The sequence below is a fragment of the Crocodylus siamensis genome, chromosome 8, assembly GCF_052110815.1.
Source record: "Crocodylus siamensis isolate JL-2025a chromosome 8, ASM5211081v1, whole genome shotgun sequence".
NCBI lineage: Eukaryota > Metazoa > Chordata > Crocodylia > Crocodylidae > Crocodylus > Crocodylus siamensis.
The window spans coordinates 78,153,512-78,268,611 of NC_143402.1; the positions used below are offsets into that span (position 1 = coordinate 78,153,512).

The 115,100-nt window shown below is 61.6% G+C and overlaps 7 protein-coding genes across 12 annotated transcripts; 4 read left to right on the forward strand and 3 right to left on the reverse strand.

Annotated features, from left to right (window-relative positions):
- Window positions 1–234: 234 nt before the first annotated feature.
- On the reverse strand, window positions 235–3,059 carry TSPAN10 (tetraspanin 10). The gene is made up of 3 exons (XM_090060481.1): window positions 2,930–3,059; window positions 1,066–1,655; window positions 235–787 (listed from the first exon to the last, which is right to left on the reverse strand). Exons 1-3 carry the CDS (start codon window positions 3,056–3,058, stop codon window positions 427–429), a joined length of 1,080 nt encoding a protein of 359 aa, XP_089916607.1. The 5' UTR covers window position 3,059; the 3' UTR covers window positions 235–426.
- Window positions 3,060–7,303: 4,244 nt separating this feature from the next.
- On the forward strand, window positions 7,304–43,150 carry NPLOC4 (NPL4 homolog, ubiquitin recognition factor). Its single transcript, XM_090061664.1, has 17 exons — window positions 7,304–7,469; window positions 10,432–10,512; window positions 13,162–13,274; window positions 14,558–14,737; window positions 17,071–17,119; window positions 17,994–18,088; window positions 19,177–19,300; window positions 19,948–20,127; window positions 23,216–23,302; window positions 24,895–24,966; window positions 25,620–25,746; window positions 28,174–28,334; window positions 36,475–36,546; window positions 38,652–38,747; window positions 39,312–39,428; window positions 40,598–40,700; window positions 41,253–43,150. Exons 1-17 carry the CDS (start codon window positions 7,455–7,457, stop codon window positions 41,408–41,410), a joined length of 1,830 nt encoding a protein of 609 aa, XP_089917790.1. The 5' UTR covers window positions 7,304–7,454; the 3' UTR covers window positions 41,411–43,150.
- Window positions 43,151–44,116: 966 nt separating this feature from the next.
- On the forward strand, window positions 44,117–45,093 carry LOC149859121 (uncharacterized). Its single transcript, XM_090061668.1, has 4 exons — window positions 44,117–44,210; window positions 44,508–44,608; window positions 44,699–44,828; window positions 44,907–45,093. The coding sequence occupies exons 2-4, from the start codon at window positions 44,515–44,517 to the stop codon at window positions 45,091–45,093; spliced, it is 411 nt and encodes a 136-aa protein (XP_089917794.1). The 5' UTR covers window positions 44,117–44,210; window positions 44,508–44,514.
- Window positions 45,094–45,123: 30 nt separating this feature from the next.
- On the forward strand, window positions 45,124–55,138 carry FAAP100 (FA core complex associated protein 100). 3 transcript variants are annotated; one of them, XM_090061663.1, is made up of 11 exons: window positions 45,124–45,435; window positions 45,767–45,934; window positions 47,735–47,853; window positions 48,452–48,689; window positions 48,930–49,416; window positions 50,699–50,852; window positions 51,503–52,251; window positions 53,093–53,229; window positions 53,595–53,711; window positions 54,131–54,220; window positions 54,425–55,138. In XM_090061663.1, exons 1-11 carry the CDS (start codon window positions 45,124–45,126, stop codon window positions 54,548–54,550), a joined length of 2,697 nt encoding a protein of 898 aa, XP_089917789.1. In that variant the 3' UTR covers window positions 54,551–55,138. The 3 variants fall into 3 exon arrangements, with proteins under 3 accessions (XP_089917789.1, XP_089917787.1, XP_089917788.1); XM_090061661.1 differs by having other exon boundaries at window positions 48,452–49,416; XM_090061662.1 differs by having other exon boundaries at window positions 48,452–49,416; window positions 54,134–54,220.
- A 1,139-nt stretch (window positions 55,139–56,277) lies between these two features.
- FSCN2 (fascin actin-bundling protein 2, retinal) lies at window positions 56,278–64,176 on the reverse strand. 2 transcript variants are annotated; one of them, XM_090059034.1, is made up of 5 exons: window positions 59,433–64,174; window positions 57,445–57,601; window positions 57,160–57,281; window positions 56,914–57,081; window positions 56,278–56,844 (listed from the first exon to the last, which is right to left on the reverse strand). In XM_090059034.1, the coding sequence occupies exons 1-5, from the start codon at window positions 60,253–60,255 to the stop codon at window positions 56,633–56,635; spliced, it is 1,482 nt and encodes a 493-aa protein (XP_089915160.1). In that variant the 5' UTR covers window positions 60,256–64,174; the 3' UTR covers window positions 56,278–56,632. The 2 variants fall into 2 exon arrangements, with proteins under 2 accessions (XP_089915160.1, XP_089915159.1); XM_090059033.1 differs by having other exon boundaries at window positions 56,914–57,281; window positions 59,433–64,176.
- A 1,520-nt stretch (window positions 64,177–65,696) lies between these two features.
- ACTG1 (actin gamma 1) lies at window positions 65,697–69,160 on the forward strand. The gene is made up of 6 exons (XM_090059036.1): window positions 65,697–65,838; window positions 66,475–66,607; window positions 66,702–66,941; window positions 67,293–67,731; window positions 67,865–68,046; window positions 68,157–69,160. The coding sequence occupies exons 2-6, from the start codon at window positions 66,485–66,487 to the stop codon at window positions 68,298–68,300; spliced, it is 1,128 nt and encodes a 375-aa protein (XP_089915162.1). The 5' UTR covers window positions 65,697–65,838; window positions 66,475–66,484; the 3' UTR covers window positions 68,301–69,160.
- Window positions 69,161–74,016: 4,856 nt separating this feature from the next.
- Window positions 74,017–110,726, reverse strand: BAHCC1 (BAH domain and coiled-coil containing 1). 3 transcript variants are annotated; one of them, XM_090061754.1, is made up of 27 exons: window positions 110,567–110,726; window positions 103,247–103,547; window positions 90,231–90,410; window positions 88,128–88,250; window positions 86,077–87,798; window positions 85,896–86,001; window positions 85,496–85,704; window positions 84,906–85,064; window positions 84,622–84,815; window positions 83,749–84,097; window positions 82,954–83,589; window positions 82,154–82,338; window positions 81,811–81,947; window positions 81,446–81,574; window positions 80,129–80,243; window positions 79,753–80,023; window positions 79,227–79,412; window positions 78,657–78,976; window positions 78,464–78,571; window positions 78,046–78,329; window positions 77,899–77,974; window positions 77,699–77,807; window positions 77,493–77,612; window positions 77,235–77,408; window positions 75,884–77,016; window positions 75,550–75,786; window positions 74,017–75,470 (listed from the first exon to the last, which is right to left on the reverse strand). In XM_090061754.1, the coding sequence occupies exons 2-27, from the start codon at window positions 103,416–103,418 to the stop codon at window positions 75,264–75,266; spliced, it is 7,641 nt and encodes a 2,546-aa protein (XP_089917880.1). In that variant the 5' UTR covers window positions 103,419–103,547; window positions 110,567–110,726; the 3' UTR covers window positions 74,017–75,263. The 3 variants fall into 3 exon arrangements, with proteins under 3 accessions (XP_089917880.1, XP_089917879.1, XP_089917878.1); XM_090061753.1 differs by having other exon boundaries at window positions 85,896–87,798; XM_090061752.1 differs by having other exon boundaries at window positions 82,154–82,341; window positions 85,896–87,798.
- Window positions 110,727–115,100: the final 4,374 nt, after the last annotated feature.

A 115,100-nucleotide genomic window follows, 5' to 3' on the forward strand; every position in this document is an offset into this window, starting at 1 on the left:
CCATGCTCCCTCAGCCAGGGCCCTGGGGTACTGCCACCACACATACTGCCAAGGGCATAGAGGAACAGGGCATCTCCTTTTGCAAAGGAGCTCAGACTTTGCAAGAAAGGAGCTCATCCCAGCAGGCAGAGCCCAGCACAACTGCTCCTGCTGCAAGGACCCAGGCTAACCTAAGGTAAGTGGAGTCGGGGGGAAAATGAGAAAGCACCCCCACACACCACAAGACAGCCCAAGTCCTTGAGTCAGTCCATAGGTTTATTCAGAAAGCGGAGGGGCTGTGCAAGCACAGCAGAGCCCTCCTTCCACACAACAGGCTAAAAGGCCATTCTCTGCAACCATCCAGAGAGCAGGGCTCGTACCCCAGGGCATTCAGGGTAGGTAGGGCTGGAAGATCCTCAGGTTCAGCGTCAGCTTGTGTAGAGCCAGTCAAGTTCCCATCGGCCCTGTGTGTCCAGGGTCCAGGCTCGTGCCACGGGTCATCTGGATCGCCGCACGAGCGAGGGCCACATCCACCAGCAGCTTGGTGGCCAGCAACAAGCTTCCAACCTCCACGGCCAGCAGGCAGGCGAAGTAGGATCCGATCACCCCCACGTGGCTGTTGAGCCACCGTGTCACCTGGGGCAGGCAGCCCCCAAGGGAGATGGTGCCTGCAGCCACGGAGGCCGCCAGGCCCAGGGCCCCAAAGCCGCACTGCGAGTTGGCGATGGTCCCGTTTCCCAGAGGCTCCAGGCAGCAGGAAGCTGGAACGCCACAGGCTTGGACGCCGGGAGAGCTGCAGTTAAAATACCTAGGATGGGACAAGGTGGGTTGGAGAGGGTCCACTTAAACTGCAGCAATCCTAGCAGTAAAGCCTCCACTCCCCACAGCACTGGACTAGGAGCCCAGGGGCATGGTAAGCAGCTGCAAAGACTCCTGTACAATACATGCAACAGCAGCTTGCCCAGCTGCAGCGCGCTCCGTGCTAGCCAAACCCCATACTGGTGGCTTTCCCAAAGCCAAGTCATTTCAGGCTTCACAGCTGCCACTCAGCACCCCAGAAGAGCCCTCCCCAGGCCTGCTACTCACAGGTTGGTCTCCCAATCCAAGTAGGACTCCACCCCGCAGCACTGCAAACCCGTCTGGATTTCATCCATGAGGAACTGCAGGTCGAGGTCATCCTGATATCGCAGCACGGCCAGCAGCATGGTGTCCCGCAGCGAGTCCTTTATCCGGTGCCTCAGGGTGTACAGCAGCAGCCCGCCCAGGAGCTCCATGGCCACAAAGGTGAGGACACCCCCAGTGAAGAACTTGAGGAGGCAGACGTTGGCATAGAGGGCCCCCGCACAGCCCGCCAGGGACAGCGTGCTGACCGCCAGCCCCACTAGGGCCAGGAAGAGCATGGGGTCCGTGCCCAGGAGCCCGACGCGCTCGCCCAGCAGCGACTCCTTGTCCAGGAGCCCCCAGAGCCCGACCGCCAGGGTCAGCAAGCCCAGGATGGAGAACAGGAGGTTCCAGCTGAAGGCCACGTACCGGACGCAGGAGCTGCAGGTGCCCAGGGGTGGCTCGAGACGCTGCCACTTCCCCAGGCACGCGTGGTCGGCGTCTGGGTCTTCAGTGGAGAAGGACAGGACGTCACGGAGGTGGGACACCAGGAACAGCCTGCCCAGCCCGGGGCGCTGATGGGATGGAGAGAGCGCAAACGAGTCAGTTGGCTTCACCCAGAGCAGACCCCCACCTTGCAGAAGCCCTAGCCCAGGGGGCTTGGCATGCAGCTCTGGTCCCAGGAAGATGCCAAACCAAACCCGTCATGGGAGATGGGCAGGGTGCTGAAAGCAACCAGCCCTCAGGGAGACCTCAGGGCTTTGGGGCTCAGTTTAAAGTGGGGGACAGGGGTAAGGAGCCCCCAGACCATGTGGTTGGCCCCGACCCAGCATCCAGGTAGATGCAGGGGTGGAGGACCAGTGTCCTGCCCAGCACCACATGGGGGATGGGGAAGCTGGGAAATGAGCAATGGTTCCTACGGCTGGAAGTGCCCGGTCCTGGTTCTACAGCAGCCTGTTCCCACCGGTCCTACACCCCGCAGCCCGACACCCTCCGAAGCCGAGAGGCCCATGCTGTAGATCCAGCAGAACTGGAGGTGGGACAGCATGGAGGGCCCCGAGCAGAGATCAGAGGGGCCTAGGGCAAGAAATGCCCCACCTATGCCCTGCTGTAGAGCACCAGGCTGCCACACACAGATAGTTCAGGATCCCTGTAACAATCCAGTCAAGACGGGCTGCCCTCCCAAAGAAAGCTGCCTTCCTTTAGATGCCTCCGGCTCAGGCCATGCTCCCCAGAGGGAGTGGATCTTCAGCTGCTTGGCCATTAGTCCTGGTTTTACCACACTGCACAAGTCCATCAGGAATTACACCTGCCTCACCCAGAGCTGACAGCATGGCACTGGTCCCAGGGTACATGCCTTCCCATCGCTAGCCCTTCTCTCTAAAAAGCTGCACAGAAGCTCTTCCTGCCTAGCCAGAGCAGCGTGGGTATGCAGAGCCCAGCTCAGGAGCTGGGGACAGGAATTAAAGCTTCCTCCAGTCCCCAAAGCCTCTGGATGAGGTTAGTTGCTTGCTAGACAGTTAGCAGAGGGAGCCAGCACAGGCAGGAAAGTCATCCCCTTGATTGAGAACAGGGCTAATGGTTGCAGGGCTCATGAGAGTTTGACCCTTACAGCCAGGGCTGGAGGGTCTTATCTGGCTTCAGGGCAGTCGGGTCTGCTCAGCACCCTCAGGGCGAGGAGGAGAAGACAGATGCTAGGAATGCAACCGCTCCTCAGAGTATTTGCACCTCCTAGGTAGAGAGCAACCCCCAAACCTACCCAAGGGCATCCAGATGCACAAAGCAGCCCCTGGAGAAGCATTAAGCCAGCATCTCTGCAGCCAGCCTGTAGCACAGACCTAGCATTTACCTTGGGTAGCAAGCAGCTGCGCTCATCCTCTTCCACCGTCACCTCCTCAAGGGAAACCTCCTGCTCAGCAGTGCCAGGGCACTTGAAGAGCCTGCCTCGCATTGCTTCCAGCCTGTGCTTGAATTTCATCCTGCTGCTTTTTTCCCAGGCCTGGTCAGCAAGAAGCCCACACAAGCAACAGGGTGGGAGCAGAGGCAGGGGAGCCCCGGGGCTGAGCAGATATCTCGATCATGCTGGAATCATGTGAGAAGTCACATTTCATGGCTTAAATAGGCCCCAGCACCTCTGGACCAATTCTGGCTCCTCTGCAGCTGGGCGTAGTTCAGGGCTTTCTGCCCAAATGGCTGCAAAGAGAAAGGGAGCCCTGGTGAGGCGGTGGTTTCTAATCAGCCATCCCCAGGGGCTGCTCGCAGCTCAGCTGTACCCCCCTGCCCCCGAAATCTGCTCCCGCAGCTTAGCCCTGCTTTGCGTTTCCCTCATGGCTCTGGGTAAACATTTTTTAAAGGGCCTAGGTGATTTAGGAACCCATTTCCAAAAGCAGAGCTCCTGGGGCTATTTTCAAAGGTTCAAACAGCTGGCAGACCCGCTGCCAGGTGAAGGGGATACGTAAGAAATGCCATGCTGGGGCAAATACAGGATATAAATAACAATGATGGGGGTCAGCTCTCTAATTCCCTCAAGCTCCTTTGAAGATCCCCACTCTTGCTTACTCAGAGTAATATTTCTGCCGTGACAGAGCCCGATTCCCAGCTGCAAAGTGCCAGGGATCACGTACCATTGACTCCCAGTAAGATTTAAGCCAGGCATTTCTGGAAGCGGGACTTGGGCTCCTATATCATTTAGGAGCTTCTGGAAATGCTGCCCTGGGTCTCCCCAAGCACCAGTGTAGAGACAGCCCCAATTAAAGTGTCTCGTGGAGGCTTCAGTTTTCTCCTCCTTCAGTCAAAGCCTGTTGCAGAACGGGGTGCCCAAAGCCACGGTCTCCGTGCTGCCTTGTGTCCATCAGGGTCTTGGCTCTATTATCCTCAGTCCTCCTTTATTTGGCATAGGCGGCTTTTCTGGGCCCTTCCTCTTTGCGTGACACCTGCTTCATCTGCAGCAGCTCCTCAGCCGTGCAGCCTCCATCCGCCTTCCCCCCCATGTCCATATGTTCCCAGGGTTGTTATTTGGGAGACTGCTCATAGTTCCTCCTTCCATGCCCAATCCAGCTTCCTCCACCTCCCTTAGCATGCACATTGCACAGGCGTTTAATTTTTAGTCCGTTTGCATCTTTTTCTGTTAGCTAGTAGCTCCCAATACAGGGTGTTATGTGCAGGCCTTCTCGCTGCTGATCCTTCACCTTGCGTGGCACCCCTCGTCCGGCAGACCCTGGGCGTTCCCTACATGGATGCCGTGCCTTGCTTCTCCTGGGTCGTACTCCTTTGACATCTCTTTGTCAGGGAACAGGGGTGCTGATAACGAGAGGTTTCTGCCCACGTTCATTGATTCTCTCTCCACCTGTATTTCCACAGCCCCTGACTGCAGCAGGGGCTGCATGGCAGGTGATCGCTCTGCCTAGCATGCACTGATCTCGTAGTCTGGTGTCCTCTTCTGATGCTTTCTTCTTCCTCGGGCTGTCTTGGGACCCAGTCAGATGCTCTTTCTAGCTCTACAAAGACCACAGTGATAGAGCAATTTGACTACTGGGTCCTGTACGCTATGTTTTAACTCTGCCCTCAATTCCTTTGAACCCAGGTAGCACCTGTTGCCCCATGCAATTCCTCCTGCCTGCACAAATCCAGACATCCTCCTGCCTGCACATCGACCCAGGAGGATGGGTTGATGCTGAGGGAACTTGCTAGCTGGGGGAAACGTTATCGCTTCAGCTAGCCACTATTGCAGATCAGCAGGGAGAAGGGTGATGTCCTCTGTGCTCCTTGCCTGCTCCCCCTTTCATGGATGAACATAGGGGGCTTGCCAGGCTGCTGAGCACTAGGTTCACAACCGCGGCTCGGGAGCGGCGACACTGGTGTGGCCCAAGGGACTTAAGGACTGTGCCGTTGGCACCAGGGGAAGCTGAGAACTGGCAACAAACTTCTACCCGGCGTCCTGGGTGGGAGACCATCCCAGGCTTCACTAGCTTGTTGGCTGATGGAAGGAGTCAGCAGCTCATCAAGGGCATTTTGGTGCAACGATGACACTTTTGGCCCATGTGCAACTCACATGCTGCTAAAAGAGCATGTGGGTTGCAAAAAGTCAGGTCCTGTGGATCATCTGCCCTGTGACACTTGCTTGGCAGAAGTGGATGACAGAAGAATCTCTTCGGTTGGGTTTTGGCTCCAAACCAAGCCCCTTTCCCCTCTCCTGCGCACGTCCCGTTTGTTACTGTCAGAGGTATCATTGGCGGGGATCCTGGAGACTGTGATCCTGAACTGGGGCAGGCTGCAGAGTGCCGAACCGATCTGCTCTGTGTTTGATGCGAGCAGACAGTGAGCCAGGGCTAAGCAGGGCTTCAGGTAGGGTGGCCATCATAGAGGACGGTCCAGTTGTCATATTTTGAGAGCAAAACAGAGGACATAAAGGCACCAGGTTTCGTATCAATAGAAGACAGAGGAGCAGAAAACCAGACTGTCCTCTATGATGGCCACCCTAGCTGCAGGACAGATTCAAAGAGTCGGGTCATGCATATGCATTTTTGGGCACTGGTAACTGGGTTTCTCTGAACCTTTTGAGCAGTGAGGGAGGGTGCTGGCATGTTTTATGCGATAAGAGAAGCAGGCTTAGTGACCCAGCACTTGCACTGAATCTGGACGTGCCCAGGGGGTCGGGGTACAGACCGAGGCATTGGCATGAGTGTACAAAGCCTTTGCAAGCCCCAGAGAGTTCAGTCAATGCCTCCTTTACGTGCATTTGTCCACCACTGTTACAAAGCCTGAGCGTTGCCTGGGGCTGCCCTACAGACACTTGGCCTGACAGACGGACTTGGGTAGGGTTGCCAGCTCTATTCCGCGAGGTTTCTGCAATGCCAGTGTGCCCATGACACACAGTGCCAGCGTGCCCGTGTGCTTGCGTGCATCAGGTATGGATTATGGTGCGTGAACTTGACATCAGGAAGCCAAATGCAGATGACTATTACACTTAAAAAAACCCACTGGACTACTGAACAAATCAGATTTGTCATTCAACATTTAATATTTGTTTTAATGAATGCCCTATCGTTGACCACCAGGGTGATCCACTCTGCATGATGCGGCTTTCAGAAATTGCAGGGTTTTTCTTTAAATGGCCGTGTTTTAGTAAGGTTTCTCTCCTGTCTGGCTGTTGAGTTGCAAAATGGATTGACTTAACTCCAAGCCAGCTAAACATTTGTCTTCATCCTGTTGCCATATTCTTGCATTTTGCATTCACAGCTTTGCTGCCTTGTGCTCCTGGTACATTGTGCCGAGTCTCCTGGAGATTCATATCTCATTCCTGGAGCCTCCAGGGCCGTCCTGGAGGGCTGCCCTGAGCAGACGTGGCCTGGCATGTGGGGCTTTCTGAATTCACTGGGGCAAGGCAGGGGGGTCAAGCCCAGGGGGGAGCGGGTGGCTGGGGGGGGTGGTCTGTGATGTGCAGGGATTCTGGTTTTCTCTGATTTAAAAGAATCCCCAATTTTCGGATTAAAAAAAGAAACCCAAAATCCACATTTTCCCGTGATTAAAATGAAACACCGCTATACATATTTTGTATATACGAGTCTGGTTTCCAGATTGTAGCCATATTGGTTTAGAGGAAAAAAAGCAATCCAGATTGGTAGTAGAGGTGATCTCTTTTATTGGACCGCCGAGATTTTTGCAAAAAAAAAAAAGTCTTTAATTGCAAACTCTTGAATTGCAAGTGCAAGCGTTCAGGCACTTGCAATGAAAGCGTGCAATTCAAGAAAGCTTGCAATTAAAGACTACTTTTTTTTTTTTTTCCAAAAAGCTAATAAACCGCCTCTACCATGAGTCCGGCTTGTGTATATATTAGTGATGTTTCATTTTCAATCATGGGGGAAAGTGCGGATTTCGGGTTGCTTGTTTTTAATATGAAAGTCAGGTTTGTTTGTTTTTTAAATTGGAGAAAACCAGGCGTTTTAAATCGGAGAAAAACAGCTTGTGGGGAGGCAGAGGGCAGCAGGTATTGCCCAGCACGTTGTAGCCCACAAATTCGGGGGACGACCGGCCAGAGTGTACCCAGGGCCAGGCCCTCCCTGACCCCCGCCCGCCTCCATCCATCCCCCTCCCTGCCCCGGGGAGGGCGGCTTAGAAGGTAGGAACAGAAATGCGGCGGAACCGACGTGCGGGGAGGGAAGGGTTTACGTGATGCACCACAAGGGGGCGGGGGATGGCGGGTGGCAACGGACCCTTCCGGTTCGCGCCGGAAGCCGGAAGTGCGGTGCTGGGGAGCGGGGCCGGAACCGTTTGGACCCGGAACCTTGGTGCCGGCCTGGGGGGCCGGGGGCCGCGGGACGCTGCGGCGCAGGGAGCGGGGCCGGGCGGCGGCGGCGGCGGCGGCGGCGGACGCCATGGCCGAGACCATCGTGAGTGCGGGGTGGGGAGATGAGGCAGCAGATTTGTCGGAGGGGCCTGCTTCCGCCCCCACCTATTGGAGGGCCCTGCAGCAGGGCTGACCTTTGGGGGGGTCACCCCCAACCGTCGGGGTCAAGGGTCAGACTGAGGGCCAAGTCCAAGCCCTTCTTCCCCCCATTCAAAATGTGGGACACTCTGCCATCCCTGGGAGGTCCCCGAGGGTCCCTGGGGCGGGGGCAGCCTCCTGCCTTCCCACCCGGGCCTCCCTGGGGCTGGAGGGTCAAAACCGGTTTTACCTCAGCAGGGTTTACACGGATTCATCTGCTCCGGAGCTGTGCGGGTTGGGGGGTGGGGAGGGACTGAACCAGCTGGTTCTGTTCAGTTGACCCCGGAAACGCACAGATGGGTTGACCCTGATGGGTCGCGTCTCCCTCGAGCTGATAAGTGATGTTTGTGTATTGTGAAGCCGGAAGGGGCCGTCCGGTCCAGCGCCTGGCACCGGGCAGGAAGGATAACAGGGGCAAGTGACCCCGGCGAGGTGACAGTCCAGTCTCCTCTTGAAGATGTCCAGGGTCAGTGATTGTACCACCACTGTGGGTTGCTTATTGCAGTCTGGACACCCTGACCATGAAGGAATTTTCCCTAATGCTGAGCCTAATCAGGAGTTTGTATCCGTTGCTCCTGGTTTTCCCCGTGGATGCCCTGGGGACCAGTTGCTTGCTGAGCCCTTGATGTCCTCTCCTAGTACAGTGGTCAGCTGCCACCAGGTCCCCTCTCAGCCGTCTTGTCCTCTGGCTGCAGAGTCCCTGTCCCTCAGCCTGTCCTCATATGTCTTGCTATGTACAACTCTGATTGTATTTGTGGCTCTTCTCTGGACTCTCTCAACCTTGTGCACGTCTGTGTTGAACTGGACACAGTCCTTCATCTGCGATCTTGCCGGCGCTGAGCAGAAGAATTGCCTCCTCGGCTTTGCTGGAGATGTGTTGTTTAGGAATTTTACCTGCCTGGGGCTTATGGATCCCTGCAGCGAGGCAGCAGCTGCCTGGCTGAGAACATCTTGCTTCCAGCCCCTTACAATGGATGAATCTGGACCCTATGGATCATCTGCCCTTGGCAGAGCTGAAGAATGCCTTCAGCTGGGGTTTGGCTTCTAAACCCAAGCCCCTTTCCCCTCTCCTCCACACTTCCCATTCGTTAAGGTCAGAGGTGGAGATGGCGCTGGGAACGTGATCCTGAGCTGGGGGTGGCTGGAGCAGGCTCCAGAGAGCCAAGCCAGTCTGTGTTTGATGGGAGAAGACGATGAGTCAGGGATTTAGCAGTGTGGCTCCATGCTGCCTGCCTGTGCCCTGGGGTGAAATACCCAGCTGTCAGAGCTGGCCTCCTGCTAGCTGGATCTGGGCGGCTCTGGGAATTGGGCAGAGTCAGCATCCTCTTTGCCAGGGGTTGGGAGAAGGTTCCAGGGTGTTCGTTGCTCCCAGTAGCTTCCTCGATAGTCCCAAGGCTCCCCGGAAGCAGGACTGTTTCAGTACAGCTTTGTTTCAATATTCTTAGTCTCAGCTACAAATGCAGAGCAGGGGCTTTCCCCGCTGGGAGTGCTGGATGCACCTGGTGCCTGCTTGTGCTCAGAAATGTCAGAGCAAGGCAGGGTCATCCCTGCAGCCCGTGAGTTGCACCTGAATGTAATATTGATGAGGCTGGTTTCTACCTGCATTGTGCAATCTGCTCTAAGGGAAGGACCAAGGGAAAGGCCAAGGCTTCCTGTTTCTAGTGTGCTGCTTTCCCTCGCTTTGCACATCCAGGTCTCCATGGGGGGCGGGAATGGTGTCTTGCTGCCCTGACAGCCTCCATGTTGTGTCACCTGCTGCCCTGGACGTCTGGAGTGACTCCTGTCTGCTTGTGCTCCTGCTGCGTGGGATTGCAGCAACTCCAAGGTGCTGTCGGAGCCTTTGCCACTTTCTCACTTCCAGGGAGCGAGAGAGATGCCGACAAATATGCCGTGGGTCCCCAGCCAGGCTGCCTTTATGGAAAGAATCACCTTTGGCTTCTTCTCCTTAAGGCAGCTGCCTTCACTGCTCGTCTTTCCCATTTCAGCTAAAGGCTTGTCATGGAAAATCTATTAAGCATTTTGCTTTATGTCTGACCATAATGCCTTAGGTCTCAGTGACTTGATTCTCCTGATCTTTTTATTGGCAGTAGACGCCGACTATCAGTAAGGCAGTGATGTTGAAAGTGCCCATTAGTCCTGTGCCCAAATGAAGCTGGTCTCTCAGGACAAGAACTGGGCTTTGAATATATTGTTTCCTAGAAGCTTTGAAGCATCCTTGAAGATTCAAAGCACCCAGAGGAACGAACTTGCATCTTCAGCTTCGTCTGTGCAAAAAGAAATTTATTTTCTACCTATGAGGACTTTTTACCCGGTTGAATTTTCCCTGACCCTAAGGAAGGGCATGTGTGCCTGAAAGCTTGCAGAAAAAGATATTTTTTTGTCAATTTCTTAGTTGGTCTAATAAAAGGTATCATCCCTGAACCAAGAGTTCTGGAGTTTTGCATTTCTTTTTGTCTCAGACCAACACGGCTACCAAATACATCCTTGAATCATCCTCTGAATTTTTTGTTTCATTTCATAGTTTGGTTTGGCTGCTTTCTCAGAGATCTTCTCTGCCCCTTAGCTTTTATCAGCCTTGTTTTTGAAAAGCCGTACAAATTAGGGTGATTCAGTTCGCACGTTATGTGGGAGTCTTGGTTTGCACACTGTAGATACAGTGGATCAGCTCTTTCTTGTAATCCTGTAATCTCATCCACAGACTGACTTTAATGAGAGAGAAAGGGTATGGCTGCCCAAGAGGCTGTCCTGCTCCTGACTCTGCCTTTCAGGTCATTAAAAGCTGGGAACTTTTTGCTTAGAAGCAAAATCAAGGCAGCCTGTGGCATTACATGGTGTAATTCTAGGCTCTCCTTTCTTGGTCTCAACAGATAATCCGTGTCCAGTCGCCAGAAGGAGTGAAGCGCATCACAGCCACGAAGCGAGAAACAGTCGGCACATTTCTGAAAAAGGTACGTGGGCTTTCAGCCCTTTGTTACTTCCATGCAACTCCCTGCTCTCCACTGAGAATAGCCCAGCTCAGACATCACGCTGGGACCCTGGTGTTTTTCTGGGTATGGGTCGTTCTTCACAGAGTCCTCCTCTAATGGATAATGTATTTGGGGTAGGTGGCTGGGTGGATCAGCATGCTTCAGGTAAAACAATCTCGCCGCTGACTGAAACTGACACCAGCCCCCTGTTATAAATCCCAGTTTGACACCCCCCCCCTAATTTATGCTAATGAATTCAAATGCTCCGTCTGATCCTTCCCAGGTGTCATGTTTCTGCCCGAGGAGAACTTTGTTTCTAAAGTTCTGGTGAGGAAGTGACTGCAAAGGTGTTTGAGATATGAGAGCTTAAAAAAAAATCAGTTATTTTCCATTGCTTGGAAATGAGGTTGAGTAAGGATGAGCAACGTGGTTTTAAAAAACTATGGGCTGGACTTTTCCGTTGAAGAGAACATGATGGATCAGTCTTGGCCTAGAATCTCCACCATTTGCTTTATTCAGTTGTCCCCTGCGAAGACCAAGGCCTCTACTGTACTTGCTCTTGTATGGATGGGAGGGGGTAGGGTATCATACATACCTAAGGTAGCCTAAGGTTTTCTGCTTGCTCTGATACAAAAATGGCAAAGCTTTCCCAGGCTTTGTGGGTCTGCATTTCAGTGCTTCAGCGTTGGAAGGGTTTTACTGTGCGTTATGCAGCTTTCAGAAATTGCAGGGTTTTTCTTTAAACAACAGTGTTTTAGTAAGGTTTTTCTCTCGTCCAGCTATTGAGTTGCAAAATGGGTTGACTTAATTCCAAGCCAGCTAAAGATTTGTCTTCCTCCTGTTGCCATATTCTTGCATTTTGCATTCACAGCTTTGCTGCCTTGTGCTCCTGGTGCATTGTGCTGAGTGCGTTTGAGTGCCGCCCTGGCCATTAGGTCTGGCCTCTGGGTTGTAACTGGATGCTGGGGGAACCTCAGCAGCATTGCTGCAGCATGCCTGCCCAGAGCAGAACCAGGAGCAAGCCCTGCTGTGGGTGGGCAGGCTCAGAAGAATAACCCCTCCCCAAATCTCCATGGCATTGACATGTTCTTGCTTTTCTTTCCTCTTGTCACTCAAGAAGCACATGGGTAGGAGCATGCAACCGCTGCATGACCTGGATTCAGCCACATCACCAGCACTGAATTTGGTGTTGCTAAGTAAGCTGGAGACCCAAAGATGCAGCAAAAAGAAAAGAACTGCATTGTACATGGAGCTTCATATGAAGCCCATGTAAATGATGGGCTTGAGAGGGCAGACAGTGGCTGGCAAAATGGGAAATGTATACAGAATTCTCTGCCCCAAGTGACTACCTTCTCCAGTGAGCACTCATTGGGGGCTGGCTGTTTCCTTCTAGTTTGTTTCAGGGTCTGTGGACACTTCCAGTGTGGTTCTGGAGAGAAGGAGCAAGAGGTCAAGGAAGGATCGTAAAGCAATTTTGTGAGCCAGGTGTGGGGCAGACTGGTGGGGAGGCCTCCATAATGAAATGGCATGAGCATGTTGAGTTAATTCTATGCTGGGTATCTGTTGATCCTTGTGTGATACAGCTGGCTAGCATTTCACGTTCATCATGTGAGAACAAGCAGGAGTCTCGATTTGTGCATCGCCTATGACTTTTTGTGCTAGTCTTCACCTGCCAGGAATGTGGAAATGCCCTGGAATCTTCAAGTGCCATGTTTCTACGTTAGCAGGGCTGTGTTACTGCATATTAGATTGATCCCTTCCAGTTGTCCAGCTCTCATTTTACCTTGTGAGGGCAGCTGGAGTAAGCATTCTGCTCTTTGTATTCATCTGTGGGTCCCTTTGGTAGGGTTACCTATGTCACTTCCTTGCTGTCTTAAGCATGTTTTTTCACAAAAATGACAAGGGAGAGAATTAGTTAATAAAAATAATGGAGGGATACACAAATGGAGGGATACCCCTGGGAGCTGGGGTAGCACCCAGAGATATTTCTCGATGAATTTTCACATCAGCTAGATCTTAAAAAGATAAAATCCCCGCCCCGGAAACAAATGAGTGTATGGTTGCCCTGAAGTCAGCACTGTAAGGGTAAAAGATAAGTAGGTTTGAACTGAGCCATTTAAGGGATGAGAAGAAAATTGTCTGGTAAACTGAAGGCAGAGGCTATTGCAAGCATGAGGCCCAGCATGAAAAAAGGCACAGCCAGAAATGGTGATAAATTGAGCACAAGGATCCCAAGAGAGGAAGAGAATCAGCAAAATGGGGTTGAAGTAGGTTGGAGATGGGTGAAGGATGACTTGGTGGGGCAGTATTGGAGAGCCTCAAGGTAGTGAATAGCAACAAATGATATACCCCTTTGACATGGGACAGACGCCTGATCTTGTATTATGTGTCCATGTTTCACTTATTTCGGTCATCCTCTTTATGAGCAATGCTCCTCCTTTGGTAACTGCTTCCTTGAGAATCTCGAGTTGTGGCTTGCGTTCTTCAGCTGCCTCCTCATCTCATGGATGCCAAGGGAGGATGAGTTCATCCAGCCTTCTGTAGTAAAACTGTTCTAGGCCTTGGGTATTTTTTCCCCACAGGTGCATGCAGATGCGTGCTCTAACTCATCTCATTCTCTCTGTTTTCTAGGTTGCCAAAGAATTTGGCTTCAGGAATAATGGCTTCTCCATATACACCAACAGAAACCGGACCGGAGAGATTACAGCATCACAAAACAAGTCCCTGAACCTACTGAAAATCAAGTAAGTGTTTGCCAGAGATCACAAGGAATGAGGGGGAAGTGACATGCGGAGGGGTGTTTCTGGGACCCTCAAGGATTCAGCTGGCTCTCTCAGGCCCCTGGCCACTGATAAGACGGATGAGTTTGCAGAATTGTGGGCTAAGCAGAGTAGCCCACAGTAGCTTGTATCCCAAGGGTGCATGGTGCTGCCCATTGCTGTAGTTAAACTATAACAGACTTCTTTGCTCCCATGTTGCCAACAGGGAGTGACCTCATTATCTTTTCTGCCCACACTCTATTTGCTTCAGTGATGCTGAACTAACTTGTTGATTCAGGATGAGCTAAAGCCCCAGTCCCCTGAAGCCAGATATCACTAGAATGCTTCTTTCACCCTTGCCTAGTGAGTGGCATGTTGGAAAATGGTACCATAGGCAGCAGGTTCACAAGCATAACTTTGTACATGGCTGCGGGTGCCCTTTCTACAGCTGTCTGAGAGGGCGAGGTGGAAAGTGCTAAAAATACCAGAGCTGCTTTTGCTGGAGACAGTCCCCCTGCTGTCAGACCCACCTCTGGAAACTGTGACTGCAAGTATGAGCATCTTCCTTATTAGTTCTGTGCTGAACCTGTTGTTTCTCTCCCCTTTTTTTTTGATTGTGTTCTGCTCAGAGGTGCCTTCTTATTTACACTCATGTTAAGAGATGCCGTATAGCACCAGCGTGTGAGATTGTAAGCACTGCTGTTTCTTGGTGTAAATGAACAGCACAGCAGAAGCAACTAGCTAGCCAGGACCATGGTTTTGGAGAGGAGTCATTAGGGTTTTTTCCTTTAATTTGGCTCAGACCAAAGCAGGACCTGGATTCGTCTCGGGGTGAAGTACCACAGCCCAAAGGACTTGCTGTGGGTCTGTCTATCCCAGGTACTTCAGAGACAGCTGCACCAGATCGCTGCCAGCTGTTTGCTGTGGATTTGTGCCTCTTTTCCAGTCAGCTGCAAGGGGCCACCCTTCGAAATAAAAGCCACAGCAAAGTGCTGAGCAGCTCATCCATCACTCAGCAGCCTGCTGTGAATGGCCCAGACATGAGCAATCCAGATTTAGTTGTACCCCGCCCCTTTTGATCAGAAGCTCTTCCAGGCTTTGAGTGTTGGTGCCCAGGCATCTGTACAAAATACATGTGAATGTAGGCAGAGCAATATCAGAGAGCTAGGCAAGTAATACATTTTATCTGCTGCTCAAACTGTCTGTGCAGGAGATGGGGCACATCCCAAAACAATGCTTTTGTGTCACTTTTTCCCTTCCACATCTAGACATGGTGATATGTTGTTCCTGTATCCCGTGAGTCCCGCTGGCTCTTCCTCAGAGAACATGGACATCTCTATCTCCCAAGGGTTGCGCCCCATGGGTGCTCCCCAAGTGGTTGAAGATGAGATTGACCAGTACCTGATCAAACAGGATGGGAAAATCTATAGGAATCGGGACCAGCAGCTGTAAGTACCGTTGGACTTTCTGACTGGTTTCCAAGGTCAGCCCTGTGCCTGGTGCTTCACACTGTATGAAAATAACTATGCAGTGCAAAACATAGCCAGCAAACCTGAGAAACAAGCTGCCTTCTGAGCCAGCACCCTGCCCCTCTGCCTGCACGTGCGGTCCCTGCCCATGTCCCAATTGATTTAAGTCTGGCCCTGGCAAACCGAAGGACAAAGCTGTTTCCAAACCTGAAAGGCCTTTTGCCAAGGAGGACCTGCTAACATCCCCCCGCTCGAAACCAAGATGGCTTCAAGTGTGTTGTCCCTGCTTTCCACTTCGCCAGTACCTGTGACCGCATGCTCCTAAAGCAGTTGGGGCTTTGTAAGTGAAGGGGTATTCCAAATTTCCCTTTAGAGACCCATTAGCGACTGATGCACAGCATAGACTGCTGCCTATGGCAGCCTAGTGCTTACAAAGGAGCGGGCTTGCATTCTGCCCTACCGATGATTTCCACATGGTCTCAACCTGTAGCTCCATGCTGCACCAGTTGCATTATTCCTATCTCGGGGTGATAGGCAAGGGTTGCACACCATGGGAGGAGCACTGGGGAAAAAGGCTTTGTCAATGAGGGCTGTCCTTGGGCCTTCCATGAGCAATTGAAGCTCCTCACTTCACATCCTAAAACTCTTCCCTCCATTAGAGATATTAACTTAAACCTTACCAGCGCTTCTGGGGTCCCCCACAGACACTGCTCCAACTGTCTCTCCACAGTAGTTCCTTGACATAGTATCGTAAGGGGTCAGAGAGCAAGCATGTTACGTGAGAGCTCTTGTGTGAGCTCCGGGCCCAGCAAGCAGTAAAAAGCCCAGAGGGCAGAGGAAATGCTCTCTAGTGGCTAGTAGGATCTATACCTAGTTCACTTTTGGCTCTCTATTGTCTTGGGCCTCAGTTTCCCCTTCTATAAGGGGAAGCTACTTGCTTAGTTTGTGAGGCATGGCTTTCCCTGAGAGCCTTTGCTGGGAGGGGTGCTTGCTGAGCTGTTCTATTCCTGTAGGAGTAATAAATATTGCATTGAAATAGGTGCTAATTAAAGCCAAATGAGAAGAAGTCTTAGGTCTCAGTGGCTACTCCTGTCATTTATTACTCACTGGAGAAGGTACATGCAGCTGTGACTTCAACGCCTGCCCTCAGCCTCACAGCTCCATCCCCGCAAGAGAAATCGCTTCACAAAGATGTTGAGCGAAAGCCAGATAGGGAATTTTTTTAAGATGGAAGCCCAGCCCTGTCCTCTTGTCTCCACGAGCTTTATCTCTAGTGCCACAGCAGAAAGGGAGATGGGAAAGGCTTAGCTTTTGAATGGAGAATGCTCCCTAAGCTTCCCGAGCATCAATAAATGAGGGAAATGTCACGTCATTATTGACACAACAAAGGCAAACTCTGTCTGGTAAAAGCAGCATCTTTAGTTTGACCACACATTTCCCGAAGAACAAACATAGGTATTGTTCTTAGTGGGGAGGCAGTGCTAACTCTAGGTAGTTGTGACGAAAAGCTCCTGCCCAAGATTTTGCCCATATTTGAGGCTGCCTATCAATCCAAGCGTGATGGGCTGCTGGCATTCTGCTGAGTGCATTAGCGGCCTTTTATGTACATTATCTGCCACAATGCCTCGTTAAAAGCAGCCCTGAAACTGGCTCCCATCCATATCTTCCTTGTGAGAGCCAGTAGCCGCATTCATCTGCAGAGGCTTTCCCTGAATACCCATCACTGTCCAGTTGTTCTTATTGCTGCTGTACCATTCCTTGTTCTTTTAGAAGGTCACCTCGAAAGGGGAGTTTTCCCCCTTTTTGTTTTGTCTTCAGTCCAATAAGACTTTGCCAGTCAGATAAGCGCGTTTCTCTCTGTGTTCCTCGACTCCGTGAGCAGCTGATTTAAAAAACAAAAACGTGTGTGTGTGGGTTTTGTTCTTTAAATGATGCCTCCCCTCTGCCATAAAGGATTGTCTGTGCTCAAGCCCGGAGCCAAATCCAAGTTGTGAAAAATTAGAAGTTCTAATTTGAAACTGGTGTGTGTGACTGCTTAACAGAGCTGCCTGCCAGTGGAGCAGATAGATTAAGAAATGTTTGATCTTGACTTCAGACACGGGTTAAATGCAAGATCTTGCTTTCAGCGTGTGTGAGAGGATTATTCGATGACCCCCAGTATAGCATTCGGTAATGGACTAGGAATTGTTTGTGGCTTAGGACTTAGATAGCTCTTCCAAATCCCTCCGTTGAAGGAGGCTGTAAAAGCTGGCCATGAATAGCTTTTCCATTTGGAAACATGGCTGGTGATAATTTTGCTTCTCTTCCCACAGATGTCGACATGGCCCCTTGGGTAAATGCGTGCATTGCGTACCACTCGAGGTAAGGATTTGAGATCACTGTGGAAAACAGCAGGGAGGTGGGATTCTGACTCAACTTGTTTTTCCTGCTTAAAAATCTCTTTTTACACCTCTCTCTGCATGATAGCGGTTCAAGGAGGCAGAGCCCTGATGCATTTTACCTGCAGCCTTCTGGCCATATGAGTCCTACTGAAGAACCAGCCCTTTGGCCATAGCACAGGCCTTGGATTTATGATGCTGTGGAGGCATCTGTTTTTCTGTGTTAATGGGTTTTACAGAAAGTGCTTTCAGAAGCTCAGGCTATTTAGTGCAAGACTTCCCCCCCTTCCCTTCCCTCTCAATTTTCCTCTGGATATTTCTGCCTCTCTTTGCCATCGCTTCCCTCTCTCAGATCTCAGCATTTCTCAGCAAAGTCCACCGCACCCTGTTTAGAGTACAACCAGCCATAATAACACCTACTGCTACTCTGATCTGTTGACTTCACAGTGTATAACAACAGTCCTCCCCGCCCCGCAGAAGGCTCCACAAGTTGCTGTGGTCTCTTTCTCTCAAATAGCCTCAGAGTCCTTTGACTTTGTTGGATCAGCTGGTCTTATTTGTCGTTATATTAAAAAAAACCCGCTTGCCTCAAAAGCACAAGGCTGCTAATTTGTGGAGAAGAATGTGCATTTTGAACAAATCTGAAGCAATAATAAAACTTGCTGTTGCAAAGCCCTGCTGTTCCTGATACAGTGGTAGGCTGCCATGGGTGGGGGGGAAAAAAGAGCTTGGATGTCCTGATCGGTTCCACATTGGGAGCTGGCAGAACTGAATCTAGAACATCCATTTGCTGGATGATCAGTGTGTTTTCAGACAGGTGTCTGACCTGGCTTTCCTTTGTGTGGTGTTTTTGGCAGCCTTTTGATGAGGATTATTTAAACCACCTGGAACCTCCTGTGAAGCACATGTCGTTCCATGCCTACATCAGGAAGCTGACCGGCGGAGCAGACAAGTAAGATTCACAGCTTTTATAGGCAATGAATTGTAGAATTAAGGGTCGCTTCCATCTGCAGCAGGGTAGGTGCTTGCAAGCAGTGTTGCCAACGTTGAAAAGAAGGTCACGTGGAATGAAGTGAAAGCCTGATGTGATCAATGAGCCAGGAATCTGGGCCTCAAACTGAAGGGAGGAGTGGGCTGAGACCGGGGGTGAGTCTGGGATGCTTTAGCTCCAGTCCATTGCTGTTTATGTCAATTTTCAGATTGATAGAAGAGCAGAGATTAAGAGGTCATTAGGGCCACCTCTTCCTCTGCCACCAAATCTTGCATGACCTCACCCAAACCCCTTAGTTTCTCTGTGTCTCTGGCCTGCAAAGTGGCATTTTCCCTCCCTCCCTGGGGGGTTCTGAGCCTAAATAGATCAATAGAAACACTCCACTACACTGGAGAAAGGGGCCAGGGTAAGTACCAGAGTGGGGAAATGCCTGCCCTGATATTTGTGTGTGTCTCTCTCTCACCCAGGCAGTGGGCACCAGGTGCTAACCTCAGAGTGAGGTGCATACTGCCCCTCCTGCCCCTGAAGAATTGCATGTCCCCATCTCCAAAGCTTGGGGCAGAAAACTTGCCAGAATTAGGACAGGCAAAGAACTGAAGAGTGTGGCTCCTCTTCCCCCCTGCGTGCTGTCCTGGGGAGATAAGACTCCAAATGCACATGCTCTCATTTAAGGAGGGCAGCACCCTGCATGGAGCTCTGTGGGCACACAAAGAAAGCTCGTGCTTTGCCCATGCTGTAGGACATGTTCCTCTCTATATGGCACATAAGCTGTTCCAGCTGAGTTTAAAGGATTCCTACCTGCTGTGGCAAGAGCAGTGGCTACTAAAGAGCTGTCCAGCTGTTAGGCTGGCAAGGGTCAGGGTTTCTGGCTTCCAGTACTAGAACTCTGTGGGCTGTACACAGGGATCCCAGGCTCCTCATGCCTGGTGGGGTGTTTTCTGGAGAAGTGAAGCTTGGGAAGCCCATTGCACATGAGGGGCTTTGCTGGCTAGGTTTTGGAGGAGGTGGAGGCAGGCAGTATGCTAGCTAAAGCCACCTTTCTTCTTCAGGGGGAAGTTTGTTGCACTGGAAAACATCAGCTGCAAGATTAAGTCCGGTTGTGAAGGGCACCCACCCTGGCCAGAAGGCATTTGCACCAAGTGTCAGCCGAGCGCAATCACTCTCAACAGACAGGTGAGACCCATTGCTGGGGACCCTTTGTCCTTTCAGACATCTGAGGCATTATTCACCTGCCACATTTCTGGGAGAGGAAGAGCTTTGCAGAGAACAGCTGTTGCAGCACAGAGCTTGTGCAGAGGCAGTGGCTGTGCTGATCTCTAGCTGTGGCAGAGGGGCTCTGAAGTGTGCCTGACTCAGCCATTTCCCCTTTGGGCAGAGGACAGCTGGATTCCCACATGCTAGAAGGGTGAATCTTGGCTTTTCTCCATGTGCAGCCCCAGACCACTTGTACTCTCTCAGTGTAACACACTGCCTTCCCACAGTCTTTCATAGTCACAGAAGAGTGTCAGATCCATTGTCCAGTGATTTGGGATCTGAGCCCCCTGAGAGTTTTGTCCTTAGTCTGCTGCCTCTGGGGGTGGGAAGAGGTGTGCTGGACCTGCCCCTTGGAGCAGAAAGGATCAGGGGAATCTCAAGGGGAGGCAGCAATCCAGCTAGCTCTGCCTTCCTTTCTTGGCATTAACAGCCTCTCTGACCTTCCCCATCACTGGTGGATTACAGCTAAGGTGGACCAGGGGGCTTTGTGGGGCGGTGGGGGGCAGCACACAGTTGGGTTGGAAGAAGTCTGGAATCGACCTGAGGGACTTGCTTTCTCACTGCAGAAATACAGGCATGTTGACAACATCATGTTCGAGAACCACACAATTGCTGACCGCTTTCTAGACTTCTGGAGGAAGACAGGGAACCAGCATCTGGGGTATTTGTATGGGCGGTACACAGAGCACAAGGACATCCCTCTGGGCATCCGGGCTGAGGTTGCTGCCATCTATGAACCTCCACAGGTAAAAATCACTTGGGATGAGATTATCACATGTCTGTTCCCTGAGCGTGGGGAACACAGAGCCCACTTCCACAATCCCATTTCTGATGGGAGATCCTAAAGACCCTGCCACCTTAAAATCGCATTGTGATGAGGGGAGCAGTGGTTAGCCACGTTAGTCTAAAATCAGGCAGAAGACAAGGCAGGCCGCCACCTTAGAGCCTAACTGGTTCAAAGAGGCACGGACTTTCATAGGCAACAACTTGTTGACTCAGATTATCGCCACTGAAGGAACCGGACAACTCGGATCTTCTCTTTGCTGAGAACTTTAACATGAAAGCAAAAGTAGGCTTGTACCAATGACTTTCACTTTGGGGTTTCTGAATTGCTGGATTTCGAAGGCTTTGCTAAGGAGTGCTTTTGCTTTGACAAATCTTAAAGCCTTTTGGAGACATTTGCTGCTCTTAAGTTCAGCAAAACCATTTAACAGTGTTGTATCAAAAGTGTCTTGGCACTGTCTGCACAAGTCAGAATCAGAACATGAGGGCTGGAAGGGAGCTCAGGAGGTCATATCTAGTCCGACCCTCTGCTCCAAACAGGACCAGCCCCAACTACATCATCCCAGCCAAGGCTTTGTCTGGTTGGGTCTTCAAAGCCTCCAAGGATGGAGGCTTCACAACCTTTCTGGGTAACCAGTTCCAGTGTTTTACTACCCTCCTCATGCAAAAATTCTTCCTAATATCTAACCTAAACTTCCCTTGCTGCAGCTGAGCCCGTTGCTCCTTGTTCTGTCATCTGCCACTGCTGAGAGCAGCCCAGCTCTATCCTCTTTGCAACCCCCCTGTAGGGAGTTGAAAGCTGCTTATTAAATCCCCCTTCAGTCTTCTCTTCTCTAGAATAAATAAGCCCAGTTCCCTCTGTCTTTCCTTGTAAGTCATGTCCCCCAGTCCCCAAACCATTTTTGTTGCCTTTTGTTGGACCCTCTCCAATTTGTCCCCATCCTTTCTGTGGTGGGGGGCCCAAAACTGGACACAAGACTACAGATGTGGCCTCCCCAGTGCTGAACAGAGCGGAAGAATCACTTCCCTTGACCTGCTAGCAACGCTTCTACCGACGCAGCCCAGGATGCCATTAGCTTGCTTTTCAACAAGGGCATACTCTTGGCTCATATTCAGTTTATGCACTGATGCTGCCCAGGAAAGAGAGCTATGCCTATGGCAGAATGCTTGAAACTCGACATGTTTTTGGTACCTTGTATTTTAGAGAAAAAGTCAGCATTTTCATTGCATCTGAGAATGTAACCAGCTGTTTCAGCAGCCTTCCCTTCGGGGTTTGGGATGCCTCTTGGTGAGCTGGTCATGCTTCTTTTCAGACTGATTCCTTTTACTAGCTTGTCACTTAGTTTCTGCTCTGTCTCTGCTCTGGCATTTGGGTTTCTGTTTGTAGAACCCGAAGTGCAGAGAGGATATGAAAATGCAGTTAAGAGCTGTCATGGGTGAAAATCGCTAGATGGCGCTGGTCACTGTGCCGGGAACCCTCTGGCCTTGTCTGTGCAGGGCCTGCCTTCTTCGGGACTAGCATTTCCCAGTTGTTCAGTCTTTTATGTAACTTTAGATGGGTCAGATCCTCTGGAGCCTGGAAGTGGAAGTTGAATGATACAACCAAGAAGTCTTGAGCCGCAGAGAGTCGTGCAGCAGGAAGAAAATGCAGGGGCATCAGAAAGCGCCAAAGTTGGGCTTGTTAGAGTATCCAGACTCACATTCATCCAGAATGGAACTGGGCTGCCAGATGTTTGGCCTATTTGAAACTCAGGTGCAAGGTCACCTTGGCAGTGCTTGGGTGTTGTGGCAAACAGCTGTTTGGAGGTCGTGCTGTATGTGTCGTGTACCATGTTACTTGCTAATAAAGATATAGGAACACAAAGCTGGATTGGAAGTGAGGTAAGCACCATAAAGTACATCAGGAGGAGCACGGGAAGCAGCAGCTCTCATGTAATTGCTAAACTGCAAGCTGCCTTCGCACCAGGCATAAGCATCTATGAAGCCTGTAGAAGGGAAGGGAGTGGAGTGGAGTTTGGGACCTTTGTCAGCTGCAGTGTGCAGTTGATGGCATAGAAAACCTGCCACGCCCTAGGGACAAGGGCAGGTTTTTGGCCTGAGTGTGATTCCTTGCTTTGGAGCTGTTGGGAAGGTCAGTGTGCTTAGCCTGTGTGTGGTGGGCGGTAGGGAACTAGATGTGTGTGGGGAAGGATGGAGCATGAGTGCTTATTACTCCTGACCTTGGAGTGGCATACAAACTTTCTTGAGGTGAGTGGAAGGTATCACAGGATCCTTAAGTGTCTGCTGTGCACTCCTGTGAGCAGCCTTGCCTGTAATGTCTCTGTCAGTTCTGGGCAATGCCAGCACAGTCCATCACATCATCTTGCCCTGGTGTCACTCTTCAGCCCATCTGTGTTGCTGGGATCTGCAGGTTTGGAAATTAATGTGCTCCCTGTTGCTCTTCCTCTACATCAGGGTTTTGCTAGGAAGTTGCCATTATCCCACGGAGAGAAAGCTCCACTGTGGTGTTTGGCAGAGAAACCCCAAAGCCCCAACTGCTGGCTCCTAGATCACGCCCAGATGGCTGAGCTGTGTTTTCCAGAGCTGGAGGGGAGACCTGGGCGGGTGCTCTTGGAGTCACTGAGTTTCCTCCCTGAGCACTGCTCTTGCATTCAAACTGACACAGCCAGAGCCTAAAGCTGGCAGGGTGACTGGGACTTGGGAAAGATTATATAATCTTTGCCTTTCTCCAGGGTCTTAGAGACGGCCAAAGGCTCGATTTTTATGCAGGCATTGATAAAGCCTTTCATTCACGAGTCCCATTGTGCTTTGCCAAATTAGCCTAAGTAATCCCTTGGAAGGGATACTTCCACCTTTGGCACTAGGTTTGCATTCATTTAATTCAGATGACTTTCCAGACCTGGAGTGGGAAACAGAGCCTGGAAACTCCCTTTCCCAGTCCCTTGTCTTTTGCCACAAGAGCATCTTCCTGAAAGGGCCAAACCCATAAGAACAGTACTTGTTATCTCTGAATTCGTTGTGGGTCCTTAATTGCCTCCTGTTCCCTTGCAGATCGGCACACAGAACAGCCTGGAGATCCTAGAAGATCCCAAAGCAGAGGTGGTGGATGAGATCGCTGCAAAACTCGGTCTGAGAAAGGTAGCCAAGTGTTGTCGGAGAGTGTGGATTTCAGAGCCAGGGTTCTCTCTGCAGCAGTCACGGGAGGCTCATCTGGCATCAATTCTCTTCAGCTTCCTGGGGTTGAATTAAGACGGGATGCATTCTGAAACCTCCTCTCGGGTGCCAGAAGCTTTTATGTTTTTAAGTGTTAGAGAAAGATGAAACCGTTTCCCTCAGTGCGAGTATTGAGCAGGACAGCAGGGCTGCTCTGTATAAGCCAATAGCCCTCTGTCTTAACATCAAAGGATTTAGAGGAGCAGGAGTACAGCTCTTCATTTCTCTTCCCTCCAGTGAGCACTCTCTGGTAGCACCTCTGTGGGAAGTGCTAATTTAACACAGCTGTGGGTGGAGTTGTCTTTTGGGGGTTTTGTCCCTTTTCTGTGAGGGTTCGTGTTCGACCACGTAGAGCTGAGGCTCTGATGGTTGGAATTCTCCCTCCATGCAACTGTTTAGACTGCCCATGGCAAGCGTGATCTTGCATGCAGGGTTCAGCTCTTGGGCCACTATTTCACTTGGGTCTGCAACCTTGACTGACTCAAGATATAGTGATTTCAGCATCCTCTGCCTGCTGTTGGCTTTCGGGCAATACTGAACTTTGCCTTCTGTAAGGACAGTCCTCATAATGCCTTGCAAAGGGGAAGGTTCAGGTGCACTGAGATTTTCTGAGGTTGGTTTCTCTTGTGCCTCAAGTCTTGTCTTTGTCCTTCAACCCACAAATGTCACTGTGTGGGTTGAAGGACAAAGACAAGACTTGAGGCACAAGAGAAACCAACAATGGTGAGACCTTTCCTTGTTCTCTGAGCTCTTCACGCTGGCATCTGTTGCAAGGAATTGGTAGATTCTTGAAGTCTGAGTTGTCCCTTATTTTCCACATCAGATTTGTTAAAATTGCATAGATTAAAGTGTAGTTACAGATCTTTGGTTGCCCATCTGTGGTGCACACTTTGTCTACTGGTTTTACTGCAACCATGCAGCAGCATTTTGTACTTAGATCATAGAGAAGTAGGGCTGGAAGGGACCTCCAGAAATCATCTAGCCCAATCCCCTGCCTGAGGCAGGACCATCCCTCTCCAAACCATCCTTTACAGTCCTACACAAACCGCCATCAACCCTGACACAATACACTTGAATGGCTCAATGCTGTAGAAGGGAAAGGCAAGGAGGGATTGGAATAAGAGAGATGTGTTTTAATACAGTGGAAAATAGTGAGTAAATAATCTTCTAATGAGGGCAAGCTGGGATTCAGGATGCACCAGACATCATCTGAACCATTTTGTTACCTCCTGTTGTTCTTGATGCTGCTTTGCTCAAACAGTTGAGCAACAAATACCTTTTGCAGAGGGTTGCAAGAGGGGGAAGCAGAGAGGTCTACCTGCAGCCAACAGATTTCTCCTGTGGAGAGATACCACGTGTGGATTGTGTTGAGATAAGCTGGATGCAGCTTGAAGAGCTGTTTCCTTCAAGCAGTGAACTAAAGGCACTTGTGGGCTGGTACAGGGAGCTAGGGGCCTCTTGTACTAGCAGGGGACATATGTCTTTTAATTTTTTTGTGTATAATTATTTTGTTACAGGTTGGCTGGATCTTTACAGACCTGGTCTCTGAAGATACTCGGAAGGGAACAGTTCGGTACAGCCGAAACAAGGTGAGATGCAAGCGTGGCATTACAGGTGATTGGGCCATTTGTGTAGCCTCATGACCCAGAGAAGTTTAAGGCTCTGGCAGAGGGCCGGGTGTGTGCTGTCTCTGGAGCAGTTTGTGGAATATGGAAGGAGCAGAAGGCATGACCAGTGACGTGTCTCAGGAACCCTGTGCAGGTGTACGGGGGGAATGCAGGGTTGTATGTGAAGTCTCTTGACTCACTCCTTATGTGAATGTGATCGAGAGGCTCACAGGAGTGGTCAATTTAATCAGTAAATAATCAGAACATCCCTTGGAGGCTGGACAGCAGGCTGGCCTCCACTGGCTGTCGTATGAGACTTGCATGCTGTGTTTTGGCTCTGGATATTCATTGTCCTCCACCCCTGTGATTTGGAATTGATATTACCCTTCCCGCTGCCCCACAAGATGGGGAAACTAAGGCATGGTCTAAAGTGACTTGCCCAGGATTATACAGTCAGGAATGTGAACTGGGGATTCTCCAATACCCAGCCCCATGTGGTATTTGTGGTATTCCCTTCTCCACTCTCACAAATGTCTTGCAGAGGAGCCTAGTTTAACAAGCTATCACTAGTTTACCTTGGTTGCACGTAACTTGGCTCAGTGTTGTTTGCTGTTTCCTTCCCCTCCTCCCCACAGGACGCATACTTTCTAAGTGCAGAGGAGTGCATCACAGCAGGGAACTTCCAGAACCAACAGCCCAACATATGTCGCCTGTCACCAGATGGACACTTTGGATCCAAGTTTGTCACTGTTGTGGCTACAGGTATGAGTGGGCACAGGGCTGTCCTGTCCTGGACTGCATCTTGACCTGACATCCTTCAGGTTGTCTCCCTTGAATCTTGGGAAAAGCTCTTTTTTGGAGTGTTCAAACTAATCGTGTGCAATAGATTTCTCTTGTTTCATGTGCTAATGGAGCTGGACTGTTCTCAGCGGGAGCAGATAACAGAACAAGGAGCAATGGGGTCAAGTTGCAACAAGGGAAGTTTAGGAACCAACTTCCAAGGAAAGTGGTGCTTGCTCCTACCCTGGGAGTCTTCAAAAGGAGGCTAGATAATCACCTTGCTGGGGTCATTTGACACCAGCGCTCTTTCCTGCCCATGGCAGGGGGTCAGACTTGATCTGCTCAGGTCCCTTCTGACCCTGCCAACTATGAAACTAGGTTGGATATCAGGAAAAAATTTCTCACCAGGAGAGTGGTGAAGCACTGGGACAGACTTCTTAGAGAGGTGGTAGACTCTCCATCCTTGGAGGTGTTTAAGACCCAGGTAGGCAAAGCCCTGGCTGGGATGATGTAGTTGGGGCTGGTCCTGCTTTGAACAGGGGTTGGACTAAAAGTGACCTCCTGAGCTCCCTTCCAGCCTTCATTGTCTATGATTCTAATTGCAGCTTTTGCTGTATTTGATCCCTTAGGTCCCACTTCCTGATTAACCTCCTCTTAAGTTAGCTCCATATTAAGCATGGGAGAAGGCTAGATGATTAGTGAAAGGCTGCCATGCATGGGACCGTTCCAGACCTGTTGTATCCAGTAACAAGATGGTACAGACAGTCTCCTGGAAAGTGTTGGGGAAACCATGCCCTGGCTTCCCAGGTGAATTATGTCCAGTCCCCCATCCACTTGGATGATAGAGACAGCATACAGTGCCACAAGACTGTAGGCGCCTTGGGAGTTTACTCTGCATGGTTCACAGTAAGGCATGTATCAGAATAAAGCAGTCTACATGCCTCCATCGCATTGGCTGCAGGGATCCCACAGAGAGCTCTTTCCAGCTCTTCTCTCCAAAGACCCCAGCAGGATGCTCTGCCACACATGGTCAATGCATGGGGATCTTGGCATGTGCTGGGGAAGTCGTAGCATTACAAATTCAATCTGCCCTTCAGCTCTGTGAGATGCCCCAGCTGTGTTCATTTAAGGCATCTCTGAAGCAGATTCCCCATGTTGTGTTTTGAATGATGAGAGAAAGCACAGCTTCCACACAGCACCCACTATCAAGTGGGGTAGCCTGTTGCCTCCTTTGCTGAGCCCTGAGCTTCCAAACTAGGCCCCAGGCATTTTTCAGTAAAAAAGCCACCTTTTGCAGTCACCAGGCCCATGAGATCAGACAGCTGCCTGACACATTCCAGGTAGTTAAGCACATCAATCTTTCATTGCAAGATGAATGTGTATCTCTCTCTCTGGTGTTTTATTGAGGAATTTATCATTAGTCTTGTTCAGGTCTTCTTTGTGCTTCAGCTGATGGTTCATTTCTAGGAGCGTTTGCTCCAGAGCACTGCGTGACAGGCTGGAAGTTGAAGGAGATGGGAACCGGTTTTCTTTCTCTGTTCCAGATAACTTCATTTCTTTTTCATTAAATCAGCACATCAGGGTTCTGTTTGAATACTTGATTTCTTCCTTCTGCGCAATGTAAATCTAATTATGCAGTTTGTCTCAGCTGCTTTGCCTTTTTTAAAAATCCCCTTGGTAATTTTCATTTCCCATAGTAGACCCTAGGTCCACAGATAGCTCCACTGTCCTGCCATCTCTGTGCATTCAGTTCTCCTTCAGCTTATGTTCTAATGGTGCACAAGGTGTGATCCATGGTAGCTGCAGCTAGTCTCAGTTTCCAGGCTTTCGTGTTGTAAGAGTCTTTCCAGTTTTTCATGAGGAGTTGGGTTGGGTTGCCTAGTTTGTGTTACCATGTGGTCAGCCTATGTTGTTGCACTCTGGAATTTGCAATATAAACCTTAATGCCAAGTGCACAGATATCTAACAGAGCTGTTGAGAAGACTGCACACTGTAGTACTCTGGAGAAGCCTCGACCCATGCTAGTTTGAGGACCAAAGGAGTAGCTACTTTAGCATGGCACTTTCCCCAGCTACCACCCCAGCATGGTGTTATGAGCCCTACTATGTCCTGAACTGAGTTGTGGAGAGCTTTGGTACACAGAGGGGACTACAGGGCTCTGACCAGAGGCCCCGGGATTGATGTCTTGGCCCCATTTAAGTACTGGTAAAAACCCAGGGCTTCACTCCAGTAAATGCCCTTGAAATAGTGCACAGTCTAAAGTAACATAGGGAACATAGGGAATTCTTACCTGAATGCACCTCCAGTATAGCCAGCCGTGCTCACCAGTGGGCGAGTAGTTGGTTCAGGTCACATTGCCTCTCCACAGTGGCTTGCTCCAGTGTGCCAAGTGGTGTCTCTCACTTCTAGGTGGTCCCGACAACCAGGTCCACTTTGAGGGTTACCAGGTCTCCAACCAGTGTATGGCGCTGGTGCGGGATGAATGCTTGCTGCCGTGCCGGGATGCACCGGAGCTTGGCTACGCAAAGGAGTCCAGCAGCGAGCAGTACGTGCCTGATGTGTTCTACAAGGTGAGAGGTGGGAGCTGGCAGGAGGAATCTGGAGGGAGAGCGGTGGGGAGATGACAGGAAAAGTTCTGGGCCTGGAGTGAGCCTGTCCTGCTGGGCTGAGGGCAGCTCTGAGGTCCCAGGATGCTTTCAGCAGTAACTGGTCACCACGTGGACATGGTGATTGTGTGAGCTCCTTTTTCCCCTCTTGTAAAAGTGCTCTTTGGGTCTCTAGTACAGTGGTAACGACAGGATCTCCCACTTCTAAGCGGAGGCTGCAGGGATCTGCCTCGTGACTGGAGTCAGCACCCTGAAGTAACTGCGTGCCTGGCACTCCTTGGCTGTCAGCCGCGCCACTATGTGGGAGGGTTTGAGTTTAATTCCCAACTGCATATATTTGCCTCCACCTCTGCCAGTGAGGTTTACCTGGCAGGTGCACTCTAGCAAAATACTGTAGTGGTAAAAACAGCAAGGGCTAAACACAAGGGTGAGGGATCTTTTTTGCTGTACACTATGTTTTTGAGGTGCCTACAGAGGAGCAGCTGCCACTGAACCATAACACAGCAAGCACTAAGGTGGGAAATACAGCCATTGGGCCTGCAAGAGGAAAGATGCAGCCCCTCCTACCCAACAGAAGGGGAGCTTGTAGTCTGTTGAGTGCAGGAGCAGGGGACAAGGAGTTAGCAGACTTGTTACAGGGTAGGAATACAGCTTTGGCTTCTCCCATCTGTCTTTGCTAACATTAGTGCCTGCTAGTGGATCCCAGGCCTCAGCTGGAGAGCATGTTCCAGACCCCTGGGACGCTTCATTAGTGCTGTAGTGGGACCTCCTGCATGTGCAGAGGGTGTTGCTCTAAATGCAGCTTGTTAGCAACGAGCCAGCCTTCCAGGGCCACTCGACAGTTGTTCCCAGAGCCTGTCAAACCTCTTGCAGCTGCAGAGTCAGGTTGGCAGTGTAGTAGCAGGACCTCTGGTGAGCAGAACAAAGCTGCTGCTCAGGAATTTGCTTTGCTGCCTCCTGGTGCTTCGTGAGCAAGGATGGGAGAAATAATGAATGGGTCTTGCAGGTATGATCTTGTGTGTCCCAAAGTCAGGAGAATCCAAGATGAGGAAACAACACCTGCTTGGTGAACATCTTTGAGGGTTTGCCCCAGGTCCCTCTTGATGCCCGCAGTCATCTTGCTCTCACGTCCCCCCAATAGCTGTGGAACCCTTCGCAACCAGCCTTCTTCATCTCTCAGGCAGTCTTCTCCCATGCCAAGCGTGCACTGTTAAGCTGGTGTATGTCCTCAGCCACTTGCCATCAGCACACAGGAGGCTTCCACACCCTGACCAGCTGATGGCCCTTTTGGCAACTTGTTATGGGCCCAACATAAGTGCAATGATGCCTAATGGTGCGGTTGTACCTGGCCAGAATAGGAGGGCACCGCCTGCCGTGAGTACAAACCCAGCATGCAGGGCTTCAGCTTGGAACAAACAGATTAGGAGAGAGGCACACCAAGCTGTGCCTCTACCTCTGCTTTCTAAATGAGTGTGGGCCTGGAACAGGAGCTGAAGGGCTCTGCATTGCATGCTCTGCCTGTCCCTGGTGATCAGAGCAGCAGGCAGCCAGTGGGTGTTCCAGCAAGTTCTCACTCCTGGTTTTAATCTGAAGCCGTGGAAGTAAACAAAATGCTTGCAGATGACTCTGGTATTATGCAGCCATTTCCGGGAACCAGTGAATCACTGGGTCAGGCTCCAGATTATTTCATAGATTTTATAGCTCCTGCCCATATTTGCCTCTGTCCTGCCATCCCATAGGAAGGCTGGAGGACTGGGCTAGTGGGTGTCATTGTGCTTTAGACTGAAACATGCTTGGATGCAACAGCGCTTGTATTTTGGAACGTTTTTAACTTGAGGGAAAGCTTAGTTGCTCCTGCTTTTAGAGACCTTCTGGGTCTCATTAAATGCAGAAGGCCTGAGGTCAGAGACACTACCTCATGGCTGTTGGGCTGGTGACAGCAACCTTGGCAAGGCCTCACTGAAGCGTTACACGGGGGTGGAGGTCCTGGTGGTGTTTGGCCTTGCTGTGAGAAGACAAAAGTCCTTCAGCTGCGTACCCAGTGCCAGAGCCCTGCAGTAGCTGGGCAGCATTCAGCTTGGTATCTGTTTTCTCTCCCCCCGACTTGCATCAGTGGCTTTTTGCTTCCTGCCCTGGGCTGTTGCCTTGCGCTCTTAAGCAGTTGTCGCATCTCATCTCAGGCGGCTGTTTCAGTAGCAAAAGAAAGTAATCCATATATTTAGATGTGGCTTGTGAATATCTGCTTGAAAAGCACTTTAGGAGGAAGTATACATTTATTATGATTGGATGAGAACCAGCATTTATGTAGCATGGGATATTTATAGAACAAACTTAGCTCCGAATACCAAAGAAGCGGTTGAACTCTTGTATCCGTGAGTTGGGTGAGAGGATCGATGCACCCAAGACATTTGCCCACAGAAAAAGGTAGTTGCATGTAGAACTGGAGCAATGTACAGCAGCTGCCCTGCTGCCATCTGCTTGATGCCCAGGGAGGAGATCTGGTGTCTTTGCCCCTAATGGGTGTCATCTTTGTGTCTGAAATAACTTTCAGAAATGTCTGGATTAGTAGGGAAGGCTGCGGCAGGGATCAAAGCCACACAGCTGGGAAGCGTTACGGAGAGCGTGGCAGGTTGGAGGACTTTGGCAAGCAGAAACAGAGGTGCTGCAAGGGGAACTAAGAGCCCTCTTCAGTCATTGAGCTGGCGTGCATCAAGATGTGTTCGCGGGATGGGGTCAGAGCTAGCAGGGCCCTCGGCATGTGCTGCAGCTGCTGCTGCTGAGGTTCCCACGTGAACGAGCGTGACGCAGCTCGGTGACCCATCAGCTGCAGGTGTGTCTTAAATAACACAGCAACGGGAAAACGCATGGCACTGGGATTGCCCTGGTTTGGAAAGGGAAGTACTTGCTGAAGCCTCTGGGCAAGCGGCTCCTGCATGTCTTTCCCATTCACTTCATGCTGGACTCTCGCCCTACTGCTGCTCACAGAAAACTTCCGCTCAGCCTTGGCAGCACAGCGCTCTGAGTAGGGAGATTCATTCCCTGGCACGTGAAGGCTGTACGTTTGCTCCAGAGCTTTTAGGACTAGGGATATAAATTACTCTGCTAAATAGCTTCTCCTGCCTTCATCAGCCTGGAAGGGAAAAACCCCCACAGGGGTCGAGCTGGGGCTTTCTGGGTGTCCCAGTGCTGTGTTTGGTAAGGCTGGAGCACTGGGTAACCCGCATCTAGCCTGGCTGGCACTCCTTAGCCCCTTCTCCTTCCAGACAGACTTCCCAAGGAGCCTCCCTTCTCCGGACACAGGGGCAGGCAGTCAGGTGGTAGCCGTTGGGCGCATAGTGCTAGAAACAATGTCACGTTCACCTCCTGTATAGTTCATTTTTCAACCGGATGAGCTGCAGGAAGATTCCTCTTGGGATCAGAGTTGTCGAAGCCTTGGGTTTGTTCTGGTAAAAGTCCTTGCCTTCTGCCTTGAAGCAGACTCCTCCGCCTGGTCCCATCTGGTTCTGGGAAATAAGTCTCTCCTTCTCCCCCATTCCTCCCCCCTCCTCACCTGGAAGCAGGGCCCTGCGCATATGTTTAAGGCTGCCTGCGTGCTGTGCTTGTGTCCGTGGCTGCATGGTGCATAGGTGCTGCAGGCTCCTCGAGTTCTCTCAGCGCAGCTGCTGAGTTCACGACTTTCCATGACGGAGCTGGCGTCTGATTGCACACCCCAGCAGGCTCTGGGCTGCAGAGCTCTCTTGAAGTCTGTCGCAACACCGCAGGACTCTTGCTCCAGACTATTTCATGGCTGTCTTGGCATTCCATCCAGTGGAGCGAAGAGAGCGCGCGCCGAGTTTTATGGACCCTTTGAAGCATCTGAATGGCAGTGTTGTTAGCGCTTTCGCAGGATATGGCGGCTGTGTTGTGTTCAGGCACGTACCTGTGATCTCACCAGCAGACCCGGTGATGTCATGCTTGCAAGCAGTTAGGTTTTACGGCTGCAGGGGAGTCGAGATGAAAGCCCTTCCCCATGGCACGTGCATCACTGGAGGGACCTTCGCACATCATATTGCAGGCTCTTAGGTCTGGCTTTCACATTTGGCCTCAACCAGCATTTCGGCCTCAGCGCATCTGCTGGTGGACCTGGGTTTCAGCTCAGGGAAACGCAGTTTCATCCAGGCCGTGGCCCAACTGGGAGCAGTTTGCAGCTTTTTACGGAGGCCAAATAGGATTACGAGCCCTCATCTTCTCCTTGCCCAGACTGCGTTACGGGTGCTTGGTGGGGAGCAGCCTTCCCGGTCGGTTGGAGAGGCCCCTTCCTGGAAGTCCGATAACTGCATTCCTTGCAGGGGTACCTCACAGCTGATTTATTGGAGGGACCCTCACTAGTTATGGTGACGGGAGCTGCTGGAGCAACCAGAATATTGAGGAGCCTTCTCTGAAGGGCCAGTAATATGCTTTGCTCTCTTAGGATGCAAACAGGCATGATATTTGTCCTGGGATAAGCCATTTTATCCCAGCACAAAGTGCAGTCATTCAGACACCCATGTCCATTGTCCTAGGATAAATCCTGGAAAGGTTCTCAGTGTAAGAAATACTAACAGTTCATCCAGCGATGTAGCAAAATGCACCTGTGCAGTTATCTCCAGATTGCATCGCTGAACCCGTGGCAGAAAGGCGACAATGCATTCAGCCACTCACTGCACTAAACCTTGATTAGAAGGGCGATGTGTGTGCATGCCAGTCCCGGGATGGCTCATGTTCTGGGACAAGCACAGGCACAACTTCTTGAGGGACAAATGCAATGTCTCTTCCTACCTTGCTCTTCTTGAGGCTGCTGCAGGGGTGAATGGTGCTGAGAGGCCTCTTAAGGTCTGAGCCAGAGTGTGGACCAAGTGACGTTGCCATGTGTCACCTTGAATCTCATACCTCAAAGATTCTCCCAGGTTGCAAAGGAGGCTCCCCTCAGACTCGAGTGCTCTCGCCAACCTGGGATAACCTTGTGGGAGGCTGGAAGGAGATGGGTAGCCACCTTGTTGTGGGAGCTTGCCACAGTAGTTAGCTTGCAGTGGTAAAAAACTTGATGGAAATTCAGAGGTTGCCCTGCGTGAGCTGCCCGGAGAGACCCTTTTTGTCATCACTGCCTGGCCTGTGCAGGAAGTACTTCTGGTGCCCAGAGGCCCTTAGCCCATCTTTAAATGCTGCCTAGATTTGTATGCAGCACCTCAACCATGATTAAATAATCCAGAGCAGGCTGCATGGATTTGCATGTCCTCACTGTCCTTAGACTATTTGCACGGTTGGGGGTGATAACAAGCTAGCCTCATGTTCAGTAGGTGCCGGTGTTTGCACACAGGGCTCTGTCAATAACTCCCGCTGGCATCGGTCTGCTGCTAATTGTACGGACTGGTTCCAGAAAGGACCCTGGGAGTCCCAAAAAGAGCCCAGATGTGGAGTGCAGCATGTGTCAGCAGAAGCTGGACAACAAGTTGGGGCTCCTGGGTTTGGTTTGTGGCTTTCTGATCTGCTGCAGGACTGTAGATAAACGTCTTTTCCTTTGAACCATGAGCTTCCCCTCTGTAAAGTGAGGTGTAAATCCCTAGGAGCTGGAAAGCAGCATTGGAGCAAGCGCAGCCCCTCGTGAGGCCAGAAGCTTTGGCAAACCCCACAGCGATACGAGCAGAGCAAACCCAGGGCGTCTTGATCGTGTAAGGGCAGCCCCAGGGGAACGAGAGGTCTTGGAGGCTGCTCAGCTCTGGGAACAAGGTTCTCTGGTCCATTTAAGAAGGAGTCACCCTCAAACTTGCCCTCATCCTCAAGCAGATTGTGGTATCTGAAAACGCTTTGAGCCGAGCCTGCGATGCCACGCTCCCCAATGCGCTTCGGCACTCGCGGTCCTGCCGCCAGCGGATTCACGGCCTTCTTCCGCAGAGACGAAAGCTACAGCCTGTTCGGTCGAGCCGTGCTGAAAGCATCCTAATCACAGGCACCGATCTCCCCTCCTGTCTCCAGCATGATTCACGGCCGGTTCCTTTGAGGCCTTCTGCTTGATTTCTCTCCAGATGCTGCGTAGACTCGTGCCTTCATTAACTCCTTGCTGCCCTTTTTTTGGAGCCACTGCCGCAAAGCACGGCTCGTATCCTGGTGCAGGCACTGGCAGCCTCGAGTTCCCAAGCCTCAGTAATAACGCACCACATGTGCAGAGCAAGGCTGCGGAGGCCCTGGCGACTGCCAGATTCAGATGAAGATGTGTCTCTCCCAGCAATGTTCCCAGCTTGACATTTGTTAAGGCCTATAAAATGTAATTGCCTAATAAAATGGCACCCGGGGGTTGGCGGAGTGTGGGGGGAGGTGGGTGCCGGCTCCGCTCATAGCGGAGGGGGGCACAGATGCCTCCTGTAGCTCAGGGAAGTTGGGTTTCACTTTGGTAGTAACAATTTAGAGAAGCTCTTTAAGGCCTGAGTAGCATGACATTAAAAAAGGAGGCATTTAACATGGAAATCCCCAGAGGCACAGATTAAAACGAACAGGTGCTGGAAAAATGTTTCTGCATATTAGAACTTAATTAGATTTGAAAACGAATTCCAGATGGGCTAATTATGTGTGAGTTGTTGCAGGTTCTTTCTTGCCGGGGCAGGAGTGTGTTTGGGAAGCTGATTGAGCCTGATTGGATTTGATTCCTGACGCACTCTCGCAGTATCGCCGAGCTCTGGAAACAGGCCGGCTCTCGGGGCCTGTGATCCCCCGCTACTCCTGTCAGAGCCACAGAGATCTAAGGGCACGAGCCACCGGGCTTGTTGCTAAAATAACCACAGGGCCAACAACCTGTCACGTTCAAGGAGAAGAGATCCTTATCAAGACTGCCTTTAAAGAGAGCTTCAAAGGCGGGCAGGTGGATTCTTCAAAGGGAGCTCTTTCTAGGGACATCTGATGTGCAAGGAACTGCGGGCTGCCGTTGTCTCCAGCATGCCCGGGCGAGCGTCCGACCGGTCTTGGGACTACGGAGTGTGAGAGCAAGGTGCTGGCTACAGCACTGCATGCTTGTTTCCTATCAAGGCTAAAGTAACCGCGAAGCAGTGAGGGAGCAGGGTTGGCATGCACAGAGATGGGAAAGAAAGCTTTCACCAGGCTGGGGCCAGGGCAGCGCTTCTCCCAAGTCTGTTGCTTTTGAAGGCACCATCTTAGGCACACTTTCCAGCATCCTAGAGTGGACCCACTCTAACTGTGTTGCTTGGGTAGGCGGGGGGCAGAGTTCATGGCCTTCACACCTTGCTTCCTGGCACTGGCTTGAAGCGTGCAGAGGGAGAGGGGTGGCTGAATCTGCTTAGCAGTCAGTGGGATCTGCCTCCCAGCCACGCTGGCGTTCGAAAGCTTAGCAAATGTAAACTTTTATGTAAGGTCTCTGATTGGAAATTATGGATGTATAATTTATATATGGCTCGATGAATGATTTATAACATGTTAAGTGATGATTTAGGTAGAAAATACAGCCCCCTCTTACAGAATCTTTAATGAAATGTGTCAGTTCTTATGAATTTATTTCTGAAACCGTGTTTGAACTCAGCATGTTTGACATAAATCAAGTCTAATTGTCATTTTGTGATTAATGAACATATGCTGGCCGTTTTTCTCCATAATTAAACTTTATGTTCAATTCATCTGGCAAAGCAAAACAAGTTGAGGTTCTCACATGGAGCTTTTTCAGGGCCGTGTGTTTTGGACAAAGCGGTTGGTTTTCCATAGTCATGAACACCGGTGGTTTCATCAGAGACGCTGGTGGTTGGCTTGGTGGGGCATCCTGGGCCGGAAGTCAGCCGTGTGTTTCCCCCAGAGTGGCAAAAGGGCTATTTTTTAATACTGAACATGGCACCTTCACCCTTCGCCCACAGAGATCCCTGCTGGACCTCTCTGAGGAGCAGAGTAGCTGCGTGAAGGATGGCTCTTATAACCAGAGCGGCCTTAAGACAGCTCTGCATCTGCTTTCCTCCTGGTGACAAAGAGCCCAGTAAAAAGACAGGCCTCAAAGTGCTTTTCTGTATTTCTTCTATGTCTGCTGCCAGAGCCTGTGTGCCATCTATCCTGCGCTGCCTCTGTGCTGTTCAGTAACAAACTCTTCTTCTTTCAGGACATAGACAAGTTTGGCAACGAGATCACCCAGCTGGCCCGCCCACTGCCTGTCGAGTACCTGATCATAGATGTAAGTACCCACGTGCTACCTGCTTGTTAGCATCGGGACGCAGAGTCCAGCCCCTCCTGCACCACAAACCCTTTAGACAAATTCAGGAGCTCTGAGGGGTAAATCCTCACTGGCTTTCTGGAGCTCGCTCCTATTGGGCTAAGCTGGGCAGTGCAGCCGGCAGCTGCCTGCGGGTAGTTGTAGTGCCCTGTAGGTGGGCAGGGTTTTGATGCCGTAGAAGTACACTGGCATCCTCAGTACTCACCGCTGAGCACCTCTCTGTATTTGCAAGTGCATCATTTGCACGAAATGAAGGAAGCGGCCAGCCCCATAGACCTGCTAGGCATTGCATCACCAGGAGCCAATTAGGACGCTCCCTTGGTCTCTTCACAGCAGTAATTAAGAATGTGCTGCTTAGCATGGCCCCTAGGTGGGCTGGATTTATGCTCTGAAAACACCTTGTGCCTCCCCGTGGAGAAGGAACCCCAGTCTGAGCATGCAGGGCCCATCTCCGGGTCTTGAGCTGGGGTGTTTCCTGGGAGGGTCGGTCCCCTGAAGGGCAGTTGGCCTGAGAGCCCCATCCAGTTCAGAAGCCTTGCCAAGGCCATGGGGAGCAGCATTAAAATCCTGCTGCTGCCTTTCAGTTTTAATGGGAGCTTTACTGCCTGAGAGCAGGAGGCAGGGAATTCAGACGGCAGCAAGTATCGTGGGAGCTGGTGCAGTGCCAGCAACAATTAAACCCATTCAGAGCACAGGGCAGCTGCCACCAGCGCAAATCTGCGGCATCCCAAGCACGGCGCCGGGAAAGCTCCAGTGTGGGGAGCTGGCAGGCTGAGGGCTCACGTTCGCTCTTCCCCTTCTCCGCGTAGCATCCGCCGCTGCGCGTGTTCCTCGTTAGCTGCGCACGCACTGCGGGCCTAGTTGTCCACTTTGCATGGTGAAATACCACGTTCAGGATAGCGGGCTCTGGTGTTTGCCCCTGCAGCTGCCCCAGCCCAGTCGACAGCCCAGGAACGTATTTATTACCCGAGCAATCCAGGCATCTGTTTCTGGACTACCTGGGGTGTAATTAAGCTGGAAACAGATTGACAGAACAGACACTGAGGAGGAGCCTGGGGTGATGGAGAGCTGAGTTTCTGAAATGTCTTGTTTTCTGAAAAGCCAGTGTCCCTCCTGTTAACATCGCAATGCAAACCCTTTCTGCCTCTCACCTCAGTTCTGGACAGCATGGATTTGTGATTGAAAAGCCCTTTGTTAATGCGTCTTCAAAGGGATTGGGTGTGAAGGCACCTCGCTAGCCCATCCCATGGGTTTCAAGGAGAGACTCAGGTGTGGCCTGGCTTATTGGCTGCCCAGTTGCAAAGCGGGGGAGCCGTTCGTGTGCTCCTGGGATTTCACACATTCAGCTCCATGTAGGTCAGCACACGAGGCACAGAGCAGCAGGCAGCATGTTGGCACTAGAGGGCTCTGTTATGCCATGGGAGACTTTCCAGGGCCTGGCCACCACTGGCAGAAGCCTGCGAGCAAAGTCCCTGAGAACTCAGGGGAGGATGGGGAGTCCTGGGCAAGGCGACAAGGGCACTTCGCAAGATTGGGAGCAGGCATTTATGCCAAACCGGGGAGAGGGGAGGGGGCTCTTCCCACGCTGAGACGTGTGATTGCAGTGGAGGAGCATCCTCAGGGCTTGTGCTGCTGTGTTCCTGGTGGCTGCACCCTGCACTGGAAGCGCCCCTTCTTGGCATCACACCAGAGCGAGGCAGATGGACGCAGCCAGGGCCTCTCTGCCAGCAGCTCCCTGAAGCCATTCGTCCTTCTTGGCATAAAAAACCCAGAATGAGCCTCCTTCAGCTTCACCAGCAATAGGTTCCTCTTCCATTGGTTGCCAGACCAGAGATATGTTTGTGGATGCCTGCCCCAAGCCGGGGAAAAGGGGAGCACAGGGAAGACCTGTTAGTTAGGGCCAGATCATGTGGCCTGAGCCATCCACACCCACACAACTTGCGAGAGTAGCATCCAGCCAGGAGCACCCAGCTCTCAGAGCCGTGGCCTGGCCTGTCCCCTCCCCAGGTCATGCAGCGCCACACAACATCGCCACAATTCTCACACGTTCTGCTTTGGGTTTTCAGATCACTACCACCTTCCCCAAGGATCCGGTTTACACTTTTTCCATTTCGCAAAGCCCGTTCCCCATCGAGAACCGTGACGTGCTGGGGGAGACGCAGGTGAGGAGGTCCAGACGTGTGCGCGGTAGCCGCATGCCCCTGTGCCAGTGTGTAGGTTGCTGCCCGCCTCTCCACCTCTGACAGGGCTGGGGCAGGCTGCGTGCAGCCCCCTGCACCCCCTTGTTGCCGGACTGCTGGCACTCAGAGAACTTTGGCTGTGTTCTCTGAACCGATCTGAAGAGCCTGAAATGTTTCTTCCGCTGAAAGAGATCCCAGATAGCGCTGAGCGGAGACAGCTGCTAACCGGCCTGAACCACATGTGAGCTGGCAAGAAACAGCACAGACCCTGGGTTTTTTTCAAGTAGCAACGTGGGTTTTCTCAGAAAAGGGTCTCCGTGGAAAGGGGCAGGTTCTCTCCGAGGTGGGCCATGCAGCGCACTCCTGTCCACTGCCTTCAGCGTCTAGGATTCGTGGGGTTAGGAGATCTGGGGAATGCAGCAGTTGCACAGACCCCGAGAGCCCTTTTCTGGGGTTCAGTAAGCCACCGTTCAGCGGAACGGCAAAGTCCTGTTTGTTGCTTGGTGGAGGGGCTGACCTCTGGGGTTCTCCTTCCCATCTCTGCAGGATTTCCACAGCCTGGCCACGTACCTGTCCCAGAACACGTCCTCTGTGTTCCTAGACGTCATCTCCGATTTCCACCTGCTCCTTTTCCTGGTCACCAACGAGGTCATGCCTCTGCGGGTAGGTAATGGGAGGGAAGCCATCCTGGCTAATGCCCAGAGCACCTAGTGCTTTTAACAAGCACTGGGTTACAGACTGGGGCTGAGCTGCCCTGGGCTAGTAACCACAGCCGGGCCCTGCTCTGCACAGAGGGAGGAAAGCACTGCCTGGCTGTCAGCCTGGGGCAGGTTGAGAAAATGCAACTTTATTAGAGGAACGATAGTGGAAAACAGTAGGGCAGGAGCTGTGAGCACAGGGATTCCAGCTCGGGCCCGCCTGTTTCCCAGCACTGAGTGGGCGGCGACTGCTAGCCCAGAGCCGGGCTGCAGAGAGCAATTTGGCTGCATGAGCTGGAGCTGGAATTGCTGAGAGCTCTCCGGAGCAGAAATTCCTGTCGTGATGATAACGAGATGGGAGCCGCTGATGGCGGCGAGGCCAGCGACTTCCTCGCTTTGCAGCTCGGGCTTTATTGGCTTGGCCCCGGGAGCTTGGCAGTGCCCCAGGCCCAGCACTGACATCTGTTCCACGCGCTCCTTCGCGCTGGAATCGTTGTGCCATGTGTTTTCCGGAGGCTTCGGGCCCCACGTGGACGGAGCATGTGCAGAGCAGCTGGGCTGCCCATGGGCGGCTGGAGATCAGGGCCAAGCAAAGGGCCCTTGCGTGGCCAGTAGTGATGGCGTCCAAAGAGCAAGGCCCTGCCCACACGCGCCTGCCCAGGTCCCGGCATCCCTGCCACTCCAGCCTGCAGCACCCTCCCTCTTACCCAGCATCTGCCAGCCCTGCTGCCCAGCTCAGCTCTGTTTGCACCCCAGCGCCTGCTGGTTTGTGTGGGGCTGATGCTGCCACTGCATAGAAGCAGTTTCTGGGCCTGTGTTATAAGCAGAAAGATACAGCGTCCAAGTTTGGGGGGTGGCTGAGGGGAGGCGTCCAAGCACTGGAGGGAAACAGGACTCCTGAAGCCAGCCAGACTCCCCAGGGAGCAGCTTCTTCCAGCCAGGAGCGCTCATGGCAGGGTTTGGAGCCCTTCCTTCCTTCCAGCTCATGGTGCATGCAGCTAGGGAGCCCGAGACCCTTAGAAAAGGAGCACAAGAGGGTGAATAAAGTGGGATATCAGTTTGGGGGCAGGGAGCGGTCTGCTGGGAGCCCTGCGTGGCAAGGCACTGGTGCTAGCGTGCCTGTCCCCATTCCAGGATAGCATCAGCTTGCTGCTGGAGGCTGTGAGGACCAAAAATGAGGAGCTTGCCCAGACATGGAAGAAATCGGAGCAGTGGGCCACCATCGAGCAGCTCTGCAGTGAGTAGCCACGGCCCCCTCTGTCCTCCTGCCTCGGGCATCAGGCTGGGGAGGGACAACTGACGTGGTTTGACCAGGGAGGCTGCGCAGGGCGCTGAGCTGGCTCCTGCTGCCTCTGGGGCTCAGCAGGCTGCAGGAAGGCAGAAGCAGCTTGGGGTTGTGCTCAACGGGAGAGAGGAGAAGCTCATTACCCACAAGGCTGCAGCCTGCTGAGATGGCTCCCTCGGCCTCTCCAGAGCAGCTGCCTGCCCCCTCTGGGCACTGCCCCCTGGCAGCAGTGGCGGGGGGGGGCCGGAGGCAGGCTGGGCCTGTGGCATGAGGCTGCTGCTTACTCGGGGCCTCTGGCACAGCCGTGGTGGCCAGGGGCACCTCTGTTGTAGCTGATGCTGGCTGCTGCAAGGGAGGGTTCAAAGGGATGGTTTCAGGGTTGTCTGTAGACATGGGCTGGGCTCATGGGGCCGTTCCGGCGTCGTGTCTTGGGCTTAGTCCATCTAGGCCTGACGTGCAACCCCCCCTCCCCAGCCAGGTGTAACGTGCGGTTCCCTCCCACAGGCACGGTGGGCGTCCAGCTCTCAGGACTGCACGAGTATGGTGCTGTGGGCAGCTCACAGCACGCCGCAGCTGCGGCCGTGTGGGCCTGCCAGCACTGCACCTTCATGAACCAGCCCGGCACGGATCACTGCGAGATGTGCAGCCTGCCCAGGACCTAGCCCTGCCTCCCGCTGGAGCCAGCCCTCCGTAACGCAGGATTGTTTCTCATGCTACCCCACCATATCGCCATGCCGAGCGGGGCAAGGGGCAGCTGCACCCAGGGGGCTTTGGTCTCACAGCCAGGGGCTGCCCAGGGGCAAGGGGTTAGGAGACAGGCTGAACCTGCCCACCCAGTGCAGGGAGCTGACACTTTCCGTTTCCATCTTTCCCAGAAGGGATATGGGCTCTGTCCCCTGGCACTTCTGCCCCTGTGCCTCTCTGGCTCGCAGGCCTTGCTAGGCTGCAGCTGCTTTTCTTCCCTTCCAGTTGTGCAAAGGCAGGAGGGTGCTGCAGGGCTGGTGATACAGGGCTGCCCCGTTGGCTTGCACGGTATCGGCCCCTGCTCCCCGCAGCCCCAAGCGCGTGGGGCAGGGGGTGGTGGGACAGCAGGCACAGCTGGGTCTGGCAGGCTGCTATCATGTGCCTGCTGCCCCCCTCACCCTGTGCCCAGCTTTTCTTCCCAGAACCCCAATCTGCTTGTGTGTGGGCAGCTCTGCTCCAGGGCTGGGTGGGAGGGTCGCTGAGATGGGGCTGTGCCTGCAGCCCTCGGCGCACACCAGCCCTGCAGTGTATAACCACAGCTGAAAGCTTTGCCTGTTCTCTACCCATGTGATGGAAAGGTGCTGCAGGTGGCACATAGCTGCTCCTGCTTGTCCACCTCCTCCAGGGCAGCACGAGGGGCCTGCTGGGGGGGTGCCCATCCCTAGTGCCCAAGCTAGAGGGGGAAGCCGGCTTCTTGGCTAAGCCTACCATCCGGCACGGGAACAATGGGGGCATAGCACCAAGTGGCATGTGCCCTCGCATCCCCTGCTTCCAGCCCCTCGCCTTTGTGCCTGGCACCCTCTATGCAGAGCAGGTGCCAACTGCTAGCAAGGAATTGCCACTCGTGCCCACTTTGCCGGGGCTGCTACAGTCACAGCTGGAGTCTGAGCACGGGGAAGGCACCCACAAAGCAGAGCTCAGCATCCAGGCAGGAGGGTCCTGGCCGGGGCTGTGGCCTGCTCTTCTCCTGCGTCTTGCAGGAACCCAGGCTCAAAGCTCCCCCTCGGACTCCGAGCTGGGCTTGGGGCTGCAGCCCTCCCAGTGCCCATCACAGATGCACCTTGGCTGGCCACCCCAAGAGCTGGCCAGTGGCCGGTTGCTCCCAGCTACCTCCCCCCAGCCCTTGGTGGTTCTCCCCTCCATGTTCCTGGCTTCCAGACCTGCATAGGAGCCACCTCTCCCTGCTCCCAGAGGCAGGCTGCTCTGTGCACTGGGGTCCACTCCCAGGCTGGGTGTTAGGATAGACCGGGCCATCCCCATAGGGTAGACCAGCCTCCCTGCACTCTCCGCTGCCCTGCAAGGCCGGTTCTGGAGTCTCCATTTACCCAAGCCCCCCATACAAGTTGGGAGGTGTCACCTTCCTCCCCCCGCCTTCCTCTGCAAGAGCCTGGGCCCGGGGCTGAAGTTTCTGCCCCACGGGGAGAGGTTCAGTTCGAGAGGACTAGTGGCTGCTCCCTGCCCCGTGCATGGACAGGCAGGCAGCCGTCTGGCTGGCTGGCCAGCCCGGGGCATACGTGTTGCTTAGGGCCCTGGGCTGTAACTGCTCTTGCTTTCCTCCCATGGTGGTGGGGGGGCGGTGGAGGGGTGCACCAGATGGGGCTGGGCTTGCTGCCCTCAACTCCCGCAAGTGGAATCCAATAAAGTACCTGGAATGGGAACAGCTGCGTCTGCCCTTTTGTTCTGGGCCCCAGTGCCTGCCTGCAGGGAGCAGAGCCAAAGCACTGAGTAGCTGGGCACAGATGAGAGCCCCAGGAGATGCCTTGCCCTGTCTTGTGACCCACCCTCCTAGGTGGACATGGGGGCCTGACTGCACTCAGAGCAGGTGCCTGCCCTTGCACCCCCAGCCTTGGGTCACTGTCCAGCCTTGTGGCTCCATCCACCTGATGGGAAGGTTGTAGGCCCCTGAGCACAGCCTGGTCCCAGGTCCAGGGAGGCCCACGCCTGCTGCTGGGGGCTCAGCAGGAGGCGGCCATACCCAGGAGGTCAGAGAGGCAGACAGCTGTGTGCATCAGGTGAGGCATCTTGAGTGCATTAGCCACTGGGCGGGCCACAACGAGCAAACCTCCTGCGGCTTCTCTGATCTCTACTTCCTGCCTCCCCCAGCCACAGGGCCAGGTGGGCGCAAGTCCTGACCTGGGGGAGCAGCTCTGGCGGGGAAGAGGACAGTGGGGAGCTTTGTCAGGGCGCTGCAGCAGCAAACGGCAGGGCTGGGTGCTATGGAGCTATGCCCACAAGGCAAGGGCTAAGCCCTGCGGATCCCTGCAGGCTGGAGCTGCCGGGCCAGGACCGAGGCCATGATAATGGCTCCTGGCATTGCTAGGAGCTGGCTCAAGCTCAGGGCCCTGCTCTGGGCAATCCCAGCAGTAGCTCCGAGCCATTCTGTGCCCCAGCACCTGGGGCAGAACCCGAGCTCGGCTGCCAGGTTCCTGGCCTGTGTCCTCGGCGACCCCAGGCCGGAGCCAGCACTGATGTCAGCAGCACCGGGGGCAGCTGCTGCCCGGAGCTCCCCCCGCCAGGGCCCTTCCCCACGGCCTCGTCCCCAGGGACAGAGGGGGGCGGGCAGCTGGCAGGCCAAGCTGGTCTGGTTGCAATCAGCGGGGATGTGTGGCTTGGCCAGAGGCCAGGCCGGCGTGTTAAAAGGGGAAGGAGCTGGGGCCGGAGTCGGAGAAGCTGGGAGCAGGCAGGGCAGTCGCCACATCCTGGGGCTCCACGCAGCAGGTAGGAGCTGCCGCGTTCCTGCCGGGCAGGGGCACCCCTGCAGCGTGCCCCTGGTTGGCATGCAAGGGGGTCCCTGCTCGGGCCCGGCTGGGACGAGGAGCTGGCAGCCACAGGTGCCAGGAGCCAACAATACCCCAGCTGCGTCCTCCTGGGTCCGTGCCCGGCTGCCCACCCCTACGTCTGGGCACGCGGCCGTCCCCCCCGGCCTGCTGGGCCAAAACCCACCCCCGCCGGGTGCGGACACAGGATGGAGCAGAGGGGCAGCCGTCCCAACCTCTCCCGTGCTTCGTCGTGCAGGAGGAGCATGAAGCGGGTTCTCGCCTGCCTGCTCCTGGCAGCCGCAGGCTGTGCCGTCAAACAGAAGCGGCAGCCAGCGGAGCGGGACTATCGGCCAGAAGGTAAGACCCCCGCTCGGCTGGCGGGGGGCACGGGAGCTGCCCGGCTCAGCTGAGGCGCAGCGACCCCCACGCCGTCGCGTCTCCCCCCAGCTGAGAAGGCGAGCGCCAAGGGCTGCGCCAACCTCACCGTGGTGCTGGACAACTGGAAGTTCGCCATCCTGGCCCAGACGAAGAACATGCTGCTCTTCGACCACCACACCGTGCTGCCCGACTACGGACGGTGAGCCGCTGGGGCCGGGGGGACGCTCCCGCCCCGCCGGCCTTGCCGCGGCCCGGCCCTGACGCAGCCCGCCCGCAGGATCGCGGCGCTGTCGGGGGCGCTGGACGAGCTGCACGCCCAGTTCAAGGCGCTGAAGGAGCGGCTGGGCGACCTGACGGCCCGCTTCGAGGGCGTGGAGGCCTTCGCGGACCAGCTGAGCGCGGCCCGCCGGCACGGCCCCCGGCCCGCCAAGCGCCGCCGCGTGCTGACCCGACCGGCGCCCTGACGGCCTCGCACCTTGGCCCTCAAGGGCAGGATGCGGCCCGCGGGCCACGCCAGAAATAAAGACCCTTGCACCCTCCCGCAGCGCCCGCGCTCAGCACCCTGGGGTCCTCCCCAGCTGGGGGCAGAGGTCACGGGGCGGAGGGGTGTCCCCCAGCTTGGGGGCGGGGCCTCCCTGGCCCCCGCCCCCCTCCGGTCAGTGGCCAATCATTACCGCCCCAGCCCCCGGGAGTGGGGGAAGGGGGGCCCGCGGCCCCGCCCCGCTTTCCGGCCTGTCGCAAACTGCCCGCCCCTTTGCGGCGGCCGCAGAGGAGCCGTAAAGCGGAGCCGCCCGCGCCCCCGCCCGGTAAGTGCCGCCGCCGCGCGCCGGGAGCCCGGATCGGGGCCCGCGGGGGGGCGCGGGGCCGAAGGGGCGGGGCTATAAGGGGTTGGGGCGGAGCTATAGGGGGATGGGGCGACTGCGGGGGGATGGGGCGGAGCGCCGGAGGTCTGGGGGCGGGGCTCTAGGGGCTGGGGGCACGATAGGGGAATGGGGCGGAGCACTGGAGGCCAGGGGGCGGGCCACACCGGTGGGGGCGGGGCCATGGGCCCTGCAGGTGGGGGCGGGGCCGTGGCCCCCGTGGGTAGAGCCCCGCGGGTGGGGGCGAGGCCGGCGCGGCTGACGGGCGTCCCCGCAGGCGGCGATGGCGGCGGGGCCGCGCGTGGACTACCTGGCCGGGTTCTGCTGCCCCGTGGGCGGGCTGGCGGCCGGGCGGCCCCGCGTGCTCTGCCACGACGGCCACATCTACCTGTCCAATGGCGGCGCCTTCGTCTACGTCTACGACCAGGAGGGCCGGCTGCTGCAGGTGAGCCCCGCGCTCTGCCGCGGAGAAGGGGAGCCGAGGTCAGGCCCGGGCCGAACCGGGCTGCTGCGGTCTGCGGTCTCGGGCTGGGGCCCTGCTGCCGGCGTGCCGAGGCTTCTGGGCACAGCCGCCTCCGGAGCCCTTGCTTGAGCAGCACGACCTGGTTTCCGGCTGCGCGGAGACCCGGCCCCTGTCAGGCGCCGCACCCCGGCCACGAAGCATCGCGCCAGGAAGCCCTGGCCGCTGCCTGCCGCCACCGTGTGACGCCCGCTGGCAAGCTGGCTTCCGCCATGGCCACTACCGGGCCTGGCGTCACAGCGGCCGCGAAGAAAGGCCGCGCCGTGCCGAGCCGTGGGATTGCCACGGCGTCTTGCGCGTCGCGTCGCGAAGGTGCCCGGCATCCTCCGTGCCCGGCCCGTGTCCCGGCCCGCCTGGGCCCCGCCGGGCTCCCTTCCTCTCCTGGCTGCCTTGGACTCGGTGCCCGCTCAGCACGGCAGTTCCCAGGTCGGGGGAGTCCCCGTGCCCGCCGGGCGCTCCACAGAGGTGCAGATAACCGGAGGGCATCACCCTGGCAGCGCGGGGACGGCTTTGGGCTCTGCAGAGAAGCAGATCCGACCTGGATCAGAGCGACTGGGGGGCAGCGCTGGGGAAATACTAGGACGTGGCTATAAATATCCTTTGTGCTGCAGAATGTAGGCGCCTCTCTGACCTTTTCCCTCCTCTTGTGGGGCCAACAGTTGTCATTAAACCGGAGAAAGGCTTTTCCTTTGAAAGGGGCTGTCAGTCCTCGCGTTCGTCACGCTGTGGATGTCCCCATTGTCTTCGCCGTGACTAACGGCTGCCTTTGCGCTGGGCTTTCTGCACTGCCTTTTTAATTTATTCTTATCGTTTCGAAGGCAGTCATGGCAGCGAGAGAAGGATTAGCCTCCTACACTCGGTTCTTTCTCAGGAGAGGAGCCCCTCTGGAGGCTTTCGCTGCCTTTCCTTCTTCCCATCATTGCGCAGCAGCAGGGGGCTGGTTGCTCCCTCTTCTTTTCCAGTCCAGCATTAACAACATTGTGTTTCTGCAGCACCCACCTCCCCAAGCACCGTGCGGGCTGTTCCCTTGGACGTGCAGCCACGCCTGGGGTGGGATGCCTCCCGGCTCGCCCACCCAGAGCCCCGGCTGCAAAACCATTTGTATGGGAAGTGAGGAAACCCCCTGAAAAAGAGGTGGCGTTGAAGTTAGGGCGTGGACAGCAACATCGGCCAGGCAGAGCTTTGCTCCCGGCAGTCGACGTGCTGAGCGTTTCCAGGAAGCCGATTCTTTAATGTGCCGCTGGCATCTGACAGTACTTTCCCCTGTTCCCTTTATTAAAACAGAGGAAGAGAAGTTTTGTCATATGAAAACTGCAAATATTTGCGCTAAGTGATTAATTCTAGCATATGATGGAACATCTGTGTCTGCACAGAGCGTCCCTGTCAGACCACGTGGGCAGAGCCCCGCCAGCCCCGAGCCTGCACTCCCAGCCATGCGGGGCAGGCCAGTAGTTGGTTATCGCTGCCCCGGCACTTGCCAGCACCCACAGGGCTGGAGACCGATGGGCCAGGTCCTGTGCTAGCGGGTGGGTGTCCTGGCACTCCTGTCTTCCTCCCCCATGGCTGCTGGGATGAGGAAGGGCTGAGGCTTTTCTGCCCTGTCAGGTCTCCCAACACCCATTGTGGGGGCAGCAGAGAGGCCGCCGATCCCCTGGCCGTGCTGCCAAGCCACGTCTTTCCCTCGTCATGGGCCCTACTGACACACTATCCTGCTGTTCTGCCCAGGCGGTGTATCGCTTCCCCGACCAAGTGTGGCACGTGGAGCTCCTCCCGCTCCACCGGCAGCTCTACGTCCTGTGTGCCAAGACCGGCATCTACTGCCTGTCCCTGGACCAGCAGAGCAGGTGAGGCCTGGCAGGAATCCAGCCAAGGCAGCCGGCTTTGCCTCTGTTGAATAAAGCCCCGGCTGGCACGTGTCTTCTGGGGGGAAAGCCATCCTGAAACACACCCGAGGCTGGTTCTAGCGACCCGTGCCGTGCCACACTGTTTGTGGGGATGTGGGATGTCTGCCCAACCCCTGCAAGATTTGACTTGGACTTTTTCTCTCTGCTTTTTCTGGGTGTTGAATCCTTTAGACCTACAGGGCTGTGCCAGTTGACTGGTAGCACCCACGCAAGCTCACCTGATGCATGGCATCTGTCCCACAGGCCTCTCAGTGCCACATGGGGCATGCACGTGTCGCTGTTGCACTGTCACCAGCACCTGGGGTATCAGGCGCAGGCTGATAAGGGTGTACAACCTCCATTGTGCTCCCCTGAGAGAGTGGTGGAAGGGTTAAGGTGTTTAAAACCATCAATCCCCTTTGCTCTCCAGCTTGGGTGCCAATGGCCTCTTGAGAGCTGTAGTCTTCAGTGGGCCAGAGAAGGGGGGATGGAGCTGGCACTGGCTTCCTGGAGTGCTCTTCCTTGGTTTTCCTGAGCACTTCTCCTCCTTTGCTTGCAGGGTAACAGAGGCACCAGCCGGTGATGGCAACGGTGACAGCAAAGATGTCAACGGCCCTGCTGACGTGCTGCCCGTTGATGCAGATGCCTGCATCTTCCCTGACGCCGACCTGTGCGCCTTCACATTGCTCAGCAACTTCATCATCACACTGGCCCAGGCCCAGGGCAAGTGGTGGATGGAGCTACACGAGCTCCCGGCCCCCAGCCAGGATCCCCCAGCGTGTCGGCACATCAGCAAGGTGGGCTTCTCCACTGGCACCCCGGCTGGGGGCGACGGGGATGCGCCAGCCTCCCGCTTCCTCCCTGTGCTGTGCTGTGCCTTGGCCCCTGGCTCCGGGGACGGGCTGTGGTGCTCAGGGGGCTTCATCCTGGCTGAGCCACTCTTCAGCCTGCTCTTCGGGGTGGACGCTGCCATGCTGGACTCCCCCATGATCCTCGGCGGCTTCCCAGACGGGCAGCTCTGCTCTGTGCCCCTGAAGGCCCTCAGCGCAGCAGCGGGCGCCGACACCAATGCCGCAGCCAGTCCGGACCCACCGGTGAAGGTGCTGCACCACCTGGAGGAGCCCGTGGTCTTCATCGGCGCCCTGCGCACGGAGCGGCGCGAGGCCGACGAGACCGATGACCCGCCGCTGCCACCGGGGGACGCGGACTGTGTGGTGGCTGTGGGGCACTACGGCAAGCTGGTGGCCATCAAGGCAGGGCGCCGGGAGGAGGCGCTGGGCCCCGAGCTGCGGGAGTACTACCTACGTGGGCCGGTCCTGTGCGCCGCCTGCAGCAGTGGCAGCCGCATGTACTACAGCACCCACTCGGACATCTCGGCTGTGGACCTGGAGTGCGGCAGCAACGCCTCCGACTCCGAGGACGGGGACGACACAGCGGCGGGTGTCCTGCCGCCAGTCCTGGCTCCGGCCAGTTTAAGTATTTGTAGCGTTGTGGCGCTTTCCTTGTCTTCGCGGGCAGCAGAAGGTACTGCCGGCCGCGCGAAGCACGCTGCTCATGGGGGCTGACGGGGGCAGGGTGGCCTTGGCCTCGCTGCCCATTCCTGGTCCTAGCTCTCCGCCGTCCCGCATTAACGGTCCGGATTGGGCTCCGGCCTCCACCCGCTTCCGTTGGCTCCCCTTCGTTATTGTAAGTCATGTGTGTCGAGCGTGCCGCGGCTGGGACGGAGCGGGAGCCGCCACGGTCTGGAGAGGCCTGGCCCTGCCTCGCCGGAGCATGCCAGGCGGGGTGAACCGCACTGCGGGTCACCGGGGGTGGGGCCAGGGCTGCTGCGTCCCAGACAGCTGAGGACAGATCCGGCTGGATCTCTGGGAGGTGGCTTCCAAAAGCCCGTTCCCAGGTGCAGCTTCCAGCTGAGGGTGGGGGCAGAAATGCTCAGAGTCCGCAGGCTACAGCCATGCCACTTCCTGGGAGAAGGGGGCACGGTACATTCAGATAGCTGGCGTCTCTCAGGGAGCAAAACGAGGGTGTGTGTGCTTACCTGTGTGTGCGCATCCCTAGGCGGGTGCTGAGGAAGCGTGCAGGGCGCTCAGCTGTGGGTGGGGAAAGGATAGAGCGGGGCCCCATTAGCTCCCAGCCCCTGGAGAGGGTGGCATTGGGAGCACATGGGCACGTGAATCGGGGTGCTTGCCAGTGGTAATGCCCCAGGGACGTGGCCTCAAGGGCCCAGTGGGGGTAGTGGAGCCTGGGGCGTGGCTGGCTGGCGCTCTGGGTCAGGGCACAGCCTGCCTGCCTCTCCCTGCTTAGAGGGACTGCATGTCCACGTAGCCCCTGGTCCTGCAGCTGCCAGTCCCATGTCTCATGTTTGTGTCCCGTGGCTCCCGGGATTGTGGCAGGGGCGAGGCTTCGGGCTGGGGAGGAGCAGTAGGCTCCCCGGGGCCATTGCGTGTGAGTGGGTCATGGCATGTGGCGTCCTGTGTCCTGTCACGCTGTCTCTGCCTGTGGTGCCCTCTGGCTTCCTTTGCCCATGAGCTGCTCCTCTGTGCAGCTCCATACGTGCAGGGCCGACCTGCTGAGGTGGGTTTACCCCGGGGCCTCCATAGCCCCTGTGCCATAGTGCCTGCGGCTCCTGGCTCAGGGCAAGGCCCAGCCAGACCAAGCAGCATCCTGGCTCTTGCTTGTGGGGCCACTCGCAACAGGCTGGGGAGCGATGGTGCAGGGGGAGCTCTGGGATCCTCTCCGGCCCCCTTGCTGGTCTCGCGCAGTTGCTAACCTGTTGCCTGACCGGCCGGTGGTTCTGCCTCTGCAGGGGAGTCGGAGCTGTTGGCTCTGTCCTCCAAAGGCCGACTGATGAGCTGCGACTTGTGCAGCCCCGAGGAGGCTCACCCTGTCAGGCTGACCCCAGACAAGGCCGGCCAGAGGATCAAGGAGCTCCTGTCTGGGATCGGCAACGTCTCGGAGAGGTAAGGGGCAGAGGCGGCGATTCCAGCAGCCGCTTGTTCTCTCCAGGCTCCCTCTGCCTCCATCCCAGGCTTGGGTCTGCTGCAGTGCGGGGAACGCTCGCCTCCCCGGAGCGGACCTGTCTGCAAAGAAGCCCCAAGCCCAATGGCAGTAAGAAGAGCCCGGGCTGAACCAGCACCATCTGCTGCCCTTTCCCTGCTGAAGCCAGCAGCTCTGTGCTGCCTTGACTGGCAGACACAGGGCAGGCAGGACGCCAGGTGCTCCGGGCTGCCCGGGGCACCATGCAGGATGAGCATGTTCCCAAGGCCATGCGTGTCTCGGGGTTTCCCCTTGAACGAGGCTTCTCCCCAGGGTCTTCCTCAGCCTGTGGGCACCTGCCATTCCCTTAGCTCCCCCCGCATTCCCTGCGGCCCAAAGCCAGTGTCAGGGGATGGAGCTGTCCTGGGCTGGAGCAGGGACGGTCCTCCATGGCAGGGGTGGGTAGAAGGTCTGTGAGCTGTGACAAGCTTGGGGGAGCGAGGACCCCCCTCTACTACAATTCAGGATCTGCCACGTGCCCCAAGGGTAGTAGGGCCTCACTGAGCATTTCTCCTTAGCTGTGCATGCTCCAAAGGCTTGGCTGTCGCCCAAGCAATCTCCCTGCCCTCTGCAGAGTCTCTTTCCTGAAGAAGGCCGTGGACCACAAGAACCGGGCCCTGACCTGCCTGAACCAGGTGCTGGATGTCAGCGCAGCCCTGCTGTCCGGCCAGGACGGTGCAAAGCCCATCACATGCACCATCACGGCTGCCTGGAGCCGCCTGCTGCTGCGCGACACCTTGAGCGTCTCCTGCATGTTGGAGAACGCCAGTGACCACAGCCTGGAGCAGGGCTGGACCCTGTGCGTCCAGCTGCTGGCTGGCACCTGCGCCCTGGATGAGGGCACGGCTGATACAGGCACCACGTACACCTTCCCCGTGGAGCAGCTGCCGCCCGGGGGCCAGCGGGAGGTGACGCTGCCGCTGGGCACCACCGAGGATGCCAAGCTGGAGCTGCCACTCACCGTGTCCTGCGCGCTCTTCTACAGCCTGCGGGAGATCCTGGACAGCGGCCCTGAGGCCCTGGACGACCTGTTCCCCGATGACTCGCCCCTCCTCTCCCCGGACAGGGAGGGCATCTGCCTGCCCCTGAGCGAGTGCACCATTGACATGCTGCAGTGCCTGCGGGTGGGCGAGGCCGCGGGACCTGCCTCTGCCCCCGACCCCGACCCCGTGGAGGCTTTCTTAGAAACAGCCGGGGTGCCGGCTGAGCCCAATGGCACAAGTGGCAGCAACGGCCTGGGAGACGAGTGTCTGGTGCCCTCGGCCGCCTCCATCAAGGTGTCCTCGGAGTTGCTAAGAAGCGCGCTGAAGGACTTCTCCGCAGGTAGGTATCAGGCCCAGGCTGCCCCAGCCTGAGCACGGCTCTGGAGAGGGCTCCTCCCAGCCCCTTCCCTTTCCCATCCTCAGGCAGAAGGTGCTTCCTTTTGCCCGTCGTTTTCCAGGGGATGCAGACTTGCATGCCTGGGTATTGCAGCCATGTCTCTGGGTCCCCCCCGGTCTCTGACAGCCCATCCCAGCGCCGCGGCCAGCCCCAGCCCAGCTGCCTCTTGCTGCGGCTTTACCCTGCATCCTGCTGCATGAGCTCGGGGCTGGGCCAGCAGCGACACAGCGGTGGGGTCCGGTGGGATGGGGGTGCCCCTCTGAGGCCGGAGCCAATGAAGTGCAGCTGCCAGCCGGGGCAAAGAGGTTAGTGCCCCGAGTCCCGGCAGAGCCCGTGACAGGCCCTGCTGGGAGAGGAGGATCCTGCCTGGCCCAGGAGCCGTGGCGGAGCCCCGTTCCAGCTGGAGCCAGCCAAGCCCTGCTGCAGGTGGCACCGTGCCTCAGGGCCCGCCTGCTGCGCCCAGTCTGTCACCGCCTTGCCTGGCCCGGGGACCTCGTCACTCCATGGCAATACTGCTTGGCACGACCCCCAGGCTCCTGTCATTGACTCTGCCAGGGCCCAAGGGAGGTGTGGGGGCGTTTACGGGGAGCAGGGCCCTGTCCAGGCTGGGTTGAGCTGTGGGTGGGGGGGCTGGGCAGCAGTGCGCTTCCTCTGCCCGGTGCTCAGCCCAGGAAAATTGGGCTCTGGGGCTGCCGTGGGGAGGGTGGACCCAGCTGAGGGGAATGCTGGTGGGATGGAGGGGTGGTACGTGGGGAGGTAACAGGCCATCTCCTCCTCGTCCCAGGCGCCACGCTAAGCTGCGCCACGCTGCGGTGGCTGCTGGCAGAGAACACGGCGGCCGAGGCGCTGGGCAGCCAGGACGTGTCAGAGGTGCGGGGCCTGGCCCCAGACGGAGGCGAGGTGCAGCTGCTCATCCGAGAGGCAAGGAATGGGTTCACCCTGCAGGGGTAGAGCCCAGCCCCGCCGGCCTAGCCTGGGGAAGCCTGGAGGAAGGGGCCGGGCCCCGTGCTGCTCTGGCCTAGGAAAAGCTCCCACCCCAGCCCCTTTCCTTCCCGAGTCTGGGGGTGGGGGAGGGTGGGCCAGCCCTGCATAGTGCTCCTGCTCTGGCTGCTGCCTGGAGCGCGGGTCTCCGGCTGCAAGGAGGGCATCTCTGTCTGCCACCCTTGGTTGGAGACAAGGTTACTGGGCCGTGGGAGGGGACGGGGGGCTGCAAGCCCAGATCTCCTCGCTTCGGCACTGTCCCTCGGATGAGCAATGTTTCCAGTGAGGACCTGCTCCCCCCTTAGGTGGCCATGAACAACCTGTGCCCGGCGGGCCCGATCCAGGCCGTGGAGATCCTGATCCAGAGCTCCTCTCTGGCCGACCTGTGCGGGGTGCACCACGCTGTGATCGGGCGCATCCAGGTAGGTGATGCTCCCCTGCGCACGCCCCCACCCCCTTGGTGCTATGGCCTTGCCCACAGGTAGCAGCTCTCGGGAAGGCTGGGAGCAGAGTGTAGGACAGGCCACAGCTACGGAGGGTGGCGTCTCTGCCCCCCGCACTCCTCTTCTAGGGCAGGGTAGGGGGCACTGAGGGCTAGGTGGTGCCCCAAAAGGGCGCATGGCTTGGGCTGGGAGTCCATGCCAGGTTGTGCCTGGGACCCCTGGGGAGAAAGGGGTGAGGGGGCTGTCTCAGGAATGGCTGCCTTTGCTTGTTCTGTCCTGGGAGCTGGAGAACAGCAGCCCCCAGTGTGGGAGACTGCTGCGGGTGAAGTGGTCCCGGAGCAGCCTGGGGTCCCCACTCCTTCCCCTGCTTCCCTAACGTGGTGGCTTCTGTCTCCAAGCAGGCTCTGGTGCTGGAGCAGGCGGCTCAGGGCTCAGGCCCCCCTGACCTCCGCATGCAGTACCTGCGCCAGATCCAGACTAACCACGAGGTGAGCGCTGCAGCAGGGCACGCGCTTCTGCGAGCGCAGGGGCACGGCAGGACCGGCCGGGGCACCGGGGTCCTCTCCCAGGGTCTCTGCGGGGCCGGGCCTTCCCCACGATGCGGTTCCTACGGTCTCTCTGACATCCAGGCCATGGGGACAGCTGGCCCGCAGCAGCCTCTGATTCCCCCCCTCCCCGCTCTGTGCCCCCAGACGCTGCTGAAGGAGGCACAGGCCCTGCGGGACCGCGTCTGCCTCGGGGACGAGGCGAGTGCCACGGCGGAGAAGCTGCTGAGCATCTACCGGCAGCTGCGCAACCCCAGTCTTGTCCTGCTGTGAGCGCAGCATGCCCGGGCGGGCTCCCGGGATGGCTCTGGTTAGCCCCGCGCCCTGCCAGGCCCCCAGCTGCCGCCAGGGAGGAGCTGAGCCCGTGCTGACGACCTAGGGCTGGAGAGAAGGTTGTGCCGGGAAGACGAGGGGGGTGGGGGTGGGGGTGCAAGGGCAGGGCTGAGGGCTGGTGTCTGTGCGTGTGCGTGTGTGTGCCTGTATCGTGGTCGTGGTCCAAGCAGCACAGGGGGTCCCTGGCGCCCGTCCCGAGCTGGCGAGGCCAGGGTTCGGTGTCGTGGATTGTGCTCGTGACGCTCGCGTTCCTATGGCAGTCGCTTCGCTGCGCGGTGACCGGAGCGGGGCCGGAGCCGCGCCGGCCGCCCCCCTCCCTCCGCCAAGGGCTACGCTTCCCGGCGCTGTGCCCGGAGCACTGGGCAAACAGGGTGCCTGCATGGGGTGCTGCCACGCGGCCCCCTCCCCTGCTGGGCGCTGGCTGCAGGCCCACGTTTTTTACCGGGGGGGCTAGGGCCGAGGGCGGGAGGGTGGATTTTTCGATATCTGTCATTTCTATAAAGGATCTGCCTCGAATCTGCGGTGCCACCTGGCCTCGACTCAGTTCTTGCCCTCCCGGCTCCGCGGCTCCGTTGTCTGCTTCTCCTTCGCCGCGTGCCCATCTTGCCAGGCCGGCATCGGGGATCTTGCTTCCCCAGCCCCACTCCGGCCGGCCGGCCGCCCCCCTGCAGCTCCTGGCCCCGTTCAGGACGTTCTCCCAGCACCAAGCATCTCGGTTGGGTGCCTGGTGCTTTGCGGCGTTGACGCCCACCCAGCGCGGCTGCCCCCTCCCCCGTGGTCCTGCTGTCCCGTGGCAGGGAAGCTGGGGCAGGTGCCTGGGATTAGCCCCCCCATGTGGAAGGAGATGCCCCCCCCAAGGGCAAAGCAGCCTAAGGCCTGGGCATTGGGTGGGTCGAGCACGGGGCTAGGACGATTCCATGCCAGAGAAGGGCTGATGTCCAGCTGTGCCAGGGGATGGGTCTCCCTGCCCCGTCTCGGGCCCAGGCCCCCTGCTTCCCCTCACTGCCTGCGCTGGTCTTGGGGGTCGGGACCCCATCCCGGGATGCACCAGCAGCCTTGGCAGGCGGGGATCAAATTCTGAAGATCTTCCTTTCTGCGAGGGCCCAGCCGGGCTGCAGCAGGAAGCGCCATTGAGCTGGGTTCCTTCCTGCCCGGGTATTTCTGGAGCGGCCGGCGGGGCCAGGCTGCCCTGAGCCTGTGGTGCCAGGGGGCCCAGCCACCTGCACCGGGCAGGCAAGAGCTGCAGCCTGGTCTCCCTGCCTGGCCAGCGGCCGAGCTGGGGGCAGGGGCCACAGTGCAGCTCCCTTGTGTCGTCTTGTCCGATCCCCGCTGGCCCCAGCTGCGCCCCCACCCCACACAGCTCTGTTCATCCATGCTGGCCAAGGCCCATCTGCCGTGCCGGAGTGCCTGGCTGGTACCTGCCCTAGGCCTGGTGCTAGCCCTGTCCCACTCCATGCCTCAGTTTTCCCATCTGTGAATTGGGTGACAGCAGCCTCCTCCCAGGGGCTGAGCTGCCTGGACCCCCCTTGCAGGGGGCCCTGTGCTCCAGGTCTTTCCTCTGCCAGGTCTGGGAAGGTAGACAGCTCTGCCATCTCTCCCACGCCAGCTCCCTGCAAGGGGGGGGGAGCTGAGCTGGGCAAGGAAAACACAGGACCCCCTCGGCTTGGTGCCACTCAACTGGGTTTTAATGAGCGTGGGGCACGTGGGCAGCCACAGCAGCTTGTGGGGGGCTTCTACCACTCTCGCCCCCCCGGCTGCATTGCAACGCCCCCCCATACCCTCGTGCCCGGGTCCTACCCAGGGACTAGCTAGCTCTGCACCTGCCCCCGCCCCCGGTGCCATCTAGCAAGCAGTGGCTGCCCCAGGGCGGGGGCAGAGGGGCAGCATCTCTCTGCTCTAGGGTCGGGGGCACAGGCAGGGGCGCCCCCCTCCCTGCGGGTGCAGCGAGGCCGGCGCCTGGCAGGGTCACTGCAATCACACGCACGGGGCAGGGCCTCCCCCTGGCCAGGCCGGGCGCGGAGCTCAGTACTCCCAGAGCGTGGCGCGGGGCACCGTGTCGGTGTCAGCGTCAGCCTTGAGCGTGCCAGCCGGGTCCCCGCGCAGGTACTTCCCATTCTTGCCTTTGATGGCCACGCGCCCGTGCTCCCGAAACTCGAAGAAGAAGTCCTCCGACGTCTCGCCGTCGCTGCACACCAGCCCGTTGCTCGCCACGTACCAGAACTTCCCGCCCGCGCCTGCCGGGGGCACGCGGTCAGGCCCAGGCGGGCGCCCCGGCTCCCGGGGCAGGGCAGGGCAGGGCTCACCTTTGATCTGGTAGGCGCCGTCGTGGAAGACGATCTGGAAGACGTCGTAGACGGAGCGGTTGGCGTCCAGCATGTTGGAGCCGCGGTGGTAGCACACGAAGCCGTGGTCTCCGCGCAGCACCAGGATGGGCCGGTTGATCAGCTTCAGCGTGAACTCCTCGTCGTCCCCTGGGGCGGGAGGAGCGGGGTTGGCAGGGCCGGGGCAGCTGCGCCTGGCTCCCTGCCCTCCCACGGGGCGGGACTCACCCACGGCATCGCTGACGGCGGCCAGCTGCCCGTTCTTCTTGGTGCAGATGTACTTCCCGTTGCTGGCCTTCAGGGCCACCCGCCGCCCGCGCCACTCGATGTCAAACATGGTGTTGGCGGCGCTGGGGCCAGAGAGCGAGACGCCGCAGGTCACGGGGGAGCCCGGGCTGCCTTCCCCCGTCCCCTCCACCCCAGCCGGGGGCTGCCCCGTGCGCAGGTCCCCGGCAGGCGGGCGGCCCCCAGCTCTGGTGCCGCCAGGGTCACCCCCAGCTCCCCGGGACTCACACTTCGGTGGCGGTGGCCTGGACGCCGCCGTGGGCCACCAGGGTCCAGTAGTTGCCGGCGCTGGAGTGCAGGATGCACTTCTTGGTCTCCTTGTCGATCTGCATCTGGAAGGTCTCCTGGTTCGTCTCCTCGTCCTGGTTGGCGGAGACGTTAACGCCTGCCGGCCGCGGGGTAGGCGTCAGGGCGGGGAAGGCAGGCCCGGAGGCCATTGCCCTGCCCCCACCAAATCCCCCTCCCCCCAACACCCGGGTCTAATTGGGTTCGTTAATCTGCTTGCTGTTGTTTCCAGCGGGGCGCGCGCAGACCTGCTATTTATAACCGGGCCGCCCACGTCACCGCGCTAAGCTGCTTGGGGACGGCACGGCACGGCTGCCCTCTGCCCTGTCTGTGCCCATCACCGCGGTGCCCAGGGCGGGGGACCCTCGGCCTGGCTGCGCCGCACCCTCCTCCTCTGCTCGGGTCCTGCTGCGGGCGCCCCCCCGGGGTCAGGCGCAGCTCCCTACAGTGCTGGTGCCCTCCTCGCACGCCCGCCCACCCCTGCAGCCCCTGCACCACTGTCGATGCATGCACATGTGCACATATATGCCCACGTCCACGTCTCAAGATGCCACACACATGCTTCATTCACACACATGCACACCCTCCTGCACACCTACATATACATTCATGTGCTGACAGTCGGTACACGCGTGCACAGATGCACACACAGGATTCAGCACATACACGCGCACCCACCTTCATGCACTCACTGTATGTATCACCCCTCTGTGTGTACAACATGCACAACCCTCCGACACATGCATACACAAGTATTCACTCACAGTATGCACACACACAGATCAGCAGGCACTTCCCCTCCCACACACATAGGCACACACATTCATGCACTCGCTGTATGTAGGCACACAGGCACACAAAGAGAGGTCAACATGCACACCTCTCCCACACATACGTAGACATGCGTTCCAGGGTGCATGCACACAGGCACATGACACGTCGGCGCACACATCCCTCCCACACACGTTTGTGCATTCATGGTATGTTTGCCCAGACACACGGGTCAACACGTACGTCCCTCCCACATATCTGTGCATACGTGCTCACATGCTTATAGGATGTATGCACACACAGAGGCGCACACACCCTGCAGTGCACACACAGGCACCTCCCTCCTGTCCACACCTCCCCCCCACCCGGTGTGCTTGCACACGCATGCGCACACAGGCCGGCTGGCATGCACGCCCCGTGGCTTGCACAGCCCCACTGGCCGCTCTGCCCCCCCAGCAGCCAGCAGGGAGCAGGGTTACTATTGCAATGGTGCAGCCCCTCGGCACTGCCCCCCTCACCGCCTGCTCCTTTCCTCGAGCTCGGGGGTGCAGGGGGACAGGCCCAGGCACCTCCTCTGAGCCCCTGGGGGAGAGGAGGCCTTGGAGTATCTCTGCTGCGGGAGGCCGCTGCCCTGAGCCCCCTGCTCCCAGCCCAGAGGTCAGCCCCTGTCCCTAACTGCCCCCTCCCCCCCCCCAGCTGCTGGCTGCTGAGCAGGGTCAGCCCTTGGAAGGGAGCCCGCTGGTGGGCTTCCAGGAGCAGCCCCCGTGCGTGGAAAGCGGCTGCTTTGCCTATTGCCAGGTCTCCAGCTGGCCCTGCCGCACGTGCCTTTGGGTCTGCCCCGTGCTCAGAAGCCGGGAGCTGCCCTGGGCTCCTCCGGTGCCGCCTGGATTTGGTGGCTGCCTTGGCCTCGGCTCCGGCTCCGGCGTGAGGGAACGTGGCAGGGCCGGGGCCTCGTTTGCCTTCGCTGGCCCAGGATGCCCGGCTGGGCTGGGTGCGGTTGGGCCCGAGGACCCCGGCAGCCAGGGGCAGAGGGCCGGGGCCCCGCTTTGCAGGAGGGGGGTGCTCTGCTCTGCTGGCCCCTGAGCTGCTGCCCTGGCAGGAGGTGGTGGGATGTGGTCCCGGGAGCCACGGAGGCGCCTGTGTCGCGGGGGGCACGTTACCTTGCCGGATGGAGACGTATCTGCCGTTGGCCGCCAGGAAGACGACCTGCGGGTGGCTCTCCTCCAGGTCGAAGAGCTCGTCCTTGCCCGGCTTGGAGCTGCGCCCGGCCTTGAGGGTGCCGGTGGGCCCAGCGGGCGCCAGGTACTTGCCGTCGCAGTCCTTGAAGGCCAGCTTGCCGGCCTTGAACTCCAGCGTGTAGCCGGTGCGGGCGTCGGGCTCGGGCACCAGGGCGCCGTCGTGGCGCAGGTAGCGGTTGTCGCAGGTGCGCAGGCAGTACTTCTTGTTCTGGAAGCAGAGGGTGATGAGCGCGTCCACGCCCCACGGGATGTTGCTGTCGGTGGAGATCTCGTCCTCCTGCGGGCTGAGGTGGGCGTAGCGGCGCCGGCTGACGCTCAGCAGGTTGGCCTGGGGGTGCATGGCCAGGTGCACGGTCCACAGCTCGGCCTCGGTCACCACCTGGGCGAAGCAGGACAGCCGGTCCTCCGCCCCGCCGAAGAAGCGCTTGTGCAGCTCGGACTGCAGCGCCCAGCGCCCGTCCGACTGCGTGACGATGGCGAAGCGCTCGGCGCAGCCCGGCTTCTCCGCCTCGCACCGCACCTGCCCGCCCTTGTCAGCCCCCAGGTAGCGGCCCAGGTGGCTCCTGAGGAAGACGGCGGAGCCGTCGCCCTCGTCCTGCTCCAGGGTCCAGATCTGCTTGCGCTTGAGGCTGGGGGCCGAGGCGTTGACCTTGTAGCCGAAGCTCTCGGCCGTCAGGTACCGGTTCTCGCAGTTGATGAGGCCGAACTGGATCTTCAGCGCCCGGTGGATGCCGTTGGTGGGCATCTTCCGGCGCGGGCGGAGCGGGGCCTCAGCCCAGCAGGGCGCGGGGGCGCGGCGGCGGGCAGCGCTGGGCCTGGCGCAGCCTCGCTCGCCGGCACCCGATCCGCCGCTCGCCGCGCCAGCGCCAGCGCCGCTCCCCGGCCCCGGCCCCGGCCGCCGCCGGGATGACCTCGCGGCTCGGGCGAGCCAGCAGCACTGTGCCGCTGGGGCGCCGCAGCCGGGTTTAATGAGGCGCGGCTAGGATTACAGCGCGCTCCCGGATTTCAATGAGCGCCGGGCCGCGGGGCAGCCAATCGCCGCCCGCCGGCTTAAGCCACAGCGGGAAGGGGGACATGCCGGGCGTGGGGCTGGGCGGCGCCGCGGGCCCGCGTGGGCGCCGGCCGCGGGGCACGGCCGCTGGAGCCGCGGGGGGTGGGCCGGGCCGGGCCGGGCGCGGGGCCAGGCGGCGGCTCTGATTCGGCCCCAGGTCACCTCCAGCCCTGCGGCCCCGGGCCCAGCCCCTAAGCGCCTTACCCGTGAGCCGGCCCGGGTGCTTAGTGTAAACCCTTGATCCCGCTTTGGGCCCCTGCCTCCAGCTGTCCCGCAGCCCGGCTGCTCCCGACCCCTGCGGCCGGCTCCCGGCTCCCGGCCCCCGGCCCCCGGCCTCGGGCGGCTGGGCTGCCAAGGCGGGCGTCGGGGCTCCCCGGCCAGAGCCGGCCCCCAGGACCCTGCGCCGGTGGGTTCCCGCGCCGGCCGGCTGGGGGGCCAGGTGGGCGGCTGGAGGCCATCCCCGGGGTGCTCCGCTCCTGCAGGCGTGGGCAGCGGTGGGGCACCTCCACTCCCGCCCCTCCCGAGCGGGCCCAGCCGGGCCCACCTCAGCGCAGGGTCTGTCTAAGGCCGGCCGCCTCGTGTCACCCCGGGAGACCACACGTGCCGCGGCTCAGCCCCTCTCCTGTGCCACCACCTGCGCTCAGATGCGCCCCCCACGCGGGCCGGGCCGGGGGCCTGCCGCGCCGCCCGTGCCTCACTTTCCCCTTCGCACCCACGCAGCTGCTGCGCTTGTGCAGCGCCCGCCACGAGGCCCTGCTTTGCTTCGGGGGCCCAGCCTCCCGGGCTCTTCGCCAAGGGCTCGGGGTGCAGGCGGGCGGGCCAGGGGCTGGGGTCCCGGGGCCGCGGCGGCCGCGTGGGGTCCCGGCCGGAGCTCCGTGGGCGCAGGCCGGGGCTCTGATTTCTGGGGCGGGCGCGGGCGGCGCTCGGGTTTCAGGCCCCGCGGGGCCGGCTTTGTCCCTGGAAATAGGTCCCGGGGATTGGTTGCCTAATGATTTTTTCATGCTCGAGCTCTCCTTTTCTTCGGCTGTTCCACTTGCGGCGGCGCCGGCCCCCCCGCCCCGGGTGTCGGTTACGCGGCGCCGCGGCCGGGCATCTCGTGACACTGCCCGTCGCTAAGCGAGCGCTGTAACGGATCCGGGAGCGCGGGCTCGGGTTCCGGGGGGGCCGCCGCGGTATCGGTGTCGCGCGGGCAGCCGCTATTTAACGGGGGGCGAACGGCGGCCTGCCCACCAGCCTGCCGCGGCGGGGCAAGCTGCTTGAGCCGGGGGGCAGGGGCAGGGGCAGGGCCGGGGGGCGGGGGGGCGGAGAGGCCGAGGCTGGACCGGAGCAGCCCAGGGAGTGCAAAGAGTGCGTGTGTGTGCGTGTGCATGCGCATAGGCGCTTGTGCATGCATGTGCCGCCGTATATATGTGCGTGCCTGCATGTGTGTGCATGCTTGTGCTTACATGTATGTGTGTGAGGGGGCATGCCTGCGCGTGTGCATACAGGGGCATGCCTGCATGTGTGTGCAAGTGTGCCTGCCTGTGCATGCTCGTGCACGTCTGTGCATTTGTCTGCATGCGTGTGCGTGTCCGTGCATACGCGTGCGTGCTGGCACGCGCGTGCGGGCGGGGATGTGTGTGTGCACACACTTCCCCAGCCTAGGCCAGGGATGCCTGCCCCCTGCCCCGCCTGCCGGGCTGGCCTCCAGCATTGTGGAGGGGGACCGATGTCTGCCCCCACCCGCGGCCAGGGCTCCTGCGCGGCCGCGGCTGCTGCAGGCAGCTGGGCCCTGCCCCGGGCGCGGCCGCCTCTGCGCGCACGGCGGGGGAAGCGCGAGGCAGGCGCTGGCCAGTCCCGGGCCGCTGAGGACGGAAAAGCTCATCTCGGGCCGCTGGCCCGGGAGCGGCCCCCCCACGCCGCCCTCCCCGGCCCCCGGCTGCGGGCGGCCCGGCCCGGGCTGCGCGCACCTGCCGGCTGCAAGGGCGCGGCGCCGGGCACCGCCGGGGACGCGCCTGCGGGCGGCCGGGCCGCGGCACCGGTCCAGGCCCCCCGGTGGACGCAGCCCGGAACTGCCGCGCCCCACGAGGGGGCTGGGGGCTGCCCCCGCGGCGCCGGCCAGGCCGCCAGACCCGGTCCCATCTGGGGGCCACGCTGGTCGCACTGTCGGGGCCGCGGCGGGACGGCGCCCACGCGGAGGGCCCGGTGCAGGCGTGAGGCCAGAGCGAGTTGGCCCGCCGGGGTCCTGCAGGCGCCCCTGGTGCCAGCACCCCTCACCCCAGGACAGCCCAGCCCAGCACCAGTGCCGGGGGGGCCACCCTCCTAGCCCCGCCACCCGGCTGCCCAGCTCCGGGCCCTGGCCTCCCCCCCCCCGCTGTTTCTTGGCACGCCCCCGCCCAGAGCTGGAGCCTCAAACCGGGGGGGGGGGCTTGTAGCCGCGGCCCCGCGTGGGGCAGGAGCTGCCCTGGCGCTCCAGCACGGCGGCTGGGCTGTTGCTGCCCCCACCGCCACGCCGCTGCAGCCGGGCAGTGCCGGGGGGCCCACGCGCGCTGCCCACGCGGCCGCAGCGAGGGCTCGTTGTACACCCAAGGGGTGGGGGGCTCCGGGAGGCTTCCTGGCCCACGGGGCAGCCCCCACGCCCCAGGTCTCCCCGTCTCGGGGCTGCTTGCCCCCGTCACTGTGCCCACGGGGGTGCAGAGGACAAGCTCTGCCCGCACGCCCCGCCCGGCTGCCGGCCTCGGGGGGCCAAAGTCCGGGCCGGGGCAGGGCCGGAGCGGGCGGCACGGCCGGGCCCAGATCACCAAATATAGGCATGCACCGCTCCCGCGGCCCACCTGGCCGGCTCCACCTGCTCCCGCCTCGTCACGCCACGCCTGGCCGTGACACATCCCGGGCGCGGCGGCCTCCCGCCGCGGGGCGTGGCGGAGCCGAGGCCGTGCCCCCGGCTCTGCCCCCACCCACGCTCCGGGGCGTGATGCCACCCGGCCGGAGGGGCCCACCCTGCAGCCCGGGAACCTGCACCCGGCCGGGCCCCGGGGCCCTGGCGGCGGGGCGCCGGGCGGCCGTGGCCCGAGGGGCCCGTCCCCTGCGGGGAGGCAAGGCCCTGCAGCACCCCGCGCCCCCGGGTCAGCCACGGCTGCGTGCCCCCGTCCTCCCCGAGAGCCGGGAAACGTGGGAGCCCCACCTCGGGGGCAGCAGGGCACCCTCCCCGCGCCCGGAGACGGGGCCGGCGCGGGGGTGCCGCCAGAGCCGGCCCAGCCGGAGGGGCTGGGGGCCGGGGGCCCCCGGGCCCGGCCCCCTCCCTTCTCCTCCGCCGGGGTAGGATGGACTTCCCGCGGGATTAGTCATCCCCGCCGGCTCCTGCCTGGCTCGGGCATTGGCTGGGCTGGGATTTGCTTCCTAGTTTGGGCATCAGGAGAAGCCCGGCCCGGGGACGAGTCACCTGGAGCCGCGGGCGCTGCGCAGGCCGCCCCCGTGATGAGCGATGCCGGCCCTCCTGCCCCGGGCGCCCCTAGCCGGGGAAGGGGGCCAGCTGCCCCGGGCCCACGATGAGGGCCTCATCTGGGCAGAAGCTTCCCGCCGCCGCCGCAGCTGCGGCGGCCCCGGTGCCAGGAAGCGCTCCCGCCGGGTCCTCCTCCCCGGGCGGGGGGGGGGGGGGGGGGGTCTTTGCCTAAGGATGGGCCGATCCGGGCCCGGCTCGCCGCCGCGGCGCAGTCACCGCCGCTTCGCCCGCCGGCTGACGTCACGAAGCAAACGGGAGCGGGGGGGGGGGGGCGCCGCCGGGCCCGCTCCCCCCCGCAGCGGGCCGGCCGCCGGAGGCGCGACGCGCTGGGCAGATGTGGCCTGCTGCGGCCAGCTGTGCGGGGGCAGGGCGGGGCTGGACGCCCCCCCCCCCCGGCCCGTCGCACCGCGGCGAGACGCCCCCGGCCCGGCTCGCAAGCGCCACGGAGGTGCCGGGGCGAGTCCCGGGGTGCGCGGCCCCGCAGCGGGCGCCGGCACCCGGGCAGGCCTCGGCGGCACGTAGGCCCCGAGCTCCTGCTGCTGTCCAGGGGCCTTAGGAGCCCTGCTGAGCATCGAGCCCGGTGGCGCACCCCAACGGCCTGGCCCGCCCCGGCAGGCTCGTGCTTTCGGCCCCTGGTCCCAGCGACGACAGGGGACGTCCCTCCACACCGACCTCACGTGCTTGCGGCGGCCTCAGTAAACCCGCCCAGCCCAGCGCTCGCCTTCCGGGGCAGAGCCAGTGCCCCAGGACCGCCGGGCGGCCCCCTCTGCCACCCCCGCCCGTGGCGCTCGGAGCCCCGTGAAAGCCGCCACGGACGCAGACGCCCACGGCGCTTGCGTGGCAGCGGGACGTGGGGCGCCGCAATCACACGAGGGCCGTGGCACATGGGTCGTGGTGCTGGCGCCACGGGCCTTGTGCTTGGGGGTGCCACGGCAGGTGCTGCGCACGCGGTGCCACGGGAGTGGGGTGCAGCATGGCCCCAGGCACTGTGGACCCAGAGATGCAGCATAGGTCCAGGTGCGCCACGGTGCAGGGGTCCCACGCCTTGGGTGCCCCATGGCCCATGTGTCCCATGCCCGGGGTGCTGTGCGGGTCCAGGTGCCCCACGCCCGGGGTGCCGCCTGGGCCCATGTGTCCCATGCCCGGGATACTGTGCGGGTCCAGGTGCCCCGCGCCCGGGGTGCCGCCTGGGCCCATGTGTCCCATGCCCGGGGTGCTGTGCGGGCCCAGGTGCCCCACGGCCCGGGTGCCCCATGCCCGGGTGCCGTGCGGGTCCCGGTGCCTCACGCCCGGGGTGCCGCGTGGCCCAGGTGCCCCACGCCCGGGGTGCCGCCTGGGCCCAGGTGCCCCATGCTCAGGATGCAGGATGGGCCCAGGTGCCCCACGCCCGGTATGCCCCACGGTCCGGGTGCCCCATGCCCGGGGTGCCGTGCGGGTCCAGGTGCCCCACGCCCGGGGTGCCCCACGGTTCGGGTGCCCCATGCCCGGGGTGCCGCGTGGCCCCCAGGCGCCGGGCGCAGGTTCCGGGGCGGCCGCTTGTCTCATGCAGGTTGCCGGGCGGCGGAGGCGGCCCGAGCCCACCAGCCGCCCCACGTGGCCGGGGCCGCGCCAGCCAATGGACGCGCGTGTTCCTGAAAGATCTCCATATATGGCGATGTCTCGGCCGGCAGGGCGGGGCCCGAGCCGGCCGGGTATAAAAGGGTGGGGCGGGCGGACTGACGGTCTCACTCAGCCGGCGGTAGCGGACCTAGCAGCAGCGCTTCCCCCCCGCACCGAGACCAGCCTCCTCCGCACAGGTACAGGGCTTTCCCCCGCCGCGGGCCGCTCACCTGCCCCTCACTCCTCTCCTCGGAACGGCGCGGAAGGGGCTCATTTCTCCTCACCCCCGGGCCGCCATTGTGTCGCTCCGTGACGGGGGGGAGGGGAAGAATGGCTCGGTCCACCCCGCCCCCCCAACCGTGCGCCGTTGGAATAGGCGCGACCGGCTTTTCTTTCACCCCCCCGTGTTGGGAATGGTTTTGCCCACCCGGGCGATTTGAATGATGCCAGTGGCGAGGGCGTGATTGGCTGGGCCGGCGGGTGACGTCACGCCGCGGGAGATTCGAAGGCAGGGGAGGGGCGCGGCGCGTGGGCGCCTCCTGCGGCTAGGAGGGGAGCTGCGTGGAGCCGGGCTCGGGGGGAGATTGTGCACCCTGGGGTGCTGCAGGGGGGCAGAGGGGGCTGCAGTGCTGCCCCCTCCCTGCGAGATGTAGTCAGTGCCCCCCCACACTTCTTTTTTTTCTTCTTTTTATGCAGCGTTTAAAATGCAATGCAATGCATAATCAGGGGTGGAGCCCTGAACTGGGTGGGGTGCTGGGGGGGACGACCAAATCCTGCCTGGCAAGGCATCTGCTCAACACCACTGACTGCAGGTCTTCTCATCTTCCCCCCAGATCCTCCGCAATGGAAGAAGAAATCGCAGCGCTCGTCATTGACAATGGCTCCGGGATGTGCAAAGCTGGCTTTGCAGGAGACGATGCTCCTCGGGCCGTGTTCCCCTCCATCGTGGGGCGCCCCAGGCACCAGGTCAGTTGGGCGGAGACCAGCCCCGAGTGGCGCCACGGAGCCGGTCCAAAGCTGTGGCCCTAACCTCGCCCCTCCTGTGTTTGTCTCTTTAAAGGGCGTTATGGTCGGCATGGGTCAGAAGGACAGCTACGTAGGCGACGAGGCCCAGAGCAAGAGAGGCATCCTGACCCTGAAATACCCCATCGAGCACGGCATCGTCACCAACTGGGACGACATGGAGAAGATCTGGCACCACACCTTCTACAACGAGCTGCGCGTGGCCCCGGAGGAGCACCCTGTGCTGCTCACAGAAGCCCCCCTGAACCCCAAGGCCAACAGGGAGAAGATGACACAGGTAGGGGCTCCCTGCGGGAGCAGCCGTTGGCGCCTCCATCCCTTGCGCAGCACAAGCCTTCTTCAATTTTATGGCATCTCCTTAAACTCGCCTTTTTCTTTCCCTGTTCCAGGGTTCTGTTCTCCTCCTGGCATTTCCTTCCTGAAGTCTCAGGTTTCTTTTTATTTGTGTATTTTTCTGCCTGCATTCTTTGCTTTTTTTGCTTTTTTTTCCCCTCCCTTTTCTCCACACATCCCACTCTTGCATGCCAGCATGATGTGTGATCTAATTTGGATTTGAGTGAACCAGCTTGGGATGAGGTTTTTTTGTCACTGAAACTATATATGGTTTTCTTTCACTTCCCCTTCATAGATCATGTTTGAGACCTTCAACACCCCAGCCATGTACGTTGCTATCCAGGCTGTGCTGTCCCTGTATGCCTCTGGTCGTACCACTGGTATTGTTATGGACTCTGGGGATGGTGTCACCCACACTGTGCCCATCTACGAGGGTTACGCTCTGCCCCATGCCATCCTGCGTCTGGACTTGGCTGGCCGGGACCTGACAGACTACCTCATGAAGATCCTGACAGAAAGAGGCTACAGCTTCACCACCACAGCTGAGAGGGAAATTGTGCGTGACATCAAGGAGAAGCTGTGCTACGTTGCCCTGGACTTCGAACAGGAGATGGCCACGGCTGCTTCCTCCTCCTCCCTGGAGAAGAGCTATGAGCTGCCTGATGGGCAGGTGATCACCATTGGCAATGAGCGGTTCAGGTGTCCAGAAGCCCTCTTCCAGCCATCCTTCCTAGGTAGGTGTCTACTGAGCATGTGCTTGGAACATGCCTGTGCCGGGGGTCATAGGTCTGAGTGCAGCGGGGAGGGGCTGGCAGCACGAGGCTTGGGTGGCTGGCTGCATGCTGACCTGGCAACCTTCTTCTCCAGGCATGGAGTCCTGTGGCATTCACGAGACCACTTTCAACTCCATCATGAAGTGTGACGTAGACATCCGAAAGGACCTGTATGCCAACACAGTATTGTCCGGTGGTACCACCATGTACCCTGGCATCGCTGACAGAATGCAGAAGGAAATCACAGCCCTGGCACCCAGCACAATGAAAATCAAGGTAGGTGCAGCTTCCAGGGCAAGAGCAAATCTCTTTGGCTAGGGCCTCATGAGGGGAGGTAGCCTCCAAAGCCCTGGCTCTGCAGCTGATTTGTCTCTTTTTCCTTGCAGATCATTGCTCCCCCTGAGCGCAAATACTCTGTCTGGATTGGCGGCTCCATCCTGGCCTCCCTCTCCACCTTCCAGCAGATGTGGATCAGCAAGCAGGAGTACGATGAGTCTGGCCCCTCCATTGTCCACCGCAAATGCTTCTAAATGGACTGCGAGCGGATGCCCAGCATCTGCTGCATGAGTATTTTTTTTTTCACTAGTATATGTTTGCCCCGGCAAATCTATACACCTCATGCTAGCCTCCTAAAACTGGAATAAGCCTTCTTTCAAAGAAACTTGCCCTTGGAAAGTCTGTATCTGATGTTAGACACATGTCAGCACTGTTGAATTGTCAAGCTGTTGCTGATTTGACCTTGTATTCAAGTTCCCTGTTCCCTTGGTGTACACTCTAGCAAAATACCCTGTACATGTCTGACCTAGACCCTGGTACAGGTGCAGTCACTGGTGTGACCCTGCTGCCAAGGTTAACTTGTGTTTTGTGGAAGAGAATCTGCCGGGGCGACCAGAGTGCTCCTGGCTTTGCTACTGTTGATGAGTGACAGGTGCCTGGAGCCTGAGCTCGTGGGCCGGAGACTAGATCTGTACAGGGTATTTGAGGTCAGACTCCAATCTGTAAAGCGCTGAGTATTCCAGGTTTTCATGTAGAGGCTGGTAGGAGTCCATCAAAGAGTTCACTTCTGTTGCTGCCGTTCTAGCAAGGTTGGAAAAACATATCACATCCAAGCCTTAGGAGCCCGTTTCCATCTTCCTGCCCACCTGTATCCCAGCAAGACATCACATGGGGCTAAAAGTTAACTCGACTTGAGTTTGCTGAGACTCCGCATTTACACCTGTAAATTTCTGCATCCTGTTTAATTTATGTAAGATTTTTTTTGTACGTTGCCTTAATGTTCTCACATGACAGTAGAAAACCAAAACTTGTAAGTCATCCCAAGGTTGAGAATTGTAATGCCCGACAACACGTCATTGTAAGGAAAATAAAAGCGCTGCAGTAAAAGACACAATGTGTGCTGTCCTTCCTGCTGTGCTGGCCCCTGCCAGGTGGGATCTTCTCTGTCAGGGTGAGGAGCCTTGTGGCCAGATCTGAGACAAGGGCCCAGTTTCCTTCCCCAGGAAAGCTGGCAGCTGTATGACAGGATGGGGCTTGCTCAGTCTAGCCTAAAAGCAGACACCTACCTGCTGAGCTGGTGTCAGAAGTGACGGAGCAGGCATGGTGGAGGCGTGCCAGGCTCCCTTTTGGCTGGATGTGCCTTGAATGTCAGGTTTGACTTGAAGTCTGGGGTTTCCTCTTCCCTGCAGCTAGGGAGGTGTGGGAGTAGCTGCTTCCAGGTGCCTGGGTCTGGCCCCACAGGGGCAGGCCCTAAGGGACAGCACCTACCCATGAGCTGGGTGCAGCCTTCTTCCTTTCTCATTCTCGCTGTGAAATTCCAGCACTCCAACTCTTAGGAGACACCCGCAGGACTGCTGGGCTGTCAGCCCTGATAAATTAAGAGAGCTGGGCTTGTCCATACCAGATGAGCGTGGAGCTGCTTCGCAGCCTTCCTCTGCAGACAGTGTGCACCCCTGCAGCCATGCTTATCCCATTGGTACAAATGCACTTATCCTTGCTAGCCCCCTGGGGTCTGGTCCCCTGGGCTGCCTGCAGGCCTGGCCTGGTGGCTGCCCTAGTGAGGGTGGCACTGGCTCCTTGCTCCACAGGCAGTTGGCATAGCAAGGGCACTGGCTCACTTGGCCTGTGGTCAGAGCAGCTCATTTTGCTCATCCCCAGACAGAACCAGGTGCCTTGTGGCCAGGCAGAAAGCTGATGAAGCCAAGGGCCTGGTGCCCATTTCTGCAGGGCAGCAGTCATGGTGCCAGTGCGGGGGTGTTGCAGCCCCTGCCTGTGCAGGGCCCCGGATGCTTTCCATGGCTCTGGGCCTGGAGCGGTGGATTGCAGCCTGCGGCACCAGCAGTGACTGGGCAGCTCCCTCTGCAATGGGGCTGTCCCGTGAGTCTGCCATGCTGCCCTGGGGGTGCCAGGTGCTGGGTGGAGCGCAAGGTTGTGCTCAGGGCAGGGGGAGGCTGCAGGCCTCAGGGGCTGCTCTTCCCTGCCTTACCCTGATTCCCCTGCCTGCCCCAGTGGCACTGGGAGTGCCGGGGCCCAGGTGATGCCAGCCAGCCTTGCCCCACAGTCCCTGCCTATTTCTAGGCAGAGACAGGTCTCCACTTGCTAGAGAGGGAAGCCAAGGCCTGCAAGCCCTGGGCAGCTGAGCCGCAGCTTTAATCTAGCACTCGGGTCTCCAGCTGGAGAGCACTTGGTGCCGTTTCCTGAGGCTTAGGGATGGGCAGCAGCAGCAGGGAGCAGGCAGCTTCCTTCCAGCGGGCAGGGGGCAGATGTTAGGGGTTGCCTGGGGGAGCAGGGGGCTGCAAGCAGAGGTCAGGCTGCATCTGCTGGAGCACAGGGACTTGCTCCGACGAGGGCTTGCCCACGCCACTGGCCTCTGCCCACTGTGCCCAGGGCTGAACCTCCACAGGATGCCCAGCTGGCCCCGGTCAGCCGGGCTCTGCGCTGCCTGCTGGGCAGTGGGGGGCGGCTCTCGGCACCGAGGGAGCAGAGCGACTAGACGGGGCCTGGCTGCCGTGGCCCGGGAACCCTGCCCGCAGGCTGACCTGTGCCCACCCAGGAGCGCGTTGGCGGCACAGCCCCAGCCGCCTGCTCCCAAGCTGGGGGAGACGTCCACGCCCCGGCGGAGACGGCAGAGGCTGCGGCTTGGCGATCAAAGGCAGCAGAGCCCGAACCTGGGGGCTCCGAGCTGCGCCTGGGCGTCCGGCCCCGGGGCCACAGGGCTCCCCGTCCCGGGGCCAGGCCCGTGGGGTCCACACGTGCCCGCTGTCCCTGACGCTGTCCCAGGCCGGCCGGCCGCGCCCAGGGCAGGCACTAGAGGGCAGCGCTGCACTGCTCCAGGGCCGCGGGTTGGCGTGGCGCGCGCCCACGCGTTGGGACAGCCGACCCCCCGGGCCCGGTGCTCAGCCTTGGCACTGGGCGCCCCGTGGGGCTGCGCGCTCTGGGTGGCGTGGGTGCTATGCTGGGAGCAGCTACGGAGCCAGGATGGGTGCTCAGCTGCTCTGGGTGCCTGGGCTACCTGTGCCGCCCGCCTGGGACAGGCAGAGGGGCAGAGGCGAGGTGCTGGGCTCCAGGGGGGCAAGATGAGGGTCCTGCAAGGCTTTCACCCCCCCAGCAGCCTCCTCCAGCTCTTTCCCTGGACCGCCAGCCCGGGGTTGTTGGCTCCCCGCCCTGCCTGGCATAGCCACCTTCCCCCGGGCCCACTGCCCGCCTCAGCCTGGCACGGAAGGGGCTGGGGCAGGCCCAAGACCTGCCGTCCCCGCGTGGTGCTCCAGGCCCGGGCTCGCGTGCCGTGAGGGGCAGCCCGGCAGGCAGGCAGGCGCGGGGGGGGGTGCAGGACGCGGGCAGGCCCTCCGCCGCGGCAGCCCCAGGCCCCGCGGGCTGCAGCCTGCAGCGCTGGGCGCATCCACCCCGCAAGCCCTCTGCCTCAGCCCCCCGCAAGCCCGGGAACCAGCGGGCAGGGAAGCGGGGGGCGCTAGGCCCTGCGTGAGGCGGAGCAGTGGCGCCCAGCGCTCCTCGGCCCCGGGACGGCCGGGCTAGGCCCAGGCCCAGGCCCAGGCCCAGGCCCAGGCCCGGCGGCCGGGCCGGGCTGAGCTCGCCCAGCCCGGGCTGCGCATGCTCCCGCGGGTGCCGCCCTGCTCTGGGGCAGCCTGGCGGGGGCACCAGGACCCAGCGCCCGGGCCGGAGCCGCCGCCACGGCGCCGCGAGCCAGGCCAGCGGGGCGCCTCGGTGCTGGGGCGCGTCCTGGGCGGCTCGGCCCCGGGGAGACCCCCGGGTGCCAGCGGGGCGCGCGGCGGGGCCCCGTGCGGCGCCCTCGCCGGCCCAGGCGGGCAGAAATGGGCAGCCCCGGGCGGGGCGCGCGTGGGGGAGGTCGCCGGTGCCCCTGGCTCCCGGGGCAGCCGCGCGGCAGGGCCCCGGGCGGGGGCGGGGGCGGGGCCCTGCCGCGCTCCTGCCTCAGTTTCCCCAGCCCTCGCCGGGCGTTGGAAGGGGGCGGGGCCTGGGGCCTGGCCACGCCCCCCGCACGTGCCCCGCTGCGGCTGCCCGTCGGCCCCGCGGCAGCGCAGGGGTTAAGGGCGCTCGGGCTGGCGGAGAACAAAAGGGAGCGGCGGCGGCCAATGGGCGCGCGAGGCTGCTGTTCGGCGCTCGCCGGTTGGCTGCGGGGCGGCCCAATGGCGAGCTCCGGCGTCGCCTGGCCCCGCCTCTCCTCGTCCGCCCCCACGTGGGGCCGGCTTCGCTCGCCGCTGCCGGGGCAGGGGCGTGTGCGAGGGGGGAGCGCACGGGGGCTTGCACGCGAGGAGGGGCGTGCAAGCAGGGGCACCAGGGCTCAAGGAGGGAGTGCACGGGGGGCTTGCACGCAGCAGGGTACGAGAGGGGGTGGGGTGTGCGAGGGGGCTGCATTGGGGGTTTCCGTGGGGGTGTGCAAGGAGGGGCGCACAGGGGGTTGCGTGGGCTGGGCGAGGGGGTAGCGCAAGGGGTGGGGGCACTGGGGGTGTGCAAGGCGGAATGCTGCGGGGTGCCCCCGGGATGCCAGGAGCAGGGTGCAGGTGGTGTGCGTGGAGGGAGAACACGGCGGGTGCATGGGGGAGCGGGGGCGAGGGGGCCTGCCCGGGGTGTGCAAGGAGTGGGGTGCACGGGGCAGTTGCACGGAGGCGTAGGCAATGGGGGGCACGGGGACTGCCCCGATGCCTCTCGCAGGTCAGGGGTGGGCCCTGGCGGCTCCCGGCAGGCCGGGCTGGGGCTGGGGCGGGTTCCGGTGCCCTCGGCCCTGCCCTGCTCCCCTTGCACCGCCCCCGGCCCCGACGGTCGTGCCCGTGGCCCGGCCCCGGCTGCATCCCGCCCGAGGGCCCGGGCCCCTTCCGCCATCTCGCCCGGCTGCGGCACCGCGGTGCCCAGCGAGCGGCGGGTGAGCGGGAGTCGGTGCCGGCCGCGCCAGGCGCCCGGTTCTGGGTCGCGGGTGCCTGGCAAAGCCCGCGAGCCGCGTCGGGTTTCATGCCTGCCGCTGCCAGCTGCTCTGCAGCAGAGCTGCCTCCTGCCCCTTCCTCGGCAGCCCCGTGGCACCCTGCGCCCCCACCCTCGTCCGTGGCAGCCAGCAGCCTGGCACGGGGGGCAGCTCGGCTGGGCTCCAGGCCCTGCTGGCTTGAGGCCGATCCCTGGGGTGCGGGCAGACCCCCAGGCCCTTTCCCAGCCGAGACCTAGCGGGGCACAAAGCGGGGGGCGAGGGGGCGGGGCTGGCTTGGGCTCCAGGGTCCCCAGGGCTCAGACCCAGGACGCAGCCTTCCTGGAGCAGGGCCCTGCCTCTGCCCCAGTCCGCCCTGGCCTCGAGCCTTGCAGGTCTCCCCAGGATTATGGGCACTCAGGACCCCAGGCCTGCAGTGGGGGGCATCTTGGAGCTGCACCCACCCCTCGTGCTAGGGAGCCGGAGGGTGACCAGTGCTAGCACCAGATTGCGCCGGGCTGGTGTGTACCCGCCGAATGGCAGCCTCGGTCGGGGATGCCAGGGCCCCTCAGCTGCCTTGCCCCATGTTCCCCCCCGGGCTGGCTGCAGGCTCCGGGCCTGCCCTGTGCCCCTGGCTCCTGCTGGCAGCCCAGGCGGGCACAGACCCCGGGCGCTGGCGGGAGGGGGTCACTCCGGCACTGGACCCACGTGCCCTGCACCCCCAGCCCCACTACTCGGCATCCGGACCCCAAGCGGTGTCCCTCGGCACCCCTCCCCTGCCCCAGACCGCGGCCCCGAAAAAGCTGCGGGCACTGCCGCCATTTCATATATTTATTTATAAGCCAAGTTATCAATAAAAAAGTTCCATACTAAAAGGCCTTTACATAGAGTTCGCTGCTCATAAAACCTTTGTTTCCTCCTTGGGGTTTTTTTGTTTTTGTTTTTCTTCCTCCCCCCACCCCCCCCTTTATTTTTTTTAAAATTTTTTTCCTCCTTTATTTTTTTTTCTTTTTTTGAGGTTTTTTTTTTTGTTTTCTGTTTTTAGTGTTTACATGGGAAAAAAAAAAAAAACCCAACAGGGTCCCCCTGGGGGGGCTGTACACATGTACAGGGCACGGCGCTGCCACGGGGGGAGACGGGAGGGGCGTATGCCGGGGCGGGGGGCAGAGGGGTCTCGGCTGGGCTGTGCTCCTTCTCCCCCTGCCCAGGGGTGCGGCGGGGCTGGGACGGGCCAGCGTCCTCCTGCCCTGGCGGGAGGTGGGGGGGGCTGCAGACAGCACAGGCGTGCAGGGGGCAGCGTTGGGGTCCCCTGGCCTTGCTTCCGGGTGCACCCTGCTTGGTGGGGGGGTGCTTTGGTTTGCCTGGAAAACTGCACCCCCCACCGCCCACCTGGTAGAGGCAGGGGTCTGATGAGCGGGGGGTGCCCCAGGACCTTTCCTGCCCCCCAGGTCAGACCAGGTCCCGCCTGGTGGAAGAAGGGGAGGGCACACGTGTGCCCATTCCCTTGGCACACCCCCACCCCAGAGGCCCCGTGCAGAGCCGCTGCCCCTCTCCCCAGCCCGTGCACACGGGTGTGGGTCAGAGGTAAGCATGCCGCAGCCTGGCCCCGCGCTGACACGCGTGCTGCGTTGCAAGCAGGAGCTGGGGGGGGTCTATATTACACAGGAGGGGGGGGATCTTTGCCCAGCCCCTCCCTATATACAGCAATTTCCCCAGGCTTCCCCGGCCCCAGCCAGGCTGGGGGCAAACAGTGCATCGAAAACGAACCCAAGCAGACGGCCGCCCCCCCGCCCCCCCACCCCCCGCTGCCTGTCGCGGTCTCTGCCGGGCGCAAATACACTATGTACACGCGAAATAAATAGAACAAGACACCTGATTTCTGCTTCACCTGCCAGCAAACAGTCAGAGGTACTAGGGAAAGTATGGCTTCAACGCGGCCCCTGGCGCTGGGGCGGGCAGGGGGGCTTGCATAACGGCCAGCGCCCCAGGCTCCGGGCTCCAGCCCTGCCCGCGGGCCGGGCGACGGCTTCTGGCCCCCCGGGGCCGGGGGCACGGGCGGGCGCCGGGGTCAGCAGAGGATGGGCACGCCGTCGGCGGTGACGAGGCGGCCCGTGGTGGGGTCGTAGGTGCCGGCCAGGTAGTAGAGGTCCTGGCGGTCCTGGTACTTCTTGCTGCGCGTCATCTGCTCGTAGTGCTCGCGCCCCACCACCTGGCACTTGTGCGAGATGGTCTGCACGTCGTTCTCGTCCTCGTGGCACGACTGGTACAGCGCGTTCTGCGGAGCGGGGCCCGGGTCAGGCTCTGCCCCCCGAGCCCGGCCCCGCCGCCCCCGGCCCGCCCCCGGCGCCCCTGACCTTGCCGTCGCTGTGCCGCTTGCCCAGCTTGGTCTCCTCGGGGTGGTAGAACCACTTGACCTTGACCACCATGTTGCTGCCCCACGACTCCCACATGCTCTCGATGCGGCCGATGTAGGGCAGGTTGGGCCGCCCGGCGGAGAGGAACACGGCGCAGTCCCCGACACGCAGCGTCTCTTTGCCCCGCACGATGGCCTTGTAGAACAGCTTCCGCGCCTTCCCCTTCATGCCCCGGCGCTGCGGGCGGCAGCGGGTCAAGGCCTGGCCCCGGTGCCCGCCGGGGCTCTGGGGGGGAGCAGGGCATCGCGGCGGGGGTCCGGACCGTGCTGCTTACCTGCGTGGGGTTCCCCGACCACCTCCAGAGCTGCCGCGCCGGCAGGAAGGCGGAGATCTTTGGCCGATTTTCCACCGACGGCAGGCGCTGCCTCCGGGAGAACTCTTTGGCTTTGGAGAAGCTCAGGGCCTCCTTGCGCTTGAGCTTGGCCTTGGCGCTGGCCGCGGCCGCCTTGGCGAGGAAGCAGCGGGCGGGCGGCGCGCCCCCCTTGGCGCGCAGGGCCTGGGCGGCGGGGGCCAGCAGGGCGGGCACAGGGTGCGACAGGCAGGTCTGCAGCAGCAGGGCCGAGTCCTCATCGTCGGAGCTGTAGGACGAGTCCTCGTTGTCGGAGGAGCAGAGGCTGGACGTGGAGCCCGAGCCCGAGCTGGACGAGGTGGAGGAGCCCGAGCTGGACGAGGACACGGAGAGCCGCGCCAGGAAGCGCGAGGGCACGGCGGCCGTGGCCAGCGCCCCGGGGCCCTCGTCCTCCTCGGGCTCCGAGTACGAGCTGTGGCAGTCGCTGTCGCAGTGCGGGCCGCACTCGCCCTGGCCCCCGAACTTGCGCAGCGCCAGCCCCACGGGCAGCGGGTGCGCCGGCGCCCGCCCCTTGCGCTCCTTGCCCGCCAGCCCCGGCGGCCCGTAGCCCTGGCCCGGCAGCGCTCGAGCGCCGAACGCCCGGTCGGCCGCCAGCAGCGCCTTGCAGGCCTTGCTCTTGGGCGAGGTGACGCCCTCGTGGTCCAGCTTCACCAGGCACTCGGCGCCCGCCCGGCGCCGCCCGGCCCGCCCGGCCTCCGCCTCCAGCCGCTTGGCCCGCAGCAGCTTGTGGGCGCCGGGCAGCGCCAGGCCGGCGCCGGGGCCGAAGGCGGCGTAGGAGCTGGCGATGCGGCTGAAGGAGTCGGCCCCGAAGCCGGTGCCGAAGACGGGGGCGGCCGCGTGGTGGTGGTGTGGGGTGAAGAGCGCCTCCTTGGCCCGCAGCCGCCGGGCACCGCTGCTCAGCTGGAAGAGGTCCTGCAGCACCGCCGCGCCCTTGCCCGCCGCCTTCCGCTTGCCCTGCGCCACGGCCGACCAGCTCAGCAGCGGGCTCCCGCGCCGGCCCGGGAAGTGCTCGCTCGGGGCTGACGCCCGCGCGCCCGCGCTCAGCGCCTCCGCCTTGCCTGGGGGCAGGAGCGCGTGCCGGGTCAGAGCGGGGCACCCCGCATCCTTGTGCCCCCCGCTCCTGACCCGCTGCCCATCCCCATGCCACTCCCTCCCAACCCACAGCCCCCTCACTCCCCAATCCTGCCCCTGCGCCCCCAAGTGACCCTCACTCCTGACCTGTGACCCCCCCTCCAGACCGGCCTGTCCCGCCCCGTGCACCGAGAAGCCCACGTACCAGCTTTCTCCTTGCTGGCCGCCTTCTTCCCGGGGTTCTTGGGGGGCTCGGGAGCATCGCACCCCTCGGGGCACAGGCTGGGGGCCAAGTCGCTGGGCGGGGGCAGGTCGCTGGAGGAGCGCTTTGTCCGCCGGCACATGCTGGAGGTGAGCAGCGCCGGGCAGGGCTCCGTGCCTGGGGGCGCAGCAGGCGTCAGGCCCTGGTGGCCCCCCTGTCCCCCCCCGAACACCCTGTCCCTGCACCGGGCCAGGGACTCACACTGGATCTTGAAGTCGGGGGGCAGGAGGCGGATGTTGGCCACAGCGATGTGCCCGGTGTCACCGTCATCAAACTCCACCATCACGGCGTCCGGGTCATCATCCTCGTCGCTCGAGGAGCCTGGGGGGGCCGGGGAGGGGATGTCAGCCCCCCTGGGGGGCAGGAGGGGCCAGACCACGGCACGCACGCACACGCGGGTCCCTCACCTCGCACCACGTTGCCTGGGTAGAGGCACCGGGACTTCTGGCTCCAGTAGGCGCAGACGCGGGTGCCAGGCGAGAGGCACCGGCGCGATGGGGGCCGCACGTCCAGCACCTGCAAGGCACCGCGGGGCTCAGCGCGGCCGAGGGGGCCGGGCCGCGACCCCCCAGCCCCTCCGCCGGCCCCAGGAGCGGGACGGACTCACGGCTTCCTGCAGCAGCTGCTCCTGGGAGTAGATGCGCTGGCGGTTCCCACGCTCGCCCTCCACCACGATGCTGTAGCTGTGCGGGGAGCCGCGGCGGTCAGCGAGCGCCGCCCCCAGCCCCCAGCCCCCGCCCCGTCCCCCACTTACATGTCGGGGGGCTGCACAGCCTTGACGCTGCCGGCGTACAGCAGACAGTCCTCCTTGGGCACCAGCACCGGCAGCCCGTCGCGCAGGTCCTCCTTGCGGATGGCGCAGGGGGGCGGGGGCGGCGGGCGGCTGCCAGCCCCGCCGTGGCCCCCGCCCCGCTCCGGCCCCAGCCCAGCCCCCGGGGCGCCCTCCTCCTCCTCCGAGAAGCTGCTGTTGTCATCGAACTCGAAGTCGTCCTCCACGGCGAAGCTCTCCAGCAGCCGGCTCACCGCCCGGCCCTTGCTCTGCGAGACCCGGGGGTCAGCCGCGGCGCTGGGCGCCCGCAGCCCCCAGGCCCGGCGCCCAGGCCCGTGGCATCTGAAAGCTGCCCGGGAGCTGGGCCAGTCTCAGGGGGCGCGGGCCAGCCCGGGTCCCTTACCTGCTTGGTGGCCATCTTGCTCTTGACCTTGCCCAGCTTCTTGCCCTTGCTGAGGATGGCCTTGGCGTTGCGGGGTGACAGCGCCAGCGAGAGCGCCCCGTTCTTCCGCTGCCGAGAGCACGACCCTGGTCACCGCTGCGTGGCGCCCACCCCGCCGGGCACTGCCCGGGCCCCCGCCAGTCCTGGGACTCACCCGCAGGGCCGACTGCAGCACCTTGCTCTTGCGCGTGGCTTTCTTGAGGCGCTCGCTGGCGATCTTTGCCCCGTCATCCCTGGCCCCCAGTGACCTGGGCTCAGCCCCGGGGAAGGGGCCGAGGGCCGGGGGGCTGGGGCTGGGCTGCCCCGGCTCCCGCAGGCTCTCCTTGGCTTTGCCCTTCAGCTTCTTCTTGGCGCTGCCCTCGCAGGCCCCCGGCTTCTTCCGGGCGGGCACCTTCTCCAGCGCCCCCACGCCGGGCTTGGCCGGGCGCCGCTTGATCTTGACCTCGCCCTCGGGGCTGGAGATGCGGCACAGCCCTGCGGGGAGCGGCGCGCTGCTTCGGTGGCTTCCCCGGGGCCTGGCACGTAGCTGGGAGCCGGGCGGATGTGCCTGCCGGTGCCCCCGGGACCCTGCCACCCACTCCATCTCGGCCGGACTCACCCAGGCCAAGTGTTTCCCAGGCTGCAAGCAAAACGCCTGGCACCCGCCCCCCCCCCCCCCCCATGTGCACAGGGGAGCCTGGGATGGGGTCTTCCTGCTCGGTACCCAAAGAGGGGGTCCCGTTACCTAGCAACCCCTGCCTTTCCTTCTTCTTCTTGGCCTTCTGGTTGGCCTCCATCTTCACCACGGAGGACGGGGAGGGCCCCAGCACAGCGGGGGGGCTGGCGGGCAGCAGGGCCAGCCCAGGGGGGTCGCGGGGCAGCAGCGTCTCGTCGCCCTCCTCGCTGTCCGAATCCCCGTCGGGGTCATCGTCTGTGGGGCAGGGGGGTGAGCTGGGACCCCCTGCCCAGAGCTCCCCCCCCATTGTGGGCGGATGCTCCCCCCGCTTCCTCCTTCCTGCATCCGGTCCCGTCCCCCCGCTTTGTTCTGTCCCGCGGGCAGAGGAAGTCGAGACTGTTCCCACTCTTGTTTCCGAGCTCGGCCCCCCCCACGAGCCGCGGGTCACCCCCGGGGCTGCAGCATGGCCGGCTATTTTTAAATGCCTCCTCCTGCGCAGCTGGAGCGGGGTGGCTGCGAGCTGGACCCTGCACAGTGCCCTGGGGGGCCTCTCAGGGCCTGGGCGCTTTGCGGGGACCCCCCAGCTCTGCCCTACCTGTGCCGCTGGCCCCCGGGCTGGCCTGGCCGCGGAAGTCGGGGGGGTCCCGGGCGGCGGGGCCCGGCGGCGGGTACTTGGAGCAGCCGCCCGCTTTGGAGCTCTTGGCCCTGGAGAGCTTCTTCTGGATGCGGCTGCCGGCGGCGGGGTCTTTCCGGCGGAAGGGGCCGAGGCCGGCGGGCAGCGCCTTGCTCTTCACCTTCTGCTTCAGCTGCGAGACCTTGGCGACCAGCTTGCTCTGAGACCCGCTCTTCTTGCACCGCACTTTGTCCTGCCGGGAGACCCCCGTCAGCAGCACCCGCCTGGCTGGGACACCCTCCCTCCCCGTGCCTACTCCCGAGGCGGGGATCGGGGCGCCCCGGCTGGCGGGACCTACCTGGGAGCTCTTGAGGCTGCCATAGGCGTCCTCGCCCATCTTGCTCCGCTTCTTCTTGGGCTCGGTGTCGCCCCGCAGCTCGGCGCACAGCAGGGACAGGCTGGCCTTCACCGACCTGCAGGGCAGGGGAGCCTCAGGCACCGCAGCGGGGCATCCGAATGTCCCCCACAACCTGCCCAGGACCCCCCTCGATGTCTGAGGCAACAGGCCCCAAGGCCGCGCCGCGGTGCATGCCCACGTGGGCCCCCCGCCCCATCCATCGCGGAGGGGGGGGTGACACCGGACGGCCTGGGACATTCCTGGGCTTCTCGTGTCCTCCTGCCACATTCCTGCCCCAGGGAGCTGCTGCGGCTAATTAACACCCCGGGGGTGGGGGGGGCGGCTGCTCACAATCCCCTCTTTCACCACCAGCTGTCGGGGTCTTGGGGGAGGCCGGGGCGCAGAGGGCCCTGGCCGGAGGCGGGGGTCTGGGGGCAGTGTTTGTTAGTCCCGGCTCTCGCTGAAGCCCTGAGAAGCCCTGGCAAGATGTGGGAAGCAGCTGGACCCGGGCAGAGTCACAAGTGCAGCCCCCCTTGCACACGCCCTGGCACTCGCTCAGGGTTTCGATCTGGAGACCCAGCTCCGTGCCACCCTCTCTGGGCAGACAGCCCAGCCAGAGCTGCCCCCACAGCCCCATCCTGCCCCCCAGCACTGGACCAGCCCGGCGCGCCCCCGAGAGCGGAGCTGGGGCTGCGGGGAGTTGGCAGGGCCCCGGGGGATTCCCGGCAGCCATATGTCAGAGCCGCGCCGCAGCCCCGTGCCGGTCTCCTTCCCCCGCCCGTCCCCTTCCCGGCGCGCGCTAATGTTTTGTGACATAAAACCCCGAGATTAATTTTTTTTCCCCCTCTGCCTTAATTGAAGGAACCATTTAGTGCAGATTTAACTATTATGGCCAAATCACGGGGATTGATGCCGGGCGCGCACGCACGCGCCAATCGTGCCTGGACGGGCGCAGAGGATTTATGCAAATGGGCCTGTCGGGAGAGGCAATTTGTAGCGGAGAAGGACAATTATACAGCGCCCGCGAGCGCGGGAACGGCTGCGCCGGGCGGCTAATGGGTAATCATAAAGCGCCGGCGGCAATGAACGCCACTGCAGCGTGACCAATGGCTTTATACTGCGCGGATAAAGAGGCTTTTATGCAACGGTGCCTTCTCCAGCCAGGGGAGGGGGCACGCGCCCCGCAGCCCCCCAGCGCGGAGCAGGAGCCGACGTGTGTCCCGGTCCCGCCTGCGCCCCCGCGGGCAGCCGGTCCCGTCCCCTCACGGCGCCACTCACTTGACTTTCCGGCTGTCAGCCTTGCCGAGGGCGCTGGCCTGGCGCAGGGCGCTGAGCGTGCTGCAGTGCTTGCGCTTCCGGGGCCGCCCGGGGCCGCGCCGGGCCGGACTGCGGGAGCTCTCATCGCGCCTGTGGGCACCGACGCCGGCGCGGGGCGGTGAGAGGCCGGCCGTGCCCCCTGCCCTGCCCGCGCCGAGTGCTGCCCAGGCTGAGAGCGGGCTCCAGCTCATCACACGAGTGGCCCCCTTGCGAGTGCTGGCTCTCCCACGTAGCACCCGGCAGGGTAGGCCTCTCCTTCCCCACTCTTTCCACCCTAAGACATCCCTTCCCTGCCCACTCCCTGCCCCGGCGCCGGGCCAACGTACTCGTGGTCGTGGCGCCTCTGCAGCTTCACCAGCTCCCGCTGCTTCTCCTTGTAGCGACGCTGCAGCTCCGCCAGCCGCATCCGCATCTCCACCTCCTGCGTGTCCAGCTGCTCGATGGCGGCCTTCAGCGGGCACACCTGGCCGGGGGGAAGTGGTCAGGCTGGGGGTCACTCCCCGCCGCCCACCCAGGGCAGACTGGGCACACGCCCGGGCGCCAGCTCTGGCCCTGGACCCCTTTGCATGGAGGCTTCTGCTGCCCCCCGGCACGTTCAAAGTCAGCGTCCAAGGGGCTGGAGGAGGCTCCAGAGTGGTCCGGGGGGCGAGGGGAAGGTGGGCTACTCACCGGCTTGGTCTTGGGGGCCCAGGTGTACTTGCGGCGCGGGGCCCGGGCGCGGGGCGGGGGGACGGCTGGCCGGGGGCTGAGGGCGGGCGGGCTGCTCTCCAACCCAGCGGCTTCCACCAGTGCCCAGGCGGCTGCGATGGTGGCCAGGTGCTGCAGGTTGAAAGCCAGCAGGTCTTCGTCCTCCACTGCTGGGGGGGGCGGGACAGCGGGCGGTCAGCGGGGGCCAGGGACCAGCCCCTGCCACACGCCGGGAGCTGTCGGACCCCCCTGGAGCCTGCCCGTCTGCGGCATGCTGCGCGGCAGCCCGGCGGGGGATTTATAGCCACACCAAATACCGTGGCTGCGGGGCGCTGGCAGCAGCCCACAGGGTGGGCGGGGGGTCTCCAGGGCAAAGGCTGGGGGTGCAGCCATGGTGGGGGTGGGGAGAAGGGGAGCCCGAGGCAGGGAGCAGAGCAGCTCTCAGCCTGGCCCATTCACGCACCCAGCGTACGGGTGTGCACGGGGCTGTGCTGCCATACACCCATGCACACACTGGTGCGTCTCGCGGTGCAAGCACATGCACACACGTCAGTGCATCTCTGCACACAGGGATGCGTGTGCACGAGGGGCAAGCGTGTGCACGTGTGTATTGGCCTGTTGGCAGGCCCAGGGCCGCCTCCGCCTGCACACTTTGCTCGGCCCAGCGCCGGCAGGAGGCAGCCTCGGGGCAGGCAGACGGGGCCGGAGCCCCGCGAGTGGGTGGCAGCAGCACGAGGCCGCGGCGCAGGCGCCCGTGGCTGGGGAAGGTGCGGGCAGCTCACCTGGGGCAGCCGAGTCGCAGCGGCGCTGCTGCAGCTCCAGATCGGCCAGCTCGCTGAGCAGGGCGATGCCCGGCACGCCGGCTCCGCAGGGGCAGGCCGCGGGGCGCGGGCTGAGGGCAGGCAGGTCCCCCAGGCCGACGCTGGCGGCGATCAGCGCGTCCAGCCCCCCCGGGTGCCCGCTCGAGGCGTCGCCCTCCAGCTGCTCGTCGCCGCTGCCCTCCGACACCTCCTCGTCTTCGTCCTCCTCCTCCGCGGTGAGCGGCGGGGGGCCCTCCAGCTCCTCCGCGCCCCCCGGCATCGCTTCCAGGCCCGTCCCGCCTGGCAGGGGGCTGTAGGGCGGCACCTGCCCCGAGACGGGCGCCAGCTCCCCGCAGGCCGGCCCCGGGGGCAGCAGGAGGCGGTGATGCCGCAGGGGCGGCACGGCCGGCTCGGCCTCGGCCACGGCGCCCACCTCGGCCCGCGCCACCACGGCGCCCGCCTCGGCAGGGGGGAACGTCCGGGACTGCTCGGGCTCCGCGGCCGGGGAGGCGGCTTGCATAGTGTCAGGGTCGGCCGGAGAGGCGGAGTGGGCGTCGGGCGCCAGCGGGGACACGTAGCCCAGCCCGCCGGCCGGGTAGCTGTAGCCGGGGGGCAGGTCTGCAGGGAGGCGCACGCGGTCAGCTCTGCCCTGCGCCCTGAGCTGGCCAGGCCGTGCCACGGGACGGGGGCCCTGCAGCCGGGCTCCGTGGCTCGGCGTGGAGCAGAGGCCACGCCGAGCTGCCCCGTGCCAGGGTCCCTGGTGCCCCCTGCTCCTACCTGGCTCGAGCGAGGGGGGGTAGTCCTGGGGGGGCTGCCCCTCCCCTCTCTTGTCCTCCACGTCGGTCCCTTTGGAGCTCTGCGAGGGCACGGGGCTGACGGCCGGGGAGCGCGGGGCCACGGCCGAGCTGGCGGCCGGGCAGACGGGTAAAGTGCAGGGGGCCGCGGGGTGCGCCGGAGGGCACTTGGGCGGGTGCCGCAGTGGGGGCGAGTGGCAGCAGGGCGAGAGCTTGGCAGGGCACGGGCCACCCTTGGCCGGGGGGTTTAAGGCAACTGGTTTGTGGGCTGGCTTCAGGGGCTTCTCCATGCCCAGCTCCTCCAGCTCCATGTGCTGCTCCTCCGGCTTCCGCTGCGGGCGCAGGACACAGCCCAGTCATACCCCGGGCACGTGGCTGCACACCCAGCTGCATGCCCCCAGCACATGGCCACAGGCAGCCACCACAGCCCAGGCTCATGGTCACATACCTAGTCCACACCCCGCACATAGTCACGTGCCCCAGACACCTGGCCACATGTCCCAACCCATGTCCTGGGGTTGTGGTGTCACACCCTGGCCCACATGCCCCAGCCCACGCCCTGGACACATGGCCACAAGCCCCAGCCAGTGCCCCAGACATCGGGTGCATGCCACTGTCCGTGCTCTGGACACGTGGCCTCATCCCAGCACCATGGCCATGTGCCTGAGACACGTGGCCACACACCCCAGCCATGCCCCAAACACAGGGCCACGTCCTGGACATATGGCCGCATGTCCCAGACACGCGTTCGTGTGCCCTGGCCCACGCCCCAGCCGCAGCAGCCCCACGGGCCAGACTCGCCCAGCCACATGCCCCCAGACCAGTCCCTCACCCTGGGCACTGCCTCCCTCCCTACCTGGATCTGCGCCTGCCTCTGCAGCTCCAGCGCCTGGGCTGCCCGCTGCTGCTGCTGCAGGGCGTAGAGCTCCTGCTGCCGCAGGAACTGGGAGCGCGAGTACACGGGCAGCTGCCCCGCATGCTGCAGGTGGGAGCCGGGGCCCCGGCCCGCGTACATGGGCGGCCACAGCGACGCCTGGTCCATGACGTCCGCTGCGGGCAGGGAGAGGAGAGTGGGCTCAGCCTGGTAGCTGCCCACCCTGGCACAGACACTGCCCCCGGGCCCTGCTGCCCTGCTCTTACCCAGCGTGTGTGGGGCGCCGTGGGCCGTGGGCTCCGTGGGCAGGATGACCAGCTGGGCTGGGGGCTCCTGGGAGAGGGGGAACACGGACTGCATGGCGCTGGGCATGGAGGCAGGGAAGCCGGGCGGCAGGTTCTGGTGCAGGGCCGGATGCCCGATGCCTGCGGGGGAGCAAACCGTGCACGGTCGGAGGCTGCCGGGGCTGGGGGACGACACCTCCCATGAGTATTTCCCCCCCCGCCTCACACATGCAGGCTGGAGGCCTGGGGAAGGGGCTGCTGTCTGCAGCCAGGCCGGCTGTGGGACCCCCGGCCCTGCTTCCTGGGGACAGGGAGGGCCGTGGGATCCCAGGGCAGCTCGGGCTAATGCCCCGGTGAGCCCAACATGGACCACGGGGCTGGCGTGGCAGGGGCTGCAGGTCGGGGCTGAGGGGCACCAGCAGGGTCAGGACAGAGCAGGGCTGCCATGGGTCCAGTGGCACCGTGCCCAGCCGCACTCGGGTGATGCCGAGCCTGGGGTGTCCATCCCAGCTGGGCTGCAGCAGTGGCTGTGAGGCCCGTCCACCCCGGCCCGGCCGCGGCGCCGCACTGACCGTACGAGTGCCCCCCCATCCAGAGGGAGGGGCTGCGTGTCCTGGGCAGCCAGTGCGTGTGGGCAGGGTGGGCATGGGCACCGGGGTCCCCCCCCAGCTGCCCGGCCGGCAGCGAGGACCCGCCGGCGATCATCAGGTGGGGGGTGAGGTCTCCGGGGCAGCCGCTGGACGGGTGGATCCTGGCGAACTCCACCAGCTCCTTGTTGTCCCTGCGGGCGACGGTGCCGGGTGAGCGGGGCAGGGCGGGCTCCATCAGACCCGGCGCCACCACTCCCAGGCTGGCACTGGAGCCCTGCGCCAAACAGTAGCCAGGCAGAGCAGCAGTGCCCCAGGCGCCGAGCCGCCCAGCCCTACACCCACCAGCACGGCCCCGTGCGCCCGCCCCACGCCCGGCGCTTACTGGAGAAGGAGCTCGCGGCCGGCCAGCCCCAGGCGCTCCTCGCAGAGGCGGCTCCGCTCATCCTCGGGCTCCAGGTCGATGACGTGCATGGGCCGGGCTGTGCCGGCTGCAGAGACGAGCGCTGCGTGAGTGCCCGGCCGGCCGGCGGGACCCTGCTCCCATCGTCCGTCGCCCCCGTTACCTTTGAGCCCCAGGCCTGCCCGGCCCTGGCGGCTGGAGCCGGCGCCGTAGGAGGGCTCGGGGCGGCTGAGCGTGTCCTTCTGGCGCGCCACGGCCACAGCGATGCCCACGGGCGGCTGCCGCACCTCGCCCTCGCCGTGGCCTGGGTCGTGCTCCCGGCTGCGGGCGCAGTCCGGCCGCTCGGGCTCCGGCTGCCCCTTGCCGGCCGGGGGGGGGAACTTGGGGTCCTGGTGGGCACAGCTGGCCTTGAGGCCGCCCAGCCCCACAAAGGGGGCCTTCTGGCCCACGATAAGTGCTTGGTTGCTGTACTTGAGCAGGTTCTTCATGGCCGACACCTCGTCCGGGGGTGCCGGCAGGTCCTGGCCCAGCACTGAGCCCTGCGTCATGAGCGCGGCCTGCTGCAGGCTGGTGCTGAATGGGTCCAGGTAGGAGCTCTTCCGCTCCTCGCTCAGGGCCAAGGGGGGCCCCTGGCCTTGCACGCCCCAGGGTGGCAGCGGGGGTCCCCCATAGCCCAGGGAGCTCAGCTCCAGTGGCTTGCGCTTGGCCTCGGGGCCACCGCCCGCCGGCTCCATGTCGGGCGCTGCGTGCTGCTGGTGCCGGATACGGGCCACCTTCTGCACGCCGGGGCCCGGCGGCTCCTTGCTGGCTTTGTCTAAAGTGCAGCAGGCCTGGCTCAGCGCCACGCACAGGCCCTCCGGGGGGTTGGCACGGGCGCAGTCGGGCCCCGGCGCCATCTCGAAGTAGCCGCCCTTGTCCAAGCCGCCCTTGGGCGCGGGCGCGTAGGGCGCTTCGGCTCCGGTGCCGCCCAGGTACTCCAGGCCCTTGAGGCGGGCGCCAGCGCTGGGGCCCCACTCCAGCCGCCGCTCCGCCTTGGCCTCGGCCTTGAGGGCGTGGAAGGAGTTGGCGTAGGCGCCGGCGCCGTGCTCGGGCCCCAGCTCGCCATGCCGGTCCTTGACCTCGGCCCGCTCCAGCCCGCAGGGCTCCGAGGGCACCTGGAAGGACCGGCTCTTGTCAGCCAGGTGCCCCACGGAAGGCACGAGCGTGGCCCCGCTCATCTTCAGCTCCCGCCCGGCCTTGTCCGGCAAGGGGCAGAGCCCGTCAGGGCCGGCGTGCAGCTGCAGGCAGGGGAAGGAGCCGGCCGCGCTGCTCAGCGGGGGCGGCCCGGCGGGCAGGCTGGAGGGCACCGTGTAGGACACGGCGTGGTGCAGCATCTGCCGCCGCTCCACGCCCTCGCTGTAGGGCTGGGGCGACTCGTGGGGGGCCAGCTCCCGCTCCTTGGCGCAGCGGCCGGGGGGAATGGTGCCGTGGCGCGGCAGGGCCCCGCCGCCAGTGCAGCTGGGCAGCAGGGACTTGGTGGCATCGCCGGCCAGCACCTTGGCATTCACCAGGCAGGCGGGGAGGTGCTTGGGCCGCGTCTCGCATGCGCCGCGCGGGGGGGGCCCCTCTTTGCAGTGCCCGTCGGGCACCAGTGGCAGCATGGCCTTGTGCCTCTCCTTGCTGTCCTCCTCGGGCATCCGATCCTTGGCTTCGCCCTTGCCGCCCTTCTCCTTGGCCGCCAGGAAGCGCTCATAGTCCTTGTGGGCCTTGGGGCCGTGGCTGGGCTCCCGGTCCCGGCTACACGAGCCCACGGGGTGCCCTGGCGCTGCCCGCGCCATGCTGGGGAAGTTGTGGTTGGTTGACAGCAGGGCGGGCTGCGCCGGCAGGTTCCTCAGGTAGAAGTTGTCTGGGGGCAAAGCATGAGGGCTAAGCGGGCATGGGGGGGGGTATGGGGTCCTCCTGCCCACGCCAGCCTTGCAAATGCACTGCGGGACCTGGTCAAACCCTCCCCGGGGGGTAAAGTCCCATGCCACTTTCCTGCACAGGAAGCAGGGTGGCAGCTTGTTAGCTGCCCATCCAAGATGAGCCCCCCGCCCAGAGTCAGGGGGTGCCAGAAGATGCCATGGCCTGGGCAGGGGGACATGGCACTGGCTGCTCTGGGCTGGGGACAAGGCTTGAACACCCGTGTGCGAGCACCCAGGCATGCAGAGGGCAGGTGCCTGCCCCGGTACCTGCCTTTCTGGCTTTCATAGAAGCGATGCTGGCCGTAGAGGACGTTGCCGTTTCCATGGTGATCCAGGTGGCTCATGGGAAGGAAGGTGGAAGCCAGGCTCCCCGAGAACCTGGGGTACCCCGGGGCTGCGGAGGCAAGTGCAGGAGCTGCGGAGGCCGGGCAGCGGCAGCACGGAGGTGGGGTGATGGGCTGGCGTGCGGCATGCGTGCACGTGCCTGTACATGTGCACCACGCGGGCCTGCACCCAGGTACACCCATGCACACGCATGAATGCCTATTACACGGGCATGCACCTATGTGCACCACGCAGGCATGCACACAGGCACATGCGTGCATGCACAGGTGCACCACACAAGCACGCATCGAGGCACACATGCATGTGCATACCATGTGGGCATACACCCAGGCACATGCATGCCACACAAGCATGCACCCAGGTACCTGCGTGCATGCCAGGAGGACATCCCCCAGCAGTAAATCGGCACTTTTTGCGGCTGCACAAACCTACCCCTCCCTCATGGCAGATGCCCAAGGGGGGTTTCAGCAGCCCCCAGCCTCCACCCAGGAGCCCTGAGTTCCCTCTGGCTGGGGCTGGCAGGTGGTCTGAGCCAGGCCGGGCGGTGGTGCCCACCCCTGGAGTAGTGGGCGGGTGCTGTCCCTCTTTAACGGGCAGCTGGTAAAAGTTTTACTGACCCTCATCTGAGTGAACAAGAGTCTGTAAATCCCTGGCCCAGACGCCAGCTCCAGCTGCAGACCCCGTAGTGACCCCCCATGGTTCCCGGCTCGTGCCAGAGCCCTGGGCTCGGCCCAGCCAGCACAGGGTGCCTGGCCCTTTTCCCACCCCCCGGCCTGGCGCACAGATGGTCTCTGCAGCCCCTGGAGAGGCCTGCCCATGCTCTTGGGCCCATCCTGGGGAGCAGGGGGCAGCTGGGCACGGGGAGGCAAAAGGACATGCCCAAGGTTATGAAGCAAGGTAGTGGCAGAGAAACCCAGGTGCCCTGCTTCCCACCCGTGCTGCAGCTCCAAGGCGCCCAGCTCAGTGCAGCCCCCACCAGCTCCGGCTGCGAGGGTCATGGCCCAAGCAGCCCCACAGGACGCCCCCCAGACCCTGCTCTGTTTTCATCCTGGGGGGAGGGGAGTTACACCCCCACCCCACCCCGCAGGATGCAGCCAGGCCACTCGTGACATGAGTACACAGGCCTCAGCCCTCGCAGAGAGGACGCAGCTGCCCACGCACAGGGCAGGGGACCTGGGGGGAGGTCAGGGGTGCCGGGAGCCCCCAGCCTGGCTGCAACGGTGCCAGCCTGCCCTGCGGGCTGAGGCCAGGCAGACTCGCTGTACTTGTGACAGGCAGGAGAGGGTCTGCTCAGGAGCTAAGGGCTTCTCAGCCTCCTCCCCGCCAGGCTGCCCGTCAGCAGGGCCCGGCTCATGCAGCCCCCTCCCACGGCGCGTGGAGCGAGCCCCGGCCTGCCGGCAGCCAGCTGGCACCCGTTCAAACGAGCAGCCGGGCCGGGCCGGCGGCCAGGGCACGGCGCCAGCACCCCCTCGCCGCGCTCCCGCCCCACACGGCCCCGCTCCCCGCGCACGGAGCAGGTGGCGATGCCCCGGGCACGGCGGGAGCCCGGCGTGCAGGGGGTCTGTCGCCCTGGGGGAGCCAGCCCCACCGGAGCGAGGGGGTCCCCTGCAAGCCCGGACGCCCAGCCCCTCCACCTGCGTCCGGGCGGGGCTGCAGGGGGAGCCCCCTCCCCTGCCCGCGGGAAGCCACGCCGGCAGCCGTTGGCGCCGCAGGAAGCGTGGGGCGGCATCGGTTGAGCCCGGAGGGCACGTGCTCTGGGGTGGGGACGAGCGCCTGGCACGGTTCTCAGCCCCGAGGGGGTCCGCCCCGGCCCGGTCCCCGCGCGGAGGGGCCGCGCCGGCCGCACCTGCAGCCCCCGTCGGTTACGCGCCCCCGCCGCGCGCTTCCTGGCACCTGGCGCCCGCCCCCCCGCGCCCCTCCGAGGAGGGCGCCCAGCCCCGCCCCGCCCCGCGGGAGGAGCCCGCTCCACGGTCACCAGTGCCACGAGTCTGGCAGGCCTCGGCTCCGCCCGGCACGGCCGCACCCTTACCTTCGTGGGAGTGTGAGAACCAGAGCTGCGAGGTGCCGGAGTGGGGGCCGCGGAAGGCCGGCTCGGAGGGGGACGAGGCGGGGCCGGCGGGGTGCGCGGGGGCGCCCGAGCCCAGGCTGCTGGTCAGGAAGCTCCCCATGAAGGACGAGGCGGGCGAGTTCCCCATCAGGCTGCTCCCTGCTGCGGGCACAAGGCGGGAGCGTCGGCGCCGGGCACGAGGCTGCACACGTGTGCACACGCCCCCCCTGCGTGCACGCACCCCCCCAGGCTGCGGGGGTCCGGCACCCACCCCCCAGCCCGGTGGCAGGGAGTGGGGCGGTGAGATCATGCTGGAAACTCGGGAGCCGGTAGCCAAGGGCCGGGCGGCTGGGAACGGCCGCGGGCGGCCACACATGTGTGTGCAGCCGTGGGCGCGGGCGGGAGCGGGGCCCCCCGGCGCGGCGGGGCCTGGCACGGCGCCCGGCTGGGCAGGAAACGCCGGTCCCTGCGGAGCCGGGCCCGGCCCACGCTCCGGGCCAGCCCGCCGGGATGTTTCGGGGATGAGTGTGGGGATGTGGTTCCCGGGCACCGGGGGAGCGCCGCGCCCAGCAGCTGGGCCGGGGCGGGGGCCGGCGGGGCAGGGCCGGAGGAGGAGGCTGTTCCCGCCGCCGCGCTGAGAACCCCGCGCCTCCGGCTCTCCCACAGCCCGCGGCCCCGCCGCACGCGCCAGCCGGGGAACCGGAGGATGCCGGGCCCAGGGGCAGGGCCAGGGCGGGGGTGGCACAGCTCGGGGCCTCCCCGGCCGCTCTCGCCCCAGGGCACTTGGGGTGGATGGTGCTCGGTGCCCCTCACTCCCGAACTGCCTGCCCCTCGGCTGCCTGGGGCCTCTCCCAGCCTTGGAACTCCCCCCCCCCCCGCTTCACGCGTGCGCACGCACACACACACACAATCATGAACATGCATGCACGTATGCACACACACACGGGTACACACGCACACAGAGACGTGCGCATGAATGCACTCAGACATGCAATTATGCCCACACGCGTGCTCACATACGACGCCCATGTCCACACCCACACACGACGTGCACACGCAGGCCCACAGACACACGCACATGCATCCACACTCCTGCACAGATGTGCACACATAATTCGCACGCGCACACGCAGCTGAGAGCGCGCTGGGGCCGATGCTGGCCGGGGGGCGCGATGGGGCGTGGAGTCTCCCCGCACCAGGGCCCCCCCGCCCCGTGCTGCCGGCTGGTGCCGGGGGAGCAGCTCCATGGCCCGAGGCTGGGGGCGAAGCCGGCAGAGGGATGGAGGCCAGGCCAAGGCCGGCTGAAACCGCCCCCCATGCTCACACGCTGCTGGCATTTCCGACCCGCTGACTCACACCCCTGGCACCGCGGCTCCCAGCGCAGCCCGGCCTCTCTCCCGCACCCCGGCTGCTTCTGCCCCCCATCCTGCCGGGGCAGCTGGCGAGGGAGAGATGGACGGCGCTGGGCCGTTCGGATGGACAGACAGCGCCTCACCCTCCCCTCCAGCCACAGTGCCCCCGATGGCACCGTCCCAGCCCCCCCGCCCAGCATGCGGAGGCTGCAGCTGGCGAGGGCAGCACCCGGGCAGGCTCCCAGGGGAGCAGGAGGGTCCGGCCACGGCCTTCCCACGGCCAGCGTTTGGCCCCGGTGCTGGTTCTCAGCGCCATGGGGCTGGGACCCGGGCTTGGCGCAGCACGGGTGTCCCTGCAAGGCCGGGGCCCGGGGGTGTGAGGAGTTGCAGGGGTCCCAGCCCAGCACCGGGCCCGTGGGACGACCTCCCTGCGGGGCTGCTTGGGGAGGGAGGAAGGGGCCGTGGGGCTGCCCCAGAGGTGCCCCAGGCCGGGGGTGGGAAAAGGGCTAGGCACCCTGCGCTGGCTGGGGCTGCTCCCAGCAAGGAGGCGCTGGAGGGGCGTGGGGTGTTGGGGGCCCTCCAGCAGCCGCGGAGACTCAGTGCTCAGCCCTGCCTGGCAGCCAGCTCCGCCGGGAACTCCCTGGCCCCGCGCCCGCCCCGTCCCTCCTTCCCCACGTGGGGCCGGCTCCGTGACTCAGCACCAGGGCACCGCTCCGGAGCCGGGATCCGAGGCGGGGCAGGATTTGGCCAACAGGGGAAGGGTTGGCCGGGCAGTTCTTGGGGCTGCGGGTCGGGAGTGAGGGGCACCAGCAAGGCTGGGGGGACCGTGACTAGCAGCGCAGGATGCTGCGGTCAGGACTGGGGAGGGGTGTCAGCAGAGCCAATGCGGAAGGCTATATGGAGCGAGCCCCTCTTTCAGCGCGCTCTGGGCCCCGGGGACGCAGAGCCCCGCTGGCACTGTACAGCCCCGTCTCAAACAGCCCAGACCGGCAAAGGGAGGGGAGGGGAAACTGAGGCAGGGCGATGGTGGTGTCTGTGAGATGAGGGAGCTATGCTGGGTGGGAAGAGGGGCACAGGGCCCAGCCTGGGGGACCCGAGGTGCTGCTCAGGGGCAAGGAAGGGGTTAAACCAGAGACTCCAGCAGAGCTAGTTCCAGCCACCTGCCAAAAATGCAGGGTGGGCTGGAGCTGGAGCTGGAGCTGGAGCTGGGGGTTTCTCTTTGGCAGGCCTGACACCAGGGGTGAGTACATCAGGTCTCAGCACAGCGTGTCCTGCCTGGGGCTGCGAGTCGGGAGTGAGGCGCACCAGGAGGGCTGGGGGGGCAGGGGGGTGGTGTGCACTGTGCAGGGAGGGGGAAGGCTCCTCCTGTCCCCTGGCTGGGATGGGGGGCCGCGGCCTCCCTGTGAAACTGCCCCGGGGGGCTGGGAGATCCCCCACCCCGGCTCAGGGGGAACAGGGAGGCTGCATCTGCTGCGCTGCAGAGCAGGTTCTGGCCAGGATGCGCACACGCACATGCACGTGCAGATGCACACATCCTGGGTCATGCACATGCACCCCCGCCCCGGCGGGGTCTGTGTGCACCGAAGTAGGCAACTGGCCATGAACATGCAGCCAGGCCCACGCCCCCATGTGCGCAGTCGGGTGGGGGAGTGCGCAGCCTGCCACACATGCACTCCCCGCCCCAGCACGCCAGCGGTGCACAGCACGCAACCAGCCATGCGGACACATGTGCGCAGGCCTCGACAGCAGCCCCCACACCTGCACATGTGCGCACGCACACATGCATGAGCACATGTGCACGTGCACACGTGCATGCACAAAGAGCTGCCCTCCCAGGCCTGCGCTCTCCTCTGGGTCTTGTCCTGTTATACCCAGAGTGGAGCAGGAAGCCCCTGCGGGTCCGGTCCCGTGCCTCACCCCACCCCAGAAGGCCAGGAGGACTGGGCTTCCCATCATGCACCAGACAGCAGGCCCTGCCATGGCTGTGCATCGAGGCAGGGTAGCAGGGCTACAGCTGAGACAGGAGGAGGATGATGCTGGGTCTATTTTTGGGTCACAACATCGTGCATGGAGCTGGGCCCAAGAGCAGCCCGGGCATCACCACCCCCCCGTGCTCCCACCCCACTCAGGCTTGCCTGGGAGAGCTGCCCTGTTCCCAGAAGCTGGTGTGCTGGAAGGGGAGGTGCGGCGCCAGGGCTGGCACACAGCCACGCATGCATGGGAGCCTCCCTGAATGTGCTATCAGGGCGGTGGCATGTGCATGCATGCAGCTGTGCGCACATCTGAGACAGCATGACCCTGATGTGGGCACACGTGCCTGGCTGGCTCGGGGCAGCGGGCAGGAGTCTGGCTCCACCCCAGAGCTGGGCGCAGGTCGCGGCCTAGCGCTTTCAGGGGGACCCCGAGGAGGGCGGTGCGCTCCCCCTCCCTCCTGGTTACGATGGGATGGGGCAAGGATGAGCCTTATGCAACATCCTCCACTGGGGCCTGGGGAGCAGGGAGCGTTTGGCCAAAATCTGCTGGTTCTTCCCAGATTTCATCATCTCTCCTGGCCGGCCATGGCCAAGGCTCCCCTGGCCCAGGCACTGGCTTCCTCTGGCCAAGCTGCTGCCCTGGGGCAGGCACACGCCAGGCACAACGGACCTGGGGCAGCTCCGGGGGCACGACAGACGTGGACAGCCACGGCTTGGAATCACAGCCCGTGGCCTGGTTGTGGCTCCCCACCCCGGCTGCGAAGCCCCCAGAGTGCCCCATTGCCCACAGCCCTGCCCCACTCCACCTGCATCTAGTCCCCCTTGGCCTGCCAGCGCCATGGGGCACAGACCGTCCACGCCGGGGTGCTGAGGGCAGCAGGGTGCAGCACACGAGCTGGGTCCTGGCGCTCTCAGACATCCCAGGTGCCTGGCGTGCACCCAGGGCTTCAGGGACACACCAGGAGAGAGGAAAGACACAGCTGCCCCCTCCGGCACTGCGGCACGGCCCCTCACCACCCAGACGGCCAAGGGATACCAATTAACACCCCACAGCATGGCCACCCCCTCCCCTTCAGAGCCTGCCGCCTGCCCCCCAGCCCTGCACTCCCCACGTCCCCATCCATCATTTCCCACGCTGCGGCGGGGAAGTATCGGCGATCCCTCCACTCCATCCGCGTGCGCAAACGGCCCGCAGCCATCAATCGCATGGCTGCGCCGTTTGCAGAAACATCGTCATCATCATCACGGCCCCGTGCAAAGTTTGGACGTGGCAGTGGGCGCGGGAGCTGTGCGGGGACCGGGCAATGGATGGCAGCGAGCGGGTGAAGGCGGCGAGGCGCTGGTGGCAAACGCGAGCTGACAGGCCGAGGAGGCCGGTGCCGGGGAGCTGAGCTCAGCTCCTGCCTGGGGAGACGGTCTCGGGGAAGCGGGGCGTGGGGTAGCCAGACGCTGCACAGCCCCTGCCCCGCGGAGCTGACGCGCCAGCCCTGCCTGGCCGGACTCCTGGGCCCTCTGCCCAGCTCCCACGTGACCTTGAGCACTGCAGCCATGCAGCGTACATGCGCGCAACAACACACAAACACACGCGCGTGCGCGCCCCGCCGCTGACGCCCCAACCCAGCCCGCGCGGGAGATACTGGATCTCCAGGGCCGGTACAGTCCGTGGTCTCTTGCAGCGCAGGGACCAATTAGCGCCTGCCTGGCGCTGGTGTTTGTGATGTGGGCACCTGCCCCGGGAGGAGGAGGAGGGCTGGAGCCAGCCGGGACCACGGAACAGCTCAGCACGGCCGCCTGGCACCCCCGGCCTGCCCAGCTCCCACCCCCACAGCACGGGGGAGCCCGGGGCCCCAGCCGTGCAGCGCTGTCCTGGGCAGAGCCCCTCACCCTGGCGCCTGGGCATCGCTCTACCGGGCACAGCTGGCAAAGGCTGAGGCCAGTTCCTCCCCCTCCCAGGTGGTGGTCTGGACCCCATCCCACCTCCACTCCTGCCCCATGGGGGTTTCTTGGGAGGGGAGACACTGTTTGGCTTGCGCGCGCGCACACACACACGTGCAGACACAGGCACACATGCACAAACACGCATGTACAAAGTACATGTATGCACACACATGCACACATGGGCAGACACATGCAGCCACAAGCACACATGTAGACACAGGCTCACACATGGGCAGACACAAGCACACACGTGCACGCTCCGGCTCTCCTGCCCCCCAGTCTCTGGGCCCCCACGGGGTTAGCGAGCCCCAGCCGATGCTCTCAGCTCCCCAGAGCCGTGCGGCTCTTCACACGCTCTCTCCTGGCCCTGAGTCATTTCCACGTGGCCTTGGGACATGATCCATGAGCACCGAGGGGGGGATGAGTTAGATGCTAGGAATCCCCCGCCCCCGGCCAGCCAGCGTGGAGAGCCAGGCTCTGGGAGCAGGAGCCCTGGGCCATGCTGGCAGCCCGGTGCCCTGCTCAGACCCAGCAAGGCGGGGGCAGAAGGGTCTGGACAAGGACCTGCCGTGGAGGGAGATCGAGGATGCTCAGTACGAACGGGTCAGGTCCCGATGAGACCCCCCTCCTCTCCCCTGCCCCCCCAAGGAGCCGGCCCCTCCAGGGGATGCTATGGGCGCAGTAAGGCCTGTCCCTGGCTGGCCGGGGCACGTGTGCTGGGACCACACAGGGCATGTGACATTCTGGATATGCCTGGCCTGCTGTACGTGTCCCCGTAGCACAGCAAGGGGGCTCTGGCTGCAGCCTGTCCCCACGGGTGCAGGAGGGCTGCGGGGGGCACGCTGCATCGCTGGACTGGGCAGAGCCCCGGGCAGGGCCATGAGGAGACCTCAGGAAGGGACGGCCCCAGCCTGCACTGACGCGGCTGGGGTCTTTCTGGCGCACTTCTGGAGGTGCGGGGAGCGGGGAGGCATCCACATGGGGCAGGTCCAGCCCCTCTGGCATGGCAAGATGCTGGGGCTACAAGGCCGTCCCCCGGCTGCGACGGGTCAGCCTCGGGCCTGGAGCCCACGAGGCTCCCCTGGCCTGAACTGGCTTCCCCAAGCTCGGCTGGAGAAAGAGGCCTCGTGGGTTCCCTGCTCCCCAGCCCCACACGCATGCACACCTCTACACGTGCACACACTCGTGCACATTTACACCTGCACGCACCCACGTGCACACATGCAAAGCTCATCCCTGACTTTCACCACGACACGCAACACAGGTGTCCACGGACTCCACCCAGCAGACAGGTTCTGGCCTCCCAGTCCCCCGGGGCACCGAGGGCTCGTTTCCCCACCACGGGGCAATCCTCCCGGCGTTCATTAGAGGCACTTAGTGCCCACAGGTGAGACCCGTACACGCACTGCACCATTATCCCCGCCCGGCCTCGCTGTCTCCCTGCAGACACGCACACGCCACGTGCACTGCTCCGAATCATAACTAATGAACAGATGAAACCACTCAAGGGTAATTCTGCCAGATTTGGGTTTCTCCATCTCCTGCTCTTTCTCTCCCTGACACGTGTGCTCTTACCTCCCACCCGCCCGGTAATCTTCAGCAGGAGTGTCGCTAATAATGAGTAGACAAGTTAATCTCCAAATCTGTTTTAACTTTGACACCTACTTTTTAAAATGCAGCGCATGTTCCAGAGAGGCTGGGCCGGCGAGCCGCACCGCAGCACCGGCGACGGGGAGGGGAGGATGAAAAGCCTTCTTCCCAAATGATGGATAGCTCAGTGATCCCCAAATCCCTGGACCCCCACACTCGCCCGACCTGTTCCCATCACGGCTGGAAGGAGAAGGTCGTCCCCTGATCCCAGCCAGCCAGCAGCCCTTGGGGGAACACGGCACGGACACACGCATGCATGCACGCACACTTGAATAATTAAGATGAAATCTTAAAGTCATTAAGGAAAAAGTTGCAAGGTGGATCGCCTGGAGATCTCTCCTCCGCGCTGGCTCCCGACCAGTTCGGCTTTTGTTGTTTCCATCCTGCTTGGTGGGTTTCAGCAGGAGACACAGCTGCGGATCTGCGTGCATGCACGCGCGTGTGTGTGTGTGCACACAAGATCAAGGGCTCCCGTATTCCCATTCAACAGCCTCTGGTGACGTGGACGAGCTGCTTTCAAGGTCTTAGGAAATTAGAGAAACAATCTCAAGTCCGTTTAAAAAAATAATAATAAAAAAAGCAAAGAGGAAGGCAGGCGGGCCGCGGAGCCCCCACTGCCTGACCTCTTCACGGCCCCCGCTCGCTCGGCAAGGCCAGAGTGAAATAAATAAATACCCCCAATGTGCTCCATGGAGCCCGGCCTGGAATTTAATCCACGGAGACAGCTGCAGGCGGAGCACGCTGGAGTGCGAGACAATCGCGGCGCTGGCACGGGGCGCTTGCAGCTGAGACACGCGGGGGACGGCGTGGAAAGCGGGACCCACCCTGGCTCCCCCCCCATTCACCGCACCTCGGCCTCCCGATCCCTCCCAGGCCGGCGCTCGCGGGGAAAGGATGATTATCTATTACAACAAACCGAGAGCTTCGCTGCAGTGACAAATAGGCCGGCACGAGCTCGACTATATATTAGCCTATAAAAATGTCAGGAGGGCAAAAATGCAGGTCCCGCATAAAGTATCGAGTTCGCAGAACCTGTTGGTGGAAGTTTCCGCTGCTCCTTCCCTGGTTTTATGTAGGGAGAGGCGTTAGCCGCGGGCTCGTTGCCACGGCATCCGGGCCCCATGTGCCATTAATTAACGAGGCAGGGCTGGCTTCTGCTCCTTGCCACCCCGGCTCACACGGGTCAGGGTGCGTGGCTCAGTGGCGGGACGCCCCTGCCTTCCCTTCCCCCGGTGGCGCTGGGTCTGTTGGGTTTCCGCGCGGATCCCGCACCGCTCGTTCGGTTCTTTGACGGCATTTGAACGCAGGGCCAGAGGGACTTCCCTGGAGGGGCTGGTCTGCGCGTATCGGGCACGTCCACGTGCAGCTCCCGTGGGAATTCAGCAGGAGAATTAAAACGCTCGTTGGCGGCTGCAGTGGTATCAGCAGCGAGGCAGGGCGGGCACCCAGGCTCTGCCACGCAGAAGGCCGCTCAGGGCCAGGCCAAGGATCCCACTGGGGTTAGTGCTTGGCACCCTCCTCCGAGGCGGCTGAGCACGGTCACCCGGTGCCACGGGCACAGAAGAACAGAGAGAAGCCAGGTGTGCGAGCTCCCAGGGTCCGCCCCGGCCATCCACATCCACGTGCGTGCTCTGGGCCCCAGCAGCACCACTGGCAATAACGGCGTGGCTGTGAGTGATGGGTTTAATAAAACAAAACGCGACGTTCCTGCCTTGCATTCTTCACGGCCCCTGCGTCCGCCTCTGACCTTGGTGCGCCCTGCGAGGTGCGCCGGGAGGCACGGTCCCGTGTTCAAGGCAAGCCAAGTGAGAGCCCCTTTGCAGGGCCACACGTGCCCTGCACTCTGCCCCTTGGATAACCCAGAGCCAGGGGCAGCATCGCGGTGCCCGGGTACAAAGGTGGCGGATGCGGGCGAGACGATGGGCCCGAGTCGGACGAGCCGCATTGGCCACGGCAGAGCCCCAAGGTTTGGCCCGGGGACTGTTCCACTCCCGCCTCTTCACCTTCCCCAGGCCGTCCGCTGTCCAAACCACTACTTGGCTTTATTTACTGGGCTAGGCCGTTATTAATCATCGCCGCTAATGACTGTTCCACGCCGTCCTACAGCCCCGTGGCCGAAGAGAGGGAGGGAGAGAAGGACGAAAGGAGTTGACTTGCCACGTGATTCCCCAAGCCAGCCGGGCTAGCTCGCCATCCCAGCCAGCCGGCGGGGTCAGCCCTCACGCTGCACTCGGTGGCTCCATTTTCCTCGACGCGTTCGAGGCACTGGGCCGGCGGGGAGGTTTGGATCTTGCTCTTCAAGGGCCCCGGTTGCAGGAGCAGGTGAAAGGGCTCTTTTGTGCCTGGGTGCGCGGCGGGGAGCGGAGGGCTTCCCTCGCCGAGGAGCTGCGCTTTCCCATTATTTATGCTTACAGCCTGCGCTAATGACATAGGTAAGTTGACAGCACACGTCCTATCAGCCCGCTGGAGTGTATCTCGATTGTTCAAACATACTCCGAAAGGTGCTCGAGCGTTTATCAAACGAGAAGAGCGGCGCCGGGTTTCAAACGCCCCGAGTATCTCCAGCAGATCCTCCTTGCCTCGCCGCCACTCCCCCTGCACCGCGAGGCCAGGTCCCCGGGCGGGCGCCCGCGCTGCGCCGCCGGCAGGGCGAGCGGCCTCGCCCAGCGTTTGCCCAGCTCCGGCATCGCGGGAACCTGCCTTTTTTCCCACTCTCTGCTGTGTCACAAACTCCAGTACCAATCTCTTCATCCAGCAGGAAGTGATGGACTCCAGAAGCCCAACCAATTACATTTAGACTCGTGAAAAGCTCGGTGGCTAGTAAATTATAATTTTTATTAGCTTGAGCAACGTTCCCGTAAGCGAACACGCGGAGTTCCCCACGAATGGCTCTTGCAGAATTTATTCAACTCCACGGGTCTTGCCAAAGCCCGGAATATTTTTAGCTCTTTCTCTTGTTGGATTTGGTTGTGTGTGTGTGTGTGTGTGTGTGTGTGCGTGCGCGCGCGCGTGTGTGTGTTGGGGTTTTTTTACGCGCATTTCTGGAGGCTTATTTTTAGACTTCTCCATGTTATTTTAACAGACTTCTTTGCATTTGGACATCCATATGTCACCCAGCTTCTCCGAGGCGGGTGTCTAAGAACAGTGGGTGTCGGTTTCTTCATGGAGAAGGCACGCTTTGCACCCGGGCTTTGGTGGCGTCTTCCCTGCGCAGCGGCGTGGATATTCCTATAGCAAAATTCCACGTCTTATAGGAATAATTAGATGTGATGGGGCTGCAGCTCCCAGGGGAAAGAGGCGCATTCCAAAATTGGGCTTTAATTTCCCAGCGTGTGCGTTAACCGCAGCTGCTTTGCGTAACACCGCGCGCCTTACAGTTTCTGTGCAAAAGATCAGCCCTGGCAGTTCCTAGCTGTTATCTGTGCGCTGCCTTTGATGTCTCATGCTACTTGTCATTTATAAGTAAAGATGGTTAGAGTCTTTAGAACGGGTCTTTGAACAGTAACTCTTTTAGCACCTATTTAATGCTGGGAACTGTGTTGCAAAAACACTCCGGGTGTCAGGGCGTTAATGAGGTATTTACAAAAATGAATTTTCTTTATTAATAATAACAACAACAACGATAATAATAATAATGTGGGGGTGGGAGAAAAATACCAAAGGACCAGACAGTTGGGGGGAGAAGCGGGCCTTGCGTTGCAGGGGATGTCTCACCAGGAAATGATTGTCTCTCTCATTGGATTTAATGATAACTGAATCTCTACCAAGATCTATTATCCCTGGTGACTGGGAGACTGGGGCAAAAGAAAGAGGTGCTCCATTAGAAATCCTTGGTTTGGGGTCCTCACAATTAATCTTTATTCATCAGTCTGATGATTATATTTGGATTCCTAGCCAGGCAGCTCTCAGATTATTTCTTATTGTCATTTCCACTCAGGCTGAAGTGTTGAAACACGCAGCTATCTTGCCAGGGGAAGGGGGGGAAAAACCCCAAACACAACAAAGTTTGATATTTGGGGTTTTCCCTGCGAGATTAAACCCTCTCTCTTGCTAAACAAGAGAGTCAACAGCCATGTGAAAACCCCAACTGCTCGCGGCAGAAACACTGCTGAATAATCCTGCCTTTTTTATTTTTTTCTAAACTTTCACAGCTTTGACTTGGGACCATCTGCATTACAGACAAAAAAAAAAAAAAAAATCTCACGCTGCACTAAAAATAATGATACCAAACATTTTAATTGCACCTTTTGTGACAAGGTTACTATAACAGCACTTTACCATAAAAATCTCTACGGCGGGATTATAAAACTATCAGCACTCAATTTTAAGAAAAACAATTTGCTAAACATTAAACGCTAACTTCCAAATCAAGGTCTTTTGAGTTAGCTTGGGAAAAAAAAAAAAAGCAGAGCGAAAGAAAGAGAGAGAGAGAGAGAGAGAGAGCATGGTTTGTAGAGAAAGCAAGAGGCGAGGATCTCCATGGGGAGAGAAATCCACAGCCCGGGCAGCGTTAGGATAAATGCTCGATCAACTAATGCAGCCTCCTGGAATTTCGACTGCCTGACCGGACATAAAATGGCACTTTCCAAAGGGCCCATTCTCTTCCCGCCCGCACCCTCCCCCAGCCGACAGAGCTGTCTCCTCCTGGGCCCTTCCGCATTGTGCATTTCAATTATTAGTATTATTACCACCATTATTATCGTTATTGTTGTTGTTATCATTATTATTATTATCCTCATGATTACTATTCTGTTTCTCCCAGGCTCAGCCTGGAAACCCAGCAAGCCGGCCCCACTTGCAGGCAGCTCTGCCTGCTGCCTTCCCCGAGAGGCTCGGCGTCTACGTTTGAACGCAGCGAGCAGGACGGCGAGGGAACATTAATAACCTTTTCAGCTTTAAAAAAAAAAAAAAAGAGAGAGAGAGAGAGAATTGGCAAAGCTCCACGCAGCCTAGTCTGTATATTCACACTCAATGGCCTCTGGTCTGGGCCAGGTCTCTCTCTGTATTATAATTAAACACTCAGTGTCAAGATACCATCAATAATTTATTCTAGCGGAATCACCGATTTGCTTACCTGCAAATACCTCAAATTTTCTCCTCTCCCTGAATTTCCCCCCGAAACCTGAACCCCACTGCAGACTTCAGGGATGAGATATATTTTTTATTTTTTTTAATTATGCTGTGGGCCCGATTCAGGGAAGTCAGAGGCAGGAATTCACCCGGGCTGGAATCAGGGCTTATCCTGAAGCAAGACGGAGCCGCCAACAGAAAGGAGGGCGGGGGAAAGATTTAACAAACAAATCTAAGCAGGGGCCCTGTCCGGCTGGCTTTGTAAAATGAACCTTGCTGACATCTGAATGCAAGTGCTCTGGAAATCCCAGAGACCACTAGCATATCCAGGTTTGGGTTTTGGGGATTGTTCTGATTTTCTGTTGTTATTTTTCCTTTTAACAGGGGAAAAAAAAGGGGGGGGGTTGTAAAAGGGAAGCCACACTTCACCTGGGGAGCCACCTGCAAAAATGATGATGTAATAATTTTAAATAAGGTGCATTTCAAAGTAAGTCTGCCTGGATGCAGGGCCTTTGTTAGTGGCACTTTTTTATTTTATCTCATCCTGCTAAAAGCCCATTAGCAATTATACCATTTTTTTTTGGCGCGGCATTTTTTTTATTTTATTTTTTTTAGGAAATTTACAGTTGCCTTTTGACGCTGCTCCCAGCTGACAACTCCCCCATTCTAGTCCATCTCATGCCATCCCTTTTAATCCACGCACTAATTGTAATCCCATTAAAGCAGATATAATTTTATTAGTATTCACAGTTCATCAAGCGAGCAATAAGAAGGGTTACTGCTGCGTTTTTTTTTTTAAACTGCCAAAAAAAGAGGAGGAAAAAAACACACACACGCACAGAGAAAAAGAAAAACCCTCCCCTGATGTTTCGAGCAGCCGGTAAACAAACCCGAGCAGCTCGGGGTGGCCCGGCGCGACTAGCATTACATCCGGCAGGCCGGAGCTGCGGCCTCCCCGCGGCCCTCCAGAGCCAGCGGCACGGGGCCGGGCGCAGGGAAGGAAGGGGTCACTCACCCGTGTGCGCCGCCATGGAGATGGGCGAGGGGAAGTACTTGCCCGGCTGGAAGTGGCCCGGGTGCTGGACGGCGGGGCCGGCCGCGGCCAGGCGGCCCGAGCCGCTGCGATGCGCCAGGCTGCCGCGCTCGGCCAGGAGGTGCGGCGGCGCCGCGAAGTCCCGGCCCTCCATGCCGGGGCCCCCGACGGGACGGGCCCGAGGGGCCGCGCTGGGCGCTCCGCTGCTTCACGGCTCCGGCGGCGGCGGCGGCGGCGCTTCGGGGCCGGCCCCCGCGCTGCTCCGGGGATCCCGGCTCATCCTCTGCAAGGGAGACACAGGCGCGTCAGCCCGGCCGGGCCGGGGCGTTGCCTCCCCCCGGCGGGACCCCGCGCGGCGCCCGGGCGCAGCACCAAACGGCAGAAAAACATGGAGGAGGAGGAGCGGGCCTGATCCGGGCCGCGGCTTCCCCGCGCGGCGCCCGGCTCGGGATCGGGCCCGCGGCGAGGAGCAGGGACGCGGGCGAGAGGCCGCGGCTGCGCCCCCGCGCGCCCGGGAAGGCGAAGCGGCCTCCCCGGCTGGATGCCGCGCGGGGGAGCGGGAGCGAGACGCGGCGCCGCCGCCACGGCCCGCAGCCCCGCTCCCTCGCCGAGCCTGCCCGGGGGCGTGCGACCAGCCCCGGGCTCGCTGCCCGCGGCCCGGGGAGCGGCGCGCCGGAGCCGTTACCGGCGGCAGCGGCAACAAAAAGCCCCGTCTCGTTCCTTTCCTTTCCAGCAGATCCGCGCGGCTCCTTCCAACATGTCCCCTCTCCCGCTCCGCTTGATTTCTGCGATTATTCGTTTTCCACCCGGGGGTCCTCCAACCCACCCCCAGCGCTCAGACCTGGGCAGAAAACACCCCCCGCGCCTGTAGCCAGGGGAAATGTGAGATATTAGACCCACGAAAGAGGTGGGGGGGGAAAATGTCACATTTACCCAAAGCTCCCGGTCTGCCTCTGTCCTCGGAGCAACGCGGCGACAACCCGGAGCCCTCAAAAGCATCAGTCATTTTGAGACGCCGAAAAAAGCTGTAATTTTGACACTCCCCCAAACACCAGCTGCAATTCTGACACCCCCCAAAAATACATCTGTAATTTTGACAGCCAGAAAAAACATCTGTAATTTTTTTGTACGTCTGTAAAACATTTTTACAGATGTGTTTTAACCCCGGGGAAAAAAAAAAAATCTGAGCAGCGCCGGCCGGGGGAAAACACCCCGGATTGAAAGGGAATAAAATGAGATCTTAATTATTAAAAAAATAAGATCACGGAAGGAATAAAATCCAATCGTATTCATTTAAAAAAAAGAAAAACAAAACCAACCCACACAAATAAAGGTAAAGAAAAAAAAATCGCACGCATCTATCTCCCCGCTGCCCTTGAGAAGGAAAACTGAGAACCGCTTGGTCCTTTCCCCCGGCAAAACTTGTGGCTCGGGGGCTGGGAAAAAGCCAAGAATTTGATGTTACAAGCGGGGATTTTATTTTATTCATTTGGGGGGATATTAAAAAACGCAGCGGCAGCGAAGGCCGGAGGAGCCCGGAGAGAAAGAGAAGGGCGAGCTACTTACTGGAGGGCGGCTCCGGGCGCCTTGCGCGGGGGGCCGCGCAGCGCCCGCGGCTGCGGAGGGGGAGCCGCGCGGAGCCCCCGGCCCGGCCCGGCCCGCAGCTCCGGCCCGCGAGCGACTCCCCGCGCGGACTGATCCGCGCGCGGCTCCCCGAGCCCAGCGCGCGCGCGGATTGGCCGCCGGGCCCCGCGCGCTCACCGGCTCGTGCCGCGCTCCCCGCGTAAACAGGCCTCGCCATAGGCTGGCGCGGGGCCAGGGACCTGCCAATCAGCGCGGCTCCTCGGCCCGGCGGCGCCGAATTCAAGCCCCGCAGCTGCGGTGAGTGCGTGCGTGCGGGGGGCCGCGGGCGAGGGGGGGCCGCGAGCACCGCCCGCCCGGGCACTGCGCGGGGCGGCACCTTGCGGGGGGGGGGCGCCCCCCCCACAGCAGCGGGTGCCCCGCACCCCGCACCCCCCGAGCCCTCGGCACCCCCAGACCACGCCGCCGCCGCCGCCGCCGCCGCCGCCGCCGCCGGGGAGTCCGCTGGGGGGGGGGGGGCAGTTCCTGGGCGGGGGGAGCTTACGGGTCCTCCCATCCCAGCATCCGCCCCCCGGATCCGGCACCCACAGCTTTCCACCCCGGATCTAGCACCCCCCCAGCATCTCCACAGGGTCCGCACCCCCCGGCCCCCCCCAGCACACCCCCCCCGGCTGGGGGCAGGGCCGGGCGCAGGGAGAAGCAGCGCGCCTTTTGCTCCAGCGCGGCAGGAGTTAAACCCGTCACTTCCCCCCCTTTCTCCCCGACGCCCCCCCGCCCCCCCATTCACGGGACGCCGGGGATTGGCTGGCAGGCGGCCAGCCCGCTGTCAATCACGCAGTGTAAACAAGGCGCGGATTGGCCGCGCGCCAGTCCGCACTGGGCTGCCTGAAAAAAGCAATTACTGGCCCCGCGGTTTCCAGGCGGCCCGGGGCTGCGCGATGAAAGGCGATAAGCTGGGGACGGTTTCCAGGACCCCCCCGGGCAGACCCCACCGGCCCGGGAGCCAAGAGGAGCAAAGAGCCGGCGGATCAAAGGCAGCGCTGCAAGGCGGGGGGGACACACGGGGCCGGGGGCATTGCACGGGGCAGCGCCCGCAGGGAAGCCCCGGACTAGGCGCGGGGACACACGGGGTTGGGGGAGCGCTGCAGGGGTAGTGCCCGCGGGGGGGCGGGCTAAGCGGGGGACACAGCGGGCTGCGGAGCATTGCCCCGGACTAGGAGGGGGCACACGGGGCATTGCAGGGGGGCTGCCCCCGGCCCGGGGGCTTGCAGGCTCGGCGGCGCGCGCAGCCCGGGGAGGATTGCAGCGTGTCCGCGCCCGGACGGAGCCCCCTCCGCGGGGGAAAGACACGGGCCGGGAGGACCCGAGCTGCCCCGCGCTGCCCTGTCCAGGCCCGAGGCCGGGCTCCCCGGGGGGGCGCCGGGCTCTTTGTCGGGGGGCGCCGGCTCCAGGCGGGGGCTCTGCGCCGGGCCTGAGAAGCAGCAGTTGCCCTGCAGCGGGAATGGATGGAAGGGTAATTAATGCGGAGTGACTGATTGCTCTTGAAGAAGGCCAGGCCTGCAAAGAGGATTGTCCCTGCCCGCTGGAGCGTCTCTGATTGACACTTCCCTTCCAGCCCCCGGCCGCTGCCGCGTCCCCCGCTCCGGCCGGGGCTGCAGCCGCTCCCACCCTTCCCTGGGGGGAAGGGGGCGCGGAGCGGAGCCCCCAGCCTCACGGGGCAGCTCTGCCGCGCCGCGGGCACCAGCCGAGGTGGCGGGGCGTGGAGCGGGGCCGCAGCTCGAGTCCCCGCGGGGCTGGGCCGCCCCTTGTCCCGCAAGCGCTCGGCGACCTCCTCGGCACCCCCGCACCGCCGCCACCCCCTCGACTCGCTTTGCAGCGCTGGGGAAGAGGCTCAGCTTTGTTTTACACGCGCGCACACACACACACACACACGCACACGCACACACCCCCTCTATTATATATCCAGGGTACAGAGTATGTGATATATATTATACACACACGTTCAGATGGATAGGTGCACCGTATATTTTATATTACACACACACACACATATGCACATGTATTTATACATACACGCATATATATAAATACACACACTGTGCACCAGTTATACATGCTATACATACAGTGTGTACAGCTATATATAGAGAGAGCGTGTATTTTATATTACACACAAATATATACACATACACACACACATATATACATATATATAAAATACACGGTGTAGCTTATATTTTATATATTATATACATGCAGGGTACAGCTGTATGTACACAGCATGTATTTTATATTGTGCGCACACACACATATATATACACGCATGCACATATATATAATATACACGGTGTAGATTATATTATATACGCAGAATTGTATATATACATCATGTATTTTATATTGCACACACACATTTATACTCACACATATATACATATATATAATACACACAGTGTAGATTATATATATTCTATCATACAGCATGCAGCTGTATATATGTACCATATATTTTATATTACACACACATATATGCATGCACATATATACATACACGTGTATATACATATATAATAGAGTAGATTTGTAGATTATATTGTACATACATGCAGCATACAGCTGGATATATACACCATTTTATATTACACATGTATAAACACACATTATATACATATACACACGTATACATATATAACAGTGTACAGATATTATGTGCATATGCAGCATACAGCTGCACCATTCATTTGATATTACACACATACGCACATCTGTATACATACATTCAGCTGCAGATACATATACATCATATATGCAGTGTCCAGATGCTATTATATATAGTCTGTGCATGCACAGAGCTGTATTTCTACTGCATGCACACACATGCACAGCCCAACACGCGCTCTGCTGCACCACACACTAGCAGAGATCGAGTATTTTCCTATCAGCAACACGCACCATCTCTCCCGGCTCCTGCCTCTTCTTTCTCCTTTTAAACACGGCCCCTTTTTATCCTTTTTTTTTTTTTTACTTTTTTTTTATTGTTTCAAAACAGTTGTTACAGCAAATAACTGCAGACAGGCCTAGTGTATAAAACAGAGGACTGCTGGCATATGACCAGTGGAGTTTGCTTGCTCACTTTCACAGTATTAAGGGGAGGGGGGGTTTAAAAAAAAAACAAAAAAACCCCTAGCTGGCTTGCTAATCCGCCCGGAGGAAAGGGGGCTGCTAGGGGCGGCTAGAGGGGCAACCCGCTCCCGGCCGAGCCCAGGCTTCACTCGCTTCCTATTCTGAACTGCCCGGCCCCAAGAAATGTTTTGAATTGAGCAGGGACGGAGTCCTGGTATCTCCGACTTCCTCTGCACAAGAGAGCGCAGATAATGCACCCAGGAATAAATATTGACACGGCTCGCACGGAGCCCGAGATAGCTCCCTGCAAGCATGTGTGTGTCCGCGGTCCCCTCCCTCCCGCAGACTGACGGCGCGGTCGGGCCCCGGGGCACGGAGCCGAGCTGCCTCCACCCCGGGGGTTGGACGTGGGGCAGGCCCGGGAGCGCGGGGACGGTGCTTGCCCCCGCAAGCCGGTGCCCCCGGGAAGGGCACGGCGGGGCCGGGCCCGGGCGGCGGAGTCGCCCCGTCTGGGCCCGCGGGTAAGGGCGAGCGGGGCTGTAGCAGAGGGCAAATCCGGACCGAGAAGCGAGTCCTTGACCACCGCCAGGACCCCGCTGAGCCCCCAGGAGCAAGCCCCAGCTCCGGGGCGGCCCGGATGGCGCGGGGCAAGCCAGGTGCGGCTGGCCCGAGGGGGGGGGGGCACGGCCCCGTCTCATGAATTGCCCCCATCCCCTTCTCCCAGGCTCAGGTGAATTCCCCCACCCGGGGCTGCGGCCTGCAACCCCCTCCCCCAGCCCCTGGCACCTTCTCCGGAAAGAGCCACCGTGAACACCCCCCCGGCCGCCTCCGCCCCTCGCTCTAAATGCAAACAGATTAAAGCCTGAAGAACTCGCGCTGCTGCATTATTTATGGGGCCTCTTAGAGTGGTCCTGTTGCCACCGAGACCGGGGAGGGGGAGCGGGTGATGATAAAGCAAAATCTGCAGGGTGGAAAGGCGCTGGGCTGGGCCCGCTGGGAAGCCGGGCCGCCCGGGGGCTGTGCGGGGCCCGGCCCGGCCTCCGCCGCTGGGCCGGGCTCTCCGCACACAAGCAGACAAAGCAGCCGGGTCCCCCCGGCCCCGGCCCGGCAGCCCCCGCCCCCTGCTCGCTACGGGAGACTGACAAATTTGTTAATCAAATAAATCTGCATGGATAAAGTTTATAGAGCCGGACAGGCAGCCCCCGCGCCGGGCCCGGAGCGCGGCCCCGGCTCCCGGCTCCCGGCCCGGGCTGCGGCGCGCACACACGTACGATAACGCGCGTTAGGCGCTGCCCGGCTCCCCGGCTGAAGGGCACCGGGGGCTCCGCTCCCGGAGTGCCCTGCTCCCCGCGGAGCAGTCCAGTGTACCCCGAAAGCGCCGCGGAGGGCGGGGGGCTCCCGGCCGCGCGGCATGAAAGCGACTTCCCAGTCGCTGCCGCCTCCATGCTGCATTTTTCCGAGCGAGGATGAAAAGGAAGCGCCGCACATTTGGGGGGAGGGGGGGCTCGGCGAGGTGCGGTGGGCACCGGGCGGGGTGGGGGCTGCACCCTGCGGGGCTCCGACGCACCCTGTGCGGGGCGGGAGGGCAGGGAAAGGGACCCCAAGGCGCCCCAGCTCTGCCGCGCTGCCTCCCCGCGCCTGCCAGCCCGCACCCCCCGCAGGCGAGACAACCCCGGCCCCCGCCAGGTTTGGGGGAAACCGCTCGCACGAGAGAACATGTTGTGACATGTCAGAAGGGTGCGTGTTTTGATAAACACGTAATTAGTGCCAGGCTCCGTGCAGCTGGCGGGCGGCGGCGGGGAGCGTCTGCCGCGCGCCCAATGGGCAGAGCACTTGCACGCGGAGCCGGAGTGCTCACTCGGGGCGAGCGTGCGCGTGCGGGGGGCAGCGCCCCGGCTCCGCGTCCGCGCCCCGCCGCGCGGCGGGCCGGCCGGAGGCCGCGGGGAGGGGCGGCCTGGCCCCGCCGCCGCTCGCCGCTCCCCCCCCGGGAAGCTCCTTTGTGTCGGCCGCGGCGCGGCGGGGCGGCAGAGCCCGGGGCCGGAGCCGGGCCGGCGCGGGCTGCGGGAGCGGCTCCCCCGCCTCGGGACCGCGGCGCACGGGCGGCGAGCCGGAGCGAGAGGCCGCGAGCCGCCGCCGCCGCCTCCCCGTGCCCGCAGCACCGGCCTGCGCCCCGGCCATCTTCCCCCGCGGCCCGGGCGCGGAGACAAAGGGGCCCGCGGATGGCCGGCCTCCATCCCGCACCCGGCGGATCGGGCCCGCCGCTGCCTCCCGGCAAAGCCCGCCCGGCCGGGCCCGGCCCCGGGGCGCGAACAAAGAGCCGGGCCGTGCCGCGCCGCGCCGCGCCGCGCCGGGAGCAGCAGCCCCGCAGCCGCCCCGCACTTGGAAGCGGGCTGCCCCCGGCCCCGTTTGTAAAGAGCAGCCCCGGCGGCCGCCGCCCCCGGGCAGGGGCAGGGGCAGGGGCAGGGGCAGGGGCGGGGGCGGGGGCGGGGGCAGGGGCAGGGGCACCGGCCCGGGCGCGGGGGGGACGAGCCAGACCCGCGCAGCCTCCCGCTCCGGCCTAGCCGCCGGGCCCGATCCTGCCCGCGCGCCGGCACCTACCTCCGGGGCGCTGCCCGCGGCCGTCCAGCGCCGGGCGCGCGGGAGGGGCGGCCCGAGTAAATCCGGTCAATTAGGGGCGCGCAGTGCGCTGGAAGCCCGATAATCACAAATTTATGGCCGGGCGACGCGCCTCCCTCTGCCGCCGCGGAGCCCGGTGACACTAACCAGAAAATTGATGAGAGAGAAGCGAAATCTAATCTGCGCCCGCATCCCCCGCGCCGCCCGCCGGGGAGGGGTTGGGGGGCGGGGAGCGGGGCGGAGGGGAGGGGAGGGGGCGCACCGAGCGCGGCACCGACCTGCGGCGGGGCGCGGGGGCCGAGCGGGGCCCACGGTGAGTGCCAGCGCGGCTGCCCCGGGGCTCCGGCCGGGGAGGGCGCTCGGCGGGCGCGGGGAGCGGCCTCTGCGCCTGCCCGCAGCCTCGGCGCCCGCCGCCTTTGTGTGCCGCGCCGCGCCGCGCCGCGCTCGCCGCGGGGGTGGCTGCCCGCGCCCCGCCGCGGGGCCGGCCCGGGGCCGCGGGGAGGCTCCCCGTGCGCGCCAGCCCGGGCGCTGCAGCATCCTCCCCGGGGCCGGGGGCTGGCGCCACCCCCGGGGCTGGGGGGCGGGCGACGGGCTCCACCTGGCCCCCCAGGCAGCCCCGGAGCACCTTTCCCAGGGACAGGCTGGGCAGGGCCTCTGTGGCCCGCGGTGGTGGGGCTGCTCCAGGGCCCAGGGCGGTCCTGGCTTGGTTCTGCTTCCTTTGATATATTTTGCTTTAAATGGGGTTGTTTTCCCCTCGCCTGGTGCTGGGAAGCCCCCGCCGCCGCGGCCTACTGCGCTCCCCAGGAAGCAGGTGGACAGGTCACGGCGCAGGGAATCCCGCCAGCCCTCCCCAGGAGGGCAGGCTGGTGCAGGGTTGGAGCCTGAGGGTGGCTCAGGGGAAGGGCCTGTTCTGGCCTCCCCACCGGCAGCACCTTGAAAACGAGGGAGGAGTACCGGGGTGAGCAGGGTCCGACCCCAGGCACGGCATCGGTGGGGTCTCCACGCACAGGTGGCCGTGGGAGTGGGGCGTAGCCAACTGCAGTCGCCTCACGGCGGGGACCTCTCCCCAGCAGCGTGGAGCTCCCAGGGGGCAGACGGGCACTGCAGCACCTTCCTGCTTCTCCTTGGCTCGCGCGCAAGCCCGTGAAACCTCGCCCAGCGTCGCTTCTAGTCGCTGGCTTCTCGGCAAGAGCTTTGCGGGGCGGCAGGGCCAGCGCCAGAGCTCCCCGCCTGCGTCTCCATCCCGCGGGCTAGTCCCCCCGAAGCCCAGTGGACCTGGTACCACATACCGCCGATGGGGCGAGAGGGGCGGCCGCCCCCTGGATTCCTTCGTGGCGAGGTTGTTTATTATTTTGCCTCTTTGCAGGAGCTGGGAATCAGCAGCGCCTCCCTCAGATTTCCCACCACGCGGCTCAAGGGGGTTTTCAGAGATGAGAGGAAACTTCTGCTTTCCCCCAGGAACTTCCAGCCCAGGGCAGTAGCTGCAAAGCCCGCTGGCCAGGGGAGACCCGGCCTGCACGGTGGGGATGGCGCAGGGCAGAAGGGACACAGCGAGAGCGTGCCCAAGCCTGGGTGTCTCCCAGGGACCCCAGCACATTGCAAGGCCCGGCCCAGCCCACTGTCTCACAAAGAGCTGGGGCAAGGCAGGGCAGGGCTGGGCTGCTGGCAGTGCAGCTTCCCTTGGGCTCAGGCTTTGCACGCTGAATGCATTTTATCGTGGTGTCACAGGGCTATCTGCGATCAAGGGTCGTATTTGCAAACACAGAGGAACAAGGCCGGGTTGCTTTGCTCGGAGGCCACGCGGCACAGCTCGGGGACGGGGTCGGGGGGGTGGCACGGACAGTGATTCGGGTGACAGTAACTGTGTGCCAGTCATCAGATTAGTATGCATAATATGTAACCCTGCGATGCAATCAGATCCCTCTGCCAGCCCGGGGGAGAGCAGATTCCTTCCCGCTGCTCTCCTGCCAAGCTGATTAGTCCCATTCCAAGGGTATCCATGGTCATTGGGGCGCTTGTTATGGACGGCCGTCGTCTGTCTGCGCAGCGCGGCTCAGACCTCAGCTCCTGGCACGCTCCCCCGCTGCGCCCCCGAGCCGGCTTCACGCACCTCTTCCTTTCCTTCTCCCGCCCGCAGCCCTGCGCTCAGGCAAGGCCCGTGCAGAGAGCAGCCTCCAGCCTGGGGCCTGCGTGGCAGTGTGCTCTCTCCCTCTCTCCTCCCCCCGCGTCTCTTGCACCCCACATCTGTGCATGCCCCACAGCCATGCCCTGTACTCTGCTGCCTTTCAGGAGTGGGGGACAGGAAGGGCATTAGGAGCCCCGGGAGGGCAGGGGCCAAGACAAGAGCGCATGCCTCTGCCCGGGCCTTGGAGCCGCTGTGAGGCTTGCACTAGGGGACCTGCCGGGTGCTTGCTGGAGCTGACAGAGGGAAAAGACGCTGCGGCCAGACCTGGCCGGGGTCCCAAGTGCTGGTGCCAGCGAAGTGGCGTGTTCCTGATCTGCGGCTTTGCATATTCCCCCCTCTGGGGAACAGCGTGCCCCATGGCCGAGGAGGAGGGCAGGGGCTTGCACAGACCTGGATCTTGGGACCCTGGCTCTGGTTTTGCATGCAGCTGCTTGCCTTGGGCTCCAAGCTCTCTGGGGGTGGCTGGACCGGCTCACTGGGGAAGGACGCGGTGCTGGTTTTGCAGCCATGTCCCATGGCAACGATGGAGATTATTGGCAAGCCATTCGCCTCTCCCCAGAGCCAAGGGGGGCTGCAGCTGTCCAGGGCAGCCAGGTGCCCCCCGATATCCCTCCCTGGCCGTCAGACTGCCCAGGCCCAGGACGGCTGCAGGAGCCTTGCAAAGGCGAGGGAAGCCCCTGAGCCCCACGGCTGCAATGCGGTGGGGGACCGGGTCCAATGCCCATGGAAGGCCCCTGACCCCAGCAGTCTCGGGATCTGGGATTGGGGCCCCAGTCCGGTCATTACCCAGAAGCCCTCCCAACGGGGTGCCTGCTGCCTATGGCTTCCAGGAGGGATCTGGACAGGCCCCATCCTTCAGGCTGAGTGGGCGGTGGTGGCAGCGGGGAGGGAAAGGCAGAGACCAGCAGCTTGGCCTGTGGTCTGGAGGAAAGAAGGAGCCAACGTCGCTACTCTGAGCCCGCACCACTGTATCTGCTGTGCTAATAATCGGTTTTGCTAATGCAGTTGCTACCGCGATGCGAAAATCCTACTGGAAAATGTATTAGAGCAATTATCCGTCTTACTGCCTCGGCCCGGCCTGGCATTAATATTCAATTTTGATGTGGAAGCCCTATTATGTTAATGACTCTGGTGACAAAAGTCGTTAACGTGAGACTTTTCTTTACGGTGCGGCATTACCCAGGGCTGGAGCCCGCGTGGCCGGTGGAGCCCACATGGTACAGCAGGAACTCCCGGATCCTTTCAGGGCTCCCAGGCACGAGCCGGAGCTGCGACTATTAGCAGGCAGTGATGGGGAACGATGCACGTGGCAAAGCCAAGAACACGACGAGCCCAGCCCTGCTTCTGCACCGCCGCAGCCTGTCATCACAGCCGGCACTAGAAGTGTGGGGCCGAGGGAGCCGGTGGAAGTCGCGGGGTGGCTGAAGTAGCCTGTCCAGATGGAGCAGGGGCCGCCTGGCCCCTGGGCCTCGCACCTGTCTGACCACAGAGGGTATCACTCATCTCCGAGCGGAGGTCTCGGGCGTCCTGCAGGAGCCTCCTGCCCCCTCCTTGCGCCTGGCTGTAAATTGCAGGCGGCAGAAGTGCTGAATCAGGACGGCGAGGTGACAGCAAACTTGGTCGGCATTAAAGAAATGAGCCCAGTGCCGCTGCCAGCCCTTGCTGGCGCCCCCGCTCCTGGCTGCCTGGCTTGGCTTTGCCTCGTGCTGTACAGCGAGGCAGAGCTGCGGCCCGGAGCGAGAACATCCCTGAGCCGCTGTTTCAGCTCAGGCCCTTTCGTTTGCAAGCGGAGCCACGGCCCCGGAGCAGGGAGGAGGCTGTGCCGCATCCTGCCGCCTCTGCAACACCTGCTCTGACCCGGAAGTCGACGCCAGGCCTGCAGCTGGGCACAGGCCCCTTGCTGCAGGGCGTGGGGGAGTGATGGTGCCCGACGGGAAGGCTGCAGCACTGGGCATCTCTGTCTCTGCCTCCCCTCAAGGCAGAAGAGAAGCCAGTTGCTTCCACACCCCCTGAGCTACGGAGATGCGTGGCCTAGCCCGCCCGTGCCTCGCTGGGTGCCACGTGCCGGCAGCAGCGGGAGATCCAGCCGGCAGAGCGGCAGGGATTGCCTCTGGCTCTGATGGGTGGTGTGGAGCTGGGGGCAGGGGCATCTCGCGTCCAGCCCTGTCTCTGCCTGCGCCAAGCCGCAGTCCCCTCGTCACGGGCAGCCTGGCCCAGCACCTCCATGCTGGCCTGGAGCAGCCCGAGCTGACCCCAGCCCCATCTCCCCTTTGGCAGCAAACGCTCCAGTCTCCCCGCCGCGGGGTGACACAGAGCAGGTGCCCTGAGCTT

Bases quoted from the DNA above. Each gene is read 5' to 3' on its own strand.
- TSPAN10 (XM_090060481.1), bottom strand. From the start codon at position 3,058: ATGAAATTCAAGCACAGGCTGGAAGCAATGCGAGGCAGGCTCTTCAAG. The intron at 1,656-2,929 runs GTAAATGCTAGG...CCATCCCATCAG, and splicing joins GCAGCTGCTTGCTACCCAAG to CGCCCCGGGCTGGGCAGGCT. The intron at 788-1,065 runs GTGAGTAGCAGG...GTCCCATCCTAG, and splicing joins TTGGATTGGGAGACCAACCT to GTATTTTAACTGCAGCTCTC.
- NPLOC4 (XM_090061664.1), top strand. The intron at 24,967-25,619 runs GTGAGATGCAAG...TCCTCCCCACAG, and splicing joins TTCGGTACAGCCGAAACAAG to GACGCATACTTTCTAAGTGC. The intron at 36,547-38,651 runs GTAAGTACCCAC...TTGGGTTTTCAG, and splicing joins TCGAGTACCTGATCATAGAT to ATCACTACCACCTTCCCCAA.
- LOC149859121 (XM_090061668.1), top strand. From the start codon at position 44,515: ATGAAGCGGGTTCTCGCCTGCCTGCTCCTGGCAGCCGCAGGCTGTGCC. The intron at 44,609-44,698 runs GTAAGACCCCCG...GTCTCCCCCCAG, and splicing joins GCGGGACTATCGGCCAGAAG to CTGAGAAGGCGAGCGCCAAG. The intron at 44,829-44,906 runs GTGAGCCGCTGG...GCCCGCCCGCAG, and splicing joins GTGCTGCCCGACTACGGACG to GATCGCGGCGCTGTCGGGGG.
- FAAP100 (XM_090061661.1), top strand. From the start codon at position 45,124: ATGCGGCCCGCGGGCCACGCCAGAAATAAAGACCCTTGCACCCTCCCG. The intron at 49,417-50,698 runs GTACTGCCGGCC...CTGCCTCTGCAG, and splicing joins GTCTTCGCGGGCAGCAGAAG to GGGAGTCGGAGCTGTTGGCT. The intron at 53,230-53,594 runs GCAAGGAATGGG...CTCCCCCCTTAG, and splicing joins TGCAGCTGCTCATCCGAGAG to GTGGCCATGAACAACCTGTG.
- FSCN2 (XM_090059033.1), bottom strand. From the start codon at position 60,255: ATGCCCACCAACGGCATCCACCGGGCGCTGAAGATCCAGTTCGGCCTC. The intron at 57,602-59,432 runs GTAACGTGCCCC...CGCGGCCGGCAG, and splicing joins ATACGTCTCCATCCGGCAAG to GCGTTAACGTCTCCGCCAAC. The intron at 56,845-56,913 runs GTGAGCCCTGCC...TGCCCCCGGCAG, and splicing joins CGGCGCCTACCAGATCAAAG to GCGCGGGCGGGAAGTTCTGG.
- ACTG1 (XM_090059036.1), top strand. From the start codon at position 66,485: ATGGAAGAAGAAATCGCAGCGCTCGTCATTGACAATGGCTCCGGGATG. The intron at 66,608-66,701 runs GTCAGTTGGGCG...GTCTCTTTAAAG, and splicing joins TGGGGCGCCCCAGGCACCAG to GGCGTTATGGTCGGCATGGG. The intron at 67,732-67,864 runs GTAGGTGTCTAC...CTTCTTCTCCAG, and splicing joins CTTCCAGCCATCCTTCCTAG to GCATGGAGTCCTGTGGCATT.
- BAHCC1 (XM_090061752.1), bottom strand. From the start codon at position 103,418: ATGGAGGGCCGGGACTTCGCGGCGCCGCCGCACCTCCTGGCCGAGCGC. The intron at 80,244-81,445 runs GTGAGTGGCGCC...CCTGCCCTGCAG, and splicing joins GCTGACAGCCGGAAAGTCAA to GTCGGTGAAGGCCAGCCTGT. The intron at 75,787-75,883 runs GTAAGCAGCACG...TGCCGCCCGCAG, and splicing joins GGTCGGGGAACCCCACGCAG to CGCCGGGGCATGAAGGGGAA.